General features: G+C 41.2%; 6 protein-coding genes across 7 annotated transcripts; 3 read left to right on the top strand and 3 right to left on the bottom strand.

Annotated features, from left to right (window-relative positions):
- Window positions 1-33,214: 33,214 nt before the first annotated feature.
- On the bottom strand, window positions 33,215-35,006 carry LOC308079387 (uncharacterized protein). The gene is made up of 4 exons (XM_080420846.1): window positions 34,892-35,006; window positions 34,353-34,501; window positions 34,082-34,261; window positions 33,215-33,342 (listed from the first exon to the last, which is right to left on the bottom strand). Exons 1-3 carry the CDS (start codon window positions 35,002-35,004, stop codon window positions 34,083-34,085), a joined length of 441 nt encoding a protein of 146 aa, XP_080276972.1. The 5' UTR covers window positions 35,005-35,006; the 3' UTR covers window positions 33,215-33,342; window position 34,082.
- A 5,833-nt stretch (window positions 35,007-40,839) lies between these two features.
- On the bottom strand, window positions 40,840-46,553 carry LOC308079515 (uncharacterized protein). 2 transcript variants are annotated; one of them, XM_080421063.1, is made up of 7 exons: window positions 46,463-46,553; window positions 45,110-46,153; window positions 44,655-44,750; window positions 44,298-44,504; window positions 43,103-43,291; window positions 42,573-42,687; window positions 40,840-41,091 (listed from the first exon to the last, which is right to left on the bottom strand). In XM_080421063.1, the coding sequence occupies exons 1-7, from the start codon at window positions 46,482-46,484 to the stop codon at window positions 40,983-40,985; spliced, it is 1,782 nt and encodes a 593-aa protein (XP_080277189.1). In that variant the 5' UTR covers window positions 46,485-46,553; the 3' UTR covers window positions 40,840-40,982. The 2 variants fall into 2 exon arrangements, with proteins under 2 accessions (XP_080277189.1, XP_080277190.1); XM_080421064.1 differs by lacking the exon at window positions 44,298-44,504.
- A 6,909-nt stretch (window positions 46,554-53,462) lies between these two features.
- On the bottom strand, window positions 53,463-65,782 carry LOC308079996 (protein mono-ADP-ribosyltransferase PARP11-like). The gene is made up of 8 exons (XM_080421676.1): window positions 65,522-65,782; window positions 64,930-65,060; window positions 63,323-63,443; window positions 61,549-61,624; window positions 60,635-60,707; window positions 60,029-60,156; window positions 58,015-58,166; window positions 53,463-56,793 (listed from the first exon to the last, which is right to left on the bottom strand). Exons 2-8 carry the CDS (start codon window positions 65,047-65,049, stop codon window positions 56,477-56,479), a joined length of 987 nt encoding a protein of 328 aa, XP_080277802.1. The 5' UTR covers window positions 65,050-65,060; window positions 65,522-65,782; the 3' UTR covers window positions 53,463-56,476.
- Window positions 65,783-70,982: 5,200 nt separating this feature from the next.
- Window positions 70,983-74,882, top strand: LOC308079560 (meiotic recombination protein REC8 homolog; the record flags this gene model as incomplete). The annotated part of the gene is made up of 3 exons (XM_080421109.1): window positions 70,983-71,038; window positions 71,606-71,674; window positions 74,732-74,882. 3 exons carry the CDS (start codon window positions 70,983-70,985, stop codon window positions 74,880-74,882), a joined length of 276 nt encoding a protein of 91 aa, XP_080277235.1.
- A 2,153-nt stretch (window positions 74,883-77,035) lies between these two features.
- On the top strand, window positions 77,036-81,798 carry LOC308079561 (uncharacterized protein; the record flags this gene model as incomplete). The annotated part of the gene is made up of 9 exons (XM_080421110.1): window positions 77,036-77,174; window positions 78,085-78,186; window positions 78,902-78,983; window positions 79,276-79,378; window positions 79,568-79,622; window positions 80,068-80,211; window positions 80,502-80,577; window positions 81,285-81,403; window positions 81,751-81,798. Exons 1-9 carry the CDS (start codon window positions 77,070-77,072, stop codon window positions 81,796-81,798), a joined length of 834 nt encoding a protein of 277 aa, XP_080277236.1. The 5' UTR covers window positions 77,036-77,069.
- A 3,720-nt stretch (window positions 81,799-85,518) lies between these two features.
- On the top strand, window positions 85,519-94,784 carry LOC308079841 (ankyrin repeat and SOCS box protein 13-like). The gene is made up of 6 exons (XM_080421452.1): window positions 85,519-85,595; window positions 87,320-87,503; window positions 88,999-89,155; window positions 90,092-90,226; window positions 92,522-92,713; window positions 94,168-94,784. The coding sequence occupies exons 1-6, from the start codon at window positions 85,558-85,560 to the stop codon at window positions 94,308-94,310; spliced, it is 849 nt and encodes a 282-aa protein (XP_080277578.1). The 5' UTR covers window positions 85,519-85,557; the 3' UTR covers window positions 94,311-94,784.
- The last annotated feature ends 49,395 nt before the right edge of the window (window positions 94,785-144,179 follow it).

The following is a 144,179-nucleotide window of genomic DNA, read 5'->3' on the forward strand; positions in this document are numbered from 1 at the left end:
CGCATGCGTGCCTGTGCGTGTGGCAGATCTACACTCTAGGGCTGAAATGGTTAATGTCTGTTTTGTAATAATAATCTAAATCTACAAAATAGCCAGTAAATCATAGTAATGGAGTAAAAGTACAATATTTTCCTCTGAGATAAGTAATGGGGTAGAAGTAAAAGTACTGAAAATTGTAAATACTTAGAAAGGGAAAAAAACTCATAATTTTACTAAAGTACGTACTTGAGTACATGTACTTAGTTACTTTACACCACTGTACATACATACATACATACATACATACATACATACATACATACATACATACATACATACATACATACATACATACATACATACATACATACATACATACATACATACATACATACATGAATTGAATTCATCAAGATTGTGCAGAAAGTCTTTTGGTGTTGTTTTTTACACAATGTTTAAGTGATCACAGTAAATGCCATGGATTAATTTCACAGAAAAGCTGTGGTCATGGCAACACTGTTGTCAGCACTGATACCCCTCACCCCACACCCTGCACATCCCCCACTGCTGCTTAGGAGGTTATTTGCTGCATTCCTTTGTGTGGGGGGTCTTAACTGTAGCCTACTTTTTTTTGCCTCATTTATATGTTTATCTTGTCTTGTTTTTCTTGTTCAGTTGGTTCTTGGAAACCCAGTATTATCTTTGTGCTGCTGATTGATTGATTGATTGATTGATTGATGTACTTTATTTAGTAAGACATGGGAACAGTACATGACAGTACATAACAGTACATGGAAGTACAAATTCACAATACAAGGTCTACTAAACTGGAAATCTCATTAAGCACTGAGCTTGTTTAAGATGAGAACCCCATGCACACAAATCATGATGACATATAAGAGACAGACAGATATACACACTACTATACAGAATGTCATACAATCAGTTTACAGGTTACTGGTATGAAGAGTGAAAAATATGTACAAAAGAAGAAAGAGAGAGGGGGGGTAGGGGGTAGGTTAGGTTAGGACATGGGGTAGGTTAGGACTTGGACAGGGGCCATTTTTGAATTGCAGCCTCCTGAAGGTGTATCTTTAGGGCAGTTTTGAAAGTGAGTAGGGTTTTACACTCCTTTACTCCTTTTGGTAGGGCATTCCACATTTTTGATGAATAGCATGAGAACGAGTTCATTCCCTTTGTTGGGCCAAATCTGGATTGAACATGATTTGTGGAGCTGTCTCTGGTGTTATGATCATGGACTTCATTAACATTTTGGAAGTATTTTGACAAATACAGGGGGATCCCAATGTTGTGGTGTATCTTGAAGACCAGGCCCGTAGCAAGTTGCTGTACTCTGTCCTCAACCCTAAGCCATCCAATCCTAGCAAAATGAGCAGGGGTTAGATGGGTTTTGTGATTGAGGCCAAGAAGTAGCCTTACAAGTTTGTTTTGGGATGTTTGGAGCCTTGTTTTTAAGGCCTTGGAGGTGTTGTGATACCATGAAGTGCATGCATAATCATAATGACCTTGTATATCCACAAATAGCGTGTTGTTTGGTTGACCATTTTGATCACTCTTTCGGCGTTTTTGTTACCGGAGAGGTTTGCCTCCAAGATGGAACCCAGGTAGGTAATTTCATCCTTTCTTGAGATAACATCATCACCCACTTTGATCGTGAAACTCTCAGCCTTGCTAAGGTTAGGACTGGACCCAAAGAGGATGGATTCAGTTTTACCCAGGTGTAATGAAAGTGTGTTGTCGGAGAGCCAGATGCAGATCTTGTTGAGTTCAGTGCTGAGAGTTTTCTCAACCTGCAGCCTGTCCCTGTCCGAGACCAGCAGAGCCGAGTCATCTGCGAACAGGAACAGTCTGCAGTCGCAAGCTGAAGATATATCATTCACATATATCAGGAACAGTAAAGGTCCTAGTATACTTCCTTGAGGAACACCACAAGTCACTGGGAGGGGAGGGGACTGGGTGCCGTTTACTTCCACCACTTGCTCCCTCCCTTCCAGGTAGGATCTCATCCAGCTCACCGACGTATCATCAAAACCTATTGCTTTGAGCTTATTGATCATAATTGCTGTTGTTGTTGTTGTGCAGTCTGGTGGACACCCTGTACCAGCATTTGGCTGCTTGTATTCTGTAGCGAGAGACAAATAAAACCTTTGTAATTCTTCATTCTCAAGGGTCAGTTTGGATCCTAACGATCAGTCATTTACAGTGCTGCCACGTGTGCTTATAAGCGACTTTGGGCTTGTTTTTTTCTGTTAAGTGGCTTGTAAAGATTGGTAGTTGCGGGTTGCGGTTTTTTGGGCTTGTTTCTAAAGTGTTGTTGTTTTTTGGGCTTGTTTAAACCAGAGTTAAACATTTGGTTACCACTCAAGGACCCAGAATACCCACATTTTTGTGAGAACCAGTGCACTAAAACAACCAGAATGAGAGGCGGCTAAAATATAGGCCCAATAAAATGGCAGTAACGGATTTAGTAGAAAAGGAATTCTAAAAGCTTTCAAAGAAGACTTGAAAGCATAAAATATGACTTTGCTAAATCATCTCAGGTATAAACTATGACTTTGCTATTAAACATCTCAGGTAGGTTCTAAAGTTCTAAACATCCAGGGACCCTGGCCTAGGATAAGGATAATTCCTTTTAACAGGACGTTCATGAAAGTCCTTGCAGGCTTGTTTCCAATGATGGCAAAAATACTAGTTCTGCAATCAGACCAGGGTCCCTGGAGTTTGAACTAGTATGGTCACTTTTGTTCTTGGAACAACAGTTGTTTGTAGTTGTAAGATGAGATGAGTGAGTTAGTAGAGCGGGTGAGGGGTCAGACACATTGTCCTTTCAAGCCTGCTTTCAAACCGGTCGTTTGGCCAAGCTGACGGCCCTCCATTGTCTGGTGATTGGATAGACCTTTATTGATCATTGATCATGATTAGATAGACCTTTATTGATCATAACACTAATTTTAACCAAGTACCATTTGAGGTACTTTTACTTAATTACTTCTACTTCATTACATCTCTAACCTGGAATCCAGGCTGATTCGCTCTGTTTATTATTGAATCAGCCTGCTACATCTCAGAGGCCACTATTGTACTTTGTACTCCTCTACAACTATTTGAAAACTTCTGAGATTAATGTGTTCTGCCTGGTTGAAAAAATATATGTTATTGGCAGGGTGTAGCATTAGCTACATTATTGGCATTATAGTTTAGCCTAAACTATAAAAGCATGGTTATATGTTGTTTTATGTCTTGCAAATGTATTTCATGAATACATGTAGATAATGTCTAGGCAGAAATATCATGTTTGTTGTGCCATGCTGTCCTATTTTTGTAGACATCAGGGGGCAGTTGCACCACCTCATACGAAGTTCAAACTTAGCCTAGTTATAGCTTAAATGGCTTTTAAAAAGCCATTTAACCAGGAAATTTAGCCGGGAAAGTATCTGTGTCATTTTAGATTTATTTGGCTATTCAAAAATAGCAGATATACAAGCTCATAGCGCAGCACTCTGTGCTATTTTTGAATAGCCAAAGAAATCTAAAAATGACAGATGCATCCCCGGATTGAATGGGTTAAGCTATAACTAGGCTAAGTTTGAACTTAGTATGAGGTGGTGCAACTGGCCCCTGAAATGCATGCTGGCAGTGAAATAAGGCTGCCAGAACTCTGAGTCACCACTAGATAGAAGTGTTGGCCTAAAAAGGGAGTTGGGTGTCAAACCATGGTCAGCCCCTGGGTCTGGCAAGAGGCAAGAGCAAACCCATTTTATTGTCAGAGAGCTGTCTGTGCACCGTGTGACAGTTAGACCCCCAAAGTTTTAAGTAATTCATAACATAAAGAAAGCGAGGATGGAATTTTACATCAGTTTTACCAAAGCACATCAAGAGGCAGCATGGCAGAAGCTCAGCTCAGGGATGGTGCCCGGTCCCCAGCACCTTTACAGGGCACAGAGACGATATGTATATATGGGGGGGAAGTAGGTAATGTCAATACTTGTTACATTACACCACGGCTGTATCCATTCGTATATCACTGGCGATAGCTGGTCTTATCCCAACACGTCAAATATGGACTTAGTCAAGTGCCCTAGCCTAGTCTGTCCATCTCACCTATAATGAAAGTCCATGGCAGTCAATTTGACTGACCTGATGAAGATCCTGTGAGATCGAAACGTTGTCGCAAATAATTAAGTAAATCCTTTACCTGGAAAGTGGCTCTACCTCTTTTCATATTAGTTTCAGCATCCACCGTCGATGTGCGTGTAAATAAGTATGCTTTGAGATTGGATGGCAGTCAAACACACATACATAGTATATATATGAGGCGGTGATAATAAACAAAAGTCCTTTAATAAAACATTGACAATATTAAAGAAAAATGCAACACAAATCAAATGCAGTTCTGAGAACCAGTACGCTAAAACAACCAGAATGAGAAGTGCCTAAAATGTAGGCCCAATAAAATGGCTGATTTAAAATCAATTAATCAAAAACTGATATTGTAAAACATTCTAATAGCTTTCAAAGGAGACTTGGAAGCATAAAGTGTGACTTTGCAATTAAACATCTCGGTAGGTTCTAAAATTATTTTATTTGCCTGATGGCAGAACTACTGTCCAGGGTCCCTGGATGTTTAAAGTTTACTTAGCGTTTTATTAGGTTATTTACATAACTGGCCATCAACAAAAACAAGTTACTAAGTATGTGAAGACTTCTTCTTTGGTTTCTCCTTCTTCTTGGTTTTGAATACCGGAGAACTCAGGAACTGCGAATCGGTCCCTTTGTCTCCACGCCTCATTTTGCTAATCAAAAAGAGAAAAATCACAATTTAGGACTCTTGTGCATTATATTTCCAGTCAAACAAGCAAATGAGAAAATATAAAGGACAACAAAACTGAGGGGATAGCCACAGCACAGTTCATCATTTAGACCGCTGCCTTATTGAATAATAAGTTATATGGCAGTGCGGACAAAGGACTTTACAAAACTCACAGCATTACACCGTGGTAGTACGAAGCTAAAACTAAAAGTGCTCCTCAGGGCTTTCAACCCATTAAGACCTGAGGTCGATTCTACAAACTTCTAAATCCCAACAGTATTCTGAAAAAAACTTTGTTTCTATATCAGTGGTGCTCAAACTTTTTCATGTCAAGGACCCCCAACATTATATTTATTTGGCCGCGGACCCCCATCTCAAAATAGTTGTTCCAGGGACCCCCAGAAGTAAAGATTTGAGTAAAAAATGTTCGCTTTAAAACAATATACATTCAAAGATTTGCACACGTTTTCAAAAATAGCAGATCTACAAGCTCGTAGCGCAGCACTCTGTATTTTTGAATAGCCAAAGTGTAAAATAATGCTTTTTAGCTCAAATAAAAAAAAAGGGCCACAGATGCGTTCCAGGTCTTAATGGGTTAAGTCCTGAGGTCGATTCTAGAAATGCCTTCTAAATCAGTAGTTCTCAACCTTTTACGTGCCAAGGACCCCCAAATTGATTGGTATTTGGCTGCGGACCCCCCCCCCAATCTAAAAATGTTTTGTGCAAGGGACCCCCCCAGAAGAGAAGATGTGTTAGATTTTTATTTATTTTTTCAAACACTTAGGATTTTTCAAAACAAATAAAAAAAATAGCAGATTGTGACGCGCTGCGAGCTTGTATGCCTGCTATTTTTGAGAACCACTGTTCTAACTTATGTTGGTATTTAGCTATAATCTAAAATGACACTGCCACCCAGGTTTGGAATAGCCTAACCCCTTCCCTCAAAAAGTGCAGTTCGCTGGGCTCTTTTAAAAACAGCCCTGAAAATTCACCTTACAGGAGGCCAAAAAAGGAGGTAGTACTATTTTCCCGTTAGACGACCCCCCCCCGTTCTTGTATATATAGCTTTTTATTTTATCCCCCTTTTTTATTGTACATAGTGTTATCTTTTTCCATTTTCTTGTATTGATATTTGAACTGTGGTGCCTCTATACATGTCTATGAATTTGAATACCAAGACCAAAAAGTTGGAAACAAGACCGCAAGGACTTTTATGAATGGACCTTTTAGACAAAGTATTTTAAATGTAACCGTGCTGTTTTCCATTTTATTTGCCTAATAAAATATTCAATCAAAAAACACGGATGCTTTCCCGGATTGAATGGGTTAAAAACCTGAGCAGTGCGAATGTAATTCACATTGCACTGCAGTATGGTAAGTTGCTCTGTGACGATCTCGTAAGAGTCAGGGGGGATACCAATAATGCAACGTTCCTTTTTGATCACCTTAAAAAAAAAACGTACCAATTGAGCGGTGGTTCCTTGTAATTAATGGCGGCATGGCGTCTCCTCTGTGGCCTCAAGGCGCCGTTATCCGAGGCCACATTACTATCCTCCTCACTCGCCTTTGGCACCCTCTCTGTTGTAGGAAAGCAAAACAACATTCAGGAGTGACTGTGTGTGACAGGAGTCTTCAACAGGGGGTCCTCAGAGTTACTACTGGGGGGCAGTCAAATCTTTGTTCGATAGGATTTTTTTTACATTAGCCACTTGATCCCTATTCTGAGAACTTTAGCCAAAAATAGTCGAACTACAAGCTCACAACGCCTCCCCCGGGTACACCCCTTCCCCCAGGACCCCACTTTAAGAACCAAGAAATCAGTGGCTTTTCTACAGCAGACACGCAGCTGTGACGTCAACTCGCATTCCTTGAGTCGAGTCGTCAATGCCATTGGCAAAAACAAACAAACAAAACAAACATTCTTTTTTTTTTTATAATCAAATCGATTAATCGAATATTAATGTCCTCTTTCACTAGTCACTCCATCCATAGTCTCCTCTTTGGCCGTCCTCTAGGCCTTTTGCCTGGCAGTTCCAACCTAAGCATCCTTCTACCGATATAAATCACTATCCCTCCTCTGTACATGGCCAAACCATCCAAGTCTGGCCTCTCTGGATTTATCTCCAAGACATCTAACATGCAGCTGTCCCTCTGATGCATTAGTTCCTGATCCTATCCATCCTTGTCACTCCCAGAGATAACCTCAACATGTAGTCTCTGCTACCCGTCTTTTCCTCAGTGCGACTGTCTCTAAAAACCATACAACATAGCTGCATAGCTGGTCTCACCACCGTCTTGTACACCTTTCCCATCATTCTATCTGATACTTTCCTATCACACATGACATGTTTCGTACCCTCTTTTCCACACTCTCCATTGCTCTGATGTTGACACCAAGTACACTTAGAAGCCTCCATCTTCTTTATCTCTACTCCCTGTAACTTCATTGTTCCACTTGGGTTCCTCTCATTCACAGTTTCACACAAATGTATTCCGTCTTGCTGCGGCTAACCTTCATTCCTCTCCTTTCCAGGGCATATATCCACCTCTAAAATTAATGTTGGTAAGTGTTACTACGTAACTTCAGTGGTCAGGTTCTGGTAATAACTAGATAGGAGTCAAGAATCATTCTAAGCTTGGTTTATTAGGACAGGCCTGTCAGGGTTAGTAAAAATGTTAATCTCTCTCTCAAGTGAGACATGCTTTAGATATACAAGTCACTTCCACAAGCTCCTCCTTCCTACACATCTGTTATCCATTAAACAGAACAAACACTCATTAAGAACAAAACACAGAGCATTTCATTGTGGTCACTCTTGACCCTTTAAATGAACCTTTACCAGGGTCTAAGTCAAATTAACATTCCATGGAATTAGCTGGACACTGATCCACTTCACCTAGACAACTAGACATTGTCTCAGGCACATCTTCATTATACTTCACAGAGAAGGAATAAAGCTTTAAACTATATAATTGCAATCAAATATACTATCAGTTAATAATACATACTAACAATCCCCACTTTTTTTTTTTTTTTTTTTCCGGTCACTCCCTTTCTTTTGTGAAGAGTGACGTTAGCCAATCAAAACTAGTACATTAAGCAATCGTAGCAGTAGGGATAAAACAAATGACAGTTTAATACTGTCGAACAAATTTCAATTTAAACAAGTAGTATAATAAAAAGGATATATGTCATGACAACAAACTTAACACAGTAAACTGTACATGATATAGTGATGAAATGGTAACCAACATCCAGGTGAAGGCGAAAAAACCTATGTAAACCGTTTGTGTTTATATCATACTTAGGAAAAATTCCCCCACGATCCCCTAAAAATCCAACCAACCAACCTAGGGCGACCATTACAAAAACCTGGATTAATTTGTAGTTAACAACACACCACATCATAATATCAATAACATTAATATACCATTTTAAGTATAAAAAAAATACAGTTCCCAACTACATTGATATTTATTTTGGCATAACTATTCAGTTATGTTTCTGTCAATATACTTTTCACACTTGGACCAATGTTCACTTAAAATCAAACAAAACAGTGAGAGATCCCAGCCAAAAAGAACAAAAGTTAGGAAGGACACCAGACCAGCCACGCAATGGGCCGACGAATCCAGTTCCTTCCCCTCACCTATCAAAACACAGAAATGTACCCTAACCAAAATAAGAAACGAAAACTGGACTACCAGTAACCTCTCACCAAGATAGAGACAGAGGTAGGAAGAGAGAGCAGAAATAGACAGATAGGCAGATAGATAGAGACACAGAGAGAAATAGAGCCTATATTAATGGCCAAGTGTGTGTGACTACATCTCATTGTGTGCAGAGACCACCTCATGGTGTTTGACCCCCATCAGGGATCAGGGGTTAATCTGGGTCTTGCCCATTCTTCCTCTTTCATCCTATTGTTTCAACATCCTATTGGAAGTCCACCAAGGGTCAGTCAGGTCCACATCTGGGGACTGTTTCCCTGCCGGGTCTCAGTTTCTGCAACTGCGTCCTCCTCTCCATCTTCGCCAACCCTATGTAAGAAATGAAAGAAAAGATCTTAGAACATATTCTCTATTATTGAGGAATCAGAAGATGTCATTATCAAGAGATTTTTTTTTTTAGCTGGAACCACATGTACCGCCAGTAACTATAACATCAGACATTGGGGCTTGTACCATAGTAAAGTTAGCAACAGAGGAGATAGATTTCATGACAAACATACGTAAAAGTGGAATACAACAACACTGTATAGCAATAGTGAAATTGCCTATACCTTCGCTTTCTGAAGGTAACTATGTCCATTAGTCTTACCCATATGAAAATTATTCTGTGTTATAATTGGTCTCGGTCTTACCTGTTCTGTTGATTGCACGCCTACCGTAGAATGTGATAATATATTGATAAGCCACCATACACAAAGTTGGAAGTCCATCAGGTCCCGTCAGTGGCCTAGCCATGAAAGGAAAAACTTCCTCTGTGGAATAAGGGATCAAAGAACAGGCATAACAAGAGTGGGGCGTAATTTTTCTAACTTTGTTCCATAGCCTTATACCAGAAATTCAAAGCAAATGGATGATTCGAATACTTCTAAGTCTAGGAACAGTTGCTCTGGATTATCTTCTATCATAAGTGTAGTATTAGTGTTATCTGTGATCATGATGAGGCCTTCCCCAGACTGCTTAAGCTCGGTAGGGGTGCTGCCCTTTGACCTTAAGTGCAGTCCGTGTTGACAGAAGAGCATGGACGGGTGGTCCGTCACCAGGACTAAATGAATGCAGCGGTTGATCCCCTGGACTGGGCAGAGACTCGAGAACCTGTTGATAATACTCAGAAACACAGACAAACAAACTAAATAAGAAAAAAGATTGCGCATTAACAACATGATTTCTCAGTGGAGTGCTAGACCCAAAATCCAGTATACATCACAAGTAGGAACTAGGAAGAATCCCAAAAAGGCAGCTCATTATGAAACTGGCCTCCCGAATACTCTGAGGTCATTGGTATGGATACATCATTAAACTGACCTCCTGCATACTGAGGGATCAGTTGTGGAGCCTGTAATTTAGATTTAACTGTTGGAAATAATCCTACAGCATCTAGTTCTCTAAGTTTCTTCAACAGGTCTACTGGTGATAATGAATGCACATTTGGGGCAGACAATTTCAGGGTGTGCGCTGAGGATTCATCCATGCCATTCAATATCATAGAGGCAAAGAATGCATCTGCTTCCTCATTTAATTCCAATTTAGCTTGCTCACGCCAGCACTTCTGGAATCTATTTGCAAAATCACACATGGACTCACCAGGTTTACGTTTACAGTTCAGCACATGTGTAATGTCCTTTCCCAATGCAGCATGCTCTTTTAGGAATGCCTCCATCTCTCCCACGTGGGTGTCTCTATGATCTGGGTCTAACCATGGGTATTTGTCTGTAAGCTTAGGGTCCTTAGTGTCTATAGGCCCATCATACTTGACTTTAAGAGTAGGACACTTTTCAATCAATGTGTCAAGTTTAATGTTTGGCATCAGTGTGGTAAGGATATAGCGCAAATCCCTGCCAGACATAGAACCATGCATCAATAGACTCTTATACCAATTAAGAAATCTAACATGATTCTCAAACACTTTAGGAGCGTCATCTGTGATTTTAGACAGCTCAGCCAGTGACAATGGTTTTTCCATCACCTTCCCGTCAAAGACTATCAACGGGGCATTCAGATTCTTATCTGCATCAACTACTAATGTCTTTTGTTGTTTTGCACTCTCTTGTTCCTGAGCAAATTGCATTATTAACTTATGCAATGCCCTGACAGAAACATCATCAATTAAGGCACTTATGCCTTTGGTATGTTTCTTGTCATAATCCTTGCCAAAGGTAATCTGAGTGTCTTGTCCTGTTCATACTGTTTGACTGCATTTTGAAATGCGGACAGCATAGCCTCGATTGGGCCATATGACATGGTATCCATGTCCTTGCCATTATTAGCTAATGTCACAATTTTCTTGAACTCAGAAGCCATAGCTTCCTTCAACCAGGTTAATTGACGAGAAAGCACGAGATTACTGTCTCCCGTGGTACGACTGTCTATGTCCTCAAAAGCCTTAATACATTTGTTCACAATTTTCTTGAACTCAGAAGCCATAGCTTCCTTCAACCAGGTTAATTGACGAGAAAGCACGAGATTACTGTCTCCCGTGGTACGACTGTCTATGTCCTCAAAAGCCTTAATACATTTGTTCATCCAGTTAAGAAGACATGCCTGCCTTCTATGTAAATGAGGTGTAGGCAGAGAGTCGATCATCGGAAAAATAATCAAAGCCCTTATCTGAGGAGCCCATGACTGGTTACTAGTATCATGATCAGAGCCATGGGCTCCAGTAAACCTTAAATCGCTTTCATCCTTGTGGCCCTGCTCTGTGTATTTAGGAGGTGCATCAGACAATGACTGCAAGGCTGGATAGCAGGATTGTGTCTTTATTTTACCCTTAGCGGGCTTGCTATCTGCAGGAATCACACTATACGTATCAATCAGAGCCAAATTAGTAATGGCGGATGACTTTTGTCTCCTTGAATTTTTGGGTAGGCCAAACGCTGGCCATTGTGGACTGATTTGTTCCCATGCCTTGAAGCAAGTGGTCATGTACTCAAAATCCCATGCAGAATTTGCAACCAATTTTCTTGTGACAAGATAAGAGCGTATCAGATCCATCTTATCTTTGTCAAAACTTCCATCACTGGAATATCTATTATCTGTCCATTCTGATAATAGTGTTAAGTAAGGCTCAACATAAAAAATCCCCAATTTGGATAACATCCACTCACGTGGTGTCATCCTTTGAGGCACTTTATTAGGCACTTGCTTCAAATGTGGGTTAGTCAGCAGTAGCTTTTTAACAGCTTTGCGCTCTTTCTTAGGCAAATCATCTTCAGATTTGTATCTGATCCCATTGTTACATGTCTGTACATCTTTACCAGATTTACCCCCCATGTTACCTTTTTTTTTTTTTTTTTTTTTTTTTTTTTCCTTTAAATCATAGCTAGTATAAGAATTAGTAAAACATGCAGTAACAAGCAGTAGAAGGACTCCTTCACCTATAACTAAAAATCTCGTCAACAATCATAAACCACCTGGGCAATGAGCACTTGGAGATGCTGCAGACATTAACTCCAATCAAAGAACAACAATGACCCATACAATACAAAAAAGCGCGGTAAATCCATCGTCACATACCATATCCAGTAGCTATACGTGCCACCCACTTAGATCAGTAAATATCAACTAACATGATACCAGCCACTAACACAGCGGTGTGCCAAACCAATCTTGTCACCTACATATCCAGTATATCAAGGCCACCTACTGCGATAAGTAATTAACTCAAGTATACAAGCCACCTAATTAGACATGTGTCATGCCCTCGAGCTGCAACGCCATATACGCCAGCTTAAAATAAACTGCCACACAGTTTAATAAAAATGAATAGAATGCATCACAAAGTAAACAAAAGTATAGGAGAAATAGACGTGTCGACTGACAACCTGACGCGTACTCGCCTGACACAAGAAGGCAACACCGAATCTAATCATACCATAATAATGCCCAAAATAATGAAACAACCTAAAACATTAGTACAGCCAACACAGAGATTCAGACCCTGTGTGCCAACACATTCAACTGCCCTAAAACAGTCAAGATACCCTTGTCCCATATAGGAACACAGCCTGGGTCAGAGGCACAAACACATTAACACAAGCTCATTGACCAAGTGGAGTATAACATTGCAAGAACAAAACAACCAAGAACCAACAACCATTCACATCACCCAAAAAGGAGAAATGAAGACCACTATCCAATAAAATAAAACACAGGTTACCAAACAGTGAGAGATGACAAAGGCAAGCAGAAAAAGCATAATATAACACTAACACACATTCTGCTTACCTGGTCAAACCGCAACACCGCACCAACGTGACGCCAATTGTTACTACGTAACTTCAGTGGTCAGGCATCATATCGCACCTTGAGATGCTTCAGCTGCAATTACAGGGTCTTCATAGGTGTCACTGGCTGAACTTTCATTGTTCTCTGGGACAACAAATGTTCTCTCTGCCATGACACACAGGATGAAATGAGAATACATATCTTTGCATACAAGAACATTAAAAAAGAAAATCTTCATGCATCATCATATAGTTACTAAAGGTACCGTATAACCAAAACAGGGCTGTCATAATCGATTGAAATGGCTCATTATGTTTACCTAAGACAACACATGTCAATATGCATCTTGGTCTGTTTCTTCTTGAATGTCCAACAGCACCTCCATGATCTGTGGCCGTAGTGGTGTTGGTCAGTTCTGCCATGACACAGAAATATTGTTTTTACATAAAATATAAAACACAAATATAACCATGATCGTTCTCATCATTACTGAAGGTTTAACCACATACAGAATAGAGGGTAAAAAAGTGTTGATCAACAAAAATGTAGCAGACTGTATATCGACGCCTCATATGTCCAAAACTATATGTTGACGCACCTGGAGATGCTTCAGCTGGAATTACAACAGGCACCGCCCTCACTGCCTCTCTGCCAGAGATCAGCTGCTGGTGGCTAGGGACCACAAAGTCCAGGTCGGGGTCAGCAGGGGCGGCATCCAGCGACGAGTCCTGGAGACGACATCGGTCATCGTGTGACTTGAATTCTCTACTACTTTCATTCTTCTTTGCCTTCTTGGCCCTCAAAAGGCCAATGAGGTTTTCTTTTACTGCGGTTTTGTCGCTAGATGATCCTTGACGATCTGCAGGCGTCAACTCCTTAACTCGCTTTCTCGTGCTACTGGGTTTGTTGGCACCGAGAGAAAGGCTGTGACTAGGTTCTGATGACTGGAGTGTGGCATCAGTATCTGCAGAGGCCAAGCATGCATCATGCAACTGTTGGCCTTGGCATGGATCATGTTCTTGCATATTATCATTGTCATCCTTTTCATGTTCCTGCGTATTGTCGGCGTCATCCGAGTAGAGTTGTTGAGTAGCGAACCTCTGAAAGTCCTCTGGAATCTGGCTCTGTGCACTTTCTTTGGCTCTGGAGCTCTTCAGTTCAGGGTTTAGGTCACAAGCCTGACGCTGCCTTAATTTGGGAATGCGAGAGACAATACAACTTTTCTGCATCGTGGATGGCTGGACCTCTTCCGTACGGTTGCATATCTGTAACAAAGTGCTAATGGTCTTACTCTGCATTTCAGGGCTCCTCGCCTGACGCTGCCTTAATTTGGGAATGCGAGAGACAATACGACTTTTCTGTATCGTGGATGGCTGGACCTCTTCCGTACGGTTGCATATCTGTAACAAAGTGCTAATGGTCTTACTCTGCATTTCAGGGCTCCTCGCCTCTGAACGCTCAGCCCCAGAGTCACCAGGAGCACCTTGATCCGTCAACGTTTTGTTTTGTTTTCCCGCCTTCAGCAGCACTGCTCTTTTCCCCACTTGCGTCTTTTCCTTATTTTTCACAGAGCCTTTCTTTTCCTTCTTGACATCGCTTTCTACAGTGATGATCTCTGTGCCATCAGATGCAGTCAGCTCCATCTCCGTGTTCAGAAGCAGTTGTTGAGTAGCGAACCTCTGAAAGTCCTCTGGAATCTGGCTCTGTGCACTTTCCTTGGCTCTGGAGCTCTTCGGTTCAGGGTTTAGGTCACAAGCCTGACGCTGCCTTAGTTTGGGAATGCGAGAGACAATACGACTTTTCTGTATCGTGGATGGCTGGACCTCTTCCGTACGGTTGCATATCTGTAACAAAGTGCTAATGGTCTTACTCTGCATTTCAGGGCTCCTCGCCTGACGCTGCCTTAATTTGGGAATGCGAGAGACAATACGACTTTTCTGTATCGTGGATGGCTGGACCTCTTCCGTACGGTTGCATATCTGTAACAAAGTGCTAATGGTCTTACTCTGCATTTCAGGGCTCCTCGCCTCTGAACGCTCAGCCCCAGAGTCACCAGGAGCACCTTGATCCGTCAACGTTTTGTTTTCTTTTCCCGCCTTCAGCAGCACTGCTCTTTTCCCCACTTGCGTCTTTTCCTTATTTTTCACAGAGCCTTTCTTTTCCTTCTTGACAGCACTTTCTACAGTGATGATCTCTGTGCCATCAGACGCAGTCAGCTCCATCTCCGTGTTCAGAAGCATGGCGCCAACTGGATGGTCAGCAGCCATGCTACTTGGAGGAGGGTCAATAACCTGAGCAGGGGAAAGTGATGGCGACTCCTCACACGTGATGGCAACCGGGGAGGTGTGTAGGGCTGTCAAGATTACAAAAGTTAACGATTAATTGTCATACAAGTAATTGCGATTAACGATTTTTGGCATTGAACACTGGAACATATGAATAAAAATTACATTTATTTTTGGCTTTTAGGCTTTGTAATCAAACATCACGAAGGGCAAGTAACTTAAATATGCAAAGAAATGACTGAAAAAAAAAAGCTTTCCAAAAAGTGTAAAAGAATATATTTGAAAATGTATTTTTCATAATGGAAACGATTAAAAAATTATGATTATCAAATAATTTGCGATTAGACGATGTGATGTAATAATTGTGACCCTTCTGAAAACAGAAAGCAGAGTTACTACCGAACGCAGGCTGAAGGAACATCTGTGCTTTCCTCCTGTCAGGTCCCCGTAGGATGTCAGACTGGAGTACTCTTCCCCGGTCAGCCTGCACCTCCACACCCAAAGGCTTACTACCCAAGTCGTTTCTGCCTTCTGTGAAAATAAAAAATTCAATTAAAAAAAAAGTCAAGCAAACCTGCATAAACAGATTAAAGGGATATTTCACTTTCAACCATGTTGAAAGTTTCATTTATTTTATAATTTTTTATCTTCCAAAGAATTATGAAAGAAAATGTAAAAACTAATTGAAAAAAACACAGCCCCCTCACCAGAACCAAGGACGGGTGTTTTCGATTAATCTAATGAGCGTCGCGCCTGTCACAGACATGCGCAGAGCAAGTTCTGTCAGGGAACTCAGTGCAGTGAGGATGGCCTACTATTGGACCACATCAGCTCCACGTACACATCCACTCATCCATTCACACTCATCTCATTCTCAGACCGCTCTATTTAAGCTGGAAGGTTGCACTTCTCATTCTGCTTGCTTTTGCTGCACACACACCATTGCTGCTGCTGCGCTGCTGTTCATTGCTGTTGCAAAAATTTCTGCTCTAATGGCTTCTCAAATACCGACTCCACTGAGTAGGCTAATATGCATGAAATGCTTTGCTTTGATGCAATCTTGGTGAGACAGAAAGTTGATCTGGCTAGAAGAACTCGCACAGGTAGACCATCTGTAGCCGAGACCAAAGAGCAGCTTTTGTTCTTGTCTTTGGCATTACCGTGGCGTGGTGCGGTAATTTACACTGAAATCGCAAATTGTTTGTTAAGAAAACAAAGTGATCACGTCACCCGGGTGCTGCTTATTCCGAGATGAAACCCTGGCCAGCTGCTGCGCTGCTTGACCGCTTCCCTGCTGTTCTTCATGTCCAGACTAAAAAAATCCAGGTCAATATTCTATTTATTTTATAATCATTCAGTGGTCAGGCTTTAATGCAGAGTATACATGTGCATTCTTGTATTTATCAAGGCTGTCGAGTCATATGTGGGCATAAATAAGGCAAGGATTGGAAGTCAGGAATCCTCGAGTCAGTTCAAGTCCTCTCAAGTATAGAAGAACAGTGTGTTTGGTGCGCGTCTGCAGGGCTAGCGCTGTCAAAATCAGTGTTGCCATGTCGGCTTATTATAAGTGACTTGTGTTTGTTTTCTGTTAAATCACTTAAGAAAATTATGTTGACTAAACCAGTCCATGTGAAGGACCCCCAGATTAATATGTAATTTTGTTGTTAAAACGTTCATAATATTCAAAACAGTTTGCAAATTGTTATCATGATAAAAGAACATTATGAGGACTTTAGGATGATGATTGAGGGGGAAATTAATAATCAGGAGTGTTTGTTAATGGTTAAAATATGCCCATGCATGGGTTCAAGGAACCTGATAGGCCTACTATGCCACATGGTCCCAGAGGGACCTTGTCATGTGCTCAGTGCTACAGTCAATGTAGTTCATACTCAACTGTCACAGGTTCTGGAGTAAAGTGGTTGAGGTTATGGCAATGTATACAGGAGGATATACAGGTTAAAGACAAGTATTCTTGTGGCTAGTCGACTTCGCTTCTTTAGGATGTTTCTAGTCTGGCTGATTTCTCTCTCAAACTTGGCAACACTGTGCAGTCAGTGTTGCAGACTGTGAGCAGAGAGGACCATTACTTAGCGTCACTTTTATGCAGTGCATTGCTCAACTGTTATGTTTCATATAATGTACTGATTAGAAACGGGTAATGCTCAGTCTGGCCGTCATCTTGAGTAGGATAGGGAAGTACAGTTGTGGATGAAGAGCTAGTTGTGCTCTTGTGTTTTCAAACTTGGTATAGTTCATTGACCAATCTTAGTGCGTTCCCTCCGGGCAATGGGACCGCATTTGGGTTGCCATGTCTGCTTATTATAAGCACAAGTTATAAGTAATATAGTCATTTATTTTGATCTTGCTTTAGTGTTGCAGTTGCAGTAGTATGCAGATTTTTCTTGAGTAAAGCAGCATAATGCCAAGTATCTTAGTGTAGGAATTAATTATGTTCCAAGTAAGTCTACAGTGGTTAAAAAATATATAGGCTATCTCAATCTAGGAGAATGCATTTAAAACAATGCTGTAAAGAGAAATTATGGTGCACAGAAAACGTTTTATATTTAAAGTAGACTATAGTGTGCAGACTGTTCATTATATTGTGGTAATCGATTTAATGTTGCAGCTAGTATGTGCTGATTGGGGGCTATAGCTATTTCCATCTGATGTAGCTACGTTTTCTTGTAATCTTAATTTGCAATGTAGGCTAAATGGCATTGGAGTTGTCAAATCATTTACTCAGTTTCAGTTGCCTCTAAGATGTAGTGGAGGTTGGTAAATATAATTATAATAATAATAATAATAATAAGTAAATCAAGTAAGTAATGGGCTATTATACTGTGTTGGCTGCAGTGCTTGGTCAGATGTAAGCTTTTTGGTTGCATTCTAATGTTGCCCCTATGCTCTTGTAAGGCAAAGCTAATTAAGCTATACTTGCTGTAAGGGGTGGGATGAGTCAAGGTGGCATTCATGCGCCATCTTGGTGTCAAGAAAGGAAAGGTCAGGATAATTAAAGGAAAATGGGTCCGATATCAACATGGATATGTGGACTATATACATAAAGGCATGGAATGGGTGCATATAAAAGTGTATAATAGAGCTTATGTCTTCACAGAAATGTGATGTGTAATGGTTGCTTCAAATGGTTGCATCACAAAAACATGAGTCTGTTGAATTTAAAGAGATCAGGAAATGGCTTTATTGCTAATGTTTAATGAAGGCGTGGTGTTGTCAAACATGTTGCTAACACTTCAGCTAAACAATCATGCTTTGGCTTTTGATTGAATACTTATTAGAGGGGGGCTAGGGTATGACCTTTACAGGGGCTAGTTTTGAATTGCAGCCTCCTGAAGGTACTCTTTTAGGGCATTTTGAAGGAGAGTAGGGTGTTACAATCCTTCACACCTTTTGGTGGCATAGCAGGAGAACTAATTTAACCACTCGTTTGTGCCAAATGTCGGTTGGATGTAATCAGTGGAGCTACCTCACTTTCCTCCACTGATCTTTCCTCTTCTGTTCTCTCTGCTCTCCCTGCCCCTGAATCCTTTGCTCTTCTATCCCCTGATACCGCCACAGATCTTCTTTTCTCTACTCTATCCTCTTCTCTCGACCATATCTGTCCCCTCACCACCAGGCCTGCACGCCAAACTCCACCTGCCCCCTGGTTGTCGGACTCAGTGCGGACTGAGAGACGGAGCCTGAGAGCGGCTGAGCGCAAATGGAGAAATGGCAACCTCCTGGAGGACCTTCTCACCTTCCAATCTCTCATTTCTACTTTTTCCTCCTCTCTATCAGCTGCTAAAGCTGCTTTTTCCTGCACTAAAATTCAGGCTTCTGCTTCCAACCCTAAAAAACTCTTTGAAACTTTCTCCTCTCTCCTGCAACCACCACCCCCTCCTCCCTGACTATTTCGCCAACTTCTTTGACAAGAAGGTGAACGATATCCGATCCTCCTTCCCTCCTCCCCCGGCTGGTGCCCTGCGCACTACCCACACCCGTCTGCCTGCCACCCCCCCCTCTCTACCTTCATCTACTCATATTCCCCCCCCATCCCCTCTCTATCCCACTTCTCTCCCCTCTCCCCTAACGAGGTCCTTCTCCTTGTTACCTCTAGTCGCCCCACCTCATGCTCTCTGGACCCGGTCCCATCCACTCTGCTGCAGTCTATTGCACCTGAACTTCTTCCCTTCTTAACCCACCTTATTAACACCTCTCTGACATCTGGCTACTTTCCCTCTGCTTTCAAGACTGCCAGAGTCACCCCCCTCCTGAAGAAACCGACACTTGACCCCTCTGAGATCAAGAACTACAGACCGGTTTCCCTTCTATCCTTCCTATCTAAAACTCTCGAACGTGCTGTCTTTAAACAACTGTCCTCCTACCTCCACCAGAACAACCTCCTGGACTCCAACCAGTCTGGGTTCAAAGTGGGTCACTCGACAGAGACTGCCCTCCTGACAGTGACGGAGTCGCTCCATGCCGCTAGAGCGAACTCTCTCTCCTCCGTCCTGATACTCCTGGACCTGTCTGCAGCGTTCGACACGGTGAACCATCAGATCCTCCTCTCCACCCTCGAGGGGATGGGTGTCTCAGGCTCTGCACTCTCCCTGTTTGCATCCTACCTGACGGGTCGCTCCTACCAGGTGATGCTGAGAGGGTCTGTGTCAGAACCACACAGGCTCACAACTGGGGTTCCCCAAGGCTCGGTTCTGGGTCCTCTTCTTTTCTCTCTCTACACTACATCTCTTGGTGCTGTCATCCACTCCCATGGCTTTTCCTACCACTGCTATGCCGATGACACCCAGCTGATCCTCTCATTCCCCCCCTCTGATACCCAAGTGGAGGCACGCATTGCTGCTTGTCTGGCTGACATCTCGGAGTGGATGTCGACAAACCACCTGAAGCTCAACCTGGACAAGACCGAGCTGATGTTCCTCCCGGGGAAGGGCTGTCCGCACCGAGACATGGCCATCACCATTGATAATGCTGTGGTGACCTCAACTCGGACTGCGAAGAATCTGGGTGTGACCCTGGACGATCAACTGACGTTCTCGGCAAACATCGCATCAGTGACAAGGTCCTGCAGATTCCTCCTCTACAACATCAGGAGGATTCGCCCCTTCCTCACGGAGAAGGCAGCCCAGGTGCTCATCCAGGCTCTTGTCATCTCCCGCCTGGACTACTGCAACTCCCTCCTTGCTGGTGCTCCGGCATCTGCCATCAGACCTCTGGAGCTTGTTCAGAAAGCTGCGGCTCGTCTGGTGTTCAACCGCCCCAAGTTCTCCCACACAACCATCCTTCTCCGTTCTCTACACTGGCTCCCCGTAGCGGCTCGCATCCAGTTCAAAACCCTGGTGCTAGCCTATAGGGCAGTGAAAGGAACAGCTCCTTCTTACCTCCGGGCTATGGTCGATGCCTACACCCCTGCCCGACCACTTCGGTCTGCCACCTCGGGGCGACTGATTGCCTCGTCACTCAAGGGTCCTTCTGGCCGATCCACACGGTCACGACTCTTTTCTGTTCTGGCCCCACAGTGGTGGAATGAACTTCCCACTGATGTTAGGACTGTCACTGCCCATATTTCGCCGCAGGCTGAAAACCCACCTCTTCAGGAAACACTACCCTTCCTCTCTGCCTGACCTACTTGTTGTTAACTAGTTGTACGAACGCTTGTTTTCTATTGTTGTATTGTTTATTGGATCTTGTTTAGTCGATACACTTATTTGTTTTAGCTCATGCTCATTTGATTTAGCTATTTTGTCTCATCTGTTTAAGGAAATAGGTAGCTGATATATTGCACTTTTACCTTAGCGCTAGGTATACTCTTGGTTGCTTGTTTTTGCAGAAAATGCACTAAAGACTTCTGGTGATTAGTAGTTTTCGTTCCCTACCTATGTTGAATACACTTATTGTAAGTCGCTTTGGATAAAAGCGTCTGCTAAATGACTGTAATGTAATGTACCTCTGGTGTTGTGACTGTGGAATTCATGTACGAAGTACTTTTGCAGGTACATGGGTATCTTAACCATTGCAATCTTCTTAGGCCCATGGCAAGTTGCTGTACTCTGTCCTCAACCCTGAGTCATCCGACCCTAGCAAAGTGAGCAGGGGTTAGATGAGTTGTAGGTGTAAGGCCAAGAAGTAGCCTTACCAGTTGTTTTGGGGATGTCTGGAGCTTTGTTTTAAGGCCTTAGTGGTGATACCATGTGATACCATGTGATACCATGAGGCAGGGCCGGATACAGAAATTATTAATTGGGGGGGCATTAGGAAATGCTGGGGGGGGCGGCAAATTGTTTTGCGTTTTTTCCGGCTGTTTGTGTAATACTGCTTCCTATTGTTTAGGAGTAGTACTGCATGTGTGTGTGTGACTGTGTGTGTGGAAAATCAGGGCAGAGGATTATTTGAATTGTGCAATGATACATGATGGAATATGATTAAGGATTATTTTGATTATGTTAAGCTCACATTTTCATATCATGACATAAATGTAACTTTCACAAGCCCCCCCACCCAAAAAATAAAAAATAAAAAATGTGCCCATGCCTAGATCCGGCCCTGCCATGAGGTCCATGCAAGGTTGAAGTAACTTGGATGAGGGCCCCTGTTAGAGTCCTCCAAGTATTCTTACTGATTAGAGAGGATATTGTATACAGCTAAATACTGCTGTTCTAAAGTGCAAGCTAGTGATTCAGCTAATAAGCTACTTACACTTGCTAACATTACAGCTACAAATCATGTTGGATAACGCTGTTGCTAGTTCTAAAGTGTTATCCTACTGATTCTACTACAAGCTATACTTGCTAACATTACAGATACAAATCATGCTTTGACTAAATGCTGCTGCCAGTTCTAAAAGTGCTAGCCTACGATTCTACTGCTAAGTTACTTACATGTTCTGCTAACATTGCTTCAAGTTATGCTTTGCTAAATACTGCTGCTAGTTCTAGTACTACTCATTCTACTGACGGACAAAACTACTAAGCTAACTGCAGCTAACACTGCTGCTACTATTTTATTGTGCTACTAATTCTACTGCAGTCAAGGTACTAATACTATGCTGATTATACTAATGTTTATCATGCTATAGCTAAAATGATGCTACTACATAGCAACATAGAACGTACTTGTCTGTTGACATGACCTTTATCCAGCCACTGTGAATTCTGCACTCTTACTTGTTCATTTAATCCCACGCATTGTCTTTCCACTTGACTTAGTTTTGATGCTCACCTTTTCACCATTAAATTAAAACACTAAAAATCAGAGTCTTGGTCAAGGTATGTCTGTGATAATAACAGAAACTAACACTGATCTTTGTCCTGTCTCCTCCATGTCTCGTTATCTGCATGCCGTCCATCTGCAATGCCAATGAGATCTGTTCATGACGGATTCGGGGGAAGCCATGTCTGGTCCTTGGTTCTGCAAACTTCATCTTCTGTGTCAAGGCTGTGGGCTGCCTCCTGATCGCTACACTTCACACTCCTTCAGGATTGGTGCAGCTGCCACATCGGCGTCAAAAGTTCCAACAGCTACGCTCAAAGCTTTGGGCCGGTGGTCTTCTGCAGCTTTGAAAGCTATGGTTGTGCTCAACACAAATGACATTATACAGGCTCAGACTAATGAGTTGTGAATAATATTGTGTTACTACTACTTGCTGCTATTACTATTTACTGCTTATGCCGTGGGGAGTATTGGAAGGAAATGATAGTTTTCCATGCGTGACATGAACTTTATAAAACTGCATATTGTTGGAGATTAGAAGAGTATAAATACTGTTATGCTGCAATGCTTGCTCAATTTGCTGCTCCAGGTGGTGCATGGGTACTGATTACTGATTTCAGATTTCTTTAAAAAAAGAAAAAGAGATAGAATGTCCTTTTCGATTCCTACTAGCGGTGCGGCACCGTATGGTGGACATCGCTTTACGACACCGTTTAGGACACCTGAAGTTCAGGATCAGCAGGCGCTCTGCTGAACACATAGATTTTATCACATAATGCTAGTATGGCCAGTGTCTGATCCAAGAATACACAGCTGTGTTTCTGTCTCCAGGTGGGGGGATATCGGCATGGTCTTCCTGTATCAGGAGACAGTAGGCGCTCTGCTGTACACATAGATTTTATCACATAATGCTAGTATGGCCAGTGTCTGATCCAAGAGAACACAGCTGTGTTTCTGTCTCCAAGTGGGGGGATATCGGCATGGTCTTCCTGTATCAGGAGTCAGTAGGTGCTCTGCTGTACACATAGCTTAAGGTTGGTGCTGAATGATCTGCTTTTTGGGGGGATTCTGACATTGCGCAGTTTGCGCTGTTTTGGGTGATTCTGAGTCCCTATGGTTGGGAAATGCGCTTTATCAGAGTACCTAAAAGCAGATCCAATTCATCGCCAAACCATAATAAATATATTGCTCATTTATATTCAATAAATATCTTATCCTTCATTATTTGTCTTTTCTATTTATGAGTTGTCCTGACAGAAATGAGCGTTGCGCCTGTCACAGACATGCGCAGAGCAAGTTCTGTCAGGGAACTCAGTGCAGTGAGGATGGCCTACTATTGGACCACATCAGCTCCACGTACTAGGGCATTCACAACTAATGATTTTTACTAGTCGACTCATTTGACCAAGTAGTAGTCGACTAGTCAACTAGTCGAAATTTACATATAAAAAAATCATGATAATAAAAAAAAGTTTATTATTATTTTTTTTAGGTGGGGGCATTGTTTTAATGCCATCCTACTACTATATTACTACTATTATTATTATCCTCCTGCCCTTATTTTTATGGCGTCTTAAGGGAAGCGCTTCTGGCACAGCAGCACAGCACCACAGCAGCGTCTCCAAGGATCCCCATTGCCCAATAATAGGCTTTTATTGGGCATACTTTTGACCCCCTTTTGATAAAAAATAAAGTCAGGAGGATAATAATAATAGTGGGCCATTACTATAGCATTAAAAAAATAAAATAATAATAATCGACTATTCGACTAGTACCAACAAAGTCGACTAGTGGTTATACTAGTCGACTAGTTGGTGAAAGCCCTACCACGTACACATCCACTCATCCATTCACATAGGGGTGTTCGATATTGTGATAACTATCGTCGAGGCGATAGAATGTCCCCACGATATACGTTTTCAGAGATATCATACATATCGTCAAAAAAAAAAAATCAAATCAAATTTCAGTCATACAGGGAGTCACTTAGTCATAGAACGTGCACTCACTGTTTTTTTTTTTTTTTTATATTTATTAGGCAAAATACTTGTCTAAAAGGTCCAAAAAAGGTCCTTGCGGTCTTGTTTCCATTGAGATCCTGTGAGTGCACAGTCTATGATTTGCAGTTCTATTCCTTCATTTATACTTCTGTAGTACGACGGTTTCGTTCGCCAAAAATAGCAGATCTACAAGCTAACAACACGTCTCGACCGCACGTCCGGACCGCATTGATTGCTTGAAGATCTGTTGTGTTCATCACACACGTTCCCAAAGTCCCCGCCCCCTTTCTTCTTGGCAGCGAGGCGATCGTCGCTCTTGTCTTGTCAAGTCTGCACAACAGCAGTAATGGACGGAGAGTCAGGCTCTTTGGATATTCCAAAACCGACACGGTGCAAACTAAAGTTAATTGCAAAGTTTGCAATGTTCGAACGGCACTCGATATAACTTTTAACCAAACGCGGGTGAAACAGCGAAGGTGTCCCGTCCCCGCATAAAGAGTGCACGCACGCACATGGACGGACTTCGCGTATCGATTAAAAACAACAATTCGTACCTCGCTTACAAAAGCTTATCAACACCATGAATTAACATAGGAATGGCCGACCTGGCTGGATGTGTAACAGAGATTAGTGGGTTCCACTTGCTCATTAAGTAAGGGCATTTCTTATTGGTTAGTGGGCGGCACCTTATTGAGTAACACAGGTGTCCATGTTAGAGGGGTGCCAGTCTTGATTAGATTTGCCCAAGGTAAGATGTGTTAACCTGACACCGTCAAATGGAAGAAGCTTGCGACACATTTGTTTCACAGCCTACTTCCCATCTGAGACTCCGGTCGCAGAATCGATGACAGACGGTTTCTCTTTTTTTCAAGCTACTAGGCAGGTGATTGGATGATCCCGCCACTAGCAGCCGCTGATTGGTTCGAACACGCAGTGTTCGGGCAGCTTTACTCCCTGCGCAATCCCAGACCTCCTGAAATCAAATGCAAATGAGATTTCCGGAGGGAGGGGGGTTTACCAGGCTAAAGATGTGTTCCTCAGCACACTATATTTTCAATAAGTGTTTACTGTGATACTGTGATGAATACTGGTCATTCTAAACATGCTAAATGTACCTACATGAAGTAGTGATGCTTTGTACATGTTTTCAGTTAGTCATTTTGACATAACCAAACAGTATATGGTTTACAACAAATTGCTCTTAATTCTGTTGTAGACGTGCTGCTGAGGCTGTTATACCAAAAGAGGTTTCTGACAAGAGAATTGTGTCTAATATCCAGGTACATATTGTTTTGTTTTATTTCACTGTATTGTATTGTGTTGTACAGTATGTTTATTGATTCTTGGAATAGGCCAGTCTTGATTAGATTTGCCCAAGACGTGCTGCTGAGGCTGTTATACCAAAAGAGGTTTCTGACAAGAGAATTGTGTCTATTATCCAGAATAAACTGTCAACAAAGAGAGGGGTCTGGAACTTCATTGATTCACACAACACAACGCAGATCAACCGTTACAGATGCATATGCATATCAATGATCCATTGTGTGACCTGCTAGTCTACTGTTAGTAGGTAGGTAGGTGTAATACTAGGCTACTGTCAGCAGTGGTGGAAAAAGTACTTGAGTAAAAGTATCAGTACTACAATGCAGAAATACTCACAAGCTCACAACGGGTCGCAAAGCGACGCGTTGTGAGTGTGTAGATCGGCTATTTTCAAATAGCCGAAGTATATAGGGATAAAGTGGTTAATGTGTGTTTTGTAATAATACAAATCTACAAAGTAACTCAATTGTAGTGGAGTAAAAGAACAATATTTGCCTCTGAGATGTAGTGGAGTAGAAGTAAAAGTACTGAAAATTTAAGATAATCCAGTAAAGTGAAAATTCCTCAAATTTGTACTTAAGTACATGTACTTAGTTACATTCCACCACTGACTGTCAGATGTTCTGTCTGAAGCAGTCTGTTACACTACTAACTCACCATCAAGCAGCCTACACTGAATGTCACATGATGCAACAGCTGGATAAAAAGGAATATATATCTATCTATCAGCAGCATAAAAACTAATATTATCTATCTATCTGTTAGCAGCATAAAAAACTAATATTATATCTACATCTATCTATCTATCAGCAGCATAAAAACTAATATTATATCTATATATCTATCTATCTATCAGCAGCATAAAAACTAATATTATATCTACATATCTATCTATCAGCAGCATAAAAACGAATATTATATCTATATCTATCTATCTATCAGCAGCATAAAAACTAATATTATATCTATATCTATCTATCTATCAGCAGCATAAAAACTAATATTATATCTATATCTATCTATCAGCAGAAGAACGAATATTATATCCATCTATCTATCTATCTGTATGTAGCCTGTCTGTGAACACATTAATTAATAAGATATGATGATTCATTATATTATATAATATATTGATTATACGTGCCCCATGATCATATCTTATAAAATGTTATAATCATATAATATAATTAATCATCATATATGTTATTAATAATCATACAATAATAATAATCCTAAAAACGAACATAAAAAAATTATGGTGATATATATCGTCTATCGTGATATTTCTTGAAAAATATCGTGATAGTATATTTTTCAATATCGAACACCCCTACATTCACACTCATCTCATTCTCAGACCGCTCTATTTAAGCTGGAAGGTTGCACTTCTCATTCTGCTTGCTTTTGCTGCACACACACCATTGCTGCTGCTGCGCTGCTGTTCATTGCTGTTGCTAAAATTGCTGCTCACCCTCCACCACCCCATGCTACCACCTGTTGTTTTTGGATCTGCTGTTATGCACGGGGGATTCTGAGTCCCTATGGTTGGGAAATGCGCTTTATCAGAGTACCTAAAAGCAGATCCAATTCATCGCCAAACCATAATAAATATATTGCTCATTTATATTCAATAAATATATCTTATCCTTCATTATTTGTCTTTTCTATTTATGAGTTGTCCTGACAGAAACATGGTTAAAGGGTTTGAAGCAACGTATAAACTGTCTGGGATGAAATGTTAAAATGACCCCAAACATGTTTGAAAGTGAAATATCCCTTTAAGGCTGCAGTGATAGATGTACAGTGGTGCAATAAAGTTTGCGAACCCTTTAGAATTGTCTATAATTCTGCATAAAACATCAGGTTTTCACAAACTGCAATATGGTCCAATATTACACATCTATGAATGGCAAAGGTCTGGTTCACAGACCAGTTATTTGAAGGTGAAATTTAAAGTTGGGTGTTTTCATTCACACAACTCCAACTCACTGGTTTGACTATATTTTCCTCAATAAATAAACGTTTTAGTTTAATATTTTTGACTCATTTGTTAAATTGGGTTCTCTTTATCTAGCCTCCTTTAAGGACTTATGTGAAGATCTGATGACGCTTTAAGTCATATTTATGCAGAAATATAGCAAGTACAAACCGGTTCCCAAAATTTCAAGCACCAAATTGAATGAATTGAATTCAGTTAATACTCTCACTAGTACCAGTAGAGATGGTGGACCCACCGTGGAAATCACTGGACTTGGTGGAGGTGTTCTCTATCCTGGCTTGTTGCAGGTCACTCGTTGGGAGACCTGGCTTAGGAGGCAACTGAGCTGGGTGTTGACCACTGAGTGAGGGAGAGAGAAAGGGGGTCAGTGCTGACATAATCTGTCTTGAGAGATTAGTAAATGAGTTCATATTCTGACCACTCTAAGATGTCAAAACCAGAAGGCCCTGAAATGAGAGCATACCCAGGAGCATATTTCTGAATGCCAGTGGTGTAAAGTACTGAAGTACTGTACTTAAAAGGCAAGACCACTTTAGTAGAGGTTTGAGTTGTGTAGTTACCTTGCCATGATGTAACTCCGAAAAGGTGGACAAGAAATAAAAAATAATTGCTCCATTGATTAGAAATTGATAATTGGAAATATGCTTGAATTTCGGACTTTTACTTGTAACAGTATTTCTACATTGCAGTATTGATACTTTTACTTAAGTAAAACATGTGAATACTTGTACCACCACTGCTTACTAAATGTTCTCACCTCTCCATGTGAATGTTGTCATCACTGGTGGTGTCAACAGGTTGCCTGCTGCAGCCATCAGATCGTTCGGGAGGGTCCTGAGAAATCACAAACACAATCACATCATGCCCAGTAATGTTGGGCGTATATTCTGTCTCTGAAGCCTCCTCCCCCAAAAATCACTTTGAATATATATATATATATATATATATATATATATATATATATATATATATATATATATATTCAGACAGGACAGTGAAGATTTAGACTATCCAGAGCTTTTCCATGCCAAGGACCCCCAAATAGCCATGGCCTCTGGCTGCAGGCCACCATTGCAAAAGGGCTTAAAAATAAAAAGCTAAAATAGCCAGTCTACAAGCTCACAACGCGACAGGTTGTGGATCTTGTATCAGTTGATCAGTAGTTCCCAAACTGGGGGTCCAAATTGCATTGGGGGTCCCCAGATGATTAGCTTAATGGGCAGCATTGTTTTCTCACTCGACAGTAAACAAACCAACAAGCTCACAACGCCTCTCAGTGCGAGGCGTTGTGAGCTTGTAGTTTGGCTATTTTCACAATGTTTATCTGTGGAACCGAGACAAACTAAATGTAATAAATCAACTCTTACAATTCCAAGTGCTTATCAGGGAGGGGGTCCCCAGTTCAAATATGATAATTTTGGGGGCTCACAGCCTGAAAACTTGGGAACCACACCACTGGTGTAGAGAGAAAAAAATATATAAGAGTGCACACACAATACAAGTGCTCTGTGTCTAGATGTTAAAGGGATAGTTCACCCCCAAAAAGCCTTTTTTTCTGTCGATTAGTCACCCCATGGATGACCGGCAGCAGTTCCGGTAGGAGACACAAAGTGTCGCCTTTGTGTCGCCTTTGTGTCTCCTACCGGTCCGCTGGTCATCAAATTATTGGCTTAGGAATGCGACAAAAACAAAAATCCATGAATTCAAGTCTCCATGGGGTGACTAATCGCTAGAAAAAAAGGCATTTTGGGGCATTTTAGGGGTGAACTATCCCTTTCAATTAGAAACTTTCATTTGCACAGTCTGAGAGAAATGCCCTTACAGCATCAGGAGAGACCCGGCCAATCATCATGTCCACGTGGGCTTGAAGATCTGAGGACAGGACAGTTGTCTTGTCCACGTGGGTTTTAAGATTGTTAAGGATGACCAACTGTAGAGAGAAAAAAACATCATGTCAAATACAAGTGACACTTGAATTGAAAACAATCTCTTCCCTTTGGTTCAACACTGTGTGCCTATGCCATATGAAAGCAAAATGTATAGGGTTTAACCCATGACGACATGAAAAAGGACTACATGACGTATTATTTGTGATAATAACACCAACCAGGCTTCGCTCATTGCCTCTGCTGGTGGCCAGGTCAAATTTGAGAGCCTGTAGCTCTTTAAGCAGGGCCACATTTTGGACCTGCAGCAGCCGGTTGTTGACCTTCAGCGCGGTGACGTTCTCAGCCAAGGCCTCGTTTTGAAGCATCAGTGAGGACTTGAAGAGCATTCTGCTTTCTGGTGGTGTGGTCACAGAAAGAAAAAAGAAAACAAATAGAGCAGCCATGTATAATTATTTCCCGTTTCCTCTGGACCAAACAACGATAAAGCTTGTGTGTGTGTTTTTTTTAACACAGTGGTGGAAAAAAGTAGATTATTAGATCAGTTATTTTCAAATCGCCAAAATGTATATAGGGCTGAAGTGGTTACAGTTTGTATTGTAATAAAATCTACAAAGTAACTAGTAACTAAAGTTTTCCCAAAACAATGGTGGCGTAAAAAGTACAATATTTGCCTCTGAGATGTAGTGGAGTAGAAGTAAAAGTATTGAAAATACTCCAGTAAATAAAAAATACCTCAAAAGCATTATCTGCAGTGGTGTAGTACTGTACTTAAGTATTTTTACTTTCTTCAGTATTTACAATTCAATACCTTTACTTCTACCCCACTCCATCTCAGAGGAAACTATTGTACTTTTACTCCACTACAATTGTATGCCAACGTTAGTTACTAGTCATTTTGTAGATTTTGATTATTACTACAAAACATACATTAACCACTTCAGCTCCTTTTAAACTTTAGCTATTTGAAAAAAGCAGATCTACAAGCTCACAACGCTCAAAAGATTTGTATACATGTTATACATTTGAAACCTGAGAAATGGGACAGTCTGCATAATGAGTACCTTTACTTTTGGTACATTTTGATGCCAATACTTTTACTCAAGTACATTTTGAATTCTGGACTTTTACTCGTAACAGAGAGTGCTTCTACATTGCAGTATTAATACTTTTACTTAAGTAAAAAGTACCTTTATCTCTGGACAAACGAAAACAATAAAGCTTGTGTCTTTGGCTTTTAAGCATGTATTAAGTCACACTTCACTTACTGAACACTCTCTTCTTCACTTTCCAAGCAGCCACCAGAGTCTGCCTCACTGTCCTGGACGGCATCCCGTCAGTGACATGATGATGACGCTAAAAGGTCAAAAAAAGAACGTAAAAATAGAGATCAAAAGCCCAAGTTTTAGTCAACCATTACAACGTTAGCAAGAAGTTGACCGTTAATAGGATACAGGTGTACTGTCTGCAGTGTCTGTTAACCAGTGGTGGAAAGTAACTAAGTACATTTACTTAAGTGCTGTACTTAAGTACAATTTTGAGGTATGTTTTACTTTAGTGGAGTATTAAATATTTCCAAAGTTCAATACTTTTACTTCTACTAGTCTCCACTATACATCTCGGAGGACTACAGGAGGACTGTAAAGCTAGCTTAAGTGGGCTCACAACAAGAAGTTACGTTAACAACGTTGTCCGTTAGGCTCCAGGGGAGGGCTTTCTATGATACAACTGTACTGTTTGTTTGTGTCACGAAAACAACTAAACTAGTAAAAATGACAAACCTAGCTGGTACAGTGAAGTCGTGATTGCGAACGCGGAAGGAGGCGCGGCTAACCAAGTGCAGCTTGCTATGAAACCGTGCTCGGGTTGTGTGTGTGTGTGTGTGTGTGTCTCTGTGTATTAAAATGCACAACAGCCTGCAAAACACACACAACAAAGTATATTATAAAAACTGGTCAAACCTCGACCAAATTGTCAAATAATATAAGAAAGAGGCAAACATTTTGAAAATAGCTGATCTACAAGCTCACAAAGGTGTTGTGAGCTTGTAGATCTGCTATTTTCATTATCTGTTGAGACATCTAAATCGAATGCCTCAACCCCTACAATTCCAAGTACTTGTCAGGGTGGGGGGTCCCATATTCAGATATGAAAGAAAAAAATGGGGGGGGGGGGGTCACAGGCTGAAAAGGTTGAGAACCGCTGCCCTAAAGCATCACATAATTATGCCCAGCCAGCTTATACCCCCATGACCTGAATACTGTAGGCTACTGTCAACATAATCCATATATGTTTGGAGTATAATAGGCCAACTCATTTTGTATCATAATAGGTAATTGAAATGTAGAATATTATCAATGACCAAAAACATGTCTTTCCAAATACAGGTCATGAACAGATGCGATCAGGTTGGGGGGGGTGCAGTGTATGACAGTCCACTCAGGGTTTGAGGCTGTAACCCTGAACCCATTCGTGCTGCAGGCTGTATATGGCACCTACCTGCATCATCATGGAGAGATGGAGGACCCCATTTTAAACAAGTTAGTACATATTGTGTGCCCGTCAAAGAGCAATACATATATTCAGTGTAATATTGTAGACAAATAGCCATTTAACACTAAACCTCTTTCTCGCTTTTCTGCAGCTGTTACAGGCACCTGAGATACAGGAACTTTGTCCGTTGGTGTTGGGGTTACCTGGGCGCCCAAGTCAGAGTTGTCCTCCCCTCCTGTGTGGTGACCCGTATCAGACAATTCCCTAAATCTCCCGATTCACAGTATCGAGGTTTTATGCCCCCTCTTGGATTTCAATAAATGATTGGTAAATTACTCTTCAGCATTGTTTACTGTCAATTCATTACCAAAATAATATTTCTGTTTTACATTCATTGGTAGAACACGTTCCCACACTAGTGATGTCTGTAAAGAAACCATAGCTAGTATATCTCATATTTAAAACCTTTATGCTCGAGACGCACTGAGGTTACCATCATTTACAGTGACTTCCGAGCAAGAGACAGCTACATTACTAAAAGGTATGAAAGTGAAATACTAAGTAATTAAAAACATGCTATGAAAGAAGAAAAAAAAATATTACTATAAGAAATGTAGTAAATGTTTCAATTAGTCCCTCCTGAACAGATTATTTTAAATTGTGGTCATATAACATTTCAGTTAGTCAAGTTTTGATGTCCTTATGTTCAAAATAAAACCACATAATGGCAGAAATGTGCTGCTTTCTATTCAGTAACAGGGGGTCCTCTTTGTCTGATAGCAACTTCTTTTTTATTACCACTTGAACCCTAGCATTCCTATTCTGGACACATTAGCAGAAAATATCAGATGTACAAGCTCACGCTATTTTTGGTGAAGAGATTTGGTGTAGAGGGGAAAAAGAACAGACCAAGTACAGAGCCAAAGTTCAAGTTTACTCAGTAATGAGGTAATGTCTGCAAATGCACATCCAACATACAGACGAAAAACATTAATTTACACAGCACGTCAAAAAAGGCTGAATGAGTATGAATCTATGAAAAGTTCAATCTGTAACACAATTGTATGCAATATGTAGTAGGGGGTCCCCTGCTTCATCTCTTTCTCAGCTAAGGGGTCCTTGGTCTGAAAAACATTGAAAAACCCTGCAGTAACAGACTAACACAAAACTATAGTAAGGGTCCCTGTCAATTCCATGATGACCTCAGACATGTAGACCTCTGTGGGGGCCTCTGGTGGGTCTCAGACAGCTTCAGAGAGAAAGATGAGGCTGACCGTGCCCTATGTCAGGCACCTGGAACTGATGGCGAGGTCACCGATATGGGTGGCGTGACAGCGGAGCCAGCAACACTGTAGAGCTCTGGACCCTAATGCAGGACAGTAAAATAAGTATTAAAATAGCTCTATATTGTGAGTAGTCATTGCTATAGAGCAGTGGTTTTCAAAGTGAGGTCCGGTTCCAGGGGGTCCCCAGCCAAATTAATAGTTAGGAACCAAAATGACCCTTATGTGTCTGTAAGTGAGAGTGTAACAGGTCCATTTGGTTCCATTTGTACACTCAGAGTGTACAAATGGATTAACACTGATGATGATACTGCAATGTAGATTGGGGGTCCCCGAGATCAAAATGGTATCAAATGGGGGTCCATGGCCTAATGCATATCTAACTTCAAGGGGTCCTTGAAATTAAAATGGTTGAGACCCCGGCATATCTTTTCAACTGGGGGTCCGTGGGCTATTATGTGTCAATTTGAGGGTCCTTGGCACAAAAAAGTTTGAGAACCACTGCTATAGAGTCTTTGTTCAGAATCAGAGCAGGGTCTCCTTATCACCATATCTCCAGGTCTAATTTGTTTTAGGTCTAATTTTTCTAAGATTAATTTTCAGGTCGGGATAATTATTTCATCCAATCTGAAAGAACTACCGGTACACTACAAAATTGAATCTGATAAATGGGGTTTCTCCTGATGAAATTTGTATCTCACCTGAAAATGTATTTTATACTAGAGCTGGAAAGACGGAGAGACCCCTGTTGAACAAACACTATAACAATGATTTCTATCACAATATAGAGCTTTAAACTTGTCCAAAATGTATCATTTGCACCTTAGCCATTTGAAAGAAAGAAGCGTGATGAGTGTCGAGCCACAGCCTCTTGTTTGTCTGGTTGGTAGAACTGGGTACAAAGGTAATCAGGAACCGGTATCTGCCTGAGGAGGTCCTGGTAGGTCTCAGGCTGGTCCAGCAGATCATTGAAAACCAGATCCTGCAGCTTGTCAATGTATTCTGCAGTAGGAGAAAGATAATGTGAAAAAGTGCAATATCTAATATAATGAGGGGTTGCTAGTTTTGCCAATATGAAAACACAAAAACTTACTAAATGTGGGATTTGTCTTCATGGGTCGCACTGTGTAGTCCCCCTGCTTGTACTTTGGGTACAGGATGTGCCATCTGAGCTCACCATCACTGGTTGTTGCTTGAAGCCGCTTGCCGTTCTCGTTGTAGTGAATGGCTGCCAACTGAGTTCTAAAATAGGACAAGACACATGTACACATACATGTGAAGACACATGCGATGTAAGAAACATTTTCACCCGTCTTGCATATCAAAAATGTTATTAACCAAATCTCTTTGCCGAAAATAGCTGAGCTACACAACAAGTGTTGCGATGTGTTGTGAGCTAGTAGCTTACAATGCTGTTGTAATCTATAACTCATTGGAAAACAATGTTGTCGTGTGTTGTACAATATGTACAAATAGGGATGCTATGTAATGTAACGGGATAGGGACGCTAGGGTTCATGTGGTTTAAAAGTTATTGAGAGGGGCCATATGGAGGCTATTCACAAAAAACTAGAATCACTAAAGTAGTGCATACAATTCCAAATTTAAAAACAAACAAATACATAGACCATACCTGCACAACATCCCGATGAAGGAAAAATAAACACTTTTTGGGGCAAACTTCAGGATCATGCTGTGAAAGGACTCTATGGAAGAGGTCTGAAAGTCACAGCTCATCTTCTCCATGTCCTTCAACAGCCTGGGGGCCTTGATGATATCAGCCAACTTTTCACATGCAGCAGTACCTGTCACACATAAGGATAACTTGGTTCAGTAATAGTTGTAACAAAGAAAAACGAAGTAAATGTAATTTATGTTACCATCATTTTGTGCAAATAAAGTCAAATAAATTGCCAATGTTGCATCAAAGAATTCTGTACATACTTGGTTTGAGCCACTGTCTGGCCTGGTCACCCACAAGAGGCGAATGGAGGCATTCAGGAAAGTCTTCATCATCGTGCGTGTGAACGTCCTGCACATGATTTGCCACCGACTTCCATTTGGCTACAATTTCCCTCCCAGATGACGATGAGGAGCCACACCAATAGAAATGGTTGACCACACTTTTCTTCCAGTGGCCAAGTTCTTTGCAATCCCTCGTTTTGGCAAGAGCATCAATTTTCTTACCAACTCCTACACATAAAATACAGAGTCATCCTATATCTTTGGAACAAAGACTCACTGTTGTGGAAGCACAGGTTGAGCATGGTAAATTAGACTAATATGTTTACTGCACATTGCACAATATTCAAGCAAATTATGGATACCTTTTCCCATGTGCCATGGATCTAAGCGGTGGTCAATCTCGGGCTTCGATTTCAGGAACTTCATCACCCCTGAATGCCTGTCAGTAACTATTGATTTAATAGTACTGAGCCCATTCGCTTTCAGGTGGTCAAGACTCTTTATAAGCCCCTCCTTCTCCATCCGCGCGCTATTTCCCACCTCGTTGCTCTGAAATTACAAATCAGAATAGTTTCCATAACTGTAATGACAGATGATGGTATGCATGTACATTTTAACAAACTTGTAAAGTTTGTAAAATATAATTTCTCCATGAAAAGTAAAATGATAAATACTAATGATGAATACTTTTACCTGTCATTGTAGGCTGAGGAACCCGTCTCCTCTAACCGATAGTCAGGGTCGACCTCTGTTCTTGGCCTTTTGGCAGGAGAGGTGAGTGTAGAGAGGTCAGAAGTGGAGGCTTGAGTGGAAACTGGAGTGGAGGCTGCCAGCGGACTTTGCTGTAGATCTAATATAAGAGTAGAGTCCAACATTAGACAAAGTGAAACGTTGCCTTTATTCATATTTACATGAAAACTGTACACCACCAGGGTACAAAGATTATCTTCAGCTCATTTTGAACCCAGCAGTTAAAATCACAGTCACAGGGTCAGTTACATACTATACAAAGGACAGACAGACAGACAGACAACTATGTGCACTACTGATTGATCTCAAGACTACACTAAAACCTTCTTGTTCAGGTATAGCATGACCCTTCCGTGACCCCAAACATGAATCTGGTTCAAACCATTTCAAGCACAAAATAACAACATCTTGAAAGCAGTGTTCACTAATAATCAGAGACAACAAGGTGTCCACTTAGTAAATGCAGTCCTCAGGTGACATAAAACAATACAATATCACATTATAATTTAAATTGGAACACTATACCATCAAATATTGTTATACTGATGAAAGTTATAAAGATATTGTGACATATTTTGGCCATATCACACAGCCCTACCTTGCACAAGTGTTATTACAGGATCAGTGCTGCACGCTTTGTGTTTGACCCGTTGGATGACTTGAGTACCTATGACAGCAGACATTACAAAAGGGATTACTCACAAATTAAGACATTAGTTATAGCACAAATATGGGGGTTATACTGTATGAACAGAGACATAAACTCACTCTTGCTTCTTCTTTCAGGCTTCTTGCGGTATTGCACACCAATATCCCTCCTGTCAGGAGAGGTTTGACAGCCAACGTCCCTGGAAGCAGGTGTTTCTGTCTGGCATCCCATCTCCTGGCATACCTTAGGCTGTTGTAATTGTAAATACAATTATTGTAAATCACCTGATCAGTTGACACCAAATTATTAATTTGTGAATGACAATGATAGAAGACATGGGCAAATAATACATAAATCAGTTCACCACAACTAATATTTTGCATCCGATATAGTGCAGAGAAAAATAATAATAATAACACATACATATATATATATATATATATATATATATATATATATATATATATATATATATAATAACATATTATTGTATATATATATATATATATATATATATATATATTATAATTAAATATATATATATATATATTACAATAATTTAAAAAAATATATAATAATAACAATATATACATATATATATATATATATATATATATATATATATAAATTATTTAATATATATTATTTATTTTTAATTGTTATTATAATATATATATATATATATATATATATATATATATATATATATATATATATATATATATATATATATATATATAATAATATTTATATTTTTTTTAATATTTTATATATACATCTATATTTATATATCTATTATAGGTTATATTTTGCATAGTTATATTATTGCATCACTCATATTTTGCATCAGTTCAGGACAAAAAAAGTTAGAACAGGGGTCTTCAACAGGGGGTCCGGACCCCTAGGGGCCGGGGGTCCCCAGAGTTACAGGGGGACCACCAAATCTTTGTGTTTGGAACTTCTTTTTTTTAAACTTTTTTCACTTGAACCCCAGCTATTCTGGTAGGAGCATTTTCCAAAAATTGCTGATCTACAAGCTTGTAGATCGGCTATTTTCTGTAAAGAGGTTTGGTTGGGGGGAGGGGGGGTAGCAGACCAAGTACAGACTAAGTATTGAGGACTAAAATACATGAATCCATGACGTGCAAATAAACAAATAAGCATGAATTTACACAGCATTGATGATAGTGTTGTCAAACAACTCTATGAAGCTATGAAATCTATGAAAATGTTAATCTGCAACACAATTCTATACAATATGTAGTGGGGGTCCCTGCTTCATCTTTCTCTCATCTATACAATATGTAGTGGGGGTCCCTGCTTCATCTCTCTCATCTATACAATATGTAGTGGGGGTCCCTGCTTCATTTCTCTCAGCTATACACATCGAAAATAGCAGATCTACAAGCTCACAACGCGTCGCTGACGCAATGCGTTGTGAGCTTGTAGATCTGCTATTTTGGGCGCACGGCCACGTTGTACGACGAAGTATACATTCACAATGCAAAAGTAAACATGATCTGTGTGGACTGGACACTGGAGTATTTCTTTTGATGGGAAATTTACTTCTCATTGAACTGTAGTAGTCTTGGCGTTACTGATAACACATAAGAGATAACGTTGACTTCTCCAATTCAAATAATGAAGGCTAATACACTGAATTTGATGGTAGGAGAAAGGCTGCAGGATTCGGTGCAGCATCGGCCTTCAGTCGCAGCTGACTTGTTGCAGAATAACCCAACTGGACCATGCCGTAGTTCTCGTAGCTTTCGGCGGAGAAATGTTTGTTACAGACAAACATTCCCTGGGTGTTGGTTGAGACATTCCGACCCATAGCTCTCAACCACAGTACGGCTTTCTCACGGTGCTTTGGGAAGGCATGGAGCCCTGAAGTAGCCTTACATTCAAAGAATGCACAGGAACGGCCCATCGTCGCGACAAATTAAAAAAGTGTATCCTACTAGAATAATTGTTAACACTAATACTATAAAACACTACATTTGAATTAACTACTTGTGAAGACTTTGGGCTTATTTTTCTGTGAAGTTGCTTGTAAATATTGGTAGTTGGTGGTTGCGTTTTTTGGGGCTTTTTTCTAAAGTGTAGTTGATTATTTGGACTTGGGCTTCACAATTTTAAAATTATTCTAACCAGTGGTTCTCAATTATGTTTAGGCTATGGACCCTTAAAGGAATATGTATTTGTCCCTAACCCCCATCTGAAAATATTTTGTGCCAGGGAGCCCCGTACCAGATTTGTGGTGTTAGTGTTTAAAAAAATCCTCAATATTTCACATTTTTAAATAGCAGATCTCGTTGTGAGCTTGTAGATCGGCTATTTTCAATGTATACAGTAAAGGTTTAAAGTGCTCATAATGGCCTAGTGCAAGTCTTCAACAGGGGTCCGCGACCCCTAGGGGGTCCGCGAGGTACTGCAGGGGGTCCGCGAAATTGTTGCTTGATTAGACATATATTAGACATATATATATTTTTAAAATATTTTCCACATTTATGTATTAAATAAATGATATCTATAAATTACATAATTATAATTATGTCCATTTTGAATAGCTTGTATACATGATTGTGAAATTGACATTTTGTTCTCAGTTAATAAGGTATGTTTATAAATGGCAGTGCGGCCACCCTACTCACTGTACCCTGTACATGTATGTTTAAAATAAAAGCATGAATATATTAATCTGTCTATTTTTAATAGCTTAGTATTGATGCACAATGACATGTATGTTTATGAAACACAATTGTATACATAATTATACAATATATGTTTATTGATCATGATTAGATAGACCTTTATTGATCATAACACTTATTTTAACCAAGTACCATTTGATGTACTTTTACTTAATTACTTCATTACATCTCCAACCTGGAATCCAGGCTGATTCGCTCTGTTCAGAGGATTATTATTATATCAGCCTGCTACATCTCAGAGGCCACTATTGTACTTTGTACTCCTCTACAACTATTTGAAAACTTCTGAGATTAATGTGTTCTGCCTGGTTGAATGTTGTTATTGGCAGGGTGTAGCATTAGCTACATTATTGGCGTTACAGTTTAGCCTAAACTATAAAAGCATGGTTATATGTTGTTTTATGTCTTGCAAATGTATTTCATGAATACATGTAGATAATGTGTAGGCAGAAATATCATGTTGTGCCATGCAGTCCTATTTTGTAGACATCAGGGGCCAGTTGCACCACCTCATACTAAGTTCAAACTTAGCCTAGTTATAGCTTAAATGGCTTTTAAAAAGCCATTTAACCAATTTAGCCAGGAAAGTATGTGTCATTTTAGATTTCTTTGGCTATTCAAAAATAGCAGATATACAAGCTCATAGCGCAGCACTCGGTGCTATTTTTTAATAGCCAAAGAAATCTAAAAATGACAGATGCATCCCCGGATTGAATGGGTTAAGCTATAACTAGGCTAAGTTTGAACTTGTATGAGGTGGTGCAACTGGCCCCTGAAATGCATGCTGGCAGTGAAATAAGGCTGCCAGAACTCTGAGTCACCACTAGATGGAAGTGTTGGCCTAAAAAGGGAGTTGGGTGTCCAACCATGGTCAGCCCCTGGGTCTGGCAAGAGAGGCAAGAGCAAACCCATTTTATTGTCAGAGAGCTGTCTGTGCACCTTGTGACCGGAAGACCAACAAAGTTTTAAGTAATTCATAACATAAAGAAAGCGAGGATGGAATTTTACATCCGTTTTACCAAGGTATATCAAGAGGCAGCATGGCAGAAGCTCAGCTCAGGTGCCCGGCCCCCAGCATCTTTACTGGGCACAGAGACGATATGTATATAGGGGTGAAGTAGGTAGTAGGTATCGAAACGTTGTCGCAAATAATTAAGTAAATCCTTTACCTGGAAAGTGGTGTGCGGGCTCTACCTCTTTTCATATTAGTTTCATTGGCCCAGCATCCACCGTCGATGTGCGTGTAAATAAGTATGCTTTGAGATTGGATGGCAGTCAAACACAAATACATAGTATATGAGGCGGTGATAATAAACAAAAGTCCTTTAATAAAACATTGACAATATTAAAGAAAAATGCAACACAAATCAAATGCAGTACTGAGAACCAGTACGCTAAAACAACCAGAATGAGAAGTGCCTTAAATGTAGGCCCAATAAAATGGCTGATTTAAAATTAATTAAAACTGATTTTGTAAAAAATTCTAATAGCTTTCAAAGGAGACTTAGCATAAACTGTGACTTTGCTATTAAACATCTCAGGTAGGTTCTAAAATTCTAAACATCCAGGGACCCTGGCCTGATGGCAGAACTACTGTCCAGGTTTTATTAGGCCATTTGCATAACTGGCCATCAACAAAAGACAAGTTACGAAGTATGTGAAGACTTCTTCTTTGGTTTCTCCTTCTTCTTAGTTTTGAATACCGGAGAACTCAGGAACTGCGAATCGGTCCCTTTGTCTCCACGCCTCATTTTGCTAATCAAAAGAGAAAAATCATAATTTAGGACTCTTGTGCATTATATTTCCAGTCAAACAAGCAAAGGAGAAAATATAAAGGACAACAAAACTGAGGGGATAGCCACAGAACACACACACACACACTACAGCACAGTTCATCATTTAGACCGCTGCCCTGTTGAAATAAGTTATATGGCAGTGCGGACAAAGGACTTTACAAAACTCACAGCATTACACCGTGGTAGTACGAAGCTAAAACTAAAAGTGCTCCTCAGGGCTTTCAACCCATTAAGACCTGAGGTCGATTCTACAAATGCCTTCTAAATCCAAACAGTATTCTGAAAAAACCTTTGTTTCTATATCAGTGGTGCTCAAACTTTTTCATGTCAAGGACCACCAACATTATGTATTTGGCCACGGACCACCATCTCAAAATATCTTTGTTCCAGGGACCCCCAGAAGTAAAGATTTCAGTAAAAAAAAAAAAAAAAACGCTTTAAAACTACATTCAAAGATTTGCACACGTTTTCAAAAATAGCAGATCTACAAGCTCGTAGCGCGGCACTCTGTATTTTTGAATAGCCAAAGTGTAAAATAATGCTTTTTAGCTCAAATCAAAAAGGGCCACAGATGCGTTCCAGGTCTTAATGGGTTAAGACCTGAGGTAGATTCTACAAATTCCTTCCAAATCAGTAGTTCTCAACTTTTTACGTGCCAAGGACACCCAAATTGATATGTATTTGGCTGCGGACCCCCCCAATCTAAAAATGATTTGTGCAAGGGACCCCCCAGAAGCGAAGATGTGTTAGAAAATAGTTTTCAAACACTTAGGATTTTTCAAAACAAATTGAAAAATAGCAGATTGTGATGCGCTGCGAGCTTGTATGCCTGCTATTTTTGAGAACCACTGTTCTAAACTTATGTTGGTATTTAGCTATAATCTAAAATGACACTGCCACCCAGGTTTGGAATAGCCTAACCCCTTCCCTCAAAAAGTGCAGTTCGCTGGGCTCTTTTAAAAACAGCCCTGAAAATTCACCTTACAGGAGGCCAAAAAAGGAGGTAGTACTATTTCCCCCCCCCCCCCCCCCCGTTCTTGTACATATAGCTTTTTATTTTATCCCCCTTTTTTATTGTACATTAGTGTTCTCTTTTTCCGTTTTCTTGTATTGATATTTGAACTGTGGTGCCTCTATACATGTCTATGAATTTGAATACCAAAAAGTTGGAAACAAGACCGCAAGGACTTTTATGAATGGACCTTTTAGACAAAGTATTTTAAAACCTTGCCGTTTTCCTTTTTTTTTGCCTAATAAAATATTCAATCAAAAACACGGATGCTTTCCCGGATTGAATGGGTTAAAAACCTGAGCAGTGCAAATGTAATTCACATTGCACTGCAGTATGGTAAGTTGCTCTGTGACGATCTCGTAAGAGTCAGGGGGGATACCAATAATGCAACGTTCCTTTTTGATCACCTTAAAAAAAAGAAAACGTACCAATTGATCGGTGGTTCCTTGTAATTAATGGCGGCATGGCGTCTCCTCTGTGGCCTCAAGGCGCCGTTATCCGAGGCCACATTACTATCCTCCTCACTCGCCGTTGGCACCCTCTCTGTTGTAGGAAAGCAAAATGTAATTCACAAAAGCAATCTTGCCAACTGTCATTATATGAAACACAAATGTGGCTAAAGAAAGACTAGGACAAGAGTTCCAAGAATGTTACAAACAGGATGGAATATCAAAAACCTGTTTGAAAGACATTTGTCACATGACTTAGATAATTTGCACTTGATTTGGTGAAAGAATGAAACATTCAGGAGTCTTCAACAGGGGCTCAGAGTTACTACAAGGGGGCAGTCAAATCTTTGTTTGATAGGATTTTTTTTACATTAGCCACTTGAACCCTAGAATCCCTATTCTGAGAACTTTTGCCAAAAATAGTCGATCTACAAGCTCACAACACCTCCCCGGGTACACCCCTTCCCCCAGGACCCCACTTTAAGAACCAATGCTCTAACATATCACACCTGGAGATGCTTCAGCTGGAACAGGGTCTTCATATGTTTCACTGGCTGGACTTTCATTGTTGTTCTCTGGGACAACAAATGTCTCTCTGCACCTAGAAGGAATGTGGACTTCTCCTGTAAGTCCTGCTCTTCTCACGCCTCCATCATCTGTGGCTGTGTTGGTGCTGGTTTGTGATGTCGACATTTTCTCTGCCATGACACACAGGATTAAATGAGAATTATTGCTATTAGTTTTTTACATATAGTATAACATAACCACAACAACAAACTTTCTATCACAATAACCACAACAACAAACTTTCTATCAACTGGAAAGGGCCCTGAATAGAGTCTACACAAGAATGCCACTAGGTGTCACATGGACTGACCACATCAGAAATGTGGTCCTCTACGGCAGTGGTTCTCAACCTGTGGATTGTCTGTGGACTGTCATCTGGGGACCCTGGACCCCAGATGATAGTGAAATGACAAAGCCTTTTTAATACCTAAAAGACATTCTCTCTGCCATGACACAGGATGAAATGAGAATCAATAATTATCTTTGCAAAAGAGTAAAAAAAGAAAAACATCACTTATTATATAGTTACGGTATAACCAAGCATTCTTGTGCTTGGTTAAAACAGGGCTCATAAAAAAAAAAAAAAATTAAATGTTCTCTTTCACTAGTCACTACATTCATGAATCTCCTCTTTGGCCGTCCTTTAGGCCTTTTGCCTGCCAGTTCCAACCTAAGCATCCTTCTACCGATATACATCACTATCCCTCCTCTGTACATGGCCAAACCATTCCAAGTCTGGCCTCTCTGGATTTATCTCCAAGAGATCTAACATGCAGCTGTCCCTCTGATCCATCCTTGTCACTCCCAGAGATAACCTTAACATTTAGTCTCTGCTACCCGTCTTTTCCTCAGTGCAACTGTCTCTAAAAACCATACAACATAGCTGCATAGCTGGTCTCACCACCGTCTTGTACACCTTTCACATCATTCTATCTGATACTCTCCTATCACACATCACACCTGACATGTTTCGTACCCTCTTTTCCACACTCCTCCCTGTAACTTCATCGTTCCACTTGGGTTCCTCTCATTCACGCAAATGTATTCCGTCTTGCTGTGGCTAACCTTCATTCCTCTCCAGGGCATATATCCACCTCTAAAATTAATGTTGGTAAGTAAGCATGCATCATATCACACCTTGAGATGCTTCAGCTGCAATTACAGGGTCTTCATGGGTGTCACTGGCTGAACTTTCATTGTTCTCTGCGACAACAAATGTCTCTCTGCATCTTGCTCTGCCGTTTCTTCTGGAAGGAATGTGGACTTCTCCTCCTGTAGGTCCTTCCCTCACGCCTCCATCATCTGTAGCTGTGTTGGTGCTGGTTTGTGACGTCGACAGTCTCTCTGCCATGACACACAGGATGAAATGAGAATGCATATCTTTGCATACAAGAACAGTAAAAAAGAAAATCTTCACGCATCATATAGTTACTAAGGTACCGTATAACCAAAACAGGGCTGTCATAATCGATTGAAATGGCTCATTATGTTTACCTAAGACAACAAATGTCTCTCTGCATCTTGGTCTGTTTCTTCTTGAATGTCCAACAGCACCTCCATGATCTGTGGCCATAGTGGTGTTGGTCAGTTCTGCCATGACACAGAAATATCGTTTTTGTTTTTACATAAAAACACAAATATAACCAAGATCGTTCTCATCATTACTGAAGGTTTAACCACATACAGAATGGAGGGAAAAAAGTGTTGAACTAAAATGTCTGTATAACGATGCCATTGGGTGGAAACCTCATATGTCCAAAACTGTTACTTTTCAGGATTCAAATTCAAAAGAAGCAAATCTACAAGCTTCGAGCTTGCAGATCTGCTACTTTCGATACTTTTGTGTGACACTGTAGTATGATCAAGTAGGGCGTTAATTTACGGGGGGGAAAAAGACAGAATATTGAGCTAAGAGGTTTCTGCCCGACGACAGCGATATGTTGACGCACCTGGAGATGCTTCAGCAGGAATTACAACAGGCACCGCCCTCACTGCCTCTCTGCCAGAGATCAGCTGCTGGTGGCTAGGGACCACAAAGTCCAGGTCGGGGTCAGCAGGGCCGGCATCCATCGACGAGTCCTGGAGACGACATCGGTCATCGTGTGACTTGAATTCTCCACTACTTTCATTCTTTGCCTTCTTGGCCCTCAAAAGGCCAATGAGGTTCTCTTTTACTGCGGTTTTGTCATCATCGCTGGATGATCCTTGACGATCTGCAGGCGTCATCTCCTTAACTCGCTTTCTGGTGCTACGGGGTTTGTTGGCACAGAGAGAAAGGCTGTGACTAGGTTCTGATGACTGGAGTGTGGCATCAGTATCTGCAGAGGCCAAGCATGCATCATGCAACTGTTGGCCGTGGCATGGGTCATATTCTTGCATATTATCATTGTCATCCGTTTCATGTTCCTGCGTATTGTCGGCGTCATCCGAGTGGCGTTGTCGAGTAGCGAACCTCTGAAAGTCCTCTGGAATCTGGCTCTGTGCACGTTCTTTGGCTCTGGAGCTCTTCGGTTCAGGGTTTAGGTCACAAGCCTGACGCTGCCTTAATTTGGGAATGCGAGAGACAATAAGACTTTTCTGTATCGTGGCTGGCTGGACCTCTTCCGTACGGTTGCATATCTGTAACAAAGTGCTAATGGGCTTACTCTGCATTTCAGGGCTCCTCGCCTCTGAACGCTCAGCCCCACAGTCACCAGCAGCACCTTGATCCGTCAACGTTTCGTTTTCTTTTCCAGCCTTCAGCAGCAATGCTTTTTTCCCCACTTGAGTCTTTTCCTTATTTTTCACAGAGCCTTTCTTTTCCTTCTTGACAGCGCTTTCTACAGTGATGATCTCTGTGCCGTCAGACGCAGTCAGCTCCATCTCCGCGTTCAGAAGCATGGTGCCAACTGGATGGTCAGCAGCCATGCTACTTGGAGGAGGGTCAATAACCTGAGCAGGGGCAAGTGATGGCGACTCCTCACACGTGATGGCAACTGGGGAGGTGTGTAGGGCTGTCACGATTACAAAAGTTAAAGTTGACGATTAATTGTCATACAAGTAATTGCGATTAACGATTTTTGGCATTGAACACTGGAACATGAATAAAAATTACATTTCTTTTTGGCTTTGTAACACCACGAAGGGCAAATAACTTAAATATGCAAAGAAATGACTGACAAAAAAAATGCTGGAATATTGAAAAGATATTGGAATACATAAGTAAACGATTAAAAAATTATGATTATCAAATAATTTGCGATTAGACGATGATGTGATGTAATAATTGTGACCCTTCTGAAGACAGAAAGCAGAGTTACTACCGAACGCAGGCTGAAGGAACATTTGTGCTTTCCTCCTGTCAGGTCCCCGTAGGATGTCAGACTGGAGTACTCTTCCCCGGTCAGCCTGCACCTCCACACCCAAAGGACTACCCAAGTCACTTCTGCCATCTGTGAAAATAAAACATTCAATTAAAAAAAAGTCACGCAAACCTGCTTGAACAGATTGAAGGGATATTTCACTTTCAACCATGTTGAAAGTTTCATTTATTTTATTATTTTTTATCTTCCAAAGAATTATGAAAGAAAATGTAAAAAGTAATTGAAAAAACACGGCCCCCCTCACCAGAACCAAGGACGGGTGTTTTCGATGAAGCGAACATGGTTAAAGGGTTTGAAGCAACTTATAAACTGTCTGGGATGAAACTTTAAAATGACCACAAACATGTTTGAAAGTGAAATATCCCTTTAAGGCTGCAGTGATAGATGTACAGTGGTGCAATACAGTTTGTGAACCCTTTATAAGTGTGTATAATTCTGCATAAAACATCTGATTTTCACAAACTGCAATATGGTCCAATATTACACATCTATGAATGGCAAAGGTCTGGTTCACAGACCAGTTATTTGAAGGTGAAATTTTAAGTCGGGTGCAGCCTGATCTCCAGAGATTACCGTAACATTGCACGGAACGAGTGCACTTCATTCCGTGGATAGCCGCCTCGGAACTCCCGAATTGCGTGCATATGTACGGCGAGTCCCACGGTGGGCGTAACTAGTCGCAACCCGGAAAAACCCGGAAGCAGAGCAGTCCCCACAAAAACATTTTACGATTCTGTGCCTATCGGTACATAACTCAAACGGCGCTGAGTAGGCACAGGCGAACGTCCCACCGTTCAGGACGGCAACTCGGTCGCCTTAGCTCCCTCGGTGGTCCTTCACGGGGTGACAGTTCGCCTGTGACTGCGCGCCTCCGAAATGGTTGTCACAAAGGGAGCGCCGTACCATATGCACGCAATTCGGGAGTTCCGAGGCGGCTATCCACGGAATGAAGTGCACTCGTTCCGTGCAATGTTACGGTAATCTCTGGAGATCGGGTTGTTTCAATCACACAGCTCAAACTCACTGGTTTTGACTATATTTTCCTCAATATATAAATGTAGTAGTATAATATTTGTCTCATTTGTTTAATTGGGTTCCCTTTATATAGCCTACTTTAAGGACTTATGTGAAAATGTGATGATGCTTCAAGTCATATTTATCCAGAAATATAGAAAGTATTAACCGGTTCCCAAAATTTCAAGCACCAAATGTAAATTCAGTTAATACTCTCACTAGTACCAGTAGAGATGGTGGACCCACCGTGGAAATCACTGGCTTGTTGCAGGTCACGCGTTGGGAGACCTGGCTTAGGAGGCAACTGAACTGGGTGTTGACCACTGAGTGAGGGAGAGACAAAGGGGGTCAGTGCTGACAGAATCTGTCTTGACAGATTAGTAAATGAGTTCATATTCTGACCACTCTAAGATGTCAAAATCAGAAGGCCCTGAAATGAGAGCATACCCAGGAGCATGTGAATACTTGTACCACCACTGCTTACTAAATGTTCTCACCTCTCCAGGTGAATGTTGTCATCACCGGTGGTGTCAACAGGTTGCCTGCTGCAGCCATCAGATCGTTCGGGAGGGTCCTGAGAAATCACAAACACAATCACATCATGCCCAGTAATGTTGGGCGTATATTCTGAAGTAGTGATGTGTCGGTCATGATCGATCCGTTCATAAGAACTAGTTCTTTGCCGTGAGCGAACACGTTCATGACTCGAAACTGCTGCGTTCACGGTTTCGTTCATGCCCCCCCTCCCCCCCCCGCACACACGACGGGCGGGCTGTTATTCCTCCCGCGACAGACCATCAGACAGACAGAAAGCTGTGCTGTAGAGTTTCAGTATAGACATGCATGCGTATTGCTATTTGAATTGAAATAAAGGTAGCCTACTGTTGTTCCTGGACAAAAGACAGATAGTGTTAGCACCACATTTAAGTATCAAAAGAAATATGCATGTTCCTAGACAAAGGACAGATAGGTCAATTAACACGTTTTAGTTTGAGTAGAAGATGCAAATAGTATGCTACAGCTACAATTCATGAAGTTAATAGTAGTTAAAGACATGGATGGAAATCGATAGTCATGTGAGTGTACTGACTTGGGCTGCTTTGTATAAAATTATTATTATTATAAATAATTATCAACAAATAAAAATAACTTTACATTATATATTGCAGTAATTTATTACTTCTACACATTATATTACAAAGAAGATGGTGCAATTAGATCGTGAATGACAGTGCTGCGTTTCTGTACAGACTGTGCAGTCATGTCAGTGGGATCAGATGCACACAGTTGCATGCAGTTAGCGTAGCGCATCGCATACGCTCCCCCGGGACCGGAAGCGCTACTGAACGAGAACGTGAACGAATCATTTGAACGAATCTTTACCGTGAACGAAATCGTTCGTTCACCGAAATGAACTGTTTTTCCCACCACTATTCTGAAGCCTCCTCCCCTAAAATCACATTATATATATATATATATATATATATATATATATATATTCATACAGGACAGTGAAGATTATATCTAGAGCTTTTCCATGCCAAGGACCCCCAAATAGCCATGGCCTCCGACTGCAGGCCCCCATTGCAAAAAGGCTTAAAAATAAAAAGCTAAAATAGCCAGTCTACAAGCTCGCAACGCGACAGGTTGTGGATCTTGTAGAGTAGTACAGTAGTTCCCAAAATGGGGGTCCAAATTGTATTGGGGGTCCCCAGATGATTAGCAACATTGTTTTCCCACTCAACAGTAAACAAACCAACAAGCTCACACAACGCCTCTCAGTGCGAGGCGTTGTGAGCTTGTAGTTTGGCTATTTTCACAATCTTTATCTGTGGAACCGAGCCCAACTAAATGTAATGACTCAACTCTTACAATTCCAAGTGCTTATCAGGGTGGGGGTCCCCAGTTCAAATATGATAATTTGGGGGGGGGGGGTCACAGCCTGAAAACTTACCACACCACTGGTGTAGAGAGAAAAAAATAAGAGTACACACACACACAATACAAGTGCTCCGTGTTTAGAAGTTAAAGGGATAGTTCACCGCCAAAATGACTTTTTTGCTATTGATTAGTCACCCCATGGATGACCGGCAGCAGTTCCGGTAGGAGTCACAAAGAGTCGCCTTTGTGTCTCCTACCGGAACCGCTGCCTACCGGTCCACTGGTCATCAAATTATTGGCTTAGGAATGCGTCAAAAACAAAACAAATATCCATGAAGTCTCCATTGGGTGATTAATCTATAGAGGAAAAAAAAAGGCATTTTGGGGGTGAACTATCCCTTTAAACTAGAATCATTCATTTGCACAGTCTGAGAGAAATGCCCTTACAGCATGAGGAGAGACCCGGCCAATCATCATGTCCACGTGGGCTTGGAGATCTGAGGATAGGACAGTTGTCTTGTCCACGTGGGTTTTCAGATCATTAAGGATGACCAACTGTAGAGAGAAAAAAAAACATGTCAAATAAAAGTGACACTTGAATTGAAAACAATCTCTTCCCTTTGGTTGAACACTGTGTGCCTATGCCATATGAAAGCAAAATGTATAGGGTTTAACCCATGACGACATGAAAAAGGACTACATGACGTATTATTTGTGATAATAACACCAACCAGGCTTCTCTCATTGCCTCTGCTGGTGGCCAGGTCAAATTTGATAGCCTGTAGCTCTTTGAGCAGGGCCACATTTTGGACCTGCAGCAGCCGGTTGTTGACCTTCAGCGCGGTGACGTCGTCAGCCAAGGCCTTGTTTTGAAGCATCAGTGAGGACTTGAAGAGCATTCTGCTTTCTGGTGGTGTGGTCACAGAAAGAAAAAAAGAAAACAAATAGAGCAGCCATGTATAATTATTTCACGTTTCCTCTGGACCAAACAACAACGATAAAGCTTGTGTGTGTGTGTTTTTTTTTTTACACAGTGGTGGAAAAAAGTAGCTTAGATAAGTTATTTTCAAATCGCCGAAATGTATATAGGGCTGAAGTGGGTACAGTTTATTTTGTAATAAAATCTACAAAGTAACTAAAGTTTTCCCAAAACAATGGTGGCGTAAAAAGTACAATATTTGCCTCTGAGATGTAGTGGAGTAGAAGTAAAAGTATTGAAAATACTCCAGTAAATAAAAAATACCTCAAAAGCATTATCTGCAGTGGTGTAGTACTGTACTTAAGTATTTTTACTTTCTTCAGTATTTACAATTCAATACCTTTACTTCTACCCCACTCCATCTCAGAGGAAACTATTGTACTTTTACTCCACTACAATTGTATGCCAACGTTAGTTACTAGTTATTTTGTAGATTTTGATTACTACAAAACATACATTAACCACTTCAGCTCCATTTAAACTTTAGCCATTTGAAAAAAGCAGATCTACAAGCTCACAACGCTCAAAAGATTTGTATACTTGTTATACATTTGAAACCTGAGAAATGAGACAGTCTGCAAAATGAGTACTTTTACTTTTGGTACATTTTGATGCCAATACTTTTACTCAAGTAAATGTTGAATTCTGGACTTTTACTCGTAACAGAGAGTGCTTCTACATTGCAGTATTAATACTTTTACTTAAGTAAAAAGTACCTTTATCTCTGGACAAACAAAAACAATAAAGCTTGTGTCTTTGGCTTTTAAACATGTATAAGTCACACTTCACTTACTGAACACTCTCTTCTTCACATTCCAAGCAGCCACCAGAGTCTGCCTCACTGTCCTGGAAGGCATGCCCGTCGGTGACATGATGACGACGCTAAAAGGACAAAAAAAGAACGTAAAAATGGAGATCGAAAAGCCCAAGTTTTAGTCAACTATTACAACGTTAGCAAGAAGTTGACCGTTAATAGGATACAGGTGTACTGTCTGCAGTGTCTGTTAACCAGTGGTGGAAAGTAACTAAGTACATTTACTTAAGTGCTGTACTTAAGTACAATTGTGAGGCATTTTTTACTTTAGTGGAGTATTCAATATTTCCAATGTTCAATACTTTTACTCCACTACATCTCGGAGGAAAGTATTGTACTTTAACTCCACTGCAATTATTTGAAAACTTAAATGACTAGTTACTTGCAGATATAAATCATATTATAAAACACACATTAACCACTTTAGCCTTGTTTTATATCTAGGCTATTTTCAAACATATAGTACTTTTGCTACTTTTTTTTAGTACAGTTTGATGCCAATACGTTTGTACTTTCACTCAAGTAAATTTTGAACACCGGACTTTTACGGTACTTCCACATTGCAGTATTGATACTTTTACTTAAATAAAACATTTGAGTACTTTTTCCACCACTGTTAGTAGGCTACAGGAGTACTGTAAAGCTAGCTTAAGTGGGCTCACAACAAGAAGTTACGTTAAAAACGTTGTCCGTTAGGCTCCAGGGGAGGGCTTTCTATGATACTGTTTGTTTGTGTCACGACGACCTTAATGTTAAAACAACTAGAAACTAGTAAAAATGACAAACCTGGTGCAGTGACAGTCGTGATGATATATTATATAAAGTGTTGTTGAACCAGAAAACCAAGCCTTGTCTCCTCCACCTCCAGTTTACACGGCTGTATTTAACAAGGAGGAACGGAGCAGGATTTAAATATCACAACAAGCAGTCACTTCCTGAAGAAATGGGCGTGTCCCAGAGCCCTTTAGCCAATCACACACGTGAAGCGTCGTGACGCAAGATTATAGCTCATGATCAGCCCAGCCACACGCACGTCACGCACGCACGCACTCAGACGCGCGCGCGCACCCACACACACACACACACACACACACACACACACACACACACACACACACACACACACACACACACACACACACACACACACACACACACACACACACACACACATTTTACTTAAGTAAAAGTATCAATACTGCAACGTAGAAATACTCTGTAAGAAGAAGTCCGGAACTCAACGTTTACTTGAGTAAAAGTACCACGGTATTGGCATCAAAATGTACTTAAAGTACCAAAAGTAGAAAGTACTCATATGCTTTAAATCCCTCACTGAGCATAACATATATATTATAAGAACTTTCTTCTGGAGGGGGACATTCTGTCAGGGATAAGTACCTTGAACAGTGGTAGAACAAGAACAAGAAAATAGAAATACTCTGTTAAAAATAAAAGTCTGGTATTCAAAATGTAATAATAATAGTAATAGTACAAAAGTATTCGCATTGAAAAGTACTGAAAGTAAAAGCATTAATTTTCCAAATGTATAAAAATGCCTAGAAAATAGCTACAAGCTCAAGCTTGTAGATCTGCTATTTTCAAATAGCCAAAGTGTATATATAGGGCTGAAGTGGTTAATGTATGTTTTGTAATAATAATTAAAATCTACAAAGTAACTAGTAACTAAAGTTTTCAAATAATTGTAGTAGAGCAAAAAGCACAATATTTGCCTCTGAGATGTAATGGAGTAGAAGTAAAAAGTATTGAAAATTGGAAATACTCCAGTAAAGTAAAAATTCCTCAAAAGTGTACTCAAGTAGGCTACAGAACTTGAGTAAATGTACTTAGTTACTTTATACCACTGACCTTGAAAGTAATAGCGATCAGTGAATACAGATATAGTATAATTTCTCTGTTCACTTAGTTAGGGCCCTATACTAGGCCCCTCCTTTTTCACATATAATCCAAATCTCTTGGCAGAAAATATCCAATCTACAAACTCACAACTTGCCGTGACAGGACGTGTTGAGGGTGTAGACTTTTCACCCTAGACTATTTTCACCCCACAATGGAATCCTAGGGTTCATCTAAGAATTGTATAAATTTAGTTTGACAGCCATAATGCAATTTAATTTATCACACACACACACACACACACACACACACACACACACACACACACACACACAGCAATTAAGTGTGTAAAAAGGTTCGATCAAAGATCATCAGTCACAAACACAATAACGCATGGTTCATACATGTTTTATTTACAGTACTAAACTTGCCCATATTATGCCAGTTTACATAAAACCTTTTAAACTTGCCTTTGCCTCATCAGCAGATCAAAACGTATGGTGCAAAAAGTTCTCATAATGCAGTCACAATAAATTGTGATTCATTATTGATTAACTTCATTTAAGACATTTTCTGCACATCTCAATCAGTGTTTCTTTTGCGGGGTGCTCCTTCCATTCCGACATCTCACCACTCCGACTAGTGGCTTCCGCGTGCGGTTATGGTTAGGGTTAGGGTTAGGTATAGGGTTCGTCAACGTCGGAAAGGCGACATGTCGGAAAGGAGAAATGCACCCTTCTTTTGCACATCCACTAAAGTATTGCCCACTGAGCATAGCATATGAGTTCATGTGAAATGTTTGATTTCACATTGTGATACAATTAAAAAAAACCTTTCATGGAAAGGAAAACAAAATATTGGGATTTAATATACTCGGTACAAAAGGTTCCGAGTGCAGAGGTAGGTTTCGCCAACAAACATAAAAAATGCTTCCCATGCATACGTTAATATATTACACTATACACACAGCTTGCGCTGTGCGACAACGATTAACAAGGTCACAGTTCCGATGAGTAAGGGCACGGTCACACCGAAGTTTAATTCTACCTATGAGGGTGGATTCTGGCAATGCTTTTCAATGGGAACGGCGCTGCACAGCAGCCATATTGCAAAGAAATTGGGCCTCTTCCTTACTTCCTTCACAGGTGTTACCAATGATTCTAATGAAGGCTCTGTTCCATTTAGTGTAGCACTGTGGTTCTCAAACATTTTAATTTCACAACCCCATACCTCTGAGGGTGTACAAATGGAACCAAGAGTTACACACCCGTAAGGGGCCATTTGGAACCTCCTCAAGGAACAATGAGGGTCCCTGGACCACACTTTGAGACCCACTGGTGTAGCAGAGTGTTTCCAGTGAGCCAACATGCACAATATCAGCACCCTGACTTTGTCTGACCAGAATGGAACAGAGCCTTAATTAGAATCATTGGTAACACCTGTGAAGGAAGTAAGAAAAGGCCCAATTCCTTTCCAATATGGCTGCTGTGCATAGAGCCTAAGCATTGGAATCCACCCTCATAGGTAGAATTAAACTTTGGTGTGACCGTGGCCTAAACAAGAAAAAGCAGTGGTTTTTAAAAGGCGTTATTTTTAGGCAACAGAAAGCTCAGAACACTGTAGTAGATGTTGGCACCACTTCTACAGTTGGGCCGCCCAGATGTTCTGATCACTACAAGGTCCCTACGACCATAGCTCATGCTTGATTGCGGTGGATTTGGATGCAGTGCCGTATTTTCTACTTGTATGTAGCGGAGGAGTAGCCCTGGCTGATGCCCAGAGGCCCAATATTTCCCTATAGGCCAAGGAAAAGTTTACCCTGGCTTTTGCCTGAGCGGTTAGCCGTTTGGCTTCCCGTGTATACGGGAGGAACAGGTTCGAATCCAGGTAGCGAGTGACACCTACAGTATTAACATCCTAGAGCCAGGGGTCTTCGACAGGGGATCCGGGACCCCTAGGGGGTCCTCAGAGATACTGCAGGGAGGCCACCAAATGTTTGCGTGATAGGGACTTTTTTTAATTATTTTTTACATTAACCACTTGAACCCTCGCATTCACTATTCTGGGGGCGGGGGGGGGGGGCATTAGCCGAAAATAGCAGATCTACAAGCTCACAACGGGCCGCAGACGCGCTGTGAGCTTGTAGATCAGCTATTTTTCGCCAAAGAGGTTTGGTGTACAGGAGAAAAAGAGCAGATCAAGTACAGAGCTAAAGGTCAAAGTTTACAAAGTATTGAGGGTTCAAGTCGTTAAATGTCTGAAAACACATTTAACATGAATCCAATATGGGGGGCTCCCTGCTTCATCTCTCTCTCAGCTAAGGGGTCCTTGGCCTGAAAAAACGTTGAAGACCCCTGTCGAAGACGCTTCAGGTCTGCATGTGTCACCTATTTTAAAACAACTGCGCACAGATACTCGACAACAGGCAACGACAGGTACTGTATAAAATACAAAAACCGCCACAAACAAACTAAAGAAGAAAACATCCTCAGATTACACACTTACAGTAATCCGTGTCTTTTCATCGTAAAACACCCTCAGGCAATGTGTGGCTGTTCTCCGATATATTGGGCCTTTCTTTTGCACATATGGTCAGTTATAATATATATTAGTAGTACAAAACCTATACAAAACATAACATACAACACCAATTACATACATTTCTGCATTGTCTTCTTGTTTTCCCCCCAAATCCCATAAAAGGCACTTAAGATCAGTGGTTCTCATCTCGTGGGCCGGGACCCCCAGGGCCAGGGGGGGGTCCCCACATGGTTTTTGAGGGGTCCCCAGATGACAGTGAAGTGACAATTTAAGGACTTTTAAGACCTTTGTAATACCTAAAACAAAAGGGAGGAAAAAAAGGAAAGAAATGTAATGAAAAAAGACCATTACTGTATCAAAAGTAATCAACAAACTATACTATAAAAACTGGTCAAACATTGGCCAAATTGTCAAATAATACAAGAAAGAGGCAACAATTGTGATACTAGCTGATCTACAAGCTCACAACACCTCGCAAGATCGGCTATTTTCACAATATTTATCTGTGGAACCGAGTCAAACTAAATGTAATGCCTCAACTCAAATATGATTATTTTGGGGGGTCCCCAGTTCAAATATGATTATTTTGGGGGGTCCCCAAGTCAGCTATGATTATTTTGGGGGGTCACGGCCTGAAAAGGTTGAGAACCACTGCTTTAGATCACCCCTTTACTCAGTTAGGTGCTGAATCTAACTGAACAAAACACCCACCATGGTCCCCCACAAAACGCCTTTCCTTGCATAAGTACCGATCATTTTGCTTTTTATAATCTAACTCTAATCCAGATTGGTAGATGTGTGTCAGTTTACTGTATATAGCTTCTGAAGAACTGTGCAAAAACACATCAATGCACTCTTCTTGTCAAAGACATCAGTAAAACTCGATCAGGTACTCGGGGTAAATCTGGTTGCTGTCGAAGATGACGTAAATCTTTGGGTTTCCGACGTCGTCCACGCAGCTGTCGTAGAAGTGCGTGAAGCCGGCGTCCTTGGACGGCGGTCTGCAGTACTGAGGATGGCCCGCGGTGTATTCCCCCACCAGCACCCTGGCCAGGAACATGGTCTTGTAAGGGGGCTCGGTGGCGAATATTGGCGGCGCGAGCCCGTGTCTCTGCAAGGTGGTGTTGTGCTTCCCCGTCGTGAGGCAGAACTTGCTCGAGTATTTGGCGTCTCTAGCGAAATAGCTCCCTGGTAGAGAAGAGGCAGAAAGCAGAAGAAGGACGGATCAACGTTAGAATCTGGACAGAAAGGTGTTCAGAGTTTTTGTTTATCTAAATCAGTGGCTCTCAAACTTTTTCGAGCCAAGGACCCCCAAATTGATATATATTTGGCCGCGGACCCCATCTGAAAATGTTTTGTGCCAGGGACCCCCACAAGAGAAGAGTTATGTTTAAAAATAATACAAAAATATTCTATATTTCCCAAAAATAGCAGATGTGCATGTGCAAGCTTGCAGCTTGTAGATCTGCAATCTTTGGATAGCCAACGTATATAAATGGATAAAGTGGTTAAAATGATTGTGATGCTACATTAACTACTTTTACTGGGGCCCCCCTGGAACCCTCCCAAGGACCCCAGCTTGAGAACCAATGACCTAAAGGACAGCTAGGCTTCCTGGGGTCCAAGACAATAATATACATGAACAAAAATAGAAAACATTACATAATGTACTAAACACACACACAAACAAATACTACAACAAAAAAATCTCACAAGTCATAACAGAAGAAAATAGAAAAAAAAAAAGGAATAAAACTGATCTAAAATCAAATATACAAAGTAGCAAGGTCCACAAACATCAAACTAGCATGTACGCTAAGATGTTATTGAATGTGTTGCGTATATAAAGTCTAAGCTTCCTTTTAAAACAATCCTTTTCTTTGATGTAAGAAAAATCACAATATAATTTACCTAGTTATGTCAATATGTATGAGTATTTGAGCAACACATGATGTTATTATAAAGAAATGTAGGCGTGAGTGTCAATAAATCTATGAAAATATATAAGTAAGAGTGAATCGCTACGGTATGTAATTTCACAAGTTTCACAATATAGTCACAATATAATCTCAGGTAGCCAGACAACTATTCCACAATCTCCGAATGCTATATAGAGTCTGGAACTACACCTTCCGAAATCCGAGACAGGAAGCTGTCATCTGTTCGTCATTTCCGTTTTAAAATATCTTTACATTAAATTATCCTATTTCCATTTCTGCTAAGCAGCAAGCTATATAAGCTTAGATTATTTTGATATATTTGCACAACAATGAAGCGGAAGTGAGGAGGAGGCGTCCCATCGGCTTTATCACTTGATCATTGTCATAGCTTCCGTTGCTCCAGACTGGATGACGAAAGCATTTGAAAATTGTGAGGCGAGACTACAATGTGGAGGGTAAGAAGTATTACCTTTGCCGTAGACATCGCCATGACTCCCTGTCAGGCGCCAGTCAAAGTTATACGTGCATATAGCCTGTACGTTGCTGTGGCCGGTGCCATGGAACAGCATTCGCTCATCGATGTCCAGCGTGCGCTTGATTTTTCTTAACTGCGTCTTCTTCCTTTTAGGGAGAACCGGCGAATGAGAACACAACAAAGAGCATAGTTCTTATTGTTAAGAGTTCATCAACAAAAAACACAGATGAATCACCAACCAAGGCGTCGATGCACTTAAACATGGCAACTTGTAATTGTCTCCGCCAGGCCGAAAGGCATGGCGAGAGAGTATGTTTTGCCCCCTGTCCGTCCGTCCGTCCGTGTGTCCTGTCCGTCTGCGGACAGCTAATCTACGGCACCGTTGGCCCGGTCGCTGGCCCGAAACTGTGCACACACACTCCCTGGATGCCAATTCAAAACCTCTGCCCCAATTTTTTTCACATGGCCCTGCGACACCAGGAGGCCGATTTGTGCAAAACCCATTTTTTCATATTACTCCTACAGATGTTATCCAACCGTCATGCAAATCGGTACACAGTATCTCTATAGTCATGTGATCAACGCGGATCTGTCCGATTTTCCATATTCCATCCTCGTTGGCTTCCAAATTTTGCAGGCTGGGTCCGTTTTGAACAAAATGCCTCAAATCATGAACGCAGCTTGCGATTTCCGTGAAATTTCACACGCACATTCCCACTAGGCTGAGGAAGAAATGCCACCCTTTTCACATTGGCCTGTTATAGCGCCACCAGCAGGTCTAATTTAGCAAAACACATTTTTGGCACAAAATGCCTCAAATCATGAATGCAGTGTCAGATTGAAAGGCCTAAGAAGAAATGCCACTCTTTTCACATTGGCCTATTATAGTGCCACCAGGAGGCCACAATAACATACCTGACCTGGCGGAGACCTGTGCTCTGAGGAGCACTTTTTCTAGTTGTTGACTAAAGTTAAAACATGGTTTAAGATGGTGTTTTCACAAAACCCATTATTTGGTTTTAAAACTACAAATTGGTTTTAGGAAACTAGACATTGATTCTTCTCACTTCGATTTCTTTTAAAATATTTAATCTAAAAGGGATTCTAGGCAACATTAAGCCTAAATTTAAAAAATATTTATATATATATATTGCATTTTTTCCCCTCTATCAGCCACTATAATATAATGATGCTGGTGTGTTTTCCTGCATTGAAACACAGTCCTCTTTCTGAAATCCGTATTTTCCCTACTATTTATGTTTTGACATCCAGGTATCCGGGACGTAAATGAAACGCACGCATGTGCACGTCCGTCCGTGTCCGTGTGAACTGTTCGAGTGAAACCGAATGGAACCGAGTGCAGCCGACAAAAATGGAACGAGCCGCCATTGTTTTCTGCTGCGCTGTTTTTACTTTTTACTTTCGGTTTTAAAACGCTCTCAAACTTATTTTTTGAGGCACGGAATGTACTTTTAAGATATCGTTTGGATAGAATTTAGTTGTATAACTTCATATATGTGGCCTATTCAAAAATACAAATTCAGAGAACCGGCAGGGGCGGGCAATGACACGCATTGTATCCGCATAAAGCAACCTATTTTCGGCATGGCCCGTTCAGAAGTCCCCCCTGCGTCACTCCCTGGTGGTCGGGGAAACAAACTGCTGAGGAGGAGGAGGGGGGGGGGGGGGGGGGGGAGTGTTGGGGCGGTGTTTGACAACAGTTTTTTTCTTTTTTTGATCTCTGAACTAGAATCCCTTTAAAAGGAACGAGTTTGTCTGCAGAGGAAGTGTGGCTAAAAAAAACGTGGCTTGCATCTTTCGAGGATGTGATAGTGGCTTAAACTGCACCCAGTGAAACTGAATTCCAAAACCAAAACAAATCGTCCTTGTTACGACTTACGAAGCTCTGACCCGTACAAAACACGGCATGGTTTGTCTTTGTTCTTTTCTGTTAAAAACGACTATGGATCCACACGTCAACATTCTCATATACTTTACTTCTGCCTGCCTGCAAAAGAACTCCCATAAGTCTAGGTTCTGAATCCTCTGGATGGATTTGATGGGGTGTCCCATGGTCCTGTCGTACAGTCTGGCTACTTCTTTGAACTCGTAGGTTTCTCTGCCCAGCTGGACGAGCTGAAAGAGGGGAAGGGAGTAAAGTACAAAAATTAAGCATAAACAAAAACCACAGACGACATAAGCTCACAAGCAAGGCGTTGTGAGCTTATAGATCGGCTATTTTCTTTTTTTCCCCTCTTTCTTATATGTTCTTATCTGTTTATGCTTAAAAACTAAGCATAAACAAAAACCACAGACGACATAAGCTCACAAGCAAGGCGTTGTGAGCTTATAGATCGGCTATTTTAATTTTTTCCCCTTTCTTAAATTATTTGACAATTTGGCCAATGTTTGACCAGTTTTTATAGTATAGTTTCTTGATTATTTGATGCAGTAATGGTCTTATTTATTTTCTTTCTTTTTTTGAGGTATTAAAACAGTCTTAAAAGTCCTTAAATTGTCACTTCACTGTCATACTGGACCCCCCTGGCGGTCCCGACCCGCTGCAGTATGTCACATGTATGCATATCATTCTCATACATGGAGTTTTACTGACCTGATAGGGTTCATCTGTATTAATTCTTTCCCAATGGCAGGGTACAGGCAACGCAAGATTATCACAGATGAACCTGGGAAATGAAGTTAGGCGTGCCAGTGAATAAAATATGTAATGGCACACTGGAATATAGCACATTTCAACAAGGATATCATCAGAAGTACTTTCTGTATTACAATTACACATTCAAATGTTGCTCCATAAGTGAAGAAACAAAAGGAGGTGATTGAGTTCCAAGGTTATTATAATTAACGAAAACAAAAATTGAAAAAAGATTTTCGTTAACTGAACTAAATGAAAACTATAATAGAAATACAAGGATAACTAACTGAAACTGTACTGTGTGAAATTTTAGACAAAATGCCCTTAGTTTAGTTCGTTTTTCTTGTTGATTGTCCAACAGTAAAGGCCTTTGCAGACAGGGTGCGATTTTTCACGCAGAAAAAACTGACAATATATATTTTTTAAAGAACACATGGTTCTCTATGACCTCATGCACACCGGCTCCGAATTTGCCGTGCGGCAAGTGGCTGCGGCGGTGAGTTTTTTTTCAATCGAACCCAGTTCGATTTGTGCGTCTTTTCGCATGTGGTAAAAACTGATTGACCAATCGCACCCTGTCTGCAAAGGCCTTACCTGGATAGATATTTTTTTTTTGAGTTTTTACTCTGACCTTAATCCTATAAATCCTGCACCTGACAAATAACCCAAAGAATGTTAAAAAAAAACCTAAAACTAACACTAAAACTAACAAAAAATAAACTAAAACTAAGCGTTGTCACAAAAATAAAAAATAAAAAACCCAAATTAAAACAAAATTCGAAAAAAATTGTCAAAACGAACTAAAACTAAACTATAATGAAAAATCCAAAACTATTATAACCTTGCGGTGTTCACAAGTTCCTCAAATGTACCTGAAGCCAGTTGCAGAATGGAGGGAGCGTTTGATTGGCCGCTGCTTCCCTGTCGTTACGTTGATCTGCTTCATGACTAGGAGAGAAGTGCATCAACAAGTCAAACGTTATTAGGGGACTGCACGACCGTGTTCATATCCAATTCCTGATGCCAATTCCTCGCCATGATGCAAAAATCTGCGGTTCCCGACCTTTTCTGGATCAGGGCCACCCTGAAAATCTAGAAAGATTTCGCGGCCCACCCGATTTGAGCACTTAATCCATTAAGACCGGGAAAGCATCAGTGTCATTTTTTTATTTCTTTGGCTATTCAAAAAATAGCAGATCTACAAGCTCATAGCGCGGCACCAAGTGCCGCGCTATGAGCTTGTAGATCTTCTATTTTTAGAAAAATCTTGAAAATATTTGCAAATCTTTGAATATATATATATACAGTATGTTTTAAAGCGAACATTTTTAACTCCGATCTTTGCTTCTGGGGGTCCCTGGAACAACATATTTTGAGATGGGGGTCCGCGGCCAAATACATATCATTTTGGGGGTCCTTGACATGGAGAACTTGGAGCACCACTGATATAGTAACATACTGTTAGGATTTAGAAAACATTATAATGTCTCCTTTTTGGCTCTGTGACCAGAGTTAGATTTCATGTACTGTATCTGGTGCTTCATGTTTCAAACGTTTAGAGGATTAATTGAATGTATATTGTACTTTTATATATTTTTGTATACCATGACCTTTGTGTACATTCTTGTTTTTGGGCGGTGAAACCGCCCCTATAAGTGAGATTTGGAAAAATGTACAAATATCTTGCGCTGTGATCTGGGCCCAGGAAATTTGTACAATTATCCTGCGCTGTGATTGGCCAATCACAGTCTATTCAGGACTGTGATTGGCCAGTGTCACATGACACATGTGCATAGCCCTATATAAGAAACCATAACTTCAAAAAAAATTGTTTTGTTATGGTTCCGTCCATCATAAAGAGTGTTTCAATAAATGTATTTATTTTTTGTACATGATTGGTTGACTCCATTCAGTATTGTGATTAGCTAGCAAGACACCGCCCACTTCACACAGGGTGTGATTTTTTAAAGACTTTTAATATTCACTGGTTACTCCTGTCAACATTGACACTCCAAATGTGAGCTTTGTATCCGTGTTTGTCAAACCCTGAAGAAGACTTTGTTGAAACGTTGGTTACTTTTCAAATAAACAAAAAGAGTTTTGCATCATGGCTACGAGCTGTGCGACCTCCTCTCTTTGTAACCCATTAAGACCGGGAAAGCATCTGTCATTTTAGATTTTAACCACTTTAACCATTATCTTAGACTTGGGCTATTCAAAAATAGCAGATCTACAAGCTCATAGCACGGCACTAGCTTGCAGATAATGTTTTTCAATCGTGAAAATGTGTGCACATCTTTGAATGTATATGTTTTTTAAAGCGAACATTTTGAACTCAAATCTTAGCTTCTGGGGGATTCTACAAATGTAAGAAAATGTTGCTATAATATCAGTGCAACTATTTGTCCGCGGAATACTTTGTTCCAGGGACCCCCAGAAGCAAAGATTTGAGTTAAAAATGCATATATATTCAAAGATTTGCATACATTTTCACTATTTAGTTTCTCAAAAAATAGCAGATCTACAAGCTCGTAGCGCGGCACTCGGTGCCGCGCAACGAGCTTGTATATCTGCAATTTTTTGAATAGCCAAAGAAGTCTAAAAATGACACGGTCTTAATGGGCTAAACAGTACTTCCTATGTTACCTGAGAAGTCCAGCTTGTAGGTGTACTTGGCCGTGTAGAACTCCATGACTCCATGTTGGTTCCTGCTGTAGAACTGTTCGATCTGAGCGCTGGTCACTGAACACGCAGCACTGGGGTCAATCTGGAGGGAGGAAGGAACGATATTTAGCTCATGAGCAAACAGGCAGGGTGATGGACTGGTGCAAATTTAATGAGATCTACATCCTGTATGAATTGTTGGAGGAATAGGTGGATGGCAGGATGTATAGAAATGTATAAAGTAGACTGGAAGGATGCACTAAATAATGATATCTAGATAGATAGATAGATAGATAGATAGATAGATAGATAGATAGATAGATAGATATTAGATAGATATTAGATAGATAGATAGATTAGAACAGAGGTCTTCAACAGGGGGTCCGCGACCCCTAGGGGGTCCGCAGAGGTACTGCAGGGGGTCCGCGAAATTGCTGTTTGATTAAACAATATTTTTGTTTGAAAAAAAAAACTATTTTTTTTCTCCAAAATGTCAAATTGTCTTTAAACATAACATGAATCCATAGCAAACAGATAAATGGAGGCACAATGCACAATAACATGTTTATACATATTTTGTAGATATTTTTTTGTTTTGCACACCTACTGGGGCAGGTGTGTATAGGAGCAGGCAATATAAAACACAATTGTATACATAAATATACAATATATGTGGTAGCCCCCCCTACCCTACGAGGTAGGGGGTCCCTGCTCCATCTCCCCATCAGTTTGGGGGTCCCTGGCCTGAAAAGGTCGAAGACCCCTGGATTAGAAGACCAAGGGGTAACACTTTACTTAAAGGTCGGGTCTATAATAAGTTATAACCACATTTATAATGCATTATAATAGGCTTATAAGGCATTATAATGCTCAATATAAATGTTTATAATCATGTATGACAATTTATAACAGCGGCTATAACGTGTAAGTGCTGGTCATAATGCATTATAAGCTGAGTGGAACAGCACATTATAACTACCTTAAAGGGATATTTCACTTTCAAACTAATTTTGGGTGATTACGAGATCTACTATCCAATGCTACAATGTAAGGAAGGAAGGATCGCCGAAATGTGAGCTTGTAGATCGGCTATTTTTGGCATATGTTCCCCGCAGAATAGGGATGCTACGGTTCAAGTGGTTAAGGTAAAAAGAAAAGAAGACAGATAGATAGACACAGACAGACAGACAGACAGACAGACAGACAGAGTATAGAAATGGAGGTGGGGTAGGAATGGATGAATGGCTTCTATAGTGGGCATAGCCCTAGAACGGCAGGGGGGGGGGGGTTCCAGGGGGTACCCAGCAAAAAAGTATAGTTAATATAGCGCCGCAATCATTTAAACCACTTTATCCATGTATACATTGGCTATTAAAAAATAGCAGATCTATTTGAAAAAAATAATAATTTAGATTTAGAAAAATAATAATCTTATCTTCCGGGGTCCCTGGCACAAAGCCTTTTCAGATGGGGGGGTCCACGGCCAAAAACATATCAATTTGGGGGTCCTTGACGTGAAAAAGTTTGAGAAACAACCACTGCTATAGTGGGCAGTGAGTGCCACACACACAGGCTCATCATCATGGTACCTCAAACATGTGCCACACTCCACACTCGGCCAGGTAGAACCAGGACCAGTTGGGTTCTGAGGTGTCCATCTCCTCCATCTCTGGGGAGGAAGCCTGGTCCTCCTCTGGTGGAGCCGACATGATGACTCTATCTGAAACAATTAAACCACAATATTCATAAGAACTAATTAATAATAAGTCCCAGCACAAAATAATCTACACTGTTGATTTGCTTTATATTATATAGATTGATTGATTGAATACTTTATCAACAGTTTGCAGATTGTACAGAGGTACGGTTTATAAAGCTGGTTAATGGGATAACACTAGCCTTGGATCAAGACTATCATGGATGTATTTGATCGATTTTGACATTTTCATATCTAAGATACACACAGATACGAAGGTAAAAGTCAGCCAATAAAAAACATCTATGATAGTCTTGTTCCAAGGCTAGGAAAACACAAAAAGCCCTATGTTTGTTGTTTCCATTGAGGTCCTGTCTGTGTATTCAATTCATCAAGACATTTAAAGACACACAATCAATAATAAAAAAAGACATAATCAACAACTATAGTAGCAATGAACGTATACATAATATCTATAATATTACCTAGCGTTGAATGACAAGGGGGAAAACAGAGAAAAAACCCACAGGAAATGTCAAGTTAAACCAGGAAATGTTTCAAATGTTAAAGTGTCACAACAGCTGTCATTATTATCATTATTATTATTGATCAATCTATGCCCAGTTTGATTAGAAACAAGATGGACATGATCATGAAGCGGTGGTCGTCATCCATCACGGATGGATTATTAGCAGAAACACTGTGATTTAATAACAATGTAACGGCTACATAACAATCTCCTCCGCTGCCTTGTTGTTTGTATTTGCTTCCGGGTTAGACGTCAAAGTAAGTAAAGACGTCACCGCGTTGGGTTTGCGTGGCGTTGACCATAGCGTTGACGCTGGTGACGAGCAGTGTTGCCAGATCTTGTGAAAGAAATAAGCACCTGAAAGGAGTAGTTCACCCAAAAAATTACTTATTACTCACCCCATGATAAAACCTTGACTTCATGGAGATGAGCCAATAATTCGATGAACTGCTGCCCAGTAGGAGACTCAGTAGGAGTCTTCTACTAGAGACTCTGCTCCGCTGGTCATCATTACATTATTGGCTGTTGGCTCAGGAATGCGACAAACACAAATAAATCTCCATGAATTCAAGGCTTCATTCATGGGGTGTGATAGAAAATAAATTACTTATTACTCACCCCATGATAAAACCTTGACTTCATGGAGATGAGCCAATAATTCGATGAACTGCTGCCCAGTAGGAGACTCAGTAGGAGTCTTCTACTAGAGACTCTGCTCCGCTGGTCATCATTACATTATTGGCTGTTGGCTCAGGAATGCGACAAACACAAATAAATCTCCATGAATTCAAGGCTTCATTCATGGGGTGTGATAGAAAATAAATATGTTTTAGGTGAACTACTCCTTTAAACCTATACTGTATACATCGGCTATTTGAAAAATAGCTTGAAGAATATCTTGAAAATAAAATGTGAAAGATTTTTTTAACATTCTAACAACACAAATCTGGCACGGGGGCTCCCTGACACAAAACGTTTTCAGATAAGGATTAGGGACAAATTAATCTGAGTTCACACTTCCCAGAAGTTCTAGGGACAATAGCCTACATATTCATTTGGAGATCCATGACATGAAATTGATGAATTGATATTTTACAACCATTTTGGTTTAAATAATAATTAAAACATTTGGAAGCATAACCAAATAAGATAGTATTTACATATAATAAATAGCTACATTGTGTGACTGTGATACATTTTTCCCATATATTTCCAAAAATATTTATATAAATTAATTTAAGCCTAGAACCAAGCCATCCAGGATCCTGGTGATTCACGACCATAAAACAATTGATTCTGTGAGAAGAAAAAAAAGAATATTGAATAATATATGATATACTATAAATTCCATTTGTTTTGCGATTGTTTTTTGTTTTGTTTTTACAGAATCTAACGAATTTATGGTCATGAATCACCAGGATCGTGGATGGCTAGGCTTAAAATAATTGATATAAATATTTTTGGAAATATCTCTGTGTGCTTGGCGAAAAGGGCCTTTCCTTTCTGTGTGGAGTTTGCATATTCCCCCGTGTCCCCTATAGTCGGGTCACACAGTGAGGTTCTGTGACCATCCTTTGGCAAGGATGTTTTGACGATTGATTTGACCTCTATGGACCCTTTAGAAAAGATTTAGCCCCCAGGTCCCTCCCAAAAATCCCGGCATTTTTTGCTAGACAGCCAAATTCAAAATGGCGCCCGGCGCCATCTCTAAAAATTTACTTTTGTTCTGGATAACCTAGAATCATGTATGAAGGCACTTTTCCATACAAGTCAACCATGAGGATTCCAAATCTGACACCGTTTTAATCATACAACTTTGTTTTGACCGCTATATTCAAGATGGCTGCCATCTAGTACTGTGAACAATCATATTTGAACTGGGGAACAGCCCCCAATTTGTTTGATTCCGTTCCACATATAGATATTGTGAAAATAGCAGATCTACTGTACAAGCCCACAACACCTTGATTAGCACATGCTGCTTGTTTAGTGCTGCTGCTATCCTAAATGTTGCCTCAGTCATTCTTTTGAGCCCACAGTGAGAGGAGCTACACATTTGTTCTGTAAAGACAGTGTGCATGCAGCATACATAGCTGCTTGAATATGGAAGAAAATAATATACCAACAGGGACAGATAGACAGTCATGTATTCTCCAGTGTGGTAGTCTGTGTAATGAAGCCACAGATACCATTAAGTCAACCCAGAGATGGGAAAACATAAAACAAAAGGCACTGTTATGGAGTGGCCTTGACAAGTTTGGACATGTCTACACAACTGTCGATTGGGATAAAGGTCCGGTTGGAAAATGTGTCCATGAAGCATGTAGGTTGACCCTATTCAATTCTAATAAACTGGAACAAGCCAAAAAAAGACAGAAAAAACAACAGACTGATGAATCCCCATCTCAGTCTTCTACGTTGGATGACTGTTCCACAGCTGCAGATCCACCTGGCAAACGACTACGATCAAGTCTTGGGCAGATACACGAAAAAACCAAAATGTGTGTGGTGTTGTAAGCCCGAGTCACCAAAACACCCAGAAACAAAGCTGATGCTGATTTCATATGATCATGCATGGGCAGCTTTCAAGAGCCATACAGTTGCCCTGGAAGATCAGACAATGCGGGACAGAATCAATTGCCTGATCGATTCTGCAGCTGATCAGCCCTATGCACTTGAGATTAGATATCACTACACATGTTGGATGAAATATGTAACAAAATACAAGAAAATGACCGACGATGACAAACTCCCACATATGCACAATGTCACACTACGTGAGGCACAGACTATGTTCTTTAATCACATAAGAAAAAATATTATTGAGGAACATGAGCTAAGGTCACTGCAGAGCCTCCTCCTAGACTACAATTCTATGATCTCTTGGTACGGCTTCCCAACATCCGGGGTTAAATCATCTTACATCAAAGACATCTTGACCCGGGAATTTGGAAGTAAGATTGGTTTCCATTCACGCTCACGGAGGAACCAGAGTGACCTAGTCTATGACACGTCTGGGGGTGGGTCATATGTTGAAGCAGCATTAAACTCCATCTAATGAGCAACTGGTGCACAATGTGGCTGAGAGGATCAGGGATGATCTTAAGTCCATCAAACTCATCCGATGGCCACCGAGGGTTGAAGAGCTAGAGGAGGAGGAAGAGCTCTCACCTCTCCTGGTTCAGCTGCTATCTGCTTTACGGGGGAAGAAGGAGGTAGATCTGTCTCCATGCACACTTTCCCTCACCTCTCTTATCACACAGTATGCGATAAAACAACCCACCACTACTGCCATCAATGCCACCATCACCCTTCATGGTTTGACTCGCAGCAAGGAGCTTGTTGACTGTTATTACAAGTTGGGCATGGGGATCAGCTACCGTAACGTGCTTCTCTTGCGTGATATCTGGACCATGCATGACCTTGAACAGTGTTCTGTGTGTCCTGATGACATTGCTGAGGGAGAACCAAGTATCAGTATCATTGACAACGATGACTTTCAAAATGACACCTTGACAGGGGGGGGGGGGGGGGGTACTGGTCACCGCTGTAACTGGATGTTTCTGCAGCACCTAGATCTTCTTGCACAGAAGGAGAAAAACATCCAGGATGCACACGAGCGCACCAAAGATGCAAAGACTGTTTCACAGGCTCTGACTGAGAAGGCATCGGAGATGCAGGCAGTTACACCATATAGGACGAGCAAGCGTGGGGAACCTCCCATCCGCCCCAAGCCCACTATTTTCTCATCAAGTACAGAGCCTCAGCGCAAGCGGAGCATTATTCATGCCCTTGTTCGTGCAAACAAGAATGGTGATCGTCCTGATGCAGCTGAGCAGACTATCCCTTCCTACAACGGGTTTCATGCCAGCTTGAATAAGGAGCAGTCAAAGAGCAAGGCTTATTTTCATATGTCTTACAATCAACCGCCGAACAAGTGGTAGGGTCTCCCATGACAAACTGGTCTCTGGCGAGGGGCCTGACGAAGAATGGTTCAGGGCAGGACAGCAGGCCCTAAGGGGGCAACCCCCCAGCCATCTGGCTATCTGGCAGTGGGCTAACAACCTAGAGAACCTCTTCTTGTTACTTAACCAAATTTACAAACCTGAACTAAAGCTAAGTTTTTACTCTACTGGATGTCGGCCATCTTGAATTTCGGAGTCAAAACGAGGTCTTACAATTAAAATTGTGTCAGATTTGGAATCCTCATGGTTGACTTGTATGGAAAGGTGCCTTCATATATGATTCTAGGTCATCCAGATCAAAAGTTAATTTTTAGAGATGGCGCCGGGTGCCATTTTGAATTTGGCTGTCTAGCAAAAAATGCCGGGATTTTTGGGAGGGTCCTGGGGGCTAAATCTTTCCTAAAGGGTCCATAGAGGTCAAATCAATCGTCAAAACATCCTTGCCAAAGGATGGTCACAGAACCTCACTGTGTGACCAGACTACTAGCTAGGGTAGGTAGCTCACTGTCATCTGGGGAACCCCCCAAAATCATGTGGGGAGTGAGTGGTTGAGAACCTCTGATAGGCAGTGGTGGAAAGTACTTATAATTACAGTACTTGAGTAAATGTACTTAGTTACAAAATGGTACTTATAAGTACAATTTTGAGGTTCTTTTACTTTACTGGAGTATTTCCAATTTTCAATACTTTTACTTCTACTCCACTACAATTATTTTACTTTTAGTATATTTTGATACCAATACTTTTGCACTTTTACTCAAGTACATTTTGAATTCCGCACTTTTACTTGTTTATACATGCAGTATTGATACTTTTATTTAAGAAAAACATTTTAGTACTTTTTCCAACACTGGATATAGGCTACCCTACGAATGTTTATTTTCACGTCAACTGTTGCAAAAAGTTTAAAAACATTTGTGTTCTTTGTTTGATGTGTTTACACTTTGTTTGTTTGTACGTTTTCTGTTTGTCAATAAAGAAAGGATTACCATAAACAAAAAAATACACCTGCGCTGTGGACCCCATAGCCCGAAAGGACTGTCGCGCTGTGATTGGCTAGTTGGTCGACGGAGAGCATGTATGCTTTATTCACGTGTAAAACCTCCGATCAGACGTAATACACGTTCCTGTTTGAGATCTTTGATCAAATTTAACTCTTGTTTAATGACGTGAAACTAGATTGAGCAAGTATGGGTGTGGCGTATGTTTACAGTACATTACATTTATCAATCTGACAACCACCACGTGCCATACGTCGTCCCTAGATATGGGATGATACTACAATTTACTGCCCGGCAACATCTTCTTTCTTCCCTGATTGGACCAGAGCTTATTCGTCGCGCGAAATCCCGATCTCTCTCTCTCTTTCGCTCTGGAGTTGCAGCCGGGACAGGTTGAATATCGTGATTTTAAGTCCAGTGAGTTAGCTAATATTAAAGTTAAAAAATCACGATGTTCTTTTGTCCAGATGTCCTCCGGAGACACACAGGATGTTTTGCCACAATCTGGTGAGTATAAAACATGTTATAGTACAGAATAGATTAGAATAATGTTAACTTTCAAACGATCAATCGAGCCATCTAACGTGATGGAAAAAGTAGGCTACTCAATTTCTTTCTTTCTTTCTTTTCTTTCTTTTACTTACCTACTTACTTACAAAAGTAGCAATACCACAATAGAAAAATACACGGTTACAAGTAAAAGTCCTGTGTTCAAAAAATGTACTTGAGTAAAAGTTATGGCATCATATACTTACTTGCACTACCAACGTAAAAGTAGGCCAGCCTACTAAAAGCTTCTAGCTTTCCGCTTTTAGCCTACTAAAAGCGGAAAAACCCCGATCTACAAGCTCAGATCACATCAGATGCCTTGTGGATAGGCTATTTACGAATAGCCAAAGTATAAATAGGGCTTCAAAGGTTAATGTAAGCACTGTACTTGAGTAAATGTATGTGGTTTACTTTCCACCAGTGCCATCTATAGCTATACAAGGAGCAGAATGTAGTGAATATAATGTATAGTGAAATCTAAAATGGTGTGTGTCTCTCTCTCTCTCTCTCTCTCATCATATCCAGGTTGGCAGCAACTAAAGGGAGAAAACTCACTAAGAAAGAGATGCAGAAGGTCTGCGTCGATCAAACATGGTAAGAATATCAAAGCTAGCATAATAGTGCTTCATATGTCAACTTTTTCATGTCAAGGACCCCCACATTTCCAATGGATTTGGCCACAGACCCCCATCTGAAAATATTTAATTGGTGCCAATTCGTTTTTAAAGCTCAAAGATCATGATTCATGAATGCAAGATGATATGCTGTAGACTTGCAGGGGTCTTCAACAGGGGGTCCGGGACCCCTAGGGGGTCCTCTGAGTTACTACAGGGGGGCCGCCAAATCGTTGTGTGATAGGATAACTTTATATTTACAAAAACCACTTGAACCCATATCATTCCTATTCTGTGGAGAACTTCAGCCAGAAATAGCAGATCTACAAGCTCACAACGGTTGTGAACTTGTAGATCTGCTATTTTTTGAAAAGAGGTTTGGTGTAGAGGGAAAGAAAAACAGACCAAGTACATAGTGAAAGGTCAGGTTTACTAAGTATGGACGGTTTAAGTTGATAAATGTCTGAAAATGCACATTAACATGAACCCAACATGCTGATGACAGTGCTGTCAAACAAGTCTATGAAGCTACCTATGAAATCTATTAAAACGTTTTTGCTGGAGACCTCCTGGAACCCCCTCACGGACCCCTGGGGCCGTCTGCTGGGGGTCCCTAGCTTGAGAACCTCTGAACTGGAGTGATGATCACTCAGTAAAGTTGGTATAGGCTACATTTGTATTTCTATAAATGTTTTCAGAGTGAAATTGTTAGTAGTTTTTATTTGTTTACATTTTCATGAGATGCTCTGTGGTTGTAATAGCCAATCTACAAGCTCACAAAGCATCGCATCATGACTTGTTGTGAGCTTGTAAATCTGCTATTTTCAAAAGGTTTTGTGAAATGGGACATTCTGCATAGTGAGTACTTTTATTTTTGGTACTTTAAAGGTACGGTAAGTGATTTTCTTTGGTTAAAATAAGTGTTAAATAGCTCTATATTCTGATAGTACTCATTGCTACAGAGTGTTTGTTCGGTTACAGGAGTCTCCATGTCTCTATTAAAGTCTCTATGTCTTTATTAAACAGAAAATGCATTTTCAGGTCAGGATACCAATTTTATCCAATCAGGATAGAGAACTCAGTCAGGATACAGATTAAACAAGTGAAATTGGAAGTGATGACACAAAAAAATGAGCAGACAATATTGGAACTGGAACTAGTCTCCTGATTGGCTGAAATATTGTCACCTACCTGAAAGTGTATTTACTATTTAATAAAGAGCTGGAGAGACAGGGAGACCCCTGTTACTGAACAAACACTCCATAGCAATGAGTACTATCAGAATATAGTGCTTTAACCTTTTAACAAAAAAAAGTTTTAGTTTTCACCAAAAAATATCGCTTACCCTACCTTTAATCAAACTAATCAATTTAATCCATCGTTTTGTTGTATTCCTTGAGAAGAGAGAGAGGACAGAGGTAGAGGGAGAGCAACGGGAAAGAGATAGAAAACTAGTTAACACAAAACTGGGGAAAGCAAAGCATCAGTGTCATTTTAGAGTTTTGCGCTGGCTATTTAAAAAACTGCAGATCTACAAGCTCACAGCACGTCACTTTGTGCTGCGCGGCGAGCTTGTACATCTGCTATTTTTGAATATTTTTTTAGAAAAATCTTCAAAGTGCGAGAACTGTTGATTTAGAAGGCATTTTGTAGAATCGGCCTCAGGTCTTAATACACCATTAAGACTGGGAACGCATCTGTGTCATTTTAGATTTTTAGCTCTTAACCATTATTTTATACTTTGGCTATTCAAAAATAGCAGATATACAAGCTAGTAGCGCGGCACCGAATGCCGAGATCTGCTATTTTTTGAAAAATCATGAAAATGTGTGTAAATCTTTGAAAACGTTGCTGTCCGGCAGAAACCAGCTGACTCAATTTTTCCGCTTTTGCATTTTTTTCCCATAAATCAGTGCTATAGAGCACCGAAGTCCTGACGTCACTCGTTCATCCCCAGGTTTGCGGAAGTAATTTCTCTATGGAGAATAACATTGGGTCATCTTAGAATCGTCTCATATAAGAATTGTGGTCCAAAAATAAACACCGCGTGTCGGCGTTATTGTCAGGGAGGAGGTTCTGTATCGTTTATGATAGTCAGTCACTTATATTTGATACAGTCTGTTTCTGGCGAAAATGTAACAGTTCTTATTTGACGCGATATTAAATACGTGTATGGGATTCAGAACGGGGGTGGAAAACTGCGAACCAGGTAGACAAACAAAGGATGTGTAAATGACGTCAGACTTCGGCGGTCTATTGAATACCCTTTACGTCTGTGTGTTGATTAAAAAACATATTGAACCAATGAAAAGTATTAAAGAGCGCTTCTGACAAAACCAGCTAACTCCATTGGATCCTCAAACTTTCTGCTAAACCAGCTAACTCCACCAAAGTTAGCTGGTTTTGCTGACTCCAGGCTCCACCCCCTTTTGATCTCCAACCTCATTGAGAGCTTGGAGGTCCAATCAAGTCCAATCAATGTTCTTATCAATGATGAACAAAACCTCCAAACTCCACTTTTTGGTTTTGTTTATTTCATTTCCTGAAAAATGAACATTTTGGAGTTAGCTGGTTTCTGCCGGAGAGCAGAGATATATATTTTTAAAGCGAACATTTCTAACTCAAATCTTTGCTTCTGGGGATTCTGCAAATATCTTCTAAATCCTAACAGTTTTTTTGAAAGAAAACTTGTGTTGCTATAATCAGTGGTTCTCAAACTTTGTCAAGGACCCCCGAAAGTGATATGTATTTGACCCCCATCTTAAAATATGTTATTCCAGGGACCCCCCCCAGAAGCAAAGATTTGTGTACATATATTCAAAGATTTGCACACATTTTCACGATTGATTTATCAAAAATAGCAGATCTACAAGCTCATAGCGCAGCAGCATGTAGATCTGCTATTTTTGAATAGCCAAAGAAATCTTTCTAAAGTGATACAGATGCGTTCCCGGATTGAATGGGTTAATAATGGGTTTTAAATGTTTTATTATGGATGGAGCGACGTTCTAAGTTGTTGTCTTGTTTGTGCTTACAGTGAGGAGATCATCAGGTACATCAAGGGCCAGGTCCCTGCCCCTCAGCCCGGCCAGCCTGAGCCTCGCTTCTCTCTCTACCTGGCCTCTCAGCTGCAGTACGGCGTGATCCTGGTCTACCACAGGCAGTGTGGATTCATGCTGGGTGAGTGAAACCTACACATGACACCTGGTTGGCCACAGTATCAAATATATATATATATATTTATATTATAGCACATTTCCAACGACCAAAGTGCTGCACAGAGTCGTTGCTGTCCGGCAGAAACCAGCTACATTTTGACGCTTTTGCATTTCTTTCCATAAATCAGTGCTATTGAACACCCTTTACGTCTGTGTGTTGGTAAAAACAAATATTGAACCAATGAAAAGTATTAAAAAGCACTTCTGACAAAACCAGCTAACTCCATTGGATCCTCAAACTTTCTGCTAAAAGAGCTAACTCCACCAAAGGGGGGTGGAGTTAGCTGGTTTTGCTGACTCCAGGCTCCACCCCCTTTTGACCTCCAACCTCATTGTGAGCTTGGAGGTCTATTCAGCTGTTCTTATCAATGATGAACAAAACCTCCTAACTCCAAGGCTTTTTTTTTTCATTTCCTGAAAAATGAACATTTTGGAGTTAGCTGGTTTCTGCCGGACAGCAGAGATATTAAAGTACAGATGTCAGCCACAACAAGGCAAATCTTAATGATTGGGGCATGGGACACAAGGTCAGGCTTGATCACCCTGTAGCTTGCCACCTTTGATGATAGGGTGGTGTATAGTGTTTAAAGGCCGAAACACCCCCTGATTCATAGGCACACTACTGAGGATGTGTCCCGAAATTGACATCTTACCCCAGTCTTAAGAAGTACACCTCCCAATATGTCTCTTAACATCAAGGCAAATCTCATGTGAGTAGACACCATCTATTGGCACAATGGACAGTCTCAACATCACGTCCCGTGTTTTATGATTCTGATTCAGACAGGCAAGAAATTTGAAAATAAATTAAAAAAGAGAGAAACAAAGAAGCAAATAAATTGAACATGACACAACAAGAAAATGAAACAACATGCACTAGGAGGCACGGCGTCTTAGAAGTCCTTAAATTGTCACTTTACTGTCATCTGGGGACCCCCCCAAAATCACGTGGGGACCCCCTTGGGGTTCTGACCCACAGGACCACTGGCCTAGAGCAGTGGTTATGAAAAATGTTCATGTCAAAATTGATTTGACCACGGACTGACGGCCGTTTGAAAAGATTTTGTGCCAGGGACCCCCATAAGAGAAGATGTGTCAATATTTGTCAACATTTGTTTTGAAAATAGACATCTACAAGCTCACAGCGCATCGTAATGCGACACGTTGTTGTGAGCTTGTAAATGGGCTATTTTCAAATAGACTAAAAATAAAAGTGTTATAACAAATCATCGCAGGTGATAATTGTGGGCAGAAAAAAATTACTTTTTTCTTTGTATCTTTGAGGGATTTGACTACCTGCACCACAAAAGAGACAAACTTAACAAATAGATAAATACGTAGGCTAAGTAAGTAAGCCTTGCACTTAACAGATAGATAAGTAAAATGTAGAATAGAACAGGATCTAGGATATAATAATATGTACAGTATATATGTACATTATATTAAAATACACTATAAAATACACTATATTCTCATGGCACATTCCCTGTGTAATTACATTTATCTTGGTGAATATGCATGTTGAGAGGACTTTGTATTTATCATTATGAAAGCGTCCGTTGACAATGTCCTCAATTTTAATTTTATGTGGTTGTTAGGACAACATAAAAAGTAAAAACCCACAAAATATTTTGAACATTCAGACCTTGAGTAATGGAAGAAATGTGTATTAGTTGGTGATATGTAACAGATAAAGTGATACAAATCACTGTAATCTGCTGATATTACATTCAGTGCCATTTGAAATGCGTGAGTGCATGTGACATCCCTGCCTTTCCGGATTTGTTCTAATACAATTACTATTATTAATGTGTGTGTGTGTGTGTGTGTGTGTGTGTGTGTGTGTGTGTGTGTGTGTGTGTGTGTGTGTGTGTGTGTGTGTGTGTGTGTGTGATGCCTGCCCGTTCTTTTCCTGTTGCTTAGAGGAGGCTCAGCGGATCGTCAAAATTCTTCGCAAGAGAACCCCACGGAACGACTTTGCCGGGCCAGACAGGTCTCCACACACCTACACCTCCACACACACACACACACACACACACACACACACACACACACACACACACACACACACACACGTATGTCATTTCCTTGCACTCCTTGCAACCCCCCTTTTTCTCTCTCAACTGTCCTGTTTAAAAAAAAAGGCTGGTCTTGGATATGGCTGATGACATGTTCCTGATGGAGCAGGCAGAGGGCGCTCAAGACCCATTATTTGGTCTAATGAATGTACCCAGCCTGCCCAGCCCTTCTCAAATACCCCAGGTACACACACACACACACACACACACACACACACACACACATTCTGTTTTCTCGTAATCACTTCCACGTAATCATTTAAGGTCTATATACTTGTAGGATAGCAAAAATAGCAGAAATTCAAATCACAAACAACAGAAGAAGGCCAACTCCTATTTATCGTGGGTGAAATGTATTGTAAACAGGCAATACATGTTCGTTCTTTGAAAGTAATGAAAGCACTCAGTCTTCTACTCATTGCACAATAATGCTGTAGAAATCCCCACAGTATTTATCCTGGCATACGGACTATTTACAATAATTGCAACTTACAATCTTTGCATTTAGCAGACACTCTTATAAAGAACAACTTACAAATGGACATGCTATTTTAGAAAATGCTTTATAGTTTTAGTTTATAAATACATGGTTCATATTTATTCTCCTTATTCTTATCAATTGTATCATTCTCTGGAATCAACTTGTGTTGGCTCTATGCACAGCACTGGAGCAGAAACAAGAAATAAATTGGTGTTACCAATCATACTAATTAAGGCTCTGTTCCATTCTGTTCAAACAGAGTCAGGGTGCTGATGTTGTGCATGTTGGCTCACTGGAAACACCAGTGGGTCTCAAAGTGTGGTCCAGGGACCCTCATGGTTCCTTGAGGGGGTTCGAAATGGCCTCTTACGGGTGTGTAACTCTGAGAGTGTACAAATGGAACGGGTCCATTTGGTTTATTTGGTCCATTTTGGTCCATTTGTACACTCAAGTTAAAGGGGGTCCTTGAAATTAAAAGGTTCGAGAACCACTGTGCTACATGACCTGTGAAGGAAGTAAGGAAGAGGCCCAATTTTCTTCCAATATGGCTGCTGTGCATAGAGCCTGATAGAGGGCAGGTGTGTACAGAGCTTGTACCGTTTGTTTCACACAGATGTTTCAGAGGGAGGAGGGGCCCAGCCCTCTCCTTCACACATCTCCTCCAGCAGCCATCACCATGGAGGAACAGCGGCCTCTAGTGGTGAACACTGCTCAGGTAAGGCTCACTGTCATCATACAGTAGAGGAAGCAACACATTAGCAGAAAACATGCATTTACAATTGGACCCCTGACCCAGACAAAAGGAAATCTATATAGATATTGAATTCAAAACATGTAAATAATTTGTTTTGTGTGTGTGTGTTCGTTCAAAACCACACTCAAAACCCAACCTTCCAGACTAAAATTCCCTACCTAATCCTAATCCCCCCTTTTTGTACCTTTACTTCTATAGTTTTTATTTTTTTAATCTAGTTTTTTTCCTAATTAAAGTTTTTATTTTGTTTCTGTTTTGTAAAGAGATTTTGAGTACTCAGAATAGCGCTATATAACTTGTATGTATGTATTATTTTTAGCTTAGACTTAGAGGAAGACTTTCTAAGCAGCATGATAAAATATCAACAGCTGGTGCAAACTTTTACATTTTTTATATTTGTGCACAAGTTGGTTGAGAGGGGCTTTCAAAAGGTGGGCCAAGCAGTTAGCGAGGTACTGTTCAGTATCAGCTATTATAGGAAGCCGCTCAATTTGGAGTCGTTGTCTCCTTTATCCATGATTGATGTCTGCTGTGTCTGACATGTTCTGCTCTAGGCACTTCATAACTGGCGGTACAAGTTGTTCTTGTACTTTTGTTTATGTGGACATAAACTCTGTCTGTCTGTCTGTCTGTCTGTCTGTCTGTCTGTCTCTCTGTCTCTCTATCTCTTTTTAAGATTTGTGGAGGAGCAGAACTCACGGAACCTACTGTGGAGGATCTCGACTTCCTGATGGCTATGCCAGAGAATTTCTTTGAAGGTGTGTGTGTGTGTGTGTGTGTGTGTGTGTGTGTGTGTGTGTGTGTGTGTGTGTGTGTGTGTGTGTGTGTGCTCTCTGTTAATTACAGCAACACACATGCACAAATTAACCACATTAAACCTGGCATCTGTATTTTGTATTTTAGGCATTTTAGGCAAGATTTTTTAAAGATATTATATTATTAATATATTGTTAATGTAACCTTAACTCTGCCTTTTAATATGTGTGTCCTTGTACTGTATGCTCTCCTTTATGTGGACATGAATAAATGATTAAAATGTGTGTGTGACAGACTTGGCTGAGCAGGAGAGACTCAATAGGGTCAACAACATGCTGGTTGAGCAGGACAGGACAAAAAACACACCATTACCTGGATCCCTGACCTCTGTTAACCAGTAAGTCATGATCTCATGTACCCCATCCCGATTGGCTTTAAAAAATATATATATATTCAAAGATTTGGACCAATTTTTTTTGCAGATCTACAAGCTCTTAGCGCGGCACTCGGCGCCACGCTATGAGCTTGTAGATCTGCTATTTACCTTAGAGTTCACTTTCTCTCTCTTTCTCTCTCTATTGCTTAGATTTTCAGAGAATCCGATGAGTCCGGCCTCCAGCCTGCAGAACCCTCCTGCAGATGTATGATTTTCTAAACCTCTTTTAACTGTTTCTTTTAACTTGTAAATACTAACTGTTTCATTATAGAGAGTTTGGCTGCAGTATTTCAAAACTCTTAAGTATCTACTGTATTTTAAAGCTTTTGACAGTACTTGACATTCTAAATGGCCAACTGGCCCGGACCCGTTATTGAAAGACTCTGGACGAGCTCTGGGCTTCGCCCACTTGGGCCAGTTAAATATTTAGCCTAACAAAATAAGAAACAGGGGCCATACCAGTGGTGCAGGGGAAAAGTTCCTGCCCACCGACAAGGGCTCAATCTAGACGTGCAGAGCAACTACTAACTAAAGCTGTCAGGTAAATGTAGTGGAGTAAAAAGTACAACATTTGTAAGTGTAAATATTGAAAATATACCATAAATATGCTAAATATGCCCCCCACCCTCTCAACCCTCCCACCCTCTCAGCCCCCCCAGGTGGTGGTTCGTCCCAAGAAGAGGCGTGCTGGCGGTAAGAAAGACAAGAGGGTCGTCATAGACACTGTGATAAAGATTCCATTTGCTGTAATGAAGAAGCAGATTGACAATCGTCTGACGAAGACACGTAGCCTGGTATATCTCACACACACACACACACACACACACACACACACACACACACACACACACACACACACACACACACACACACACACACACACACACACACACACACACACACACACACACACTCTCTCTCTCCGCCCTCCTACCCATGTCTCTCTCTCTCCACTCTCTCCTGCCTGTCTCTCTCTACTGTACAGTAAAGTGTATGAATCACATAGTGTTCATAAGTGTATGAATCACATGAATTAAATGTCATATTATCAGCCTAATAATAATAATAATTGTGTTCTTCTCAGTCAGAGGTGGCGAGTCTGACCTCCATCATGAAGCTCAAGAGCTCTCCAGAACGGCTCTTCAGCGCCACCTGTAGCGGTCAGTACAGTACTACACCTCCCCTTTGCCTTATTACTGTTGACCATTGACTGTGGATATAAGTACATTCTTTACAGGGACTCCACTCTGGGACCCAAAGTACTGCTGGTTTCACATTGTGGTCGTATTATCAGGGAATCATTTAGACCTGGGAAACCAGGTGAATATGGTCAGATTGAGACCTGAAGCCGATTCTAGAAATGTCTTCTAAATCCCAACAGTTTTCTGAAAAACGTATGTTTCTATATCAGAGGTTCTCAAACTTTTTCATGTCAAGGACCCCCAAATGATATGTATTTGGCCGCGGACCCCCATCTCAAAATATTTTGTTCCAGCAAAGATTTGAGTTAAAAATGAATATATAAAGAATATATATACTGTATTCAAAGATTTGCACACATTTTCTAAAATTGCAAGTCTACAAGCTCGTAGCGCGGCACTCTGTGCGCTATTCAACAAAGAAATGGTATAACTAAAGGCTTGAATATTTTATTCTGAAGAGATTTGCTGTAGATGGAAAAAAAGGAGCGCTGTGAGCTTGTATATCGGCTAGTTTCAACAAAGAGGACCTATATAGAGCCCTGGGGGACGTCTGGTCAATGAAGAATATATCATTGAAGTGGTTTAACAAATATGTAGTCAGTGGCTTTGCTTTGGAACACAGAGACCTTTTGTCGTCTGTTTCCTCACCTTTGACCCCTCTGCAGTGATGGTGGACCCTGCCATGCTGTTACTATGGACACAGTGTGCCCTGCTCACCGGACACAAGGAGAGAGAGCAGCTCAAAGCACAGAAGAGGGAGAAAAGGAAGAGAGTCCATAGTGAGGTGGGTAAACCCCCCCCTCTCACTCTGTCTGTCTGTCTGTCTGTCTGTATGTCTGTCTCTCTGTCTTTCTGTCTGTCTCTCTGTCTCTCTGTCTCTCTGTCTCTCTGTCTGTCTTTCTGTCTGTCTGTCTGTCTGTCTGTCTGTCTGTCTGAACAAATCAACAATTGGATGTGCCAGAAATGTCTTCAGTTAAACAAAGATATTGAAGTAATTGTTTGTGGAGCCATCAGGAAGAACGATGTAAAGCACTTTGAATAGCGCTGTTGTTGTGCTAGACAAATATACTTGACTTGCCTTACAGTTACTATATAAGTTACTTTCTCTCTCTTTCTCTATCTATCTCGCAGATGTCCAAGGATTCAGATGATACAGAATCCTCATGTATGATCTTCTAAACGTCTTTCAACTGTTTCTTTTAAGTTGTAATAATAACTGCAGTGTTTCAAAACTCCTAAGTATCCATATAACAGTGATTGATCTGAGAAAGGTTAGTGTAATTTGTGTGTGTGTGTGTGTGTGTGTGGGTGTGTGTGTGGGTGTGGGTGTGTGTAGCTGCCGCAGATCTCCAATCTCACGGTGATGGCAACACTCCTGCTACAAGGTGAGTTCCAGAGAGAGAGAGAAGATTAAATAGACAGATGGACAGACAAGTATCTAGATGTAGCAAATGCATTTATTCCTCTGTGTGTGTGTGTGTGTGTGTGTGTGTGTGTGTGTGTGTGTGTGTAGGTCTCCTGGGGGAGAGGTGCAGGGACCCATGCAGCGCATAGCAGAGGGAAATGATGAGATGTCTGAAGCACAGAGCCAGGACTTTGCTGAACGCCTGCTCAGGTAGCATGAATGCAACGCATGCACATGCACACGCACACACGCGCGCACACACGCGCACACACACACACAAATATCTCTCTCTCTCATATTCTCTGTCTCTGTGTGTGTGTATGTCTCTCTCTCTCTGCAGACTGGTGTCCTCGCACCACCAGAAGTCTCGTCATAGAATCACCTTTGACACCCTGCTGCCCCCGGGGGCCAACCGCCTCACTGCAGCTCGCACAATGTACAAACTACTGGGTGAGAGAATCGTGAATGATATACTTTGATTTGCTCTGCTTTATATTTAATGGTGGAAAAACACGACAGCCAAGGAACAGTCACTGCTGTATACAGTGCCCGAGATTTATACTTAGTTGCGTGCCGTTGTCAAGCCTCTAAAATATGACATCTACAAGCTTGTAGATGTCAAGATCTCTTGTTTTAGATGCACGACATGATGTGGAACAAAGCGCTCGCAGTGGTGGAAAAAGTACTCAAATGTTTTACTTAAGTAAAAGTATTAATACTGCAATGTAGAAGTACTCTGTTACAAGTAAAAGTTCGGAATTTAAAATTTACTTGAGTAAAAGTACAAAAGTATTGGTATAAAAATGTACTTAAAGTACCAAAAGTAAAAATACTAAATGTTTGAACATTCCGATCTACAAGCTCACCAATATAGGATTGGAGCTTGTAGATCGGCTATTTTCAAATAGCCTAGGTTTAAAATAGGGCTGACGTGGTTAATGTATGTTTTATAATGTAATAATTGATATCTGAAATGTAACTAGTAACTAAAGTTTTCAAATAATTGTAGTGGAGTAAAAGTACAATATTTGCCTCTGAGATGTAGTGGAGTAGAAGTATAGACAATTGGAAATACTCCAGTGTAGTAAAAGTACCTCAAAATTGTACTAAGTACAGTACTTGAGTAAATGCACTTAGTTACTTTACACCACTGACTAAGCGCTCGTGAAACACCCTGGATGAACATATGAAAATGAAAATATGTCCCACATCCTCCATACACAGCACACAATACTTAGCACAACAAGCATTGTTTTATTACGGCACAATAATCAGAACCTGGACAGGAAACACATGCTTAAACCTGGCGCTTGCTGAAAATAACTGATTTACAAGCAGAACGGCACCATGCGATGTTGTGTTAACCTGTGCTGTCTTTCCTTCTGCAGAACTGGTGGTGGCCAAAAAGCTGGTTGTGTTGCAATCTCAGGCCTTCTCTCCCATGAGGATCAGCCCTGCAGCTTGAACACACAATTCCAGCAGTTAGTTCCAGCTTTTAAAGCTCTCATTTTTATCCAGAAGGAGAATTCATTCTGGTTTTGGTTTTAAATCAACATTTTATCCATAAACTGCTAAACTGTTCAAATCTACTGTGCACTAATTCAGTGCTGTGAAGATTGTTTTATTCATTTATACATATTTATTCTTTCATAATTGATTAGATTACACCTTTTCACATTGTTAATTAACACATTTTTTTTTCCTTCACAGCAACAGGAAATATCACTCCTACAAGATTTAGACTCCAATCCACCTCCTGGTTAACTTATGACTTCAAAAACCTGTATCTCGGCTCCTGTGCACTTTTTTTTTTTACAATGTTAATTTAACTATTTTCAACTGGCTGCAACTATGGAATGGATTTCCGAATGTTTTAAATTTTTTCCCCCCGATTGTACGAGACCTGTATGTGTGTAATGAGGGGATCACCGTGAGGACGGTGATCACTGAAAATATTTTGTGACTACTTGGAAAAAGGTTCAAAATGTTTAAAAAGTCCTGGCACTCAAAGTATAATATTTTAATAAACCTCTGGCACCCAATGTGTTAAAGCTGTTATTACATTTCTGATTCTCTTTTAAGCTAATATTTTAGATCATCATATGATGTTTTCATGTAAAATGTGATCCTTAAAATAACAGTTATTACATATTTGTATTTGCATTGTGGCAGAGGAAGTATGTCAGACTACTGTACATTGATTCTTTTTTACTTCACTTTAGCCAATAGTTCCAATCCTATATTTATACATATTTATGTTGTTCAATAATTTATCGCATCTTTTCAACTGTTGTTATTGATTTATTGGGTATTTTATTGGTGGGAGAGGGGTTCATAAATTGTATTACATTTTGTATTTGTTTACGTATCTTCAAATGATTTAAAATGTATATGATATGAGATTTGTTTTCCACTTTACCTGGTTTGCATGACATATTTATACATATTTACTGTTACATAATTGATTCAAATGATTTAAAATGTATATGATATGAGATTTGTTTTCCACTTTACCTGGTTTGCATGACATATTTATACATATTTACTGTTACATAATTGATTTTGTTTATGACATTTTTCATCATTTTATATTTTTTGTATATTTATAAATGATGTATAATATAATATTGTTTTCCTGTTGGGAAGTGTTTTTCAAAACATATTACTTTTTCAAACCAATAAACATTTGTGTCAGGTTGTGAGCAATGTCAGTTTCCTTGTTTTTGTTCTTATTTTATTATTGTTTATCTGATTAGTTTGGACAGCGATATATCTGTACATCACATCAGTTACAGCAGATGGTAGCAGTGGAAAGGTCAGGCCGTGACCACCAAAATAATCACGTTTGAACTGGGGACCCCCCACCATGACAAGCACTTGGAATTGTAGGCATTACATCTAGTTTGACTCAGTTCCACAATATTGTGAAAATAGCCGAACTTTTGTCACAATGTTTGCCTCTTTCACACACAATATTTGACAATTTTTCGTAAAAAGGTCTTAAAAGTCATTGAATTGTAACTTTAGAAATGTGCTGATACCCTGTATAGACTTATACTGTGAGAAAACAATGTTAATGTTGCACATTAAGCTACAATCACCTGGGGACCCCCCAAAATCATTTCACTGACCTACAGTAACAGCAATGAGCAATGACTGATAAAGCTGGATTGCACAGCTACACAAGCATCAGTGTACTTTAAGTACATTTTGATACCAATACTTTTGTACAATTAGTACATTTTGAATTCCTAACTTTGACTTGTAACAAGAGTATTTCTACATTGCATTATTGATTTGATACGTTTACTAAAAAGTGTGAATATTTTTTCCACCACTGCATGATTGTTATAAATAAAGATTTGTGAAACAAGAAGAAAAAAAAACAGTTACACTACAACTCCCAGCATGCACGTCGTTCCTCCGTGATTATACGTCCACCCACGTGACTCCTGCCGCATGTAAACATTGTGTTGAGCGCCTGGTTTGTTTACTAAGCCTCAGGATCTGTTGGTTGGTGAAGGGAAACAAATATGGATCTTGAAACGTACATATTTGGGGATATCGGCAAGTATACAACCGAGGAGGCATATATTACTTTATTTTATGTATTTTCAAGGTGGCTTGTCAGCATATTTTTGGTGAAAGTTAGTTCACTTTAAAGGCTATGATATTATCTTGCAGTGCTTTTAGCCATGGATCACACGACGGTCGTCTGTCACGACCGTGTCATGGATGAACTTCAACATATTGTTTTCACTTTCTCCCTTTTTAGTCCGTACATCTACATAAACGTTCAGATTTCGAATATAAAGTGCTGACCCCATGTCCACGGATATTAAAATTATATACGGGCCCTCAGAACTACCCGTATCTTCCGTATTGTTCAATAAGAAGCATTTTAATCCGATTGGTGGCCATTTTCTCCGAATTTCCTCCGTATGCTTTCAACTACGCGACCCTATCGGTTGGGAGGTGTACTGCACTCTGATACATTATAACTATGGGAAAATGGCCACTAATCGGATTAAAATGCTTTTTATTGAACAATACGGAAGCTACGGGTAGTTCTGAGGGCCCGTACATAATGGTAACATCCGTGGTCATGAGGTTTGCCCTTACATTTGGAATCTGAACGTTTATGTAGATGCACGGGTCAAACAGGGAGAAAGTACAAACACCAGGTTGAAGTTCATACATGACGGTCGTGACAGACGACAGTCGTGTGCTCCATGGCTAGGTGAAAGTTGACTGTAAAGGGCAGGGTATATGATATCTTGCAGTGCTACTGCCTCACCCTAATTTAGATGGCATGTTATTTAAACACATGCTACAGGTTCATTGTTTAGTGTCTGAGGCATACTGTCTCTTTGCATTCTATGGATGTGCAGTGGGGGAAAGTAACTAAGTACATACTCAAGTATTCTAGGTACTTAAGTACACATTTGAGGTGTCTTTACTTTACTGGGGTATTTCCAATTCTTAATACTTTCACTTCTACTCCACTACATCTCAGAGGCAAATATTGTACTTTTACTCCACTGCAATTATTTGAAAACTAGTCACTATACTTGGTAGATTTAGATTATTACTACATAATAATAATATATAATGATAAAAATAATATCCATTAACCACTTCAGCCTGTATACTTTGGCTATATATCGCGACGCATTGTGAGCTTGTAGATCTGCTATTTTCGAAATATTTTTTTATACATTTAAAAAACTTGGAATGGGGACATTTCTGCATAATGACCACTTTTACTTTTGATACTTAAGTACATTTTGATTGGCCTGGACCGCTGGCATAGCGGTCCAGGCACCTAGGCTCAGTGGAGCCTGACAGCGTGTCGTGGGTTCGAGTCCCAATAGGCTCTTTGCACAGCAGCCATATTGGAAAGAAATTGTATGTTGCTATAATATGAGTGGTTCTCAAACTTTTTTCATGTCAAGGACCACCCAAAATTATATGCATTTGGCCGCAGACCCCCATCTCAAAATATTTTGTTCCAGGGACCCCCAGAAGCAAAGATTTGAGTTAAAAATGTCTGCACACATTTTCACGATTTTTCATGAATAGCAGATCTACAAGTGCCGCGCTATGAGCTTGTAGATCTGCTATTTTTTGAATACCTAAAGAATTAGATAACGGTTAAAGTGGTTAAAATCTAAAATGACACGGATGCGTTCCAGGTCTGAGTGGGTTAAGTGTGTGATAATTACAAGCTCTTAAATAGTGTAAAAAACACACTCATTGTCACACCCGGGCTGTTCTCCTTCCCTTTCCAGGCAGCTGGTCGGAGAGGACGGAGGTTCACAAGGCCGCCTCCCAGGGAGAGGCGTCCCGCCTGGAGCTCCTCATCCAGGGCGGAGCCTCGGTCAACATCGTGGCCGTGGACTCCATCACGCCCCTGCACGAGGCCTGCATCCGCGGGCAGACCCAGTGTGTGAGACTGCTCCTGGATGCCGGTGCACAGGTGTGTGAGCCATAATATGAACCCATTAAGACCGGGAAACGCAGCTGTGTCACTTCAGATTTCTTTGGGCTATTAAAAAAATAGCTGATATACAAGCTCATAGCGCAGCACCGAGTGCCGCGCTATGAGCTTGTAGATCTGCTATTTTTTTTAAAGAAAGGCGTGAAAATTTGTGCAAATCTTTGAATATACAGTATTATATACATTTTTTACTCAAATCTTTGATTCTGGGGGTCCCTGGAACAAAGTATTTTGAGATAAGGGTCCACGGACAAATACATATAATTTTGGGGGTCCTTGATATGAAAAAGTTTGAGAACCACTGATATATATAGCATTAGCAACATACGTTTTTTCAATTTTATTTAGGCATTTGTAAAATCCCCCAGAGGATTTGAGTTACAAATGTTCACTTTAAATATTATATACAAACTCTTTGTAATACAAAGATTTGCACACAAGAAATCTAAAAAAGACACCCGGTCTTAATGGGTTAAGCTTCTATTTGTACAGTGGTGCAAAGTACCTAAGAACATTTACTCAAGTACTGTAGTTAAGTGCAATTTTGAGGTATCTTTTACTTTGCTGGAGTATTTCCAATTTTCAACACTTCTACTTTGCTACATCTCAGAGGCAAATATTGTACTTTTACTCCACTACAATTAAAAACTTTAAAAAGTGACTTTATAGATTTTTATTATAACATAGCATACACTAACCACTTCAGCCCTATATATAAATTACTTTGGCTATTTTCAAAGCATTTTTATACATTTGAAAACTTGTGAAATGGGACATTCTGCCTAATGAGTACTTTTACTTTTGGTACTTTTAAGTATATTTCGATGCCAATACTTTTGTACTTTTACTATAGTAAATACCGTACTTGTACTTTTAACAGAGTATTTCTACATTATGGTATCGGTACTTTTACTCAAGTAAAACATACCAGTACTTCTTCCACCACTGACTAACAAATAGTTACACCACCAACAACCAATAACACATGGTTCCTTTTTCCTTTTCCTGAAAAATTACATCTATGGGAGCTGTCTTTTCAACAATTGAAGAAGGTTCTGAAATTGCTTCTCTTAACCACCAAGTACTTTCCATATGGTCTGCCTAATATAATATTTTCCTTAGAGGTTTACTTTTTGTTCATTTTATTGTTGCAATGTGTTTTGCTGTTTCTTTGTTATATTGTCCATATTGGTCTTTTTGTTTTGTTTCTTCATCTGTATGACATGTCTGTTAATATTTCATTTGTAATAGATGTGTATATTCCACATTGTAATTGATGTACACATTTTCCCAGAGAATGCCAATGCCTCAAGACCCTGCAGGTTTTTTAGGCATTCTTCTTCAAAATTTTTGTGTATCTTTTTTAAATTATCTTGGAAGTGAAAATAAACAAAACAAACAAAAGTAGCGGTTTTTGGACATACAAGGTTTCCACCCGACAGCAACGATAATAAGAATTCTTTCTGCATTTCAGGTGGACGCCAGGAACGTGGACGGGAGCACGCCTCTGTGTGATGCCTGTTCTGCAGGGAGCGCTGAATGTGTACGGCTGCTGCTCGCTAACGGAGCCAAGGCCAATCCCGCCCTCACCTCCCGCACGGCCTCACCTCTCCATGAAGCCTGTATGGGAGGTATGAGTTATTATATCTATTGTGTCTGTCTGTGTATAGGTAACTCTCCACCAAAACAGACTACTGCAGATTACTACCGACTGGCAGTGGTGTAGAAAAGTACTCACATTTTTTACTTAAGTAAAAGTACTGCAATGTAGAAATACTCTGTTACACGTAAAAGTCCAGAATTCAAAATGTACTTGAGTAAAAGTACAAAAGTATTGGCATCAAAATGTACTTAATGTACCAAAAGTAAAAGCATCGCATCGCGACGCATTGTGAGCTTGTAGATCGGCTATTTTCAAACGGCCAAAATGTATATAGGGCTGAAGTGGTTAATGTATGTTTTGTAGTAATAATCAAAATCTACAAAGTAACTAGTAACTAAAGGTTTCAAATAATTGTAGTGGAGCAAAAAGTACAATATTTGCCTCTGAGATGTAGTAATACTTTGTGCAAATCTTTCAATATACATTGTTGACTAAAATCTTTGAATATACAGTATATATAAAATTTTAACTCAAATCTTTGCTTCTGGGGGTCCCTGAAACAAAATATTTTGAGATGGGGGGAGGGGGGGGGGTCTGCGGACAAATACATATCATTTTGGGGGTCCTTGACATGAAAGAAGTTTGAGAACCACTGATATTATAGCAACATAAGGTAACGTTAGGATTTAGAAGACATTTGTAGAATCCCCAGAAGCAAAGATTTGAGTTAAAAAACGTTGCTTTAAAAATATATATATTTTCAAAGATTTGCACAAAAATAGCAGATATACAAGCTTGTAGCGTGGCACTCTGTGCCGCGCTACGAGCTTGTATATCTGCTATTTTTGAATAGCCAAAGACATCTACAAATGACACACAGATGCGTTCCCGGTCTTAATGGGTTAAAAAAACGTATATCGTCTTTTATAAATAATAGGAACAACATGCTATTGTCCTTCCTCAGGGAGTGCCGAATGTGTGAAACTACTGATCGCCACGGGCGCCAATCTGGAGGCATATGACATGTACTATGGGACCCCGCTGCACGTGGCCTGTTCCAACGTACATGCAGACTGTGTGAAAGTACTGCTTGATGCAGGTGAGCTTGCATGAGTGTCACACAGGCTCCGTGATCGTCACCACCAGTCAAATAGTCCATGAGCCAGAGCCCCAAAATTGAGCAATGATTATCGAAAGAGTGGGCAAAACCATACCTATATTAAATTGTTTATAGGGTCAATATAAGTAAATAAATATATGATAACCTTTCCACAGGAGCAGCTTTTTCATATTTATCACACATTTTGTTATTTTCCCCATGACAGGTGAAAAAATTACAACATTTTAAAACTAGTTATCATAATGAAACTTCCCCAGTTGATTACTTACATGAAGACAGGGATTTATCGTATTACAAGTGTTCTGAAATTGTATATTTAAATATGCAAATTAGGCATTTAGTCCATGAGCCAGAGCCCCAAAATTGAGCCAGATATTGAATATTCCCTCGTTAAAAACTTTTGACTCCAACATCTTAACAAAATGTAATAAGAATGTTGACTCTTGTTGGCTTTGTCCAATGTTCCAATGTTGATTCTGGAAAGTTATGCAAATTCTGACATATTTTCCTAATGCCTTATAAACAATTTAATATAGGTATGGTTTTGCCCACTCTTTCGATAATGAAATCTTGTCTGGCTCATGGACTAAAATGACGGTGAAGTTTTGAGTAAAAGCAATCTGGGAACCCATTCGGTAAAAAAACAAAAACAAATTTCCCCCCTTTGTTTTTGCAGATTTACACTCTATGCACAGCAGCCATATTAACCCTTTAAGACCTGGAACGCATCTGTGTCACTTTAGATTTCTTTGGCTATTAAAAAATAGCAGATATACAAACATATCTGCTATTTTTGAAAAATCGTGAAAAAATGTTTAAAAAAAAAAAAAAAAAAAAATGTTAGGATTTAGAAAACATTTTTTGAATCGGCCTCAGGTCTTAATGGGCCTCTTCTTACTTCCTTAGCAGGTGTTACCAATAATACAAAGGCTCTGTTCCATTCTGGTGAAACAGAGTCGGTGGGCTGATATTGTGCATGTTGGCTCACTGGAAACACTCTGCTACACCAGTGGGTCTCAAAGTGTGGTCCAGGGACCCTCATGGTTCCCTGAGAGGGTTCCAAATGGCCCCTTACGGGTGTGTAACTCTGAGACTGTACAACGGGTCCATTTGGTTCCATTTGTAGACTCTCAGAGTTATGGGGGTCCTTGAAACTAAAAAGTTTGAGAACCACTGTGCTACTCTAAATGGAACGGAGCCTCCATTAGTATCATTGGTAACACCTGTGAAGGAAGTAAGGAAGAGGCCCAATTTCCTTCCAATATGGCTGCTGTGCATATATATATAGCCTATTCCGCCGTTTATAGCAGAATCTGTCCTGAGAGATTAGGGTGAAAGCGGTAGGTGAGTTTAGGGAGTCACCGTGGTTGTCGGACAACATCTTTTTGAATTCCTATCCGGTTGTAAAGTGACTGGGCCGTCGCATGCCGAGCAACTGCTCCCTCAGCTGTCCCTCTGGTATGAGGTGTATACATGTGGCCTCTCGGATTAGGAGCTGCAGAAATATGCCTGCGTCTTTTTCTTGGGATTGCTGTAGGATGTTTTACTTAAGTAAAAGTATCAATACTGCAATATAGATATACTCTGTTACAAGTAAAAGTCCAGAATTCTAAATTTACTTGATTAAAAGTACAAAAGTATTGGCATCAAAATGCACTTAAAGTACCAAAAGCAAAAGTACCGTAAATTTCGGACTATAAGCCGCGACTTTTTCCCCATTTTTCGACCCTGCGGCTTATACAACTTATCTATGGATTTTTACAGCTAATGGCCACTAGGGGACCTCCTAAATCTATGGATTTTACACCCGCGGCTTATTGTCCAGTGCGGCTTATATATGTACAAATCATTCAATTTAGCTGCTGCGGCTTATATTCAGGTGCGGCTTATAGTGCGAAAATTACGGTACTAAAATGTTTGAAAATGGCAGATCTACAAGCTCACAACGCGTCGCGATGCGACGCGTTGTGAGCTTGTAGATCGGTTATTTTCAAATAGCCAACGTATAAAATAGGGCTAAAGTGGTTAATGCATGTTTCATAATATCAAGATTTATATCTGAAAGGTAACTAGTAACTAAAGTTTTCAAATAATTGTAGTGGAGTAAAATTACAATATTTGCCTCTGAGATGTAGTGGAGTAGAAGTAAAAGTATTGGAAATTGGAAAATACTCAAGTAAAGTACAAATACCTCACAATTGTACTTAAGTACAGTACTTAAGTAAATGTACTTAAGATAAGATAATCTTAAAGATTCTTTCCACCACTGTGTAGGAGCCAAGGTGAACGCTGCCAGGCTACATGAGACGCCACTGCACCACGCTGCCAAGGCCATGCGTGACGACCTGATCGAGATGCTGGTGGAGTTCGGGGCCAACGTGTTCGCCCGAGACTACCGTGACAAGAAACCCATCGACTACACCATGCCAAGTTCTTCCTCTAGAGCCTGCCTACAGTTTTACGAGAGTGAGTATCAGTGTTGATTTCGTCGACTAAAACGATGACGAAAAATGTTCGTCGACTACCTTTTTTCACTGACGAAAACTGAATAAAAACTAAATAAAAAAACTAGGCTAAGATGACTAAAACTAAGACTAAATATATTGACAATTTCGTCAACAAATAAAAACTACACTAAAATGTTAGGGAGGGACTAGTGGAGAAGAGATCCAGTAGAACTAAACAACAAGTAATTTTATGTTTGGTTGCACTCGGCGTTGCGTTCTGAAAATAGCAGATCTACAAGCTCACAACGCGACGTTGTGAGCTTGTAGATCGGCTATTTTCAGCATGCAACCAAGTATAAAATCAGCCATTGCGACGCCATCAAGGCACCGACAAAACACATTTTAGTCGACTAAATCAACTGTGGATTTAGTTGACTAAAATCTTATATTTAGTTGACTAAAACTAGACAAAAAGTTAAACATTTCAGATGACTAAAATAGGACAAAAACTAAATTTTATTCAAAAGACTATGACTAAAACTAAATCAAAATTTGCTGACAAAATCAACACTAGTGAGTATTAGTATTTACACTCACCCATTTCATGTTTGTGAAAATGCAGTGCAGTGTTATTTTTAGACTCGCCAGCAGATGGTGCCCTAGGATAGTTTTTCAGTTCAGAGCAGTTGTTCCCTGTGCTGCTGTATATGGTACTGTAAATGAGTGGTGTCATGTTTAGGTTAGCCACTGTGATACATATGACCATGAGGAGATGATGATTCCCATACCTCAATTCCACTGACACAGAACTATTTGTGGAATGTGCAGTGGTGGAAATTGGAAAAGGTATCAATATGGCAATATAGAAATAGTACTGTTACAAGTAAAACTCCGGAATTCAAGTATTGGCATCAAAATGTACTTAAAGTACCAAAAGTAAAAGTATACTCATTATGCAGACTGTCCCATTTCAAGTTTTCAAATGTATAACAATCTTTTTAAAATAGCAGATCTACAAGCTGCGATGCATTGTGAGCTTGTAGATTGGCTATTTTCAAATGAAATGTGTATATAGGGCTGAAGTGGTTAATTTATGTTTTGTAATAATAATCAAAATCTACAAAATTAGTAACTGAAGTTGTCAAATGATTGTAGTGGAGTAAAAAGTAAAATATTTGCCTCTCAGATATAGTGGAGTAGAAGTAAAAGTATTGAAAATTGGAAACACAAAATTCCTCAAAAGTGTACTTAAGTACAGTACTTGAGTAAATGTACTTAGTCACTTTACACCACTGGGAAAGTGACGAGCAGAACTGCAGGGTCAAAAGAGCCACGGCATTTACTATATACAGGTCCCTGATGCCAACAACATTCTGGAAACAACACTTGCACGCAATGTTGGCTTAAGAGTGCTTTTAGACAATAAATCTATACACTACTTCGTCCAACAAGCGTTGTTTTTATGTGCTTCAGGCACCCCACTGAGTCTGCAGCAACTAAGCAGAGTGGCTGTGAGGAGCATGCTGGGTACCAGAGCCCTGGAGGTCATAGGTCAGCTCGCCATACCAAAGCTCATCATCAAGTTCCTCTGCTACCAGCGACCGTCCGCTTGCTGAGGAGGGGAGTAGAAACCCTACACACATGTCACGTAATTATCTGAAAAACAGGTGCCACCACTTGAGATCTATGTGTCTTTCATATGGCTTTTAGCAGGGGTCATCAATATGTCCGTACACGGACAAATGTGTCCGTGGCAAAGACTTGGTCTCGTCCATGGCAGATTTGATGTTTTACACACCATTATAATGTTCTTATTTTGATCATAAGACCCAATTACTGAATGTCAGTCTCCAGGTTTTCTTCAGAATATGTATGACACTGATTTACTACGACACAATGGCACAAATGTTTTATTTGCAAGGACCCCCTTAACTCTGAGAGTGTAAAATGGAACCTCATTTGTACACTCTCAGAGTTACAGACCTGCTATGGTCATTCAGGGCTAGCTCTTTGTGTTTTTCTGGTAATAATGTCCACTCATTTTGTATGTCTGTGGCAAAAATGTAGTTTTGACCAATATGTCCACCACAAGCCAGCATGGCGATGACCCCTGGGTTTTAGCCATTTATGAAAAAAATATCAACCCAACAGACAGGAGTGTGATTTAAATATTAGGGAGATTTTTTGATGTATTAAACAAAAGGAAGAAATACTCTGAACACACAGAAGTTGCATTGCCATGAAAACATTGTACTGTATCTGTAACATACTGTACTCAGGGTTGCCAGATCTAGATCTGCTTATTATAATTTCCCCGCAATATTCTATTTGAAAATAGCCGATCTACAAGCTCGCGACGCGTTGTGAGCTTGTAGATCTGCTATTTTCAAATAGCTGATGTATATGTTAAAGTGCTCATGTGGCCCAGAGTCGCTTCTTTTGGGCTGGTTTTCCTAGACCTGGTTGCTTGTTTCTCTCACAGAATCTGGCAACGCTGACTGTACTACACCCAGCAAATCCTCAGGAATCCTTAGTAAGGCTGTTGTCATTGCAGTACTCTTGAGTGACAGTGTCCCAAGGTTCTTCTTCTAAGCATCACTATGAAAACCCAGTGCCTGTCAACTGGCTTTGTTTAACCCATTCAATCCGGGAACGCATTGGTGTCATTTTAGATCTTTAGCTATAGCCTATAACATTATTTTATACTTAAGGTATTCAAAAATAGCAGATATACAAGCTCATAGCACGGCACCGAGTGCCGCGCTATGAGCTTGTAGGTCAACACATTTTTTAAATCGTTTTTAACATTAACATTTGTGCAATTCTTTGTATATATATGTATTTTTGAGCGGTGTAGCCGCTCCTATAAGTGGGTTTGGGACCGTCGTGAAAAGACCGTCCAGTACTTTCGCTGTACTGTGATTGGCTGACTCTATTCACACCCTTTGCTCAGTACTGTGATTGGCTAGCGAGACGCATGATGAAATTAATAACCTATAAATAGCACCACTCACTTAAAAAAAATGCTTTTTTTTTTTAAGTGAGCTTCCATCACTGTGATGACCACTGTTGTTGCTAAATAACACCGCTTCACACTGGGTGTGATTTTTGAAGTGAGCTTCCATCACTGTGATGACCACTGTTGTTTTTGAGCACCGAGCGGTGCAAATATACAAGTGTCATAGCAAAGGGTCTGAATACTTATCTTTGCAGGACATGCTGTGATTGGCTAGCGAGACACATGATGACGTTAACTTAAAACCTCGCTCATAAATAGCACCGCTCACTTCACACTGGGTGTGATTTTTTAAACTACATTTTTAACTCAAATCTTTGCTTCTGGGGGTCCCTGGAACAAAAAAAGTCAAGGACCCCCCCCCCCCCCCGGAGCAAAGATTTGAGTAAAAAATGTTCCCTTTGAAAAAATAATAATATATATATGTAAGATTTGCGCAAATTTTCATGATTTTTCAAAAATAGCAGATCTACAAGCTCATAGCGCGGCACTCGGTGCCGCACTATGAGCTTGTATATCTGCTATTTTTGAATAGCCAAAGTATAAAAATAATGGGTAAAGTGGTTACACAGATGCGTTCCCGGTCTTAATGGGTTAAGGGTGAGATTTCCAGAGACAAATTCCAATACCTTAATTTCTGCTCATTCACTCACTCACTCCGTTTCTCCAGCGTGACCCGGAAATCGTCCGCGTCCCAATTCAAACGGTAACTTGCTTTTGCAGGAGCTGAGAGTGGGTAGAGAGAAGGCTTCCCAAGCCACTTGGAACAAGAATCAGTGAGTGTACAACTGTACATGAAGTGTCACCAAGTTTCTTATCAACTCGCCGGAAGTGATTTGTTATTGGATAGTGCAACGGGCCGTCTTCTCGGGGTATGGGATGGAAACTACACTGTCTGGGAGATGGGGTCCAAAAGCAGTGCCTTTTTTTGCGGGCTTCAAAGGGAAGATTTAGAGCCAACGAAATGTTTGATCTGCTCATATCCTAATAATGTAAACATAACGCAGTGCGTGTGTGCCGTGCGATGTGTATCGACGGTCTGAGAGTCATTTACCTAAAAGAGATACTTACATTTGCGTTTAAATATATCTGAATAACAGTGATCAAAGCTACTTAAGCAACAAATTCAATATAATGGTCTGAATTGTATTTGTTGTTTGTTGTGCATGGGTGTGGGAGAATGCATGTCAAACAGCTCCATTCCTAAATATGTAAGAGAGAAATACAGCGTCCAATATACAACGTGGCATGCAGGACGGAGGAGGCGAGGGCAGAAATTTTAAGTATTGGGTATCGGTTCACCCTGCTCGATTCCTCCGGACTCTCACCTAATCCTCGCCCCCCTCGTTCGGAGGCGGGACTAAGCCGCGAGTGGAGGGCGTGAGTGTTAAAGTGTGGAAGTTAGATTATTGGAATTTGGCTCAGGACACCAAAATCCTAGCTTCATATTTATAGCTTGAGCCTAGGGTTCTGGTTGGGGAAAAAGACCCAGACCTTAGCACGGGCCTCTGGATTTTTTTTTTTTTTTATGTTTCATGAATTACATGGGAGTCATGTATCTGACTGCTGTATTAGGTTCTGGATATTTCTGTGTGTTGTTACGGCACGTCTTTGCGTAGGAGCAGAGGATATGGTGTGTTGTTGTCTGTGTGAACGATATCCCCGTTACGGTGTCTCTGACACGCACGCACGCACGCACGCACGCACGCACGCACGCACGCACGCGTGCACGCGTGCACGCACGCACATTCCATCTTTAAACTGCAATCATCATGCCAGGAAGATGATCACAGGAGTAATTTGGGTCACTCGTCCTGTGCTTAGGTTACAGAGAAAGTGGCCAGCTGTTGCTCACATTAAGGTCCACACCAGTTTGTTTACTACATGTATTATTTACATGTCCATCACTTGGTCTTAACTGAATGTGCACTCGAGAGCAGTGTTTTGCACTAGTCAATCATGCAAATCTCAGATTTATTTCGTCTCAATCTCTTCTGTCAACAGAGCGCCTGAATCTGGAAGCTCTTGTAGTTACTTTAATCATAAATATAAATTATACCAAGATAACTTTACATCACAACGCCCCCATTTGGATTTGTTTTCCAGGTTAACGATGTCGTTTCATCTATTAGTCCATCACCTTGTCCATTAAGGGCAGGCCAACAAATACTAAAGCAAAGAACCACCTTGGCTGCCTTTGTTCACATGAAGAAGGACGATGTCTCCTTTTAAATCGCCTGTTAAAATAACTCGACCCTGCCGCTTCAGAAAGGGGCTGCTGCCACTTTATACAGCTTAAAATAACCTGAAGAGGGATGGTTTCCAAGCATTTTTAGTCAGCAGCGGAAGCCAGAAAAAAAGCTTGGGAGAGCCACCTTAGACAAAGTGATTGACTTGTTTTGAAGGTCTCGCACACTTTGCAGTTTGTAGAGAAGGCCTCACAGGTATTAAAATTATAATGTAGTACAGTATTTGGTACGGTGTGCCCAGTGGTGGACGGTAATGAGGTACATTTACTTCAGTACTGTACTCGAGTAATTTCTTTTAGTATCTATACTTTACTTGAGGATTTGTATTTTGTCTGACTTATGACTTTCACTCCACTACATAGTTCAAAGACAAATATTGTACTTTTGGCAGTTTAAAAATGTTAGCATTTTTTTCAGAAAATGTATTTCAATACAGCAATGCATCGATATTACAAAGAAAATGTACTTTGTAATTGTATTTTGAATACTTAAGTATTTTTTGCTACTCGAGCACTTATTCGACAGAGCAACTTCCAATTAGTAGTCGGAGTAATATTTGACCGGGAGTATCTATACTTTTGACTCAAGTACTGGGGTTGAGTACTTTGTCCACCACTGGTTCTAATAGTAGTGCAGTATTCGGTACGTTGTGCCAACAGCGGATCATCTACTGTGTCAAACATTGTCTTATTAATGTGAGCTGATGTTGGTACGTACAGTACTGTGTCAAACGTTGTCTTATTAATGTGAGCCCATGTTAGTAGAACATACAGTACTGTTCCCAGTTACAGTCTTATTAATGTGAGCCCATGTTAATAGAACATACAGTACTGTGCCCAGTTACAGTCTTATTAATTGTCTTATTAATGTGAGCCCATGTTGGTAGGACATACAGTACATTACTGTGCTCAGTTACAGTACCTGTTGTTGTTGAGTGCTGTAACAACACTGTATATCAATGTGAATATGTATCTTATATTAATATTGTATGGAAATTATATATAATGCAATACACAGTATCTTGTTGATTTGATTGGATAAACTGTAAATGTTGACTTGTTGTTTGTGTCTTTTTGTGTTCACATGACAGATGTGTCATGGATGTTATCATCGAGAAAATAACTTCACTGCGGTTTACAATTTACACCGAAATCAAGTTTGTATATGCTTTCCATGAGGAACTAGCCAGGTTGCCAGTGGTTTATTATGACGGTTGATTTCCTTGTAAAAAAAATTAGAGCGATTTTATTTTGACGTTGGGGGTTAACTAGAATTTCCATTCCAAACGGTGCCAAAAATCTACTGGAGTATTTTGACACCCAACGGCCAGGGGCTTCGAGAACCGGGTGCACAAACACATTACAGCCATCAGTGGTGTAAAGTAACTAAGTACTGTACAGTATATGTACTCAAGTACTGTACTTAAGTACAATTTTGAGGTATTTTTACTTTCTTCTGTATTCATAATTTTCTATACTTTTACTACTACCCCACTACACCTCAGTGGAAAATATGGTACTTGTACTCCACTACGAAAACTTTAGTTACTAGTTCCTTTGTAGATTTTGATTATTTTTTACAAAACACACTAGACTAACCACTTCAACCCTATATATATTACGTCCATTTGAAAATAGGTTGTAGATCGGCTATTTTCAAAAGATTCTTTATACATTGAACTTGTGAAATGGGACATTCTGCACAATGAGTACTTTTACTTTTGTACTTTTACTCAAGTACATTTTAAATATGGGACTTCTACTTGTAACACAGTATATCTACACTGCAGTACTGATACATTTACTTAAGTAAAACATGTGAGTACTTGTTCCATCACTGTGGGGTGCACAAACACGTTACAGCCATTCTCCACTAGGCTGTGTCAGTGTCACAGGTCAGGAAGTGTATGAGGCAGTGTTCAAACCATGGCCATAAAGGCCCAGGGTGGTGGTGGAAAAAGTACTCTTTTTTTTTTTTTACCTAAGTAGAAGTATCAATTGTAGTACTGCAATGAAGAAATACTCTGTTTCAAGTGAAAGACCGGTGTTCAAAATGTACTTGAGTAAAAGTACAAAAGCATTGGCATCAAAATATACTTAAAGTACCTAAAGTAAAAGTACTCATTATGCAGAATGTCCCGTTTCACAAGTCAGCATAATGTCTAAAATGTATAAAAATCCCACCCTGTGTGAAGTGGGCGGTGTCTTGCTAGCTAATCACAATACTGAATGTCAACCAATCATGTACAAAAATAAATACATTTATTGAAACACTCTTTATGAAAGTCATATTCCGATGTACAATGGTTAAAAAAAAAATATATATATATATAATTGTTTGTATATATACATATATACATACTTCTTTACTGTTCTCACAAAATGGACAGTATCTAAGTAATATACTAGTGTCACATCACAGTGGTTTTAGATTAGTTTCGTCATATGTATCACTAGCCAATCACAGCATGTGTCTTGCTAGCTAATCACAATACTGAATGGAGTCAACCAATCATGTACAAAAGATAAATACATTTATTGAAACACTCTTTATGATGGACGAAACCATAACTTAAAAAAAACAAATTTATGGGTTTTTTTAAGTTATGGTTTCTTATATAGGACTATGCACATGTGTCATGTGATACTGGCCAATCACAGTCCTGAATAAATTGTGATTGGCCAATCACGGTGCAGGGTTAGGCAGGGTAATTTTTGGCCAATCACAGCGCAGGATAATTGTACAAATTTCCAAACCTCACTTATAGGGGCGGTTTCACTGCCCAAAAATCACACCCAGTGTGAAGTGGGCGGTGTCTTGCTAGCTAATCACAATACTGAATGGATTTTTGGGTTCTTCTTTACGTTTCCCACCAAGGCTCGTCTCTTCCATTTACGGATTATGTTGGTAACTGTGTTCTTAGAAATCTTAAGTTTAGCTGAAATTCTTTTGTAACCTTGGCCAGATCTGTGCTTTGTCACAATTCTGTCTTTAACCTTTTCTGATATATCCTTTGATCTGAAAGGACCAGTTCTAGGAAGACTTTCTATTTTCTTCTCAATATCGGTTTTCCCTTTTCTCATTTCAGCCATAGTGATCTTTGAGTTCTTTTTTACTGTTCTCACGAAATGGACAGCATCTAAGTTAAATATACTAGTGTCACATCAAAGTGGTTTTAGATTAATTTCATCATATGTCTCACTAGCCAATCACAGCATGTGGAATTGGAGCACTATGTCACTGTTGTTATTTAACAGTGGTCATCACGGTGATGGAAGCTCACTTAAAAGAATAATGTGTTTTTTTAATACCCTTTCCACCCACAATGTGTGATTCACTTAAAAAAACCCATAAATGTGTTTTTTTGCACTTAAAAAAAACCATAAATGTGTTTTTTTTAAGTGCATAGTCCTATTTATAGGGCTATGCACATGTGTCATGTTTCCCTAGCCAATCACAGTCCTGAATAGACTGTGATTGGCCAATCACGGTGGAGGGTTAGGGGGGTACACTGGTGGCCAATCACAGCGCAGGATTTGGTGTGCAAATATCCAAACCTCACATATAGGGGCGGTTTCACCGCCCAAAAATCTCTTGAAAATAACAGATCTGCAACCTCACAACACGTCACGTTTTGAGCTTGTAAATGGGCTAAGTTGAACTTTTACAAAAAAAATAGGCAAATTGTGAGCTTGTAGATCTGCTATTTTCGCGAAAGGGATTTGGTGCAGAGGGGGGAAAAGGATAATCAGAATCTGGTTAATTGTCACATCACAGGTTTACAAAGTAAAAAAGTGGGTGAAATTTGTTTTTGAAATTCGTTTTTGTACCAAAAACTAAAAAAAGGATAGTATAGACCCCTGTGGGTCAATGATATTATATAGGGTTTAAGTGGTAAATACAAGTCCTAACCATCTTATGCGAAATGTATCTTCCCCATTACACAATAAATAAATGGGAAGAATCATAACTTGGCAGTAAATAAAGAATGGAAGAAAAAAAGAAAAGAGGAGGTTATAGAGCGTCGCAGTTCCCGCCCACTTCCTGTTTTTTTTGGTGCCGGAAGAAAAAACTCAATGCATTTTTCCATTGACATTTCCAAAAATATTTATATCTATTAATTTAAGCCTCGAATCAAGCCATCATGACATGACATGAATCATGACCATAAACGTTTGATTCTGTGATTTTTTTTTTGTTGAAAACGGCAAAACAAAGGGTATTTATTAAATATAGTATATCATATAATTAAATATAAAATTTAAAAAAATCACAGAAAAAAACGTTTTATGGTCATGATTCATGTCATCTCGTGATGGCTTGATTCGAGGCTTAAATCAATAGATATAAATATTTTTGGAAATGTCAATGGAAAAATGCATTGAGTTTTTTCTTCCGGCACCAAAAAAAACAGGAAGTGGGCGGGAACTGCGACGCTCTATAGCGAGCACAGATTGTGGATTGATGCCCTCCGCAGGCAGGAACTGAGGGGCTTTGTTTGAGAACAGAGATAAACACAGAGATGAATGCTGTGATGGTCTGCTGCCATGCTCCTGCTACAGCCTGGATATCGCCACTCTAAAAAATTAGCAGCAGATGTGAGACATGGCGCTTGTGCCAGGTGAAAAAGTCTGATGCTATATGGCTGCTGCTACAAGAACCACCCTTTTACTGTAGGTTTGTCTGCATGCCACAAGACCAAATCAATATTATATTTAACCCTTAACCACCCAAAAGTACTCGCATGTATTACTTGAGTAAAAGTATCAACACTGCAATATAGAAATACTCTGTTACAAGTAAAAGTCCGGAATTAAAAATGTGCAAAAGTACTCATTATGCAGAATGTCCCATTTCAAAGTTTTCAAATGTATAAAAATATTTTGAAAATAGCAGATCTACAAGCTCACAATGCGTCGCATCGCTATGCTTGTGGTTAATGTATGTTTTGTAATAATCAAAATCTTGAAAGTAACTAAAGTTTTCAAATAATTGTAGTGGAGTAAAAGTACAATATTTGTCTCTTGAGATGTAGTGGAGTAGAAGTAAAAGTATTGGAAATTGGAGATACTCAAGTAAAGTACAAATACCTCAATTTTACTTTAAGTAAATGTACTTACTTACTTACTTTCCACCACTGCCCTTAACAGGGAAAAGAAGACAAAATAAAGACCATTCAAGTAGTAAAATAGAATTACTTTTTATGTGTGTTCTCTTTGCTGTTTTGTTGTAGGGGCTATTATATCTATTCAGAATATTACATTATTACCACAACACCTACAGTATACAACAACCCCTATAGTTACAAAGAAACCAACTGTAACCACAGTGTCTTATTCTAGTTGTTCATTATCCAGATAATGCGTCAACTTCAAGTTTATTTTCACATTTGTTTGCGTATGTTTGCTGGTGTAAGATACGTTTTCCAGTATAGATCCTGGCAAGAACAACAGCAAACCACAGCAGATACTCCTCTGTGTTGATTTCACAATGTCTGCATTACTGTAGGTGTGATGTCAGGCAGGGTGCAGTGCAGTGGTGGAAAAAAGTACTCAAATGTTTTACTTAAGTAAAAGTATCAATACTGCAATGTAGAAGTACTCTGTTACAGGTAAAAGTCTGGAATTCAAAATTGAAAAGTACAAAAGTAAATAGGTATCAAAATGTACTTAAAATACCAAAAGTAAAAGTACTAAAATGTTTGAAAATAGCAGATCTACCAGCGACGCGTTGTGAGGTGTCTAGAATGTCTGCTGACCCAAATAAACACGCTTCGGTTTACCGTTCCCCTTCTACTCAACATCAAACGTGTAAATAAAATGAAAAAAGCAAAAGGCCTGATGCCTCCTGGTGAGGCGGGAGGGACGGATCGTTTCTTTTTTTTTGTCTTTTGACTGAAGCCGATTCAGCCGTGACCCACGGGATTAAATTATTCCGCTGCATTGGCACACAAAGCTCCATGAATGGGAGAGAGCGCTGCCTTGGGGGAAAGATTTCACCTTTTAGAAGTGGCACTGATCTTTGTGGAGCGGAAGTGGCTGACAGCAGGCCCACCTGTTACAGGCCCATCAAAAAAAAAAGCTCTTACTACTGCAGAAAATAAATAAATAAATGAATAAATATTGTAGCTCACTTCACCATTGAAAAAGCTCCCTTTGCTACTGGCAAAACAGACCTGTCATTTGAGCAGTGGTGGAAAAAGTACTCAAATGTTTTACTTAAGTAAAAGTATCAATACTGCACTGTAGAAGTACTCTGTTACATGTAAAAGTCCGGAATTCTAAATTTACTTGAGTAAAAGTGCAGAAGTATTGGCATCAAAATGTACTTAAAGTACCAAAAGTAAAAGTACTAAGATGTTTGAAAATAGCAGATCTACAAGCTCACAACGCATCGCGAGCTTGTAGATCTGCTATTTTCAAATAGCCTATGTATAAAACAGGGCTAAAGTGGTTAATGTATGTTTCATAATATCATAATTTATATCTGCAAAGTAACTAAAGTTTTCAAATAATTGTAGTGGAGTAAAAGTACAATATTTTCCTCTGAGATGTAGTGGAGTAGAAGTAAAAGTATAGACAATTGGAAATACTCCAGTAAAGTAAAAGGACCTCAAAATTGTACTTAAGTACAGTACTTGAGTAAATGTACTTAGTTACTTTACACCACTGAGCTCTACTACTGCAGAAAATAAATGAATAAATATTGTAGCTCACTTCACCATTGAAAAAGCTCTCTTTGCTACTGGCAAAACAGACCTGTCATTTGAGACATTGTAAAAGCGCCCAACTTTTCTTTTTTGTTTCCATCCTATTGCTCAATCCTTTCTCAAGCAGAAATCAATGGAATCCCAGTCAGCCAGTTGGCTTGGACGTCAGCATGTAGACTGATCGTAAAACAGTCTGGTCTGGTCCAGCCTGAGAAAATAATAAGCACATGTGTGTCGTCTGCCTGATGCTGCAATCCACTGTGTGTGTGTGTGTGTGTGTGTGTGTGTGTGTGTGTGTGTGTGTGTGTGTGTGTGTGTGTGTGTGTGTGTGTGTGTGTGTGTGTGTGTGTGTGTGTGTGTGTGTGTGTGTGTGTGTGTGTGTGTGTGTGTGTGTGTGTGTGTGTGTGTGTGTGTGCACATACACAAGATGTACAGCCCGATTAGACCATCTGGTTCCATTTTTTTAATAGGGAGTCCCCCCACAGTCCTAGTGTTTCCCAATCTCACACATGGAACTCCACAGTGTGAATGAAGTCAACAGATTTTCCTTCCCAGACTATTTCCCTCTCTCTTTCTATATCTCTCCCACAGTGACAGTGGTGGAAAAAGTACTCAAATTTTTTAAGTAAAAGTATCAATACTACAATGTAGAAATACTGTTACACGTAGATGTCCGGAATTCAAAATTAACTTGAGTAAAAGTACAAAAGTATTGGTATCAATCAGCCCTATATACAAAATGTATATAGGGCTGAACTGGGTAATGTACGTTTTGTAATAATAATCAAAATCTACAAAGTAACTAGTTACTAAAGTATTCAAATAATTGTGGTGGAGTAAAAGTACAACATTTGCCTCCGAGATGTAGTGGAGTAGAAGTAACAGTATTGAAAATTGTAAATACTTTAGTAAAGTAAAAGTACCTCAAAATTGTACTTAAGTACAGTACTTGAGTAAATGTACTCAGTTACTTTACACCACCGCAGACTACCGCCTGGTTCAGCGACAGCCAACAGGTCCAGACAGTCCCACTTGCTGTCCTCTCTCTAGTCTAGACGGTTTATGAAGACCCAGATCACATCAAGACGTGTCACATTCTTGTGTATATAAAACTGTGTGTGTGTGTGTGTAAAAACTCTGAGTGTTACAGTAATTTAACTCTGAGAGTGTACAAATGTAACCAAATGGACCCGCAAGGGTCCATTTGGTTAACATTTGTACACTCTCAGAGTTACAAATGGATACATTGAGATCTGAGGATTTTACTGTGCACATACCATCACATACTGGAAAAGCGCTTCTCATCCGACTGTTACCTGCTGATTCTCTCTGTCCCCATTTTCTGTTTCAAACATTATTGTGAAGCACAGGATAAAGATATACATTTTCAGTTCAAATACATGGAGTGCTTCCTTTTTTCCAAAAACAAACAGACATACACACAAAATAAACAGGCACAATGAAGAGAATACAATGTCAAAATGTACATTTTCTTACAACTGTTCTCTGTCCCCATGTTCAACGTCATAGAATGGCTCCATTTTTGGTTCAGTGTTTTTTTTCATATGAAGTGAGAATAACGGAGGCATTTTGTTCCTCGGCTACATTTTGTACACGGCGTTAAAGGCCTTCTCCAAATGTTGCAGTATTGCCAATTTATTTAATCCGAGGCTTGTCTGCACAGCCTCTGGAATTGACCATAACACCATTACGGTCAATGCTTATAGGCCATTTCGTATATAACTATCTAGTGTTGTGCCACTTGCACAGTTTACATAATAAGCCTTTGTACATTTCATTGTTACCTAATGTTGTTTGTGCAAGTTGTGCAACCCATATGTCTGTGCAAGTTTATGTACATTATATACCATTTTGACCTCTGGAACTATGTCCATACTTCAAAATTCTGCGAATATTCCCTATAGTCGAAACGCTCACCAATATAACCCATCCAATAGCGATTCCTCCTGTACATTTACGATGCATGGAGAAGGAAATTCTTTAGCCTTTGGCAAATGCTGTTGTGTCAAACCATGAGTAAAAGTTTACTTAAGTAAAAGTATCAATACTGCAATGTAGAAGTACTCTGTTACAAGTAAAAGTCCGGAATTCAAAATTTACTTGAGTAAAAGTACAAAAGTATTGGTATCAAAATGTACTTTAAGTACCAAAAGTAAAAGTACAAAATATTTGAAAATAGCAGATCTACAAGCTCACAACGCGTCGCGATGCGACGCGTTGTGAGCTTGTAGATCGGCTATTTTCAAATAGCCTAGGTATAAAATAGGGTTAAAGTGGTAAATGTATGTTTTATAATATCATAATTTATATCTGAAAAGTAACTAGTAACTAAAGTTTTCAAATAAATGTAGTGGAGTAAAAGTACAATATTTGCCTCTGAGATGTAGTGGAGTAGAAGTAAAAGTATTGGAAATTGGAAATACTCAAGTAAAGTACAAATACCTCAAAATTGTACTTAATTACAGTACTTAAGTAGTTACTTTCCACCACTGCAGTTGTCACACACTGCACTATCTCTCTCTCTCAAACACAATGAGTAGTTGGCACCTGAGGGTTCAGTATATGCACATTTTGCATAGATTGTCAAGTGCATACACACACATCCAAAGACTAAGACAAAGCTAATGGGAGTCAGAAGCCAAGCACCTGAGTACACTGTTTATGCTGTTAGCCATGTGTTCTGTGTAGTCTCCATTATGTTTGTTATGGTGGATTCAAGCCCACATATTTCATGTAGAGTGTTAGCAGTGGTGTAAAGTAACTCAGTACATATACTGAAGTAAAATGTTGGTCTTTTTTTACTTTACTGGAGTATTTCCTCAATTTTCTGTATTTTTACTTCTACTCCACTACATCTCAAACGCAAATATTGTACTTTTTACTCCACTACAATTATTTGAAAACTTTAGTTACTGGTTACTTTGTAGATTGCAGAGTCATTTCTACTGATACTTTTACTTAAGTAAGAAATGTGAGTACTTTTTCCACCACTGAGTGTTAGGGGGACAAATTAGGTTGTGTGAATCAAATGGTGAATCTAAGAAGACGGTCTCAACCTCACAGACGGCCTTGCCCGATGATGAAGTGCTAGAGAGAGCCGGAAAAAACATAAGCACAGAGAACAGAATGTTCTTGGCGTGGTTGTTCTGCTCTGTGTTTGAAGAGCGGCATTCTCTCACCTGTAGCCGTCAATTAAGACATTTATATCGCCACAGTAATGACACGGCGTGACAATGAGACACGAAGCCCAACCTTGGATTCGGAGGCTTGGCTCTGTCTGTGTTGCTATGAAACACCTTTTTATTATTGTGCAGCCTCGGGCTGGCGTGACCTTCTATATAGACATACATGTCTCTCATTGCTGCTCCCCATGCACAACTATGTCAGTGGGAGGGTGTAGAGCAGTGGTTCTCAACCTGTGGGTCGGGTACCCTGCAGTGGGAGGTCCCTACATGATTTTTTTGGGGGGGGGGTCCCCAGATGACAGTAAAGTGAAAACTTAAGGACTTTTCAGACCTTTTTAATACCTCGAAAGAAAAGAGAAAAAAAAGACCATTACTGCATTAAAGTAATCAACAAACTATACTATAAAAACCGGTGAAACATTGGCCGAATTATCAAATAATATAAGAAAATAGCCGATCTACAAGTTCACAAGTGCGAGGCGTTGTGAGCTTGTAGATCTGATAACATTTATCTGTGGAACCGAGTCAAACTAAATGTATTGCCTCAACTCCTACAATTCCAAGTGTTTAACAGGGTGGGGGGGGGGGTCCCCAGCTCAAATATGATTATTTTGGGGGGTCCCCAGCTCAAATATGATTATTTTGGGGGGTCCCCAGTTCAAATATGATTATTTTGGAGGGTCGCGGCCTGAAAAGGTTGAGAACCACTGCTGTTGATGACACAGCGTGCACGCAATTTCCCTGTGTGCACGCAAATGAGCTTACAAATCAGACTTGCGTCAGGCCTTGATTGTTATGGGGATGAACTTAAATGTAGGCCATGAAGCTGGTGGGGTGAAATCTCGTTTATACCCCATCAGATGTGTGAGTAGATGTGAGAAGGTACAGTGGCTGAACGGGGCCATTCAATCTGTTACCTTTTACCATTCTGGGAGGAAAAACACGTGAGTTGGAGAAACATAAAACGGATAACATGGCCGAGAAAGATGAAGAGTGAGGCAGTAGAGAGAGAGATAAGAGGGAAAAGCTGAAGACAAAATGATAGATTGAGGTCATCTGTGTGTTTACATTAAAGGGAATAACGCATCTAAGAGTAAAATCAGTCGGTAGCCATATTTCACCAAACTGTCAGACTAGGAGCACGTGTTTTGGTACAGTACATTGCGTGGAGACAGGCGTGAAGAAAAACTCAGATTCAGGTCTGATTCAACAGCAGTTAAATCACCCCTTACTCTTCAAGTGTAAAAATAGCATATAGCCAGATAAGATTAGCCTGAACATATCGGTCTGGCGCCTGCGTTGTGCTAAGGAGAACAATTTACACCTGGTGGCGGCCTGGCGGGGCCTTCCGTCTCGTTTCAACATCACATGGCTCTTTTATTTTGAGAGGCCATGTCGTGCCCGCCTGCCCGCCTGGCTCCGTGCTGCTTACAGTCTAGCCTGTTTATTTTTGAAGCTCTGCTTCTCGATGATGTGCATTCCTGGAGTTATTGAGACACATATCTCTGCTCATAGCTCACCTTCCTCTGCTGCTTCAGTGGCACGAGGCTTAGAACAAGACCCACAGGATGGATGTGTGTCTGAGAGGGGGGGGGGGGGGGGGGGGGGATTCAGGCCATAAATTCATACTATCCAGGCCACTTGGAAAACACACAGTCATTGTTCACTTAGTGATCGCCTTGAAAGTTGGCTTCTCCTCACTTTTTGCCCTTTTTACATTTATTTAGCCACCGTCTATCTCTATGGTAACCTCCAAAATAAGAAAATTACAGCCAAAGGTATCAATCAGCACATTAACCCATTAAGACCTGAGGCGATTCTTAAAACAAATCTAAATCCTAACAGTTTTTTGAAAAAAAAAAAAATCATTTTTTTTTTCAATAGTTTTCAAAAATAGCAGATCTACAAGCTCATAGCGCGGCACTCGGTGCCGCGCTATGAGCTTGTATATCTGCTATTTTTGAATAGCCAAAGAAAACTAAAGTGACACAGATGCGTTCCAAGTCTCACAGATGCAGGTAGGTCTTCCAGGCCTACCTGTCCCTCAAAGTCTCCTCCTGTCACCACCCCTACCTGTCCAGCAGATGTCCCTCTCTCCTCATCTACACTATACATTGTTGTTATGTCACGTTACACCTGTGTTGCATGTGTGCGTTGTGTTCACCTGCGTCTTCTTAGCCTGTGTGTGAATACACTGTGTGAAGAGCTCTGCCCTCTGCTTAGCGAAGCATGCCACACCAATAATTTGTACGAGTGACAAATAACAAACAAACCCCTCTTGAATGTAGTCTGTGTCAGACTGTGAGTAACCCTGTTTATGACGTGTACCCTGCCCGTGGCTGTGTGTTCCAGTATTCTGCCTGTCTGAAGAAGTGAACTTGGTCTTCCCTTGAATTCCTGCCTACTTTTGTGTTTGGGTCCTGCCTTAAACTCGCCGCGTGCATCGCAGGCGACTAGAGTGAGTCGAGTCGGTTGTCGGCGGTCGACTTGCATCGTTCACGAGTAGGCCAATTACCAAACTCCTGAAGACTACTTCAAATTCAATGTAATTGAATCTCTGACGTAATTACGTTATTGCTGGATGCTGCTAATGTTGTGGTGTGCAAAAAGCTTTTGCTTATCCTGTACTTGCTATATTTGAGTGTGCACATAAGCATGTGTCATCTAAGTGTGCCGTAATAACTAAAAATGTCCCTTGGGCTTATGAGCCCATAAAAATATCTCCTTTTATACCGGGGGCTTGCGCTGTGCCCTCACCTCTCTGACCTTTGGCCCTAAGCTGGAGAGCTGACGCACTGTTCAACCATGAACTCCCTAAACAGCCAATTAACCTCCATCTGTCTCTGTCTTATTTTGCCACATGAATGATTTTTTTTTTACTTGTATTGCATGTCTATAGCACCTTTCAAAAGCAAGTTTACTGAACAGTATAATACAATACAATAAAACAATGTATAAAATAAAAAATTATATATACTTTTTTAGATTCACTAAGCCCAAACCCATATTTTGAACGTAAAGGAATTTACGCAACTTCCCACGTTACAAGTCTGATTCATTGATATATTTTTGTCTGTGAATATTGCGGGAGGGCCGCTCTTTCTCCCGTCTGCTCGTAGGCAGACTTATGTGGGACCAAAGCTTGCGTATGTCATTAGAATGCCTCATTATCAATTACGATAGTGCCAAACCTCAAATAAAATATTTATGTGCCCAACATTTGTCAACAGATATATATATTTAAAAAAATTTAAAAAAAATCAGATCAACGATCTATTGCTTGGATGCATATTACATGATACAAATTCAACCGATTTTTATTTTTAGTTGACCCATTTAGAGCTGAATTACTAGGCGTGTTTGCCGTTTTTGCAAGTGTGGCCACAGTTTCTTCTATTGGACTTTCATGCCAACTCGATATGTCACGCTAATACTATTAATTTATAATTTTGACCACATCACATGAACGCAGTTACAGATGTAGAGGATATAGTATAGATGAAATCTAGCTGCCTGTGTCCATTACTTCATTTACAATTCCGATGTAGAAGTCGGACAGTGGAGGGTTCGTCCAAAGGACAGATTCCCCTCAGTAATCAATGAAGCTCTGATAAAAATGATCAGATATTGGCGGATTCCAGAATCCTCTTTGGTAACACTTTCTATGAAGGTCGCCTCTATAATGCTTTATAAAGGTGCAATCTCAGAGTAACTAAAAGGTTCGTTTCCTCACTTCAACCAAAGTTTCTACAATGTCTCTGACACCCTCTTTAGCACTCTGTTAGCCACTTACAGTAATCCATATCAACTCTTTGTTGTATGATGATAGCAAAAAAATAGCTCACTACGCGTCTATTGAGGTATTATTCTATTGATCTGTTTGTAGACATTTTGGTTTTTTAAATGTCCGCCTATAATAAAAGCCCCAAATAGGGGACGGTTTGACACTGGTGTCAACAAATCACTACATTGAGCATAATGTACTTTTTTTCCATAGGAAAAAGCTTAGTCATGCCATTTTCAGTAAAAAACTGGAAAATGGGTGAGGGATTTAGGGGAAGAGGGGGCTATTGGTTCCTGGAAACCATCCATGACACACACACACACACACACACACACACACACACACACACACACACACACACACCCCCCCCCCCCCAACCAATTCTGCCGATGTGACCCCCAAGAGGAGGTGTGTGTGAGAGGGCCAGAGGTGATAGGTCACCAGGGTTTCTGTCGGAGGGGGGAGGGGGGGGGCTCAGCTGCTCTAACCATCAGTAGGGAGACATCTGTCGTATGTCTTACGTTCCTACACTACACACACGTGCACAACAAGTGCGTGCATGATACACACATAAACACACAAGCGCACACATTCATGTGCACGCACACACTGCACATACTGTATGACACATGCGTGTGCATTCTCACGCGTGCACTTGAGCGTCCACACATAAATGCACACACCTCCAGCGGTGGAAAGTAACTAAGTACATTTACTCAAGTACTGTACATAAGTACAATTTTGAGGTACTTTTACTTAACTGGAGTATTTCCATTTTTTTCGACAGAGACAAATATTGTACTTTCACTCCACTAAGTTATTTGAAATCTTTAGTTACTAGCTACTTTCTGATTATTATTACAGAACATATATTAACCACTATTAACAGCCCTATTTAAACTTTGGCTATTTGAAAATAGCCGATCTACATGCTCACAAGGCGTCGTGATGCGACGCGTTGTGAGCTTGTAGATCTATTTTCAAAAGATTTTCTAATACATTTTAGACATAATGATAACGTGTGGAACGGGACATTCTGCTTAATGAGTACTTTTACTTTTGGTACTTTAAGTATATTTTGATGCCGATACTTTTGTACTTTTTCTCGAGTAAATTTTGATAATACCGGACTTTTACATCTAACAGAATGTTTCTACATTGCCGTATTGATACTTTTACTTAAGTAAAAAGAGTACTTTTTCCACCGCCACTGCACACACATGGCCTCGCACAGAATTGTGGTGCAGACTGCAGAGACCCAAACAGACACTATTGTCAAACAAGTCCAGGAGGCAGTAGTACTAAAACGCCACACTTTACTGTCCTATGACATAACGTTTTTATGGCGTCTCGTACGTCCCTCACAGCAAAACCTTAACCTTTGTACCGACGCCTTACATAAACGCCTCATATTCCATTCCATCCAAAGAAACATTTTGTTCTTTCGTGTTATGCAGTCATTAACATTTTTCTGATGTGTGTCAGCCGTGTTAACTCGATAAGGAAGCCTTCGCCCCTAAACCCCATAATGCCTCTGAGCCAGACATGTTGACCAGTCCATATATGATGTGCTGATATGTCTGTTAATGAACTAAACACACTGTCAAATCCTCAGTGTTAACTCAGAGAGAATGTAGAAAGGGTCTATTTTTACACTTTCAGAGGCGAATTAATGAACACTGAGGATATTTTTTTTACTGTGTAGTTTAGTCCCTTGGAGCCTTTCAGGATATTGGGTAATGTCTGGAATCCTTACATTGTGTATGCCTCGGGGAAAGAAAAGAAAAAATCAAGCCATGTGACCTGACCATAGGGAATGGCTGTCTGGTAATGCAATTGTTGCAGTGGTGAAAGATCTTGGAATCACTATGCTGTTAAAGAAAATGAACTAAACGAGGTGATCCGTGCGCAGTTTTCCATTAGAGGCAATGGGCTTGTGTCTAGTGAGCGTCTGAATTCTCTAAAAAACCCAGACAAGTGTAATGAGAGACGGTGTGTGTATGCTTGTACGTGTGTGACTGTGCAGGAGTGCGCATGGGTGTGAGAGAGAGAGAATGAAAGAAAGAAAAATATGAACACATAGCCAGCTGGCTTCACTAAATGGTACTGAGGGTCTATAACAGCTTTCTTTTTTTCTGGAGGAAAAGCCCACTATGAATATTTTATGGCACAATAAAAATTCTTTGCGATACTTTCATGCAGATCCATGTGAAGCGATGGAAAGTCTAATTCTCAATGTGCGTCGTTTGATAGTAAGTCAAAATGCACACGAACCGTTCGTGCAGCATTCAGTTTTTATGCACCACATCTTCTGAAAAACTCCTAGAGGTTCGTTACAACTCTGTTATTTTTAATCAAAAGCTGAATACTTTTCTGCCTTTTATTGAGTATTTCTTGCACGGCAGTAACTTTATTCTAATATTTGACCTGTTTTGTTTTAGCTTATTACTTTTTAATAAAACATTTGATTGCATTCAAATGTCCTTTTCTAATTATGTCACATTGAGACAGCCTGTGTGCACAGTACAGCTGAGTTTCATTTAGTTGTGGACTCAAATGCTTACATTTTGACACTCTCATAGTTAAATTAACACTGTGTGTGTGTGTGTGTGTGTGTGTGTGTGTGTGTGTGTGTGTGTGTGTGTGTGGGGGCAGGTGTGTGTGTGTGTGTGGGCAGGTGTGCCATCCTCAGGCTTTGTAACCGGCAACAAAAAGGTCAAGGGTCAAACCTTTAAAAAGCAGGTCGTATAGAACAGGACTGTCACCTTTCAAAAACAAGACTGCTGTCTAACTAGACTACCATACCGTCTATGTTAGTGCCCCCCCCCCCCCCCCCCTCCGAAGTCATGTGCCCGAAGTACCCCCCCTGACCCCTCATCCCCTCCTCTTACAGACGGGCATTTTTTTTCCAACTGCATTTTCTTTACCGTTATATAACTCGACTACCGCCAGGTTAGGATGTGCCATGACGATGACCGCACAGAGCGGCGGCCTTGCGTCTGTCTGTCTCTCGTCTTTCCGTCCGTAACAGTTTTATGCGACGAGGTGATATTGGGTTGCAACGCCACGGCCTCTGGAATGACACACACAGGCTTTTGTTTCCAAACTCCCATCGCTCTTATTGTCACCCCGGTTATATAATCCCTCCCCAGACAGTCGGACGTTCGCCGATCCAAGAGTGACGTCACCTTGACTGCTGCTGCTGCTGCTGCGCGCGTGCGCACACTTTAACCACTTTGACCATATTTTACACTTTGGCTATTCAAAAATAGCAGATATACAAGCTCATAGTGCGGCACCGAGTGCCGCGCCATGAGCTTGTAGATCTGCTATTTTTTGAAAAATCGTGGACATTTGAGTAAATCTTTGAATATAATATTTTAAGCGAACATGTTTTACTCAAATCTTTGCTCCTGGGGGTCCCTGGCACAAAACATTTTCAGATAGGGGTCCGCGGCCAAATTACATATCAATTTGGGGCCCTTGACATGAAATAGTTTTAGAACCACTGATGATACAGTATGCATCTGCATGGTTCGGCAGGATTGCCGTCCTGTACGTGTGATATCAGTGATTCATCTTAAAGGAGTAGTTTCACCCAAGAAACAACTTATTTCCAATCAATTACACACCCCATGAAGCATTGAACTCATGGAGATTTGGTTGTTTTTGTCGCAATCCTGAGCCATTACACAAAAGCCAAACACAAAGAGTCTCCTTTGTGTCTCCTACCGGATACATTAGGGTCTTATTATTAGCTTAGCTTAGGAATGCGACAAAAACATCTTCATGAATTCAATGCTTCATGGGGTGTGTAATTGATAGGAAATAAGTCATTTTTTGGGTGAACTGCTCCTTTAACATCATTTGTTTTATTCCGGTCAGTGTGCATGGCCCCAGACCCTCTCTCACCCTCGTCCAGCCTGTGTATTTCCACTGTCCATTTCAGCCCGCTCAGCGGCCCATAGTACGTTTTAGAATGGAAAACAGCTGTTCCACCTGGTGGGCTTCTTCCCGGGGCAGGTCGTCTCCGGGTGACTCCCCCCTCTTTGTCTGGTGGCCGGGCCGCACCTGCACCTTTATGGAGCTTGAGCTAGAGAGTCGTCTGCGTGGAAAGTGGAAAAAACTGAGATGAACACAGACAGGAGTGTTCTTGAATGCCTTTGATCTGTCGTCCACAGCACTAATGCCTCACACGTGTGCGCCGGTGTGCGCACGCGCACATACACACACTTTTGTGTACTTTCCCGTTTCAGCTTTATACGGCTACTACTTCCAGGCAGTGGTGGGAAAAAGTACTCAAATGTTTTACTTAAGTAAAAGTATCAATACTGCAATGTAGAAGTACTCTAGTCCAGAATTCTAAATTGGCTTGAGTAAAAGTTCAAAAGTATTGGTATCAAAATGTACTTAAAGTACCAACAGTGAAATGTTTGAATGTTTGAAAATAGCCGATCTACAAGCTCACAACGCATCGCGATGCGTTGTGAGCTTGTATTTTCAAATAGCCTCTGTATAAAATAGGGCTAAAGTGGTTAATGCATGTTTTATAATGTAATAATTTATATCTGCAAAGTTAACTAAAGTTTTCAAATAGTTGTAGTGGAGTAAAAGTACAATATTAGCCTCTGAGATGTAGTGGAGTAAAAGTATAGACAATTGGAAATACTCTAGTAAAGTAAAGGTATATCAAAATTGTACTTAAGTACAGTAATTGAGTAAATGTACTTAGTTACTTTACACCACTAATTCCAGGCAGCACCAACCCCCCCCCCCCTCCCTTCCAGACTTGCCTCTGTCTAACATCTGTATCGGCCAGACATTGAATGTCACCTGTTACATCAACCGCACGCTTTCAGGCGAGCAGACATACAGACCAAAGCTATTGGAACCTTATGCCCGGCGATGGGTTTTTTCGGCAACTACCAGACAAAGACTGTTTTCATGACAGCATCAGGAGGTTCACAGTGTATGAGAAAGACACCTGGGAATAATATGAGGGAGAGAGTGCGGCGGTTGTGCACGTGCATGGCAACACAAACCCATGATACAGTCTAAATATTTACACGGAACAAAACGATAGAGGACATTTAATTCCCCAGCATTTTGTTTAACAGCTTCTCCATGTACAGTATATGCACTCCAACATCTGTCTCATGGTGCTGTAGCTGTAGAGTGGGTTGCATTTCTGTACGCGGCAGCCTCGAAAGGGCAGCCCACACACCTGGAAGTCAACACCTGCTTCAGGATGTTAGTAAACGTTGTTATAGGGGAGAAGTCATGGATTTGGAGACGAGAGCAGGGGTGGAAAAAGTACTCAAATGTTTTACTTAAGTAAAAGTAGCGATACCTCAATATAAAAATACTCTGTTACAGGTAAAAGGCCTGTGTTCAAAATGTCACTTGAGTAAAAGTACAAAAGTATTGGCATCAAAATATACTTAAAGTACCAAAAGTAAAAGTACTAAAATGTTTGAAAATAGCAGATCTACAAGCTCACAACGCATCGCAATGCGACGCATTGTGAGCTTGTAGATCGGCTATTTTCAAATAGCCTATGTATAAAATAGGGCTAAAGTGGTTAATGTATGTTTTATAATATAATAATGTATATCTGCAAAGTAACTAAAGTTTTCAAATAATTATAGTGGAGTAAAAGTACAATATTTGCCTCTGAAATGTAGTGGAGTAGAAGTAAAAGTATTGAAAATTGGAAATACTCCAGTAAAGTAAAAAATCCTCAAAAGTGTACTTAAGTACTGTACTTGAGTAAATGTAATTAGTTACTAATTTTGAGGTATTTGTACTTTACTTGAGTATTTCCAATTTCCAATACTTTTACTTCTACTCCACTACATCTCAGTGGCAAATATTGTACTTTTACTCCACTACAATTATTTGAAAACTTTAGTTATTAGTCACTTTGCAGGTATAAAGTCTTACATCATAAAACATACATTAACCACTTTAGTCCTATCTTATACCCAGGCTATTTGAAAATAGCCGATCTAGAGCTTGTAGATCTGCTATTTTCCAAAATGTCAGTTATTTTACTTTTGGTACTTTAAGTACATTTTGATATCAATACTTTTCTGCTTTTACTCAAGTAAATTTTGAACACCAGACTTTTACTTGTAACAGAGTACTTCTACATAGCAGTATTGATACTTTTGCTTAAGTAAAACTTTTGAGTACTTTTTCCACCACTGTGTTTATGTCATAAGACGGGGCGGCGTCTTTCATTCCCCCACTGACGGACGGATGGCTTGATGAATCGACTTGTCCTGCGGAGCTTATGCAGAATGTGATTTACATGCCAAACAATGTAAAGCACACGTAGTTGTTCATGTCGGTTTACGTTAGCGTTGCTCGTCAGGGCAAAATTGACAGCTATACAGTTAGAGGGCCGAGTTGCAAAAAGATTGGAATGCGTGAGAAGGTCCTATAGCTTTCAGTATGTATCAGTGGTGTAAAGTAACTAAGTACATTTACTCAAGTACTGTCAGTACAATTTTGAGGTACTTTTACTTTATTGGAGTATTTCCAATGTTCAATACTTTTACTTCTACCCCACTACATCTCAGAGGCAAATATTGTACTTTTACTCCACTACAGTTCTTTGAAAACTTTAGTTACTTGTTACTTTGCAGATATAAATTATTATATTATAAAACATACATTAACCACTTTAGCCCTGTTTTATATATAGGCTATTTGAAAATAGCCGATCTACAAGCTCACAACATGTCGCATCGCGACGCATTGTGAGCTTGTAGATCGGCTATTTTCAAACATTTTAGTACTTTTACTTTTGGTACTTTAAGTATATTTTGATGCCAATACTTTTGTACTTTTACCCAAGTAACATTTTGAACACAGGCCTTTTACTTGTAACAGAGTATTTCTGCATTACTTTTACTTAAGTAGAAAAAAGAGACTTTTTCCACCACTGGTATGTATACATATACACACTGATATACATTTTAAAAAAAAGGTAATGAAGAGAAAGAGAGACGTATTCACTTTTACAAGCAGGCGAAAATGTTTTCCCATTACAAGCAGCTGAATTTATTGAAAGCATAAATAAAGGTAGATGAAATGTACTTTATCTTTCATTTGTTTGACACTGTTTTCATTACTGGGGCTGCTGGTAGAAATGAAAGCAAGGAAAGCTGTGGTGGTCTGGCAGCTTTTATGTGAGAGGACACACCCGGTGCCGGGGGGCACGTGACTCCTGGGGGACCAGAACATCTGTGAGGGCCCGGTAGGGAGGGAAGGAGAGGCGAGAGGAGAGGGGGGGGAGTACTGAGACAGAGGCCAATATTATGTGCTCAGCTATTTTAGAACAATTTTGAAAACTTTTGAAAATGTTCAGCTATGCCCCAAATACAGTAGGATCACCAGGATGAAAGTGGTTAAAATTGGGACACATCTGCTGCACAATTGTCGATGGAGATAGATCAACGTTGTCAAATACGTCGTGTCCCCTAGGGTAGATACCCTCACAAAAACGTGCAGTAATCCTGGTCTCTATATTGCCTCCCCCTGGTCAGCCAGGGCACCTGATGGAGGGGAAAGGAACTGGTTGGAATAACGTGTTCCTTCCACGCGCTACGTCCAACCAGGGAAACCCCCCCCCTGCAGGGTGATGAGAAGGCTTGTTGGCTCTCATGCATTGAAGGAGGCATGAGCTCGGCTCTGGGCTCTCCTTAGGCTGGCAGAGGGGGTGTAGCGCCCAGGATTACTTAGACAATTGGCACTGAGTGAAAAAAAATGGGGTTGCAAAATCGTGGGATAAAAATTCAAGTAAAAAAAACTATATATTGGTCTCCTCTGGCCCTAAATCAGTCTGGCTCTAAATAAAATGTAGGGATTGGAGAGTGGAAAAAGAGAAGGTCCTAGGTGGCGTTGGTGGTTGTAATGGGGGCTCTGGTCACTGAGGACAGCGGGACGGAGGGAGGGAGGGAGGGAGGGAGCACTGGTTGTTTGATGTGCCAGATCTGTGGGCCCATTAGCTGCTCTCTGATGCAGAGTGAACGGGGAAACCCAGCCTTTTAATGCCCGCTATAACTTTTAGACCATGTGGGACCATCAAGACCATTTAAACCTATATCTGCCACATGCACTGGAAACTGGGTCAGATAAATAACCCCCCTAGACCTCTGTGTGTGTGTGTGTGTGTGTGTGTGTGTGTGTGTGTGTGTGTGTGTGTGTGTGTGTGTGTGTGTGTGTGTGTGTGTGTGTGTGTGTGTGTGTGTGTGTGTGTGTGTGTGTGTGTGTGTGTACACTCCATAGGAAATGAAGGCCAATTAAACTGGGCTGTGCTGGACTTGTTAGAGAAAACCAGTGTTTACACAGGGAGTGTTGGAGAGAAAGAATAACAGAGGGGTGTGAAACAGACCTGAGATCAGCAGCATGGACACATTCTCTCTCTCTCTCTCTCGCACGCGCACGCACACGCACACGCACACGCACACGCACACACACCCACGAAGATTCTTCACCTAAGGGCAGAGAGGTTAAGGAGAAGTGATCTGTGAAGCAGATAAATGATAGGCTATGAGAAGGTGTGAGCTGAGAGTGAGTGACAGAGAGTCAGAGAGACAGAGGGAGGGAGAGGAGGCAGACAGAGGAAGGGAACGCAGCGCAAGGGAATAAACCTGGCTAATTCATAGGCAACGCAGTATAAATCTATCAAGAAATTGTGTCGCAATTGATGGAATGGCTCAGTCTGCTTCTCTGTCTCTCTCTTGAGTGCTGACTGGCTCGCTACTTCCACACTAAAGACACACCGTCTCTTTAACAAAAGTTGAACAAAACAGCCAGGCTGAGATCAACTCACTGTTTGCGAACGCAGCGGAAGGAGGCGCGCCGAAGGCGCGCCTCCGCGCAAGTGGAGCATACTATGAAACCGTGCTCGGCTTGTGTGTGTCTCTGGGTCTCTGTGTGCACTGCCTGTGTGCACTGCCTGTGTGCAGCTCCTCTGAGATAAGTAAATGTCCAATTTAGACGTACCATACATCAAATGAAAGGTCTTTGAAAACTGAACACACATGTCAAGGTTGCGTTTAAGCCCGCCCCTTCCCCCGGAAGCCACGCCCCGGAGAAGGATCCTAAAAACTCCCCATTCAAACCCCATGTTAAATGAAAAGTGCCCGAATCGCTCCCAAACTTTTTCTACCCCCCCTAAGTGGGGGTCTACGAACAAATACTTCGGGCTCGGATTTTGGCTCCGCCCCCCGGAAGTGGGTGAAACAGGCACTTCAAACACTATGTTGAATTGTTCAAAAACATTCAAAGTTTTTTTTTAGTGAATTTGTATTTTTCTAAGATGCTCCTTTTAACGCAGATTTTTTTGGTATTTTAATTTTTAATTTTTATTGGTTACTTTTTCTTAAATATTTTTTTTCATTCTTTTTTTTCGTTTTTTGCGTTCGCTTACCGCGTTCGCGCGTCTTACTTGTAAGACTAATAATACTTTGTTGCACAACAGTTTATCGCTTGAGAATCAGGTACCCTGTATGGTGAGTGACACCGTCGTCGTGTAACAAAGAGTAAATTAGGCTGCCAGACTGCAGAAACCCTGAATTCCTGCCGTGGGCAGGTCATCAGTGCGGTGGTTTCGGCTTGGCACAGCACGCCTGACCTCCAGGCTGCCAAAGCCGTAGCAGCAGTCAACCGTTAGCGAGGCCTCCGAGAATGGAATTAAGACTTAGCTGCAGTCACGGTATGTGTAAGCGCACGAGTGCACTTACTACACCAGCAAGGAAGTGTATATTATGCATACACACACACACACACACACACACACACACACACACACACACACACACACACACACACACACACACACACACACACACACACACACACACACACACACACACACACACACACACACACACACACACACGACAAACCCCTTCGTAAACATATGGTACACCATGTGATTGCAGACACATGCAATACACACACACACACAAGTACAGAATCAGTTTCAGCAACAGGGCCACCGACTGCTATCTAAGGAGGGAATAGATCCATTCAATGACATTCCAGCCTAGCGCAGATTTTTGGGACCGATGCTATAAGCTCGGTTTTACAACATGGCCCCGGACACACTGACACAGTAAGCTGCGTTGTATAGTGTTGTGGCCCCTGGTGTGGCAATTCTCATGCCAGACCCCTGGACAGTGTTTGTGCCAAGTTTGGTGTGGATCGGAGCAATGGTGTGCTTTGCCAACGTGTGTCCCCTGGGGACCCCTGGTACTAGCACTAAGCTGGATTGTACAACGTGGCCCCTGGTGTGATTACTCAACATGGCAGACCCCTGAACAGTGTTTGTGCCAAGTTTGGTGCGGATTGGAGCAACGGTGCCGGTGCGCCTCGACAACGTGTGGCCCCTATGGTGTGACCATTCCCTTGTTATGACCCTAGGCACAGATCGTTGATTTAGACAGATAGACCATCCCAATTGGCTCTATGCACAGCAGCTATCCACAAGTTTCCTAGGGCGTTGTGGGCATCACATCCTGTCGATTTCATTGGATGTCATTGGATTTCATTGGATCAAATCGACAGGAAGTGATTCCCACAACGCCATAGGAAACTTGTGGATATTGGAAAGAAATTGGGCCTCTTCTTACTTCCTTAACTCCTTAACCTTGGTGTTACCAATAATACTAATTAAGGCTCTGTTCCATTCTGGTCAAACAGAGTCAGGGGGCTAATGTTGTGCATGTTGGACCACACTTTGTGTCCAAAGTGTGGTCCAGGGACCCTCATGGTTCCTTGAGGGGGTTCCAAATGGGCCCTTACGGGTGTGTAACTCTGAGAGTGTACAAATGGACCCGTAAGGGTCCATTTGTACACTCTCAGAGTTATGGGGGTCCTTGAAATTAAAAAGTTTGAGAACCACTGTGCTACAAGAAATGGAACAGAGCCTTCATTAGTATCATTGGTAACACCTGTGAAGGAAGTAAGGAAGAGGCCCAATTTCCTTCCAATATGGCTGCTGTGCATATAGCCTATTGGAGCCACTAGAGGCAAAATGGTACACAAATCCTACAAATGGTCTCCTCAGTGCAATAGCACCCCTGACGGGAAATCTCGCGAACCTCCTATGTTTACTGGTGCTAGATCCCGCGAGAGTGTGTTGCTGGGACAGAGAAAGGTCGATAATGTAGATTTTCTCCATATCTTTTTTATCAGTGTTATTATGCTGCTCCAATGTCCAAGGAGCTGAACAAAAAAGGATGTTATACTCTTACATACCTGTACACAAGACGTAACGATAAAGAACCTTGAACCTTGAACTCAACAGTGACTGGAAAGGGAAGGAAGAAGTTATGCATAGACCCCGCCCACTCTCTGAGTGGACTGCCTCTCTTGGTCTGGTGTTGTAATTGGTTTAGGGAAATTCGAATCCCCTCCCCCTTGTAATCGCCTACACTGGAGCCAATGTCAGACTGAACTCCTCCACGCATTAGTCTGATAATCAGACTAATGCGCCCCTCTCTTTCATGAGTTTTTGCTTTCATCCCAGCCAATGCGTAGGGTAAAAGCCAGGTAAAATCCTGCCTAAGGCACCAAACTGCTCAGGGCCGGTACTGTCAGAGCATCCAGTGCGGTACCCATTATCATAGTAGCTACTCAGGGGCTAGTTTATGATGCCAGCAGCCCAGCACAGGTGATCTTTATGTGGGGGGGGGGGTATGCATCGGCTTCCCTAACGAGGGTCCCTCGGCTCATTATCCTAATTAGCTCTGAAGAAACAGCTCATTACAGTAAGGACAGTAGGGATCTGACATGGCCACTGACTGTGTGTATTTCTTTTGTCCTCATAAGGCAAGCTTTGTTGAGGGTGTACACTGCTGTGTATGCATACATACACGTACTGTATTGTATGCCCATGTACAGTACGTCATCAACGCGACATCCGTTCTCCGTGGTCGATCAGTCGTACACACAAAGACAGAGATTCTGTTAAAAAGGGGGTTCCAGGTGGTCCCCAGCTAAATGATGGAGAGTTGGTAACCAAATGGACCCTTATTAGGTAGATCTTTAACTCTTGAGAGCGTAAAATGAAACCAAATGGACCCGTACAGGTCCATTTGGTTTCATTTTACGCTCTCAAGAGTTCAATTATTGTTAAACATCTGCATTACTTAATTTACAAGAAGCCTACACAATTAGAGAATGTAGAAGAATTGTTATTTTGATCAACGTTTGCCTGTTATCTGTTATCTCTCCTATGGTACCAACATCAATATAGCATGGAATTCTGGACGAAATCTCATCCAACGTCTTGGTTCTGAGAGTCTAAATCAAACGGTGGTCCGTGCGTGGCTCAAATGTTGAATAAATAATGGACATTGATATGAAAAGGGTTGAAAACCACTGATATAGAAGATTCTTAGTTTAATCACACAATTAAACAAAACATTTTGTCATTGGTCACTGTACCAGAATTTGTCTTCCAATAATCACGTGTTAGTTGTGGTCTCTGCAAGACTAGTCTCGCGTGGCCAGACTGTTGCCTCCCACAATTTTCAAATGTTTCCGGTCATACAGTCTTATCTGGGACTCGGAAGCTCTCATCATGATTGGAATATAAACCGGATGTGAAGCCCACTTCCGTTTCGTCTTTAGTCGCGCAAATGTATCCTAATATAAATCAAAATCATCTAAGTATATTTAGCTTGCTGCTTAGCAGAAATGAAAAAAAAAAGAACGGAAGTGCCAGCTTCCTCTCTCGGATTTCGGGAGGTGTAGTTCCAGACTCTTTAGCATTCGGAGATTGTGGAATAGTTGTCTGGCTACGCGAGACTACTGCAAGACTAACCAGAGCGAGTAACACTGTTTGTTGGTGGATACCTATGGAGGAGAGGGTCAGGTGTACAGGCTCTCTAACCTCTGAACCTATGTCTCTCCCTTCTCCAATGTCATCCTCTGCTCTCCCGCCTTTTTCCTGAAGGAGGCCATTGTTGCCATAGCTTTTGTTTTTGTTTGGCGGGTCGCTATCTAGCCAATAACAGACAAATGGTACCTCTGGCTACCTTGCTCCGGTTCCTCACAAAGGGGGCGTTTCATGCAATGAGCATTGAGCTCTCTGCTTGGTTTACGTCCACCAATAGGAAGGGAGAAAAAGAACAGAGGGTGAGAACAGGAGAGGCCCGAGGAGTAATGCATCTCTATCTTATCTGATGAAGCTGCACTTTACGCTTGCCAAGCCATTACACAAGTGGCAGGTACACACACACACACACACACACACACACACACTATACTTGTGAGGATGTTCGACTGGTTTCAACTGACTACATTCTGTCCCTAACGTCTATGCCCTAACCCTTAAACCTCTTGCAAAGTGAGGACCATCAAAATGTCCTCTCTTCTCATCTTTCCATTCTTGGGATGGATACAGAGATTGCAGTGTACACACACACACACACACACACACACACACACACACTTCCGTAGCATTTGCAGAAATTGCACGCAGCTTGGAGAAAAGCGTTACGCCCGCTGAAGGCTCCAACCTTTCCACATGAACACTCCAAGTACAAAAAACACCACGTCCTTAAATGACGCTGACACATGCAGAGAAAAATTCCCATCCCCAAGTACATGACATTATCTCATGACAGATAATTATACTTTGACTCTGCAGAGAGGAACGCTCAAAGCACCAGTACAGCACAGAAAGCAACAACTTTTTTTCCTGCCCTGCCATTATCTCCAGGTCCTCTTTGGCAGATCACAGCGCTTCGTGTTAAGGTGAAATCAAGAGCTAATTGCCCCGTTATTACATCTCTGTGAATCATGGTGTCACAGAAAGGTGAGCACGGGTGCAGTGCTAAAAGTGGCACAACAACCTGTAATACACCCACCCCCCCATGAGCTAAATGAGGCCTGCAGAGCCTGGAATATACACACACGCATTGAACTACAAAATGAGGGGTCATGACCCCCCGATGAGTGAACAAAGGGCACATGTGTGAGGGATGAAGGCAGTGGGTTAGGAGTTTAGGGAGAGCATGTATGAAAGCCAACAGGTTAGCAGGTCAGGATGCAGAGGTGAGGTCACCATGCCCTGCAGAGACAAAGACCCCCCCCCCCAAATGCCATCCTGCTCTCCGATTGTGGACATTTTGCGCAGGCATCCTGCTGGCGAAATGACAACTTTGTGCTGCACACGCTGGGCACGTGAAACATAAAACACACGACAACGAGACGCCAGGGCGGCCCAGGTTACAACGTTCAAACATGACAGGAGTTGCACACACACACACACACACACACACACACACACACACACACACACACACACAAAAAAAGGAAAAGAAAGGAAACCAAAACAACACAGAGGCTCTGGCAAACATCAGTGCAGACTGGGCTGCTTTTCAATAAAGAGACAAAGAGCGAGGCAAAGGGCAGCAAGCAGACAGGCCTGCGAGTGTATGGTCTGGTTATGGCTGTGTAAACACACCGCGAATATACGCTCCTGTATAGACACACACACGTGCACATAATGTGTCAGAAGTCGCCACTTTGTGCATGTGAGGAAGAGACGGCCAGGGAGAGAGGTAGGGGGGAGGGAGGGAGATATAGGGAGCGAGGGAGGTTGAAAGAGGGGGAGTCAACAATGTCATATACTCATATACTTTAAGCAGGGTTTGGCCCTCGCCGGCAGCGGTTTAACAGATGGGAGTTTTGTCAGCGGACATAGACAAAGACTCAACACATCAGTCTGCCAAATGTAGGCTATTTTGAGGACTATCTGACATCTGTAGGGGGGAAAAAGAAAAGTTGAATTGAACATATTGTGGAAACTGGCAGATATAATGATCAGAAAAGAAGGGGAAGTGATGAAACAGACAGAGAGAGAGAGAGAGAGAGAGAGAGAGAGAGGTGGTGCGGAGTAGAGGAAAGTACACCTCAGCAGACCCTGTCTGGAACTGTGGAACCTGAGAAGACCGGCTCCTTTTGGGTTTGGCTGGCCAGATCTGGGCCCAAACATGTGCCAGAGAGGAAAAGGCCCAGAACTCTGCTCCGCCACACTTTTCTGACTTCAGCACTTCCCCAGGAAACATGCGAAGGGAGGGGAAAGCACACGACGGCCCGCGCCGTGCTCCTGACTTTTTAGATGAAGTGCTAACTGATACTCAGCGATGATGACTTTCAAAAATAGCCTTCACTCTCTTTTTTTTTTTTAAAGGGCCCCCATCAAAGGTTTCCTGATCACATGCTCCGACAGACACAGAGAGAGAGAGAGCGTGTGTTGTTGTCAGAAAGCCAGTCTTTGATGGGGGAGTTTAAAGGTTATACAACAGCAGCTCTCCAGGCTCAGAAAGCCAGTGAGGTTTTTCTTTTTTTTTAAAGGCTTAGCGAGAAAACGCTGAGAGAGCTTTTCCTAAAGCTCCGCGTTGAACTACTTTCAAATTTGGCACTCTTTACTCGTGTAAGCGATCTCACCGCAGGCAATAACTAAGCTGTAGAATTAGTGCGTAGGGAAAATGAGCAATTGCGTGAAACCATTTCGAGCCACGCTGCAATTTCTTGATCGCGAAGAAAGCAGAGTGACGCAAATAAACCACCACCAAGTTGCATAGAAAAGTGGGTTAAAAGTTCAGCAGGGAGCCAGATCGGGATGGATCTGCTACACTTCTTGCTGTGTACAGTGTACATTCTGTGGCACGTGAAACAGTGCCACAGAATGACCCTTCCATGTGATAAGAGGGCATCCGTCAAAGTTACGGAATGTGGTTACAACCAACCATGTTTGCAAGGTGGTGGTGGTGCTGGGGGCCCTCACGTGAGCACGATGCATTAACCAGCTTTGAAAGAGGCCATCTCTTTGCACGCTCTGTTTATAACCGTTCCATTTGGCTTCCAAAGGGATGAGTGGGGGGGGGGGACCCCCAGGAGCCGGGGTTTTAAAAGCGACCTGGGTGGCTCTATGTTTGTCTGTCATGCGTCATTTGCACGCCTGTGACAAGACGCCTGTTTTAGATGAGCTGCAGAGAGAAGACTCACAGTGCTGTAGTAGCGGGTGGGGGGGTCACATTACAGCAGTAAAAACTCAGTTAATCTCAATCCTTCTCCTCCTTCCATCTCCTCTTCTCTTTTCCCTTCTTCCCTTGCCTTCACACACACACCCCTGTGTCACTCCTGCCTCATCCACGTCTGTCTGTCCTCCCTCTCTCTCTCTCTCCCCCTCTCTCTCTCTCTATGTCAACTTCTGACCCACTTTAACTGGAGCATCAAAGGCAGGTCTTTCTGTGTAAACATCACAGGCGGGATGAGGGGGGGGGGCGCAGGGCAGGGCGGCAGAAGTATCATTTTTTAGGCAAGGTTTGAGATGGAAAGAATGAGAGAGGCATGATAAAAGGAGGGATCTTGTTGCGGGGGCCATTAGGCGAGCTCTTTGATTAGGGCCTGCGCTGTGTGGTTCACTGGCTTTCTCTTGGCCTACACTGGAGAATCCTCGGTGTTAATTGATCCATTCGTAACTCTCAGAGTCACGAATGGATACATAAACACTGAGGACTTTACTGTGTGTAGCATGTAAAACTTTCAAGTGGCTTACGGTGACTCATTTCTGGGTTTTGAACTCTTTTCTTTTGCCATCTGGTTCCTGGCTTTGTCACTTAGTTGACATTCCTGTGAATGTTCATTTTGAAGTTTCGTCAAATGACCGAGGCTCATTCTGCAAGTTATGTTTGCACGCATGGTGCTACAAGTGATGAACATAACTATATCCATAAAGAAAAATCATGAAAATCCAAGATACTGTACGTATTTCCTTGATAAGGAGGATTTCATCCAAAGTGTTGGGCTTTCGTAAGCAAATAGGTGATTAGATTGCCATAGGATGTCCAATAGCTTAACCCTGGTGTCCCTATGTTGGGCATGATGTCATTATAGGCCAAGATTTCCAAAACATTTCCCAAAATGTTTACATCTTTAAAAAAAATAGCAGAGCTACAAGTTCACAACTGTAAGCATACAAAAGGGGCTTGAGTGGTTAATAACATGTGTCCTACTGTGTAACGTCACGTTTTCTTTTCCTGCAACGGGTCAAATCTCAGCTTGTAATCCAAGTGCATGGTCATATGTACTGTGCATGATGAGCACAGCGCTGATGAATGACTAAAAAATAGTCCCTCCTCCCCTATTTGTTCTCTTCTCCTCCCATTCTACTACACCGCCCTGCCTTCTGTCTGTTCTTTCTCCCGTTCATGCTGCCTGCGGGCTGAATCTGCGGATCTCCTCTGGATTAGACAGGAATGTGGCTTCATATAAGGGGGCTTCAGCTGCACTTTTCATTTCTAAAGCACGGGGGCTTCCGACAAAAGCGGCCTGCCATGGACCCCATGCCTAAAAACAAACTGGCTTCTTAGCCAGGAATTATCACAGCAGTGGCTGGCTACTGTATATAGAACCCCCTGCTGGAATAATTTTTTTAACCTAAGTAGTCCAAACACTCACTCTCTCTCACACACGCGAACACATGCACGCACATGACACAAATGCATGCATAGTTTCTCAAGTGTAAGCACTTAAATAAGTAAGTAAATATTTTTGTAGAAATTTGTTATCAGAGAACATGTCCCAGATTGTATGGCCCGGCCTCTTCAAACTCCAGTATTATTTTGTCAATCTGCTCCGCCATTGTTTCAATTTGATTGGTACACCTCTTATAATGAATACAAGAACACTCTCCCCAAAACACGCTCGCCCCCGGTCTAATCCGGCGACCTCGGAACGGTCGCCACCGGGGATATAACCTCATGCCTAAAAAACTATGCCTAAAACTAACCTTATTCCTAACCTTAACCTCAGTAAAACAAATACAAGAATACAAGAACCACTGGGGGTGAGCGGTCCGCAACAAAAATGGGGGCGAGTGTGTTTTGGGGCGAGCGTTCCGGTTATTCTTACAAGGTAACTTTTCTTAGTTTGCCATCTACACATCACCAGCTGCTTCTTTTGACCTGACAGCGAGGAGTTTCTATCTCCACCAGTCCCTACTACCATCCCCAGTGAACAGGCGCACCAAACTAGTCTGGCAATGCCAGGATAGCCCCGAACAACCAGCAGGGGTCACTAGTGCAGAAACAAGGGCATGATCCCTCATCGGCTTTCCACCCGAGAACACTACTGATTGCATTAATTGAAGAGCCCGGCCAAGCCGGAGTCACCGCTGGCTGGAATTGGGCCCAGATCTCTGCGGTATCGCCCACTCGGGCAAACTACCTATACGCCACCCAGAGGCCACTAACTAGCAACAGTATCTAACTCCAAACAGTAATGTCGGATGCATCATATGATTTCATTTGGTTGTGATGTGCAGTAATTATGGCTGTGCTATTTTTCAGAAACCCAAATTGACCAATGTACCATTCCAAAACCCTTTGCCGAGGAAGAACATGAGACGGGGAAATAGTGCTGAGACAATTAACTGGTTTAAACCAGCAATTTGACGGTGCTTGTGAGGCCCGAAGGGACTGCCTGGCTTATATGAAACAATGCCACCACGGGAACAAAGAGTACACCATGTGGAACATTTGCCTTGATCAACACAACGAAACAATTCACCACACCATTCTCAGTGCAGCGCGTCAATGCTGCGCCATTTAACATCTTCATGTGGTTGCAGACTGGCATGTTTGGCATCTGTGGCCAGACCGTTACATCACAAGGCCCGAGGTGCTGTCTACTCGTTCCTTCAGGGCAACAGCACTCCCCTCGGTGTGTTGACTCTCCGGACGTGAAACCTGTTAGCCTTTAGCCCAGTGAGATAAGAGGTCCGAGAGTCTCTCAGAGAAGCGGTTCAGTTTCCCCTTGGCCGAGTGAAACCTTTTAAAACTAAATTCCAACCTGTTTGTTTTAAAAAGCAGCGTGTGACTCTCTCTACCTGTTAGGGCGAGACGCCATATCTGCTTCTGTGACTTCACAATTCTCCAGGAGGCTATTTGCTGTTCAAACACATCAGCACAGAGGCAAATAAAACAGAAACGGCACGTCCGAAAACCTTCCGTGGACACAGTTTCGGTAAAGGAACACGAGAGGCTAGTGGGCTGAAGCAGGGATTCTAACGCTTTTTCATTAAGGTTCTTAACTATAAATCATTCATCTGGGGACCCATAGATAAATAGACAGATAGACAGACAGACAGTCAGTCAGTCAGTTGTCAGGGCAGTACCACAGTTATGAAACAGATTCAGAAAAAGAAAAAGATTCTTAACTATAAACATCAGTAGGCATAATAATAAGAATGTAATAAAAAAGAGTAAACTGGTAGTAATGCACAGGGATTACTAGGAAAGACAACATTTTATTTTTGCCACGGGCATAGTGTACTGCATACTGTAGTGTCTATTCCAATGTGCTGCACATTTTTAAACAATAGTATTTCTGCATTCATTAAATGAGTGTCCTACTCGGAAGAAAACTTAGAAACAGGCAAGTCAGCCACTGCACTGGCAGAATACAGGCATCAGTGCAGCGTGGTCCAAGTCTAAATTATAACATGTTTGGGATTTCAATAATTGAGAGCATTCCACTGTGTTGTGGCTACGTAGTAGAATGCATTGACATTCTACTATACTTGAACTTAAATGACTTGAACTTGGGAAGAGGTCAGAGGAAAAACCCTATGAGCCTCCCCTGCTCTGGAGAAGTATTAGGAACTGCCCCTTTGAGTGTCTTGAAAACCAGACCCATTGAGAGCTGATGGGTAACTCTTTCTTCCACGTTGATCCATCTAGCTTATGAAGTGGTCTGGGGTTAGGTTAGGCCTGGCGCTCAAGTTGAGAAGCAATCTCACAAGCTTATTTTGGGAGGTCTGCAGTTTAGTCTATAGTGGCTTGGCGATGCCAGTGTACCACGAGGTGCAAGCACAGTCAAAATGACACTGGATGTGTCTCTTCAGAGCAGTGGTTCTCAAACTTTTTCATGTCAAGGACCCCCAAATTGATATGGATTTGGCCTCGGACCCCCATCTGAAAATATGTTGTGCCAGGGACCCCCCATACAAGATTTGTGTTAAAATATTCCAAATGTTGAACATTTTTGCAAGATTCTTCTTGAAAATAGCAGATTTATAAGCTCACAACGCGTCGCAAAGCGACGCGTTGTGAGCTTGTAGATCGGCTATAAAAGCCAATGTATATCGGGCTCAAGTGGTTAAACTGAATTGAATGCAAAATTCACTCATTTTGCTGGGAACCCCCTGGTGCTCCCCAAAGGACCCCTGGGGGTGCCCGGACCCCACTTTGAGAACCAATGCTTCAGAGCACTTCTGTTGATAAACGAGGAGATTCTTTTGATGCCATTTGTTACCCAAAATACAACCCAAATGGACACATTCGTCTGTGTACGAACGAACACATTGATACCCCTGGACAAGACAAACAATGCATTTACCCCCTATACCCCCCCTCCCGTCACAAACCGGACACAGGGCTTTCAAGGGCACAAGGTCCATTCAGCAAAAAAACAAACCAAAGCCATGAATGAGATCACATTGATCAAAAGAGAGTGTGCTGAACGCGGGACAGCGGCCAGGCATCGCCGAGCTGTGAAACCTGGATAGCTAAAACTCCTCTGTGACGGAACGAGAGTACTTTGGCCAAAGTAACCAAGTACATTTACTCAAGTACTGTACTCAAGTACAATTTTGAGGTACTTTTACTTTATTTATTTTATAGTATTTCCATTTTTCAATAGGCCTGTACAACTACAGCTCAGAGGCATTTTGTGTTCTTTGTATTCATATTGTACTCTTCACTCCACAACAATTAGGTAAAAACTTTAGGTACAAGTTACTTTGAAGATTTAAATTATTATTGCAAAACATATACAATAACCAATTATGCCCTATTTTGCACTTTATCTATTCGAAAATAGCCGATCTACGAGGTCACAATGTGTCGCATTGCGACACGTTGCAAGCTTGTTAATCGTTTATTATCGTTATTAATTAAAACAATAATATAATAATTGTACATTTACTATGGTACTTTAAGTATATTTTGATGCCAATACTTTTGTACTTTTACTCAATTCCAATTTTGGAATACAGGCCTTTTATTTGAAACAGAGTATTTCTACATTGCGGTATTGCCACTTTTACTTATAAGTAAAAAATAAATAAATAATCAGAGTACTTCTTCCACCACTGCCTTCGTGGGGGTAGCACCACGTTCTCACATGAGAGGGTGGTCCTGCTTTATCAGTGTTTGTGTTAGCGCTCCATCAGTCTCCATGGAGGGTAATACACAGAGTGTAATGGAAGCTACAGTTTACATGAGCTCATGCCTTTGGGCTGAACTAAAAATCCTCTGCTTTTCTGGCTCGCATGTGAGCAGCACTCAGGAGGAGGAGGAGGAAATGAGTGGAGAGGGATATTAAACAGTCTTGCCGTGTCCGCTTATTATAAGCGACTTTAGACTTTTTATGTAAAGTTGCTAGTAAATATTGGTGGTTGTTGTGGGTTGCGTTTTTTTTGGGGGATTGTTTTCTAAAGTGTAGCTTCCTAATGTTGTTTAAATCTGTGTTTCTTAAACATTTTCATGGCAAGGACCCCCAGATAAGATTATGTATTTGTCCTGGGACCCCCATCTGAAAACATTTTGTGCCACGGACACGATTTATGTTGTAATAAGTTCTTCTAAATATAACATTTTCAAGATTTTCTTTTTCTGAAAATAGCAGATCTACAAACTCACGCTTCATTTGGGCTTGTTTACATAGACCTGGTTGCTTATTTCTCTCGCACAATCTGGCAACACTGGATATTAGGCCGCGCTGTCTCCACCGGCAGCCGGGCCGGGCTGCCCTGACCACCAACACCCGCCACAGACTCCCACGGACCCCCATGGAGCCTCCTCCCATATCGACCCTATGCAGGATCGTTGACATGTTCAACGTCTTCCGTTTGAATGGCGCCTGTATGGGTCCTTGAAGGGGTTCCAGGAGGTCCCCTAAGCTAAATCAGTTCAACCAATTTAACCATATTATTGTAGTGTGTAGTGTATTGTAGTGTATCGGCTATTTCAAAAAATGTATTGAAATAATGTGCAGAATTTGGAATATTTACAAATCTTGTATGGAGTCAGCATGTTCAGATGTCGTCCCAAGGCCAAATACATATTCATTTGGGGGTCCTTATAGTTGACATTAAAAAGTTTGAGAACCATTACAGTAGATCACAAGGTGTTATAACCACAGAGACTCAATGAACCCTTATCTTCATATGAGAGCAGATACTGGCTTTCGCCCACGACTCACGAGGCGGAATGGTGCTGTGTGGGTGGTGTGTGTGTGTGTGTGTGTGTGTGTGTGTGTGTGTGTGTGTGTGTGTGTGTGTGCGTGTGTGTGTGTGTGTGTCCATGCACACACACACCGCCAAACATAACGTAATGAGAGAGCAATGTGGAGCCCAGTCTATCTACGGTATCTATCTAAGTGATATCTCAATCTTCTGGCAGAACAGTTTCAGTGTTTCGCGTCCACAGGAATGTCAGAGCGGTCGACCTCCAACACGGGCCGCCCCGAGGGAGGGCGTGTAACCTTCAATCTACATATTTCTCAGCCCTGAGTGCTGCTTAATAATTGCAAACAGACCAAATTATCTCTTAAGAATCTTATGTGTGCACTTACTTCGTTGTACCTTTCTTAGATATACAGTATATGTTAGCACCAGGGTCTGTCCTTTTAAATTACATTTATAAAAACCATACTGAGTGATATAGGGCAGATCTACACTCAATCCTTAATGTAAATTTTACTCAGAGAGTGCACAAGTGGATCTAAATAGGGTCCATGATTTGTACACTCTCAAAGTTACAGACCCATAAAAGAGTCCATTTGGTTCCTAACTATCAATCATTTCGCTTGGGGACACCCTGGAACTCGTCCCACACAGGTCCATTTGGTTCCAGTTGTTCGCTCGTGAGGAATTTACAATGTGCAGGTCCCCAAAGAGGCCAGTATTAACGCACTCCAAATGCCCTCTATAGAAATCCACTCACTGCCTTCATGTCAATAATACCCAACGAGACAAATCCACTATAGTTTATCAGATCATGGGGAAAGGTCGTCAGCCTTCCAGTGGCCTGGTCTGGGTCTTATTTGTCTTGTTAGCCTCGCTTGCAAAGTGAGAGGTGGCTTTTTTTGACAACACAACAGCACACTGTTGTTCTCTCAGCCGTTCACACAGACAGGATCGCGGCCCGATGAATGAGATGGATAATGAATGATAAACGCACCACTTCCTCCCGCTAAGAGAAACCAAATGTGCACTCACCCTGCCCTGCTCCCTGACTGTGGCTCACGTGAACAACAGACAGGAAGAATGTGCACGGCGCGTATGTGTGTGTGTGCACGCGCGCGCGCGTGTGTGTGACTGTGTGTGTGCACGTGCGTGCGTGCGTGCGTATGTTTGTTTGCAGAGGCGGTACAAAAGGGCCTTTGTCCCTGCTAAACACCACAGGTGAATGACATCATTCGTCCCTCTGTGGGACTGTGGTGAATTAGGATTAAATGGTGTGTATGTGTGTCTCTGGGAGTGCATGTGTGCGCGTGTGTGTGTGTGTGTGTGTGTGTGTGTACTTGCACGTGAGTTTCAGAGACAATATCATTTTTCCCATGAGAAAAGGGGAAAGCCACAGATCAGCCGACACCTTGGCATATAAACTACCTCAACGCATTCCCTTAGTTACAATCGCACCATCTAATTATTGTAGCCTTAAGCTGAAAGGAATTGGCAAAACCTGTATCCTAGCGGTGGGAGAACTACTCTGATATTTTTTTACTTACTTAAATAAAAGTTCGAAAACAGCAGATCTATAAGCTCACAGCGCGTCACATCGCGACGCTCTGTATGTTTTGTATTAATAATCTAAAACTACTGAGTAACAAAAAGTGTTGCCTCTGAGGTCTATAGTGGAGTAGAATTAGAAAGAAACTGGAGAATGGGAAATACTAAACAGTAAAGTAAAAGTACCTCAAAATGGTACTCAAGTACAGTACTTGAGTAAATGTACTTAGTTACTTTCCACCACTGCCTACACACAGTACATGTGACTTCATACTGTACATGTCACAGGCAGCAGCCAGTTACTGTCAACAGGTTGGGTTACGTATGGTAATCCTAGAGCAGACGTTCTGTTCTCACAATGCTACCAAGAGCATTTCACACACATGTCAACCACACAAATCACAGAAGAAGTGCAAGGGTTAAAGGAGTAGCTCATCCCAAAACAACAATTCAGACATTTTCTACCCAGTTGAAACACAGGTTAACCACTTAAACCCTATTATGGTTGAGCGGAGTCCGTCAGGGCTCTATACTAGTATCTTTTCCGTTTCCTGCTATTGTGGGGAAAGCTTTTGCTGATAATAGCCGATCGACAAGCTCACAAAGCTTGTCGATAGGCTATTTTCTGCGAAAACCTTCCCCACAATAAGAATGCTGGGGTTTAAGTGGTTAAGTTTCTTTGCCCAACATTTTAATGCCTTCAAGTACTTTACTATGTTTTATATAGGCTTTAAAACACACACACACACACACACACACACACACACACACACACACACACACACACACACACACACACACACACACACACACACACACACACACACACACACACACACACACACACACACACACACACACACACACACACACACACACACACACACACACACACACACACACACACACACCTTTGCAATGCGCTTCGAGTATCAAACTCTATCAAACGCAGCAAATGGTAGCTATAGCAAACTGTTTGGAATCCTGTCGAATAATATTTTATAATAGGTGGGGGGGGGGGGGGGGGCAATGGTTCATCAATGGTTCCATGATCTTTTAAACATAGACAGGTGTGGTGGAGGTGTGGTCTGTAACCTAAGTAAGGTGAGTCAAAACAAAACAAATCAGAACAAAACAAAAACCAACCCAGGCATGGGGCTTGTCTATAGATAGGCCTAAAGAATGGTGTGAGTCAATGCATAAAAATGTTACCATTAACCACTTTAACCCTGGCATCCCTATTTTGGGCATGTATAGGATTTAAATGTTTTACATTAACCACTTGAACCCTAGCAACCTTACTCTGAGGAGAACTTTAGCCGAAAATAGCAGATCTACAAGCTTGTAGATTTGCTATTTTCAGCAAAGAGGTTTGGTGTAGAGGGGAAAAAAGAGCAGACCAAGTACAGAGCCAAAGGTCAAGTTTACTAAGTATTACCGGTTTAAGGTTGAATGTCTGAAGATACACATTAACATGAATCCAACATAAGCTAGTGCTGTCTATGAAGCTATCCTATGAAATCTATGAAAAAGTTTAATCTCATCTGCGACACAGTTTTATACAATATGTAGTGTGGGGGTCCCTACTTCATCTCTCTCTCAGCTAAGGGGTCCTTGGCCTGAAAAACGTTGAAGACCCTCGAGGCCAATTCTGGTTTTCATCAGTTTCCTTGTCCACATGCCACACACAGGGAGATATTGCCAGCCAGCATAACTCCAGAGGAGATTCTCCACAGCAACTGAAGTCACTGAAGAACTTGGCAGTTCTTTAGAATTTCGAACAATTGCAAGAAAATGACCATAAACTTCTTCCACACAGCTTGTTCAGCATAATTCAATTCTTCTGCGGCCAATCAATCCCACTGCGAGGGGAAAAGACCTATATTTATTTTTTTGCGTTAATTAGTGCGCGCTCTGCTTAACAAGAATGCAAATCCCCCCCACTGAGCGTGTTTACAGTCTACATCCTGAGGTCTGTGTGCACACAACCATGCATGGACGGCTACTGCAGGTATTTCCATCCGCAGTGCCATCGATTGGCTTCAGAAGACATGAATTATGCAGCACGAGCTGTATGGAGTAATTTTATGGTCAACCTTTTGCCATTTTTGGAACTCTAAAAACTGGTCACCGTTGACCTCAGCTTTTTTTTTTTGAGAATCTGCTACGGAGTTGCACTGGAAACATTCCTGTTTGTTGTGAACAAAAAATATGTTTTTTTCTTGATTTTTTTTTCTTCCCACAGTATAGTCAATGTAGGTTTTATAATAACAATCTCAATCTGCAAAGTAACTCTGTCAAATAAATGTAGTGGAGTAAAATGTATATAATATATAATATATGTCTCTGAGATGTAGTGCAGTACATGTATAAATTATTGAAAAATGTACACAAGTTAAGCAAAAGTACTTAAGCACAATACTTGTGTAAATGTGCTAAGTAACTGTCTACCACTGGCTAGGCCCGTCTTTCTACTGCACAACTACATGTGCCACTGAGGCACATGTGACTTCAAAGCCTATATAACACACATAAAGACAGCGTATACGTGCCCGTGCAACGCCTGTACACTGCAGTACACAGTACTGATGACATAACCCAGCATTTGCATTATGCACATTTTGCTTTTTTACCTCAGCAGTCGTCGTCCCCAGGTGCACGTTTCATTCCTTCTGGTTAACCCATTAAGACCTGAGGCCAATTCTAAAAATGTCTTCTTCAATCTTAACACACAGTTTTCTGAAAAACGTATGTTGCTACTGTATAACAGTGGTTCTCAAAACGCTTTCATGTCAAGGACCCCCAAAATGATATGTATTTTTCAAAAATAGCAGCTCTACAAGCTCATGACGTGCTATGAGCTTGTAAAAGTATAAGGTATAAAATAATGGTTAAAGTTGTTAAAATCTAAAATGACACAGCATGTGAGATCAAAATAGTGAAATAGGTTATAATCATTGCGATCACAATTTTAATTACGTGACTAAAATGAATGATATACCCAAGTTGATACAATCTCTCACGTGTATTCTGACCGCTATCCAGGGGGTCACCTGAGAGGGGCCACATGGCTTGGACGTACATCCACAAACATACATGTATACTGTACATATGGAGAGGTGAGGAGTGACTGTGGTTCAATGAGAAACGTGCTGGTTTTTATCTGTTGATGACAGTAACAGCTGGCTATCTTCTCCCCGGTTCCCAGTCAGGTCGCAGGCGCAGCACAGGGAGGGGGGTGGTACCACATCAAAGGCAACCTTGACTAATGCACTCGCATACAGTAGGATTCTTCCGTTTGACCTCTTGACAGGTCCGCTCTCAAAATGAGTTGTGTGTTGTCTGCATTAAAGCGCTCTTTGTAATCGCTGACTAAAAAAGGGAGCATGTGTCTCCGGGCAGTTTTCAGAACCCGCGCGCACAAATCGTTCTCACGACCCACCAGCAAAAAAAAATAAAAAAAACTGCACTCAACTGTCTGCCATTCTATCCTCCTGACTGTCACGTTTAAGTCTTTAGGTATACTGCTCTGGGGCATGGATTGTGTTTGAAACATGGTGATTGGTTGATCAGAATCATACAGAGTGTTCTGTCTCCTCTCCCAAGCTTGACAAATAACATTTGCCACAACAAAACCTCCTTTAACAAAACACATCTCAAGTTTTTCATAATCATCTAACTCAAGGAAATCACCACAAAATAGACCTGCTGCAGATCGTAGTTTTTTGCTTAAATTATACTTCACATAAGGTTCTACACAGTGAACCTGTCCTTTATGAGGCAATAAGTTCGCAACTTAGGTTTATACCATATACAGTATCACTGCACCATTTTTCTTTATAGTCATGGTGTCAGGTGGTTACTGAAGAAATCCATTAGCGTAAACATCTAGTCTGGTTCACTATGTAATTTTGTTGGATTTTTTTGAAGATTTGCAAAACTATACATTTTTGGAAAGGTTATTGTCTAAGGAATCAGAAAATCAATGTTGCCATTTGCCCAGATGTGTATACGGCGGCCATATTGGCAATTACAAAATGGCCACCCTAAAATGTACGTTTTTTAATATCTCTGCCTCTAAATAAGCTGGAACATTGATTTTAACTGCTAAACCTACATTTTCAGGGTCAAGGAATCCAATGGTGCAAGTTATTATTTCATTTTTTTTTATCATCCCATTGACATAATCCACCATATGGGTAAAAAACAGCACAGCCCAGGCAGTCAGTCAGATACTAACTGTTCTTTTTATTTATTTTAACTGTGAACTTTGGATGTTTGTGTAACCATATTAAACATCATGACATGTGTAATCATAGACAGTCTCTATGCATCATCATAATCATCATCATCATCATCATCACTTTCGTGCATCACAGCTTGGGAATCGTCATCGTTCTGGCACTGGCTGCTGCACTGACACATTTCAGTACAGGCTAAGTCCTTAGCTTTGCAGGAACATCTGCCAGAAGAACAGTCAGATTTACACTTGCATTGAACCATCTCAAGGATGGCCTTTGGAGCTGGGAGGACCTCTGTGGTCGTTGGTTTCAGCATGCCATCCAAGTGTTTGAAGTACCCATTTTGCAGGGGATCCAGCTGTGGATCCTGCAGAGCAATGGCTGCTTGTGCCCATGCCCTTGTTTGGACATGGACTCTCAAGATGTGCTGCTTCAGAGCTCCAGGTGTTGGAGGGAGCTTGTCACTTTCTGCCCTGTGTTTGCAGAACAGATGCCATCGCAGTTCAGGGATTGTCTTGATGTTGATACCCTTGTGTTGACAGCTCCAGTGTTGACAGCATTCCTTCTGTCACTTCTGCTTCATCCAAAAGCACTCCAGACCCAACTTTTCCCAGCCCGGATATATGGAACAGGCGTGCGGACGCCGAGGACGGGCCGACGGCAGGCGAGAGAGAGGCCTCCGGTCGGACACGGCCGGGCGGCCTGGCACCCTGGAGGTCCTCGGCGAGCCCAGGACGATCTGGGCTCGGCAGTGGCCCCCTCCTTTGAAATTCTCTCCCGGGACTATCGGCAACCTTTCCCAGCCCGGATATATGGACCAGCATGCGGACGCTGGGGACGAAACGCAGGCAGGCCGCCCCAGATTGCGGGCCTGCCGGCGGCCGCTAGTCGCTGCACTGTGACCCGGGAACCAGGCCGCCCCGAAGGCCGTGGAACCCACTACGTTCTGACCGATTGGCACTCGTAGCCCGCCTCTTGCAAGGGCCCCGCCGGCACCTTGTGTGCTTCGGCGGACGCTGCTTGCAGCCTGCGGGCCCAACCAGGCACGGAGGGACCACGTGCGGAGAGGCCCCGGCCTGTCCTCCGCACTCCTTCGCGGCCGACACCGGCCTAACGAGACCGAGACGCCCCGTCTGCCCTAGTTGCCCTGCCACGGACCGTCCGAGGGCCCCCGCGGTCGGCCTCGCCTCGAGCCCCATCACGGGGCTCGGCAAGGAGATCCGTTTGCCACAGGGGCGCGCTCCGGAGACTCGTTTCTCAAACCCTGCGTGTGTCGCGTACTCCGGCGACCGACCAAACAGCTGCGAAACGGGCCATGGGCGCCGATCCCCCGTAACATCCTGTCGACCTGGGTAGAGGGCAAAGGAGGATGTGGCGACCGTCGCAGTGCGCGCCACCGGGAGCTCCCGCTGCCCCTCTCACGGGGGGCCTTGGCGGTCTCCGCGGACCGGCAACCCCACGGTGCGCGCCTCAGCTGGGCGCGCTCTCCGCGGCGGAACAGGAGGCCTACCTGGTTGATCCTGCCAGTAGCATATGCTTGTCTCAAAGATTAAGCCATGCATGTCTAAGTACAAACGGCTTGTACAGTGAAACTGCGAAAGGCTCATTAAATCAGTTATGGTTCCTTTGATCGCTCCTCAGTTACTTGGATAACTGTGGTAATTCTAGACCTAATACATGCAAACGGGCGCTGACCTTCGGGGATGCGTGCATTAATCAGATCCTAAACCCTCGCGGCGCGGCGCTCTCGGGCGCCGCGTCGTCCGCTTTGGTGACTCTGGATAAACTCGGGCAGATCGCCCGCCCTCCGTGGCGGCGATGTGTCATTCGAGTGTCTGCCCTATCAACTTTCGATGGTACGCTACGTGCTTACCATGGTGACCACGGATAACGGGGAATCAGGGTTCGATTCCGGAGAGGGAGCCTGAGAAACGGCTACCACATCCAAGGAAGGCAGCAGGCGCGCAAATTACCCACTCCCGGCACGGTGAGGTAGTGACGAAAAATAGCAATCCAGGACTCTTTGGAGGCCCTGTAATTGGAATGAGTGGACTTTAAATCCTTTGACGAGGAGCCATTGGAGGGCAAGTCTGGTGCCAGCAGCCGCGATAATTCCAGCTCCAATAGCTTTAATATCTTAAAGTTGCTGCAGTTAAAAAGCTCCTAGTTGGATCTCGGGATCGAGCTGACGGTCCGACGCCAGTCGAGTCACCGTCCGTCCCTGTCCCTGCCTTCCGGCGCCCCCCCCGATGCTCTGAGTGTCCTGCTTGGGGTCCGGAGCGTTTACTTTGAAAAAAATAGTGTTCTAAGCAGGCCCGAGTCGCCTGAATACCGCAGCTAGGAATAATGGAATAGGACCCTGGTTAATTGTTTTACTTCCTTGTTAACTTAAAACTTAAAAATTCTGTATCTAGGCTCCTGAGTACTTTTTTTTTCTCAATGAAACATCTGAAATAACTCTGGCATTCAATGTGTTAACTACTTTCGCGGCCCCGTGTGGTTGGCGACTAACTTCTTAGAGGGACAAGTGGCGTTCAGCCACACGAGAAGGAGCAATAACTGGTCTGTGATGCCCTTAGATGTCCGGGGCCGAAATTATTCCCCATGAACGAGGAATTCCCAGTAAGCGCAAGTCACCAGCTCGCGTTGATTAAGTCCCTGCCCTTTGTACACACCGCCCGTCGCTACTACCGATCGGATGGCTTAGTGAGGTCCTCGGACGGGCCCCGCCGGAGTCGGTCACGGCCCCGGCGGTGCGCTCGGAAGACGCCCGAACATGACTATCTAGAGGAAGTAAAAGTCGTAACAAGGTTTCCGTAGGTGAACCTGCGGAAGGATCATTACCGTTCTGTCCGGCACCCTCGCGCGGGGGTCTGGAATGCCTGAACATGCCACAACATAAAATAATTAACAAATACAGTCTGAGGGCAATGATTACTGGCCTTTTGTACAGTCACTGCAAATAAAATGCTTGCAACGGGAACTACTTGGTGTGTGGATCTACTCTCAAGTATAGTGTAAGCTACACTTTTTGATTCAGCACCCATCCTAGTAGTATTGGGATGTGCATGTCTTTGTAATAATTTCCGCAATTAATATCAGCCACAGTTTGATCATTTTGGACACACTTATGGAAGCTTAGAGTAGCAATAATACAAAAACAAAAATGTCTTTAAAAGTATCAGTGGTAAGTTAACATTTTATTTAATTTGAATGAGCAAGTGAAACATGTTTTTAGGAACAGCTGGAATATGAATTGATAAATGATTTTCTTATTTCAAAGATATTGCAAGAAAACAACCATATCTGGTCATTTTGGACTCAGTCATGCATCTAAGGGTTAATGTTGTAAAGTTTTGTAGCTTTATAATTACCACCATTGGATTCCTCGACACTGAAAATGTAGGTTTAGGAGTTAAAATCAATGTTCCAGCTTATTTAGAGGCAGAGATATCAAAAAACATAAATTTTATGGTGGCCATTTTGTAATTGCCAATATGGCCGCCATATACACATCTGGGCAAATGGCAACATTGATTTTCTGATTCCTTAGACAATAACCTTTCCAAAAATGTATAGTTTTGCAAATCTTCAAAAAAATCCAACAACATTTTAAATCAAAGCATAAGGAACCAGACTAATCTGGCAAATATTGTACTTTTTACTCCACTACAATTATTTGAAAACTTTAGTTACTTTGCAAAACATACATTAACCACTTCAGACCTATATATACTTTGGCTATTTGAAAATAGCCGATCTACAAGCTCACAACGCGTCACAAAAGCGACGCGTTGTGAGCTTATAGATCTGCCATTTTCAAAGGATTTTATACATTTGGAACTTGTGAAATGGGGCATTGTGCATAATGAGTACTTTTACTTTTAGTACTAATGTATATTTTGATACCAATACGCTTTACTCAAGTACATTTTGAATTCTGGCACTTTTAATTATAATAGAGTATTTCTACATTGTGATATTGCTACTTTTACTGAAGTACAAAACGTGAGTACTTCTTCCACCAGTGCATGGGAGCTGCTTTGGGGGCTCTGCGAGTTCAGAGTTGACCAATCACTCAACTTGACAAATTGTTAGGCGGCAAGATAACGAGTTAAGGCGTTACAGAGGAAGTGACTCGAGATTATCTTCAGAAGGCCAAGTTCAACCTTCAAAACCGACAGGTCGACAGGGAGAGAACCTGCTCACCTCTGCCCTGGCTGGTGAACCAGTTTAACCCATTTAGACGTGGAAAGCCTATACGTTGTTATAGCCTACCTTTCAATCCGGAAGCACACGTGTGCGCTTGTAGATCGGCCATTTTCACTATTTTAAATTGTTTTTAAAATAATAAAAAAGGAACGGTTTTGGACATACAAGGTTTCCACCCGACAACAACGATATAACAACGTGATTTAAAAATATAAATAATTTGAATAAAATATATACG

This window comes from Gymnoscopelus braueri, assembly GCF_963280865.1.
Source record: "Gymnoscopelus braueri genome assembly, chromosome: 23".
Taxonomy (NCBI): domain Eukaryota; kingdom Metazoa; phylum Chordata; class Actinopteri; order Myctophiformes; family Myctophidae; genus Gymnoscopelus; species Gymnoscopelus braueri.

Excerpts from the sequence above, each read along its gene's own strand:
- LOC308079996 (XM_080421676.1), bottom strand. The coding sequence starts at position 65,049 with ATGTCGGCTCCACCAGAGGAGGACCAGGCTTCCTCCCCAGAGATGGAG. Across the intron at positions 60,708-61,548 it reads CATTCTGCAACTGGCTTCAG|GTTCATCTGTGATAATCTTG; the intron begins GTACATTTGAGG and ends TTCATTTCCCAG. Across the intron at positions 58,167-60,028 it reads TTATGGGAGTTCTTTTGCAG|GAAGAAGACGCAGTTAAGAA; the intron begins GCAGGCAGAAGT and ends TCTCCCTAAAAG.
- LOC308079841 (XM_080421452.1), top strand. The coding sequence starts at position 85,558 with ATGGATCTTGAAACGTACATATTTGGGGATATCGGCAA. Across the intron at positions 89,156-90,091 it reads CCATGAAGCCTGTATGGGAG|GGAGTGCCGAATGTGTGAAA; the intron begins GTATGAGTTATT and ends GTCCTTCCTCAG. Across the intron at positions 92,714-94,167 it reads CTGCCTACAGTTTTACGAGA|GCACCCCACTGAGTCTGCAG; the intron begins GTGAGTATCAGT and ends TATGTGCTTCAG.
- LOC308079387 (XM_080420846.1), bottom strand. The coding sequence starts at position 35,004 with ATGGAGAAGATGAGCTGTGACTTTCAGACCTCTTCCATAGAGTCCTTT. Across the intron at positions 34,502-34,891 it reads TTCATCGGGATGTTGTGCAG|AACTCAGTTGGCAGCCATTC; the intron begins GTATGGTCTATG and ends GTCCTATTTTAG. Across the intron at positions 34,262-34,352 it reads GAAGACAAATCCCACATTTA|AATACATTGACAAGCTGCAG; the intron begins GTAAGTTTTTGT and ends CTCCTACTGCAG.
- LOC308079515 (XM_080421063.1), bottom strand. The coding sequence starts at position 46,484 with ATGTTCCTTCAGCCTGCGTTCG. Across the intron at positions 46,154-46,462 it reads GTTCCTTCAGCCTGCGTTCG|CCCTACACACCTCCCCAGTT; the intron begins GTAGTAACTCTG and ends TAATCGTGACAG. Across the intron at positions 41,092-42,572 it reads AAGGAACCACCGATCAATTG|CAAAATGAGGCGTGGAGACA; the intron begins GTACGTTTTCTT and ends TCTTTTGATTAG.